The sequence below is a fragment of the Tasmannia lanceolata genome, unplaced genomic scaffold, assembly GCF_043159265.1.
Source record: "Tasmannia lanceolata isolate RefF3 unplaced genomic scaffold, GAP_Taslan_0.1 ptg000008l, whole genome shotgun sequence".
NCBI classification, from domain to species: Eukaryota; Viridiplantae; Streptophyta; class Magnoliopsida; order Canellales; family Winteraceae; genus Tasmannia; species Tasmannia lanceolata.
In genome coordinates this window covers 30,067,830-30,190,149 of record NW_027518685.1, presented here as the reverse complement: position 1 = coordinate 30,190,149, position 122,320 = coordinate 30,067,830, and the positions used below count along the sequence as shown (strand labels likewise).

General features: G+C 39.4%; 5 protein-coding genes across 8 annotated transcripts; 3 read left to right on the top strand and 2 right to left on the bottom strand.

Moving 5' to 3' along the window:
- Positions 1-16,961: 16,961 nt before the first annotated feature.
- LOC143885134 (uncharacterized) lies at positions 16,962-42,045 on the bottom strand. Of its 2 annotated transcripts, XM_077389144.1 has the most exons (4): positions 41,121-42,045; positions 26,983-27,290; positions 17,274-17,638; positions 16,962-17,190 (listed from the first exon to the last, which is right to left on the bottom strand). In XM_077389144.1, the coding sequence occupies exons 1-3, from the start codon at positions 41,978-41,980 to the stop codon at positions 17,283-17,285; spliced, it is 1,524 nt and encodes a 507-aa protein (XP_077245259.1). In that variant the 5' UTR covers positions 41,981-42,045; the 3' UTR covers positions 16,962-17,190; positions 17,274-17,282. The 2 variants fall into 2 exon arrangements, with proteins under 2 accessions (XP_077245259.1, XP_077245258.1); XM_077389143.1 differs by having other exon boundaries at positions 16,962-17,638.
- A 20,817-nt stretch (positions 42,046-62,862) lies between these two features.
- On the top strand, positions 62,863-67,498 carry LOC143885133 (Bifunctional inhibitor/lipid-transfer protein/seed storage 2S albumin superfamily protein). Its single transcript, XM_077389142.1, has 2 exons — positions 62,863-63,199; positions 67,215-67,498. The coding sequence occupies exons 1-2, from the start codon at positions 62,881-62,883 to the stop codon at positions 67,382-67,384; spliced, it is 489 nt and encodes a 162-aa protein (XP_077245257.1). The 5' UTR covers positions 62,863-62,880; the 3' UTR covers positions 67,385-67,498.
- A 2,834-nt stretch (positions 67,499-70,332) lies between these two features.
- Positions 70,333-76,753, bottom strand: PHP (PLANT HOMOLOGOUS TO PARAFIBROMIN). Its single transcript, XM_077389141.1, has 4 exons — positions 75,528-76,753; positions 74,588-74,670; positions 74,361-74,478; positions 70,333-70,536 (listed from the first exon to the last, which is right to left on the bottom strand). The coding sequence occupies exons 1-3, from the start codon at positions 76,609-76,611 to the stop codon at positions 74,386-74,388; spliced, it is 1,260 nt and encodes a 419-aa protein (XP_077245256.1). The 5' UTR covers positions 76,612-76,753; the 3' UTR covers positions 70,333-70,536; positions 74,361-74,385.
- A 2,017-nt stretch (positions 76,754-78,770) lies between these two features.
- Positions 78,771-96,449, top strand: TRM82 (Transducin/WD40 repeat-like superfamily protein). Of its 2 annotated transcripts, none has more exons than XM_077389140.1 (10): positions 78,771-79,018; positions 86,455-86,619; positions 86,755-86,935; positions 87,809-87,865; positions 87,960-88,030; positions 90,307-90,385; positions 90,483-90,542; positions 94,691-94,791; positions 94,895-94,955; positions 95,726-96,449. In XM_077389140.1, the coding sequence occupies exons 1-10, from the start codon at positions 78,885-78,887 to the stop codon at positions 96,119-96,121; spliced, it is 1,305 nt and encodes a 434-aa protein (XP_077245255.1). In that variant the 5' UTR covers positions 78,771-78,884; the 3' UTR covers positions 96,122-96,449. The 2 variants fall into 2 exon arrangements, with proteins under 2 accessions (XP_077245255.1, XP_077245253.1); XM_077389138.1 differs by having other exon boundaries at positions 78,773-79,018; positions 94,688-94,791.
- Positions 96,450-116,295: 19,846 nt separating this feature from the next.
- Positions 116,296-120,087, top strand: LOC143885130 (NAD(P)H-quinone oxidoreductase subunit, putative (DUF581)). Of its 2 annotated transcripts, none has more exons than XM_077389136.1 (3): positions 116,296-116,732; positions 117,539-118,343; positions 119,544-120,087. In XM_077389136.1, the coding sequence occupies exons 2-3, from the start codon at positions 117,541-117,543 to the stop codon at positions 119,788-119,790; spliced, it is 1,050 nt and encodes a 349-aa protein (XP_077245251.1). In that variant the 5' UTR covers positions 116,296-116,732; positions 117,539-117,540; the 3' UTR covers positions 119,791-120,087. The 2 variants fall into 2 exon arrangements, with proteins under 2 accessions (XP_077245251.1, XP_077245252.1); XM_077389137.1 differs by having other exon boundaries at positions 116,297-116,732; positions 119,561-120,087.
- Positions 120,088-122,320: the final 2,233 nt, after the last annotated feature.

The following is a 122,320-nucleotide window of genomic DNA, read 5'->3' as shown; positions in this document are numbered from 1 at the left end:
TCAGTTTATTTTCATTTATGACTTTGAATTTGCTATAATTGCAAATCTTTTTGAGAATTCAAGTTCAATTTATCACTTGTAGACTGTGTCGACGTAGGTATGATCCTTAACATCTTTCTTGTGGGCCATTTTGCCTATAGGATTCTCAAACAATGATATGATCATTTAGGTACCAGTCCTTTCAAAGTTAGGTAAACTTGAGTTAACCTTGCTCATATGAGGAGCTTGAACACATTCTTGCTATAGTTTAAGGATCTTAAATGGTGCATGTGAATGAATTTTAGTGTCTTATTAGCCCCTTTAAGCCGTTCTTTCCCAAAACAACGCCAAAACAAATCATCTACCTGAAACATTGTTCTTTATCTGACATTGGTCATGGTGATCCTTGTATCTTGACCATCTTCTCTAATCCTACTTCTACTGGCTGATAAATCAATCGAACATGTCATGAAGTCTTAGGATTTTTTATTTTTTTTTGGGTCTTCTGCACTTTGTTCACTTAGGCCCTGTTTGGATTGCAGGAATTTTCTGGAAAATTTGGGAAAAGATAAACTTTCCCCAAATGTCATGTTTTTCCATTGTTTACTTGTGAAAAAAAAAGTGACTTGAACCACCGGAGTTCAAGTTTTATTTACAGGGACCTTTAATTTACAATGATATCCCTAAAATTTATTATCTCCCTCTAAATTGTGGAAAGGAAAAAATATTCTTCGAGAAATGTTTTTCTTGCAATCCAAACAGGGCCTTAGAGAAAATGGTGTGAAAATGGTAATTGTGCAAGGAACCCATAGCATGATTGAAGGAAAAATTGCCAATGGGGGCCATCAAAATACGAGAATTGCCAACAGGGAACTCACTTTTGAAAAAATGTTAGAGAGGGACGAAATGGGGGTTATCAAGTCTCTAAAAGGGGGTTATCAACCCTCTTTAACAATTTTTCAAATGTGAGTCCCCCGTTGGCAATTCTTGTATTTTGATGTCCCCCATTGGCAATTTTTCCATGATCCAAATTTGTGTGTATGGAATGAACTGCACTAGCTATGAGTCTATGACAATACTGAACAAACTGTTTTCCTGTCTTTGCTTTTGCTGTTGATTTGACCCCAAATTGCCTGTCATTTTGTTGATATAATTAGCTTTGAATATTGGTGGTGATCTCAATGATTGTCCGTTCATCTGTTTGGGCACAACATAAATAGGTTGTGCCCCAAAAATCATTTCCATAGGATGATCTTAACCCTCCAATCTGTAGAAAATTCCATAAATGATTTTTGGAAATCTCTATATTCAGATCAGTTCAGATCGGAGGGTTAGGATCATCCTATGGAAATGATTTTTGGGGCACACCCTATTTACGTTGTGCCCGAACGATGAAAGATTTGGAACATCAAAAAAAGTGGGCCGTACCTACTTTTTTAGACTTCACGTGTTTTCACGACCACCCATCATATAATTTCTCGAAATTGGATATCTTTGAAATATGCTAACTTTCATTTCATTTTATAGGGGGTAGAACACCTAGCATAGAGACCCAATCTTGAGTTAAATAAATGCGACTCTATCTTGCATCAGCTCTAATTCTTTCTTTCGGAATGCATAACTTCCGTTTCCTCGCATAGAAATCCACGAGTGCCTAGATTTTGTGGCGTTAATAGTGTAATCAATTTCTACTACTTACACTTCGCCTAATTCTTTTGAGTCCCGGCCCGGTTTTTCCCCACTAACCAATTACGTTGTCTTTTTTCTACTTCCTATGGAGATGTATGGCATAGTTAGTGGCATGCACAGGATGACTTTGTCTGTCTTTTTTCTGTGTTTTTTTTTTGGGGCGTGTTTGGCAATGCTTCTCATTCTTGCCCAATTAAACCTGCAGAAACAGGCTGATGAGAATCTTCAGAAGCGACTATCAGTCGATCTGAAGAATCTCATTATTTAGTAGAAAAAGGGTGAAAGTTTGGAAACGGGCATTGCGGGTCATGTAGTCAAATGTTGTACGAGATTGCTTTGCTTTTCTAATTCTCCGCACCTGAAAAAGTGGAAGAATCCCTTTAAAATATGGGTGCGGAACACACCTGTTGAGCCTAAAATTGGTAACAGATACGGCAGTGACGTAAGAGCTGAGCTGGAGGACCCGAGGAGCCGAAGTGCACAAGAGCAAACGAGGTCAGAAGACCAACCCGGAGTCGTTGCTCCAGACGGGCCCTTCGACACTCAAGTCAGTATGAGCAGGAGTGCAGAGCCAAATTTTAAGGAGTGGTAGCTTAGAAGTTATTACCCTTCGCTCTGAGCCTTGAGAGGCTTTTTATAGAAGGAGACCTGTGGTGGTTGGATTACCTACCCCATGATGGTTGGATTACCTACCCCAGGACAGGTGTCGGACCTTTTGTGGGTTTAGGTTCACCCACTATTAGGCAATTACAAAATTACCCCTGCGCAGCAGTTAGGCTTGTGGTGGGCCCTTCCGGGGCCACGTGTCGACAGCTCATTAGTTGTTGTTTTTTGTACCCCATCAGTTGCCCCTCATTCTCCAAGTCATTGTAGTGATTTGGGGAAGTGTGAGGAGTTGTATTCTTAAATGGTAGAATGAGCCGGTGTTCGGGATGGCTTGATGGAAAACATGTCCGGCCAAGCCATCTGCCCGGCCTGGGACAGCCAGAAGTGGAGCGGAAAATCTGTCCGGCTAAGCCGTCTGTCTGGCCTGGGAAATCTGTTCGGAAAATCTATCCGGCTAAGCCGTCTGTCCGGCCTAGGAAATCTGTCCGGAAAATCTATCCGGTGAAGCCGTCTATCCGGCCTAGGAAATCTATCCAGAAAATCTGTCCGGCTAAGCCGTCTGTCCGGCCTGGGAAATCTGTCCGGAAAATCTGTCCGGAGAATCCGTCCGGCTAAGTCCTGTCCCGCTTGGGCCGGACTGATTTTTGTCGTCTAGCGGACGCGTCATATCTTGTCCGGCTTGGGGCGGACTGATTTTTGTCATGTAGCGGATGTGCCATATTCTGTCCGGCTTGGGCCGGACTGATTTTTGTCGTCTAGCGGACGCGTCATATTCTATCAGGCTTGGGCCGAACTTATTTTTGTTGTCTAGCGAATGCGTCATATTCTGTCCGGCTTGGGCCAAGCAGATTTTTGTCGTTTAGCGAATGCATCATATTCTGTCCGGCTTGGGGCGGGCAGATTTTTGTCGTTTAGTGAATGCGTCACATTCTGTCCAGCTTAAGCCGGGCAGATTTTTGTGTCCGGTTTGGACCGGACACAATTACTCCGAAGGTATCCCGCAATCAAGCGGTTTAAATAACTGACCGTTTTCCGCCTGTGTATTGCACGCGTGTTTTCCGCCTCGGGGCGTGAGCCCTTCATTAATGAGGAACACGTGGCACCATGTAAGGGCCCTCGAAGCGCGTGCCTTTTATTAATGCGAACCGCCTTAAGCCAAGGTCTATAAAAGGAGATTTTCACTTTTCACAATTCACTTTCTCACTTGCTCTCTTCCTTTCTTTTCTTTTCTTTTCTTTTTCTTGTTCTGCCTGTTTGGCTCTGATAGCCCGGGGTTGTGGCCGTTCGCGAGTTAGGAGCCTTTCTCTTCAGGCCGGTAATCCTTCTTTTAGTGTATCTATTTGATTTCTTTCCGCGTTCTTTATGCCCGGTAGTGCTTCGAGTTCTGAGTCTGGTTCTAGGTCTGATTCAGGAGAGTCCGGGTCCTCTAGTAGTTCAGCATTTAGCTGGTCGGAGAGGACTCAAACTATTCCGACCAGGATTCCCGGCCCCTATATGGCGAGTCCTGACGTTAGTGTAGAGGTCATAGATAGTGGGGACGAGGTGATTTGGATTTGAATAATACTCCGCCCCCAACGGATAGTTACTTCCGAGCAGAGGCGAGCGTTGGTAGCGACGCCGCTGAGGCATCCACAACATTCCTCCCGGGCCGGGCCGTTGAGGTCGTAGCTAGGGCCCGGATGGACGCCAATCCCCAATACAACGTTCAGGCTCTTTACAAGGAGAATATCCTTGATGACTCCAGGCTGGGGGACATTAGGGATAGGTACTGTATTCCCCAAAGGTTTGGGCTGAAGGCCGCGATAGAGGGAGATAGGGCTTGCAACGACAGCTCCAACGTCTGTATATACGACGAGTCGTTAAGGGCCGGGCTTAGGTTCCCTCTGCACCCATTCTTCGTCGCAGTCCTTCAATATTACGGGCTGGCTCCGGCTCAGGTCGCGCCGAACTCATGGAGGACGCTGATCGGGTTTATATACCTTGTCCAGGCCCGGCTTCAAAAAAGTTTGTCTGTGCCGTTGTTCCGCATGTGTGCGCACCTAAAGAGGCATAAGGACAGGGGTTGGATTTACATTAGCCAGCGCCCTGAGGTGAAAATGATCACTGGTATTCCATCCTCCATACATCTATGGAAGAACAGGTTCTTCTATGTCGAGCACAGGGAACTCACTGAGCCATGGCCGATTCCTCTAAAATGGGACACCCCAGACACACTTGCGCTGAGCCGCAACCCGCTCCTTGAGGGCGAGGATATGGGAACGTTCGCCGTAGTCTGTGAGGAGCTGCACCGGGAGGGCCTCATTCATTGTGCGGAATTCTCTGGGGAAGAGGTTTTGGTCGGGCTTGGCATTAGTACTGCGACCCCGGCACGTATATGGCTAGTCTTGCTTTTAAACTCTTTTTCCTCCTTTTTGCTCCTGACCGGTTTTGTTCGTCCATGTTGACTTTCAGAGATGCAGACGCAGTCCAAGTTGGAGAAGGTGAGGCAAGGAGCCTTTGTAAGGGCCCAGCAAGGCCAGAAAAAGAAAGCCCCAGAGATCTCGAGTCCTGCTCCGACCCAGGACGTGCCACCCCCCCAAGGGCAAGCCTTCAGTGAAGCTGGTCGGTGCTTACGGCCGAGGAGCGGGGTTTTCTAAGTCGGGGGGGAGCATCTACCGGAGTCCGCCCCCCTAGGCGAAGTTTGGGGATAATGTTTTTTGGCCCAACTAAGCCGTTCAGAAGAGCGACACCGGCCTGGGTGAGAGCCGGGTAGCCATGGAGATCGTCACCAAGGGTCTCCTGAATAGGGACAAGCTCCAGGTTCTAAACGAACCTCCAGGTGCGGCCGACGAGGCCATCTTCTCTTCACTCTATCAGGGTTTTTTTTTTAACGCTCGATAATCATTTATTTGCGCTCGCCTGCAGATCGGACTGTATTATAATGACTTTCGGGAGAAGAGCCAGAAGTTTTCTGAGGCAATCACTAAGTCCGAGGAAGAAAGCGGCCAACTAATGCAGGAGGCAGCCGAGCTCCAAATGTCCATCGGGGAGAGGGACGCGGAGGTACAGCGGCTCAAAGATGATATGGCCGCCCAGAAGCAGAAGGCCGTCGAAGCCCTTAATGCACAGAGGGAAAGAGCCCGGGAGAGGCATACAGCAGCCGTCGAGGAGGCCGTGCAGAAGAAAGATGACGAACTTATTAGTTTGTCCAGTGAATCCTACAAGCTGGGATTCTTTGATTGCCTTGAGCGGGTCAAGGGATCCAACCCGGCTGTCATCTTGACGGGCCTTGTCCTCCCTGATCCGCTGGTGGTTGGCGACGATGAGCAGGGCACTACCCCTGCCGCAGAGGTCCCGGGGGCACATCCATCACGGGGTGGCAGTCATGAGGTGTCTTGAGCTCCCCATTTTCCCCTCTTGGGCACGGCTTCCTGATTCTTTTTGTAATGGCCCTTGGAGGCCCTACTTTTTGTAATGGCCCTTCGAGGCCCTACTTTTTCATGAATAGAAGTTACATTTCGCTGTCCACTGTCCACTTATGTCTGCCTCTGGCTAATACTGCTTGATTCTAACACTGTGGGCCAAAAATACTCCGGCAGACATTTAAGCTTTAATTGACCCGGGTCTTTGTAGAGGCGAACCGAGGTGAACTAAGCAGCTATTACCCAAGTTTTAGGGAACTGGGTTTCCGAGTATGTTTGGTTTTTCTGTCCGGGCCCGTTCCTGACCAGGAGTGCGCTCCAGGTCTTCGTGGAGGCGGGCTGGGGCGAACCAAGCAGCGAATACCCAAGTTTTAGTGAACTGGGTTTCCAAGATAGTTTGGTTTTTCTGTCCGGGCCCGTTCCTGACCAGGAGTGCGCTCCCGGTCTTCGTGGAGGCAGGATGGGGCGAACCAAGCAGCGAGTACCCAAGTTTTAGTGAACTGGGCTTCCAAGATGGTTTGGTTTTTCTGTCCGGGCCCGTTCCTGACCAAGAGTGCGCTCCTGGTCTTCGTGGCGGTGGGCTGGGGCGAACCAAACAGCGAGTACCCAAGTTTTAGTGAACTGGGTTTCCAAGATTGTTTGGTTTTTCTGTCCGGGCCCGTTCTTGACCAGGAGTGAGCTCCCGGTCTTCGTGGAGGCGGGTTGGGGCGAACCAAGCAGCGAGTACCCAAGTTTTAGTGAACTGGGTTTCCAAGATGGTTTGCTCGGAGATTTACAAAGAAACAGTATCATCTTTATCATTCATATTCAAGCGCTTACAACGGCATTCGCTTTTGTGCCAAGTGGCCGTCTATTGATAGTATTTTTGGAGGTTCTTTGAATTCCAGGCATGGGGTAGCAGGTGATCCCCGTTTCCAGCTTATAACTTTCCGGGCGAATCACCTCTCTCACTCGGTACGGCCCCTCCCAGGTCGGGGAGAGTTTTCCGACCTTCTTCGGTTGGGAGATAGCAGCTTTCCTTAGGACTAGATCCCCTGCTCGGAATTCTCTGAGGCGTATCTTCAAATCATGATAGTTGGACACTTTCTGCTTGTAGGCGGCGACCCTGATTCGGGACTCTTCCCGGGCTTATTCCAGTAAGTTGAGATTTGCGCGGATCCCATCTCCATTGAGCTGTTCATTGAAGTTGGTGACTCTGGGAGACGGGGCGCCCACATCGACGGGTATTACGGCCTCCGTCTCAAAGGACAAGTTAAATGGTGATTCCCCCGTTGATGTGCGCGGGGTGGTACGATACGCCCATAGGACATGATAAAGTTTATCTGCCCATCGGCCAGCCTTTTCGTTCAGCCTTTTTTGATCCCCTGAAGCAGGATTCTGTTCGTTACTTTTGTCTGCCCATTCGTCTGAGGGTACACCACTGAAGTAAATCTCTGTTCGATCTTCAAGGCAGAGCACAATTTTTGAAAGTTTCGGCAATCGAACTGTCTGTACGTTTTGCTCTGTGATCTGAGCTAGAGGTTCGGCCTCCACCCACTTGGTAAAATAGTCAATGGCCACCACAACGAACTCGCGTCTTCCGGAGGCTGGTGGAAAGGGGCCCAAGATGTCCATCCCCCATACTGCGAAAGGGAGTGGGCTGATGATCCGGGCCATGGATACAGCAGGTTGGTGGATGGTGGGAGAGAACTTTTGGCATCTCTCGCACTACTTGACCAGGTCCATAGCGTCTTGCCTTAAGGTTGGCCAGTACAGGCCTCTCAGTAGCACTTTGATTGCCAGGGCCTTGCCCCCTAGGTGTTCCCCACAAATCCCTTCGTGCGTCTCTTGTAGGGCGTATGCGGCGTTGCTTGGCCGGAGGCACTTTAGGTATGGGAGGGTGTACGACCTTTTGTACATGCTCTCACCATCGATGGAAAATCAGGTTGCTCTCTGTACCACTTTGCGGGCTTCCTTCTTCGCTTCGGGAAGCTTCCCGCTACGTAGGTGCTCAATGATTTCGTCCATCCAGCACGGCTCGTGCTCGACCTGCATTACCTTGACGGCCTCATTCTCGAAACTAGATTTCTGCAGAAATTCCATACATATACTTCCTAGAGTGGTGTAACCGGATGCTGCCAGCTTAGATAGCACATCCGCCTTTGCATTTTCCGTTCTAGGGATCCTGACGACCTCGAAGTCTTTGAACTTACTAGCCAACTAGCGAACCTTGGAGAGATATTTAATCATGCGCTCGTCGCGGACTTCATAGACTCCTTGGATCTGGTTCGCAACCAGCTGGGAGTCGCAGTACGCCTTCAGTCTTTGGGCGCTGGTCTGGACTGTTAGGTTCATTCCGGCGAGGAGGGCCTCATATTCTGCCTCATTGTTGGACGCACGGAATCCGAACCTTAGGGCGTAATCCAGAGCGAAGTTGTCAGGCCCGGTGAGAATCAAACCGGCTCCATAGCCACCCTTGTTCGAAGATCCGTCCACGTACACTTCCCATAGTGGTTTGATGGTCGATGGATCCTGTTCTGCCAGTACGGGGACAATTTCTGTTCTTACTGGTTCAGTCTCGGCTTCTGTTCGTTCCCCAGTTGTGGTTACCTTCTCCACAACCGGGGTTTGGACAGTTTCGGATTCGGTGCTCTGCTGGGGGATGGTGCATTCAGCCACGAAGTCTGCCAGCACTTGAGCTTTTATGGCTGGCCTAGGCAGGTACTGGATATCAAATTCGCTCAGCTCCACGGCCCATTTTACAAGACGCCGCGAGGTGTCCGGTCTGTGGAGAACTTGCCTGAGCGGCTGATCGGTCAGGACCTTTATTGTGTGGGCTTGAAAATATGGCCTCAGTTTTCTGGCCGCCATGATCAGGGCGTACGCCAGTTTCTCATCCCACTGGTACCTGGTCTCAGCATCGTGCAGGACCTTGCTGACATAGTAGATCAGTTTCTGTTGGTTGTGCTCTTCTCGAACTAGCACGGCTGCCAATGCCATGGGGTTTACGGACAGGTACAGGAGCAGCTCCTCCCCCGGCTCTGGCTTTGTCAACAGCGGTGGGGAGGACAAGTACTGCTTCAACTCCTCGAACACGATCTGGCACTCCTCTGTCCAAGGTGCTGTCTTGATCCCTTTGACGGCGTTGAAGAAAGGCAGGCATCTCTCTGCGGACTTTGAGATGAAGCGCCCCAGCACGGCCACCTTCCCGGTTAGCCGTTGTACTTCTCTGATGGTTTTCGGTAGAGTGAGCTCCACCATGGCCTTGATCTTCTCTGGATTGGCCTCTATCCCTCTTTGGCTTACCATAAATTCCAAGAACTTTTCCGAGCTGATGCCGAAAGTGCACTTGGTGGGGTTGAGCTTCATGTTATGCTCTCTTAGGACTTGGAATGTTTCTCTTAGGTCGGAGACATGATCTTGCGCACTTCGGCTTTTGACCAGCATATCATCCACATAGACTTCCATGTTACGACCGATCTATTTCTAGAAGAGCTTATTGACGAGCCTTTGATAGGTGGCCCCGGCATTCTTTAGGCCGAAGGGCATAACGCGATAACAGTATGTTCCCTGATCTGTTATGAAGGAGGTTTTTGGTATATTCGATTCATACATTCTGATTTGATTGTATCCGGAGAAGGCGTCCATGAAGCTCAGCAGTTCGTGACCTGTGGTGGCATCTATCAGCTGGTCGATTTTTTGGAGCGGGTAGCTGTCCTTGGGACAAGCTTTGTTCAGGTCGGTGAACTCAACACAGGTCATCCACTTCCCATTTCCTTTCTTTACCAAGACCACGTTTGCCAGCCAATCCGGATATTGAATTTTCCGAATGAAGTCAGCTCTCAAGAGCTTCTCCACTTCTTCCTTGATCGCCTGCCGCCTTTCCAGGGCAAAATGTCTTCTTTTCTGTTTCACCGCCTGCATGTCGGATCAACACCGAGTCTGTACGTGCTGACCTCCGAGTCTATGCCGGGCATGTCTACGGGAGCCCATGCAAAGACGTCTGCATTGTCTTGAAGAAACTATGCCGGGTGCTACTGCCTAGAGAGGAGCCGATCTGGACGACCTTCTCACTATCGCCTTTGCACAGAGGGATGGAGATGAGTTCTTCGGCGGGCTGAGTCCCCTGGGCTTCGTCTCTCAGATCGAGTAGCCCGATCGGCAGTGATTCTGATGCATTTTTGCCCTTGAGTGCCATGGCATAGCACTCCCTGGACTGTGGTTGATCTCCCCTGACTTCTCCCACGCCGAAACTTCATTTTCTGGTGATACACTGAAGCGACAACGCGGATTAAATTCTGGCCGGGTCGTCCCAAGATAGCGTTATAGACCGAAGTGGCCCTCACTACCAAGAAGTTGACCATCGTGAAGGCTTGACGGGGCGGCTCTCCGACGAGGACTGGGAGTTCAATCTGTCATTCCACTTTCACGACCTCCCCTGAGAAACCGAACAGATCGGAGTTCATCGGCCTTAAGCGGTCGTCTCCTATCATCATTTTCTCAAAAGCATGATAGTACAGGATATCGGCCAAACTCCCGTTATCGACAAGGATTTTCTTCAATTCCCAGTTCGCGACGAGCATTGTTAGGACCAGGGCGTCGTCGTGAGGTAGTATCAAGTTGTCGAGATCCGCATCTGAAAAAGAGATTTCATTCTCCGTCTTCATCTTTTTGTTGCATGTGTGCAGGGCGTTGACTCGGCGTGCGTATGCTTTTTGAGCAGCAGATGATGTGCCCCTGGCTGCTGGCCCTCCCATAATTGTGTTGATGACCCCCTTGGGCTGGGATCGGCACGCCTCTGGCTGTGGACTGGACGGCAGGGGAGATTGATTCCGCGCATGGGGCGGCTGTGACCGTCGGGGGCTCTGGCCCTGGAGACTCTTTTCCCTGCGCTCTCTTCTTTGGTCGTCATCTTTGACATACTTTTTCAAGTATCCCCGACCAATCAGCAGCTCGATTTCTTCCTTGAGCTGTCAGCACTCGTCTGTGTCGTGCCCGTGGTCCCTATGGAACCGACAATACTTCGACTTGTCTCTCTTTTTCCCCTTGGAGATCATTCTGGTCGGCCACCTTACGAATTCTTCTCCTCTGATTGCAGCCAGTATGTGTCTTCGGGAGGTGTTGAGAGGGGTAAAGTTTTCTTCCCTCCTCTAGGGGGACCTCTCTCTTCTGGGGGCCTTATCATCCGTACGCTGCTTGGTAGGGTTCTTTTCTTCGGAGGTTCTCCTCCGGTTTGAGTCTAAGGCCGCTAGAGTCTCCTCCACGGCTATATATTCCTCGGCCCCTGCCATCAGATCAGCCAGTGAGTGCGGGTTCTGGCGAGCAACTGATCGGCGGAAATCGTTGAATTTGGCGCCTGTGAGGAGCGCATTCATGGCGGCTGATGGATCCAAATTTGGCACTTGAAGAGCCTCTCTGTTGAAACAGCTGACGAATGTTTTCAAATGTTCATTATCCTCCTGCCACAAGGCCATCAAGGATGCTGTTGTTTTCCTTGGCCTCCGGCTGCTCATAAAATGGCGGACCAGGTCGTCCCCAAAGTCCTCAAAGTTGCTAATGGAGTTCGGCTTGATCCTCAGTACCAATCCCGGGCTGCACCGGCCAGTGTAGTAGGGAATGCTCTGCAGAGGAATCCGTCAGAGGCGCCGTGGAGGAGCATCATAGTCCTGAACGTTTCCAGGTGGTCCACAGGGTCGGTGGTTCCGTCGTATTGCGGAACCGTCGGCATTTTGAACCCTCTGGGCGCTGGCGCGTTCATAACATTATCTGTGAACGGAGGTCTGCTTGAGTACGTCTTCGCAACGGGCCGGCCCTGATCTTTTGCCAGCTCTTCTATACGGCGATCTATTTCTTCTATTCTCCGTACCATTGGGTCAGCCCTCCGGTATGCTCGGTCGAATGACTTGTTTCTCTCCACCGATGGGCTCGCAGCAGAGCCGGACTGACTTTCCGGACTCCTTCGATGAGGCCAGGATTTTTCCTGCGGTGCGCGGTTTTCCTGGGCTCGGTGCTTTTGCGCGTAGCGGGATCGTGACCTCCGACGGTGGTGAGGCTCTGTGTGGGCATGCCTGGTTCTGGAGTGATGGACTCCACTGGGGCGCGCTGGCTCCCCCCTGTGAGCATTCTACCTTTCCTGTATAGGTCGTGGAGCTTCCGGAGGATGTTGGGGAGGCGCTTGGATCAGGTGTTGGTATTGACCGACAAGAGCAGTCATCTGTTGGAAGAGAGCTTGCACTTGATCCGGAGTGGGAGTGGGATTGAGGTGTTCTGAATAAGCTGGGCTCTGCTCTGCTGTAGCAGAGGGAGCCACCACCTGCAAGGCGATTCGCTCACTCCGGGTCCTGCGAGGTACTACGTCTCGGGTAGTTTGTGCAGTTGGTACCTGAGCACTCTTCTACCCTGCCATTTTGTATAGGGAATTCGAACAGCTTTTAGTTCGGGGTCCCACGGATGGCGCCAATCTGTTAGGCCTAAAATCGGTAACAGATACGGCAGTGACGTAAGAGCTGAGCTGGAGGACCCGAGGAGCCGAAGTGAAGGAGATTGAGTCTTGCACAAGAGCAAACGAGGTCAGAAGACCAACCCGGAGTCGTTGCTCCGGACGGGCCCTTCGACACTCAAGTCAGTATGAGCAGGAGTGCAGAGCCAAAATTTAAGGAGTGGTAGCTTAGTAGTTATTACCCTTCGCTCTGAGCCTTGAGAGGCTTTTTATAAAAGGAGACCTGGGGTGGTTGGATTACCTACCCCAGGACAGGTGTCGGACCTTTTATGGGTTTAGGTTCACCCACTCTTAGGCAATTACCAAATTACCCCTGCGCAGCAGTTGGGCTTGTGGTGGGCCCTTCCGGGGCCACGTGTCGATAGCTCATTAGTTGCTGTTTTTCGTACCCCATCAACACCCATAGGTTGAGTTTTGCAACCATTCTCTTGATTCTCATCTGGGGATGAATCAAGAATCAGAATGTATGTTTTTTCAGTACTAGCAACATTATCACATTTGGCAAACTTCCGTTCAAAAAACCAATTTTTATGTTTTTGAGGCAGAAAGACTTTTGGGTGTGAAAAAACAGGATTCTTGTAATTATTTTTGGAAGGGATATATGTGGATCAAATCAATCAAATCTCTATTCCTCTATGGCGCACTGCTTGCTCTATGTCAAGCCTCATAACAGTCCAACTCAGGCTTAGGCACAGTAAGGGCCCGTTTGGATACCGAGAAGATTTTGATTTGGATTTGTCACATGTGTAGCCCTTTTTGCATGTAAATTGGATCCATATCAAATTCTTAGATTTCCAATTCAGAGACTGACAGTGGAAAAAATCAGATTTCCAAATAAGCTGTGGAAATAAGTAGTTGGAGATCCACAAATCTGGCAATTTCCTTCACCCTCTTTCCTCCTCAACCTCTCCCCTCCACTAGGAAGTACGCCCTTCCCTCACTGCCTCCCTCAACATGAGCTGGCAGATCTATTCATTTTGTATTCAAAACTCAATTCCAAATCTAAATATGCATCCAAACGGGCCCTAAGTGCCTTGCAAAGATGCAATCATATGTATTGTTGGCTGTTGAATGTAGATTGTTACCTGTATGTAGTTTTTAACAATCCAAGTTAAACAACAACCACTACATATTAAACAACCAAATAACTCACCATTGGATGTTAGGTTGTATGATTTTGTAATTTTGGGCCACTACATATCAAAAGCTTGTTAGTGAAAATACAAGGAAATTTTGGAGTACACAGATAAAGCAGAAGATATAACGTAGAAATCTACACTAATCAAGAAGTGCACTCAAACAACCCCCCCCCCCCCCCCCCGGCCAGCCTAACAAACAGGCTTTTATTTGCCTTGACCAGAGAGATGAACAAATTTGAACGAAGGGAAAAACCAAAAGAGTAATATTGCAGACACATTTCTTAAATGGTAATTTTTTAAAAACAAATATGTACATGACCTTCCATGTAAAGTAAATAAATAAAATTTGAATTTCTAAATGACTTTGATTCTTAAATTAAAGAAAAGAGTCCTTGTCTGGGCATATGTCCATGGAGTTTTAAAAAATCCAAACATCTCAGAGATAGATATAGAGGTAGGAATTTGTTGAACGAACCGCACTCCTTCGTATACGTCAGGAGTCCATTGATGAAAAGATTGGGTTGAGCCTTGGTATGGAAACCTACTAAGTGATTAAAGTGAAGTTGCACCCTACCCAAGGACTCTCTGTCTCTCTGCATTATACATCTGTATTATTACCATAATTCCATTTAGAGGAATACAACAATATTCATAAGAGAATAATGACATGTATATGATATTCAGATTTTTATTTTTTTTTACAGTGGCTGAGTTTTTTCCCCACCTTATCCCAAATGGAAGATTCCAAGATTACAAAAATATCATTAGCATACATGATATTTGAGGTTGAGCAAACAATTTGGGTCAAAATTGCTGCGGCACATAGATTAGATTAGGGGGGGAAGACTTCTTGTGAAGGATTGAGGGGTCGATTTCTAAACAATTGAGTGACTTGGTTCCTTATAGGGGTAGAACTTGGGTCGGGTCAGGTTGGGCTTTTGCTAATAATGAATTGGAATCAACCCGAACCTGACCCGATTTAAAGGTAAAAGCTCGTCCCGAATTCCGAAAAATCGACCTAAGTTGCACCCCTAGTTCCTTAGCTAGGAGAGTGTCGCAAGTCCCTGAGTTCATTCTTCCCGATAGACGACCATTCATCATAATTGAATAGGCCGACGTCTGCATTGAAGTATAGATAATTAAATAACACCTATTCTAACAGCTTAAGCTTTTGGAGTAATTGGTTGTTTTACATGGTATCAAGCTATTGCCTCAAGGCAAGTCATGAGTTCAAAGCCCACAACTTCTTGAGACTAAAAATTCACGTGTATACTATATATCTAACCAAAAAGAGGGGTCACATGTGCCACGTGTATGGCCAACCCAAGAAGAAGGGCCACACATGAGGAGTTTCAGTCTAAGAAAAGAATCTTTAACAATGTAAAGAATGAAAAGAAAAATGAAAATTTGGAGTTTTGAAAACCTAGGGTCTCAGAAAATTATGGTTTTGGCACTAACAAAAAGAGATATATGGGGGGTTCCGGTAGAAAGAGACAAAAACCAGTGTCTTTCTATTAAGACCAATGCCTCTCATGCTTTCCCCTGGAGAATTGCACTTTTTCGAGGAGATAAATGATTTGTTGGGTAACTTCTTTATCTCCTTTATCATCACATAGGTGGTCAGCTAATGGGGTGGCAGATAGGTTGGCCAAGGAAGGGGTTCACTTAGAAGATATTGAGCAATTTGACTTTCTCCCTCCATGACATCAGTGTTTTGCTTACTTATTTCTTGTCTCATTGTATTATTCCTTTGTTTCTCTCTTTTTTATTTCTTTGCTACTGTATTCTGACCATTCAAAAAAAGAAAAAAAAACCTGGAGACCGTTCGTGTATAGTGCACCGTCAGCGTTGAAGGAGGAAGAGATGAGGAAGACTGAGGAATTAGCAAAGAACTTCACCTCAGGTAAATGAGAAGACTTTCTCCTCATGAGACACTTCCAATTTTATTTTCGTGCGAGTCTTGAAAAAGGAATTTCCATGATCCGAAATATGGAGGTGGTCTTTGAAGAGTGAGGTGAAATCTTAGGCTTTTATGGATTTATAAGGTAGTTTTTTATGAGGAAAAATCTTGGAAGAATTTCTTTACAAGGGCAGTGGGAGATGAGTAGTTTTTTGAGTTCTCATTGTAGCTGTACATACGAGTCGCATGAATCTTCAATCAACGCCCAAAAACATGCAGAAAATTTGAAATTTCAGTAGAGATTGCCTATCTGTAATGAAATCAAAGTCATGAGAAGAAAGGAAGCGAAATTTTGAAGAATCTAGAGAGATGATACTTCTAGTATAGCTTGAATCTTACTTTAAACTGAAAAAAAAAAAATTAAAATCTTACATAAGAGGACTAAGATGTTGTTACAGTTCAGAAACATACAGTTTTCTCTGCAAAGACATTCGAGAAAAAAAAAAAAGCATTTTTATATTCCCCCTGGCGATATCTAACAGAGAAAGGTGCTATTTGGACAGGACAAAAGTAAAGGGAATGTGAAAGGGAATAGATGGGGGTGGATTTATCATTTGCCTTTTTTTTTTTTTTTAACGGTAGCAGATTTCATTAAGGAGAGGGCAACTGAGTACATACCACCCCAAGATAAACAGTAAAGACCAAAACTAAAGGTCAAAAGAAGAAGTACACCACACTTGTGGATTAAGGAAATCAAAAAAGCTGTAGACTCTGTTTGTCTACTCCCTCCCCCTAGCTAATCTATTCGCAATCTCATTTGCCGATCTTCTTACATGTACATAGGATAAGGAAACACCATTCAACCTATCACAGATCCCACCACAGATCCAAGGGAGGACAGAAGAACCTCTAAGCCATCTAATGACAAGTCTCCTACTATTACATTATCAAGGTAATCCCTATGAAGATGAATAACCCCTGGTGAGCAGCTCCAACTCCCGCTTCACTGGTATTTGTTACCCCAATAGGTCTAGAAAAAGCCAAAATGACTTCGCCCCTGGAATCCCTAAGAAAACCCCCTATACCTGGTGGCCTCCGAACCATCAAAATTGAGCTTCAACTACCCTTGAGAGGGAGCTTGCCACTGTTGTACAATAGAGGGTCTATGCTCTATACCGAAACAAATCTCCTTCCACCCCTCATTAAGGTGTCCTGTCGAATATTCCGATTAACCATTTGTCTTTGTTAAAATGCCCTAGAAGTGTTGTGAAACGCATAGAACAGATTCAAAGGAGATTTATGTGGGGAGGAGGGTCGGAAGGAAGAAAAAAGGGAATTCACTTAGTAAGGTGGGATGATGTTTGTAAATCTATCAAAGGTGGTGGTTTGGGCATAAAATGGATAAAGGAAGATAACCTTTACTGGGATTCTTTACTGGGAAAATGGTTATGAAGGTTTGGGGAAGAGCAATCACAGCTATGGGCAAAGGTAATTATTTGCCAATAATCATATTTATGGAGGTTCAGGCCTGAGTAAACAGTCTTTGGATTTATCATTTGCTTCACATAATTTCCTAATAATAATATTTAACTTCCAAATCATCTGAATATAAGAGGCAGTCCAAGCTCCTCCGCTCGCGCCGGAGCTCCATTGCAGTGAAATCATCCATTAAAAAAACCAAAATGCTGAGATTTAACAATGAAAATCAACATGGCTGTAATCAGACACTCAAACAAAAAGACATGGTAGAAAAATCAGTACCACACAGATGACAAAAAACTGCTATTCTTAGATGCCAATCACCATCTCCAATTTCCAAAATTCAATCTAAAGTTTCTACTTACCAAAGCAGAGAAGGCAAGAAAAATTCAAATTTCCACCCAATCACAGTTACCCAATACCAATCAAGCAATGCATGTTTCAGTTCACAACCATCTGCAGCTTGGCATTAGATCAGCAAATTCAAATTACAAGGAACTTCAAAATATTTCCACCTTCCTGAACAAGAGGACAAGCATCATAGAAAGCAAGTTTAAAGCACAAGCTTAATGTTTAAACCAATATATCAATCCAGACAGTACCTTGTTAGATTAATCCGACGGATCAAATTCGCTTCTGCCCTTAATGACGGCCTTCTTTCTCGTGTCGAAATCCACCTTGTCCAGGTCTGAGGCAGTCCCCAAATACCCATAAAAGATCCTCTTCTTCTCACCCGTCTTCTCGTCCGCCTTGACTAGGTAAGGATTGCTCTCATCATCTTTGCCTGATTGCAAAGCTTGAGCGTGCGCCCAACCTTTGCGCCCATGGTTATCCTTCTCAAAGAATTCTGTCAGTCGCTCTGCCTCCTTCAGCCCAGATTGGTTGTCAGCAAATCTTACCACAGTAGTTCCCAAGTGACCTTCCTTCCCGTACATCGACTTCGACTTGCCACCACCAAAACCAAGTTCTGAAAACCATAAGCAGAAAGAAGAATCTTGTGACAATGGATTCCGCCATCTAAGGTAGAGCACCAAACACTTAAGGCACCACCATGGGCTTATAATTCGATAAAACCTAAAGCTTCGAAACACCGGGACCTGCTCTCCAATATCCAAAAGGATTAAATAGATTTCCCAGAACACACTCACTGTGCATGAGTTTATTTGAATTTTGCTTTAATGGAGTCTGTTGAACTACTCTTCACAGATCAGTTTAAGACCATACCCCAACATGCTGAAGACTGATGGCATTTGTACGGGTCCCAGTCTTTTTGGTTTTGAAATCTTGTGGTTAGAGGGTCCTAGTTGCAAAAACGAATTGAGTGGTCAATTAAGATCTCTGCTGAAGGCAAAGAAGGTTTTTAAGTTTTTTAAGAAACCAATGAAGCTTAGAGGAAAGATTTAGGAGCGGATAGAAAGTTGGATAACGGCGAAGAAAGATGCAATTTAGCTTGCCATTCAAAAGAAATACGCAATTTAGATAAGATTAAGGACATTGACCCTTTTCAAAAAGAACATGGTGCGGTTTTTTTTCTTTTTTCTTTTTTTAAAGATTGAGGGCTTGGTCCCTTGGAAGAGATTAGGTAAACAGAGATCCAAAACTTAATGGCTCAAAAGTGGCGATAGGAATACTGCTTTTGCCCAAAGGTTGCAAGCGGCCAAGCGCAAGGAGACCTAAACATATCAAATGCCTTGTGGTGAATGGTACTTTGATTGAGAGAAACAAACGAGTGAAGAAACCCATTCTTGTGTACTACAAGTTTCTTTAGAGAAATGAAGGTTCTGCAAGACCGAGGCTGGATGTAGTAGACTTTCCAAGACTGGCTGGAAAAAGAATTTGATGAAAAACTAAAAGATGTGGTGTTCCCTACAGACAAAGACAAAGCTTAAGCCATGCAGAAAAAAGATAAGAAACCTTATTTAATCAAACAAAAACAAAGAGAGGAAAAGGAAGACAAAGCTCTCTGCCCCCGGCAGCTTTTCTATGACCATTTATCAAGAAAACTGGGAGAGGGTGTAAGATGATCTTTGGAAGGTACTTGCTGAAATTCTAAGAATGGAATGGTGGAGTTGAATACTGATTTTTTTTACTTTAATTCCACAAAAAAGGCAATGGAGGTTCGGAATTTCAAACCAATTAGCTTGATTGGAAGCATTTACAAAAGTATTAGTAAGGATCTTGCTAGGGGTATAATGATCGTGCCTGGAGAAGTGATCTCACCCTTCCAATAGGGTTTTTTGTAGAAAGGGAAGCAAATTTTGATGGAGTACGGATTGTGAATGAATGAGGAAAGACCGGGAATCATATGCAAGGGAGACCAGAAAAAAGCATACGATTATGCGGTTTGGAGTTACATAAATTATATCATGGGAAGGATGGGGTTTGGTGATAAATGGAGAAAATGGGTGAATGGCTGCATTTATCCCTCTATTTCTCTATAATGATCAATGGAAAAGCGGTGATCTTCTTCAAAAGGTTGAAAGGGCTTAGGCATGGGACCCCCTCTCTCTTTCATATTCTCTTTGGTGGGCGAAGCTTTTGAGCAAGATGCCACTAAGAGCCAAGGAGTGGGATGGAGGGCTTAGCAACAAGGAGAATACTTCTGTCATTTCTCACCTCTGGGTATACTGTTATTTTTATTTGTGGGGATTCTGAGCTTCAATTGTGCCATTTTGTGGAGGTTTGAATTTGTTTCAAGGACGAAAGATAATATGGGAAAGAGCTTTATAGTGGGAATTTGAGTTGAAGCGGACTAACAACATAATCTAGCAGAGAAGTTAGTGTGTACTGTGGGTATAGCTTAATCTTAGACTTCTGCTTGGTTTTGGTATTCCTTCAAAATCACTTTGAGCTCCTGACATGGAATGAGTGGAGAAGAAACCTGCTCATTAGAAGAAATCATATTTATCATTTGATCGTATTTGATATACCTTCTTAATACCACATAGGCATTTGCCAAGAAGATTGTTAAGTTACAAAAGAATTTATTGTGGGAGGGAACAGAAGAGAGAAAGCAAATGAAGGAAATCGTTAAATGTGAAGTTTTGCAAGACAACAGTGTCGAGGGGCCTTGGAATGATCTTTGGTTGTTGAGTGTCCAATTACGCCATGTTTATTCTAGGAAAGTCTATGAGATGGCGTGTTTGTTGCCAAATGATTCGAATGCGAGGAAGGTAGCTTGAGGGTGGGTTATGAGTTGTAACCTTAACCATTGAGTATGAGTCTCTTCTAGAGTTATTGGGTCATTTTGCAGGTGTACATTTACCCTAACATTGTAAAATGTAGGATTAGGACATCAAGTGTAAAAGGAAGTTTCTTTGAGTGGTCTTTCTTTCGCAAGCTCGTTGAGGAGGAGACCAAGCTTTTCCTTATTTGGAATTATACAGCCCCACATAGAATTCTAGCTTTTGAGTGGGATAGTTGTGCTTTGGGAGATCAACTCTTAATGTATCTAAGAGCAAGGTTTTAAATTTCGGTTTCGGTCGGCACGGAAACAGAAACGGAAACATTTCGGTTTCGGTGGAAATCTTGTAAAATCACAGAGACTTAAGGAAACATATGCAAATGAATAAAATTTTAATCTTTTAAAAAACATATACAAATGATGAAATTTTAAGATGAAACTTTGGGAAATGCAAAAATAAGCACAAATACATACTTATAAACCATAACATAAGCAAGAAAACCATCCATAACGACTTAATCGGATTGAGCATCTAGAGACATGTGTTGTCGCACATGTCTGGAACAATAAAGTCAATAAGGTACAATGTAATGAATTATAAGAAAGGACAATGACTAGTCCCCCCTCTAAGGACCTCAACTCTATTTCAATACCACATAGAGTTACGAGGTATTATTGGTCTCATGCCGATCTGACATCCCATGCATAAGATACGGTTACTTTGTTAGTTTGTTATGCAGTTCAATGATGTTGCCTACCAAATATCATTTTCTACATTAATGAAATGAAATGCAAATAATATCTTTCCATTTTTTGTCATTCCAACAATTTCGGTCGAATTTCAGTCAAAATTTTGGGGAAATAATGACATAAAAGGAAATCATGTAGATTTCGTTTCAATGGGGATGGAAATGGAAATATTTCGGTCGTTTCAGGGAAATTTAAAACCATGTCTAAGAGAACGAGTAGCCATTTGGCCAACTATTGTGTGATGTGTGGGATAGATGAGGATTTTTCTATTTTTTTTTTTGTGAAAGGTAATAGATAGAAGAGGAATTTTGCTCCGACCACCTCATTCATTGCTCTTTCTTTAGCAAAGTTTTTTTTTTTTTGAATGGTTCTTCCATTCTTCATGATTTGGTATAACCTAGGTTTTTTCGTGCTCCCCCCCCCCCCCCCCCCCCCCCCCCCCCTCTTCTAGGGGAAGTGAGGTATTGATGCCGCCTGTGGGGAAAAAAGAACGTATTCTATGGAGCATGGCTCCATTTTGTAGTGGCATGGGCAGTTTCAAAAGAAAAGAATAGAAGGACATTTGCAGGTAAGGACGATGTAGTGGCTAGAATCATATTTGGGAAGTAAAGAGCTCAGTTCTGAATTCGGCCAAGGAAAAGGACCAGCACGTTCTTTCCAAGATATTATTCAAAAGTGGGACATCATCTTGAACGATTGAAGCTCCAACGGTAATAGGATGATGAGATTGAAGCTTTCACTGCCCCAAGCAATCAAGCTAAAGCTAAAATCTGATGGGTCTACCTAAGAAAACACAGAGTGCACGGGATTGGTGGCATTTTTCGCAATAATTGAGGCGAGGTGGTGTTGTTACTCATGACAGAATTGGCATTGCTTATTCCAATGAAGCAGAAATGAGGGTCCTTGCTATGGTCATCCAGATTTTCACCTAACAGTAGGGAGACACATTATGGGACGAGCGGGATTCTTTTAGCTAGATATAGTTGGCAAATCAAAAGAATTCAGGACTATAGAAGCTGGCTCACATTATTAACAGATTTCTGATCTAGGTGAAAGGAGATATACTAATTTTTCATTTTCCTTGAAGTGCCAATGCGATTGCGGACTGGCTAAAATTGGAGCCCTTAGAGATGTTCTGTACATGGAGCGACCTCTACCCCAATTGAAATTTTCTGCTTTTGTTTCTTTAGTAAAATCTAGTCGTCTTCTAAGAAAAGGTAGGGAAATCAGAGATTTTTGGACTGCCATGTCCAGTTTTATTGCTATAATAAATGTAAGGCAGTTCTTAAAATTTGTGCTTACTTTTTCGTTTCCAGTGCGTACTGGGGAGTAAAAATGCTTAGGCTTTCCACGCCAAGCAGCCAAAATCAAATAGAACTTCACCATAGTGAATTTACTAAGAAGATTGTGCTCAATAATTGAAGCCTTTAGTGACCCATCTAAATTAAAGGAAGAGAAAGTGAACAAAGAAAGAACCACAATCTGTAAAACCAGTAGAAAGAGACCATTATCACTTATACATCCAAGGAAGTATCACGTGCAAGGGAAGAATGAAAGGTAACAATAATAAAACTTCAAAAGTCAACAACACAAGGGAGAGTTGGTGAGATAACTATGGGTAGAGGATGATTCTTGTGCAACAGGATAAAGCCTCAGCCTTTTAAGGATTGCACAACACGAGACAGAGCCTTTAGATTAGGGAGTGCTGCCTGTTTAACCTTTGTTGTAAATATTTTCCTCATTTTGATTAAAAAATGTGAGAAGCACATGCACATGAAGTCAAGTCTCATCCCATATGCAAGCATACAAATCACTATGTGAGATCCTGGATCTCATTGCCATAAGAATTAAGAGATAAAAGCACAATAAAATAATTCCAAACAAAAAAGAAAATGTAGAAGCAACACAGATGGACACAAAAAAAGCTCAATCATTGTTGCTTATTAATATGAACCAGGTATCTACCTCTTAATAGACAGAACTGTAAACCCAAAGGCCAAAATTTTGCAATATAATAACCTATGCCTCTCACAAGACACGAGATGGCTCCCGAATTTTAAATTTGACATGGAAAGACAACTCTCAGAACAGCAACAAATTAACACTGAAAACAAACATATAAAACATGGCACACTTCACCTTTAGCCAGTAATGGCGGCAATCTGGCAGCCTATTCTAGCACTCAATTTGGGTAAGTTCTGCACAAATTCCTAAAATGACATGTAAGAAGAAGCTGTCAAGCTCTTGGTTTTAAATTTCCAACTAAACCGACACGAAATGAATCCGAAACCAACGTAAGTGTATTAATGGTGTACTAAGAACATTGTCAGAAGTGCCTCTTATTCCTTCTCAAGAATTCTAACCCTAGCAATTTCTTCTTCTTTTTTTGAAATGGCAATATATTGAAAGAATTGAACCCTAGCAATTTCTTGGGCTAGGTTCCTTTCCGTGCTCCAAGTTATGCTTGGCAGAGGACATCAGATGTCGCTAGGGTTAGAATTCTTGAGAAGGAATACAACCCCCCCCCCCCAAAAAAAAAAAAAAAAAAAAAGCCGGGCTGGCTGAAGCTAAATTTTGACGATTCCACCTTCGGCAACCCAAGGCCAGCTGGCATTGGAGACCTTATGAGAAATGGGTCGTGCAAGCAAATGGGCTCTCTCTGGCCCTATTGGTATCAACGACTAATGGGACGAAAGGGCATTCTTCAGTTCTTCAGGGTATTATACTGGCGGCTAGAGAAGAATTGGATAATATTGTTGTGGAGGGCGATTCTCTTAACGTAGTTAGATGGGAGGAACACTCCTCCTTGATGATTTTCCGAGATTATATACGAGATATTGGATACTGTGGAGGGTCACTTGGTTAGGTTTCACAATACGCGGAGGTCGGCTAATGAAGAGGAGAACAAAGTTGCTCGTGCTGGAGTCGATCGGCCTTCGCTATAGAGATATTTTCAAAGAATCATGATGTGTTCGGATGATTTATAATTAATCACAAATAAAGGACGTGGAAAATTAGGCCATTTACCTCAAAAGAATAAAAATCTTTGAATTAGACCCGCTTTCAATTTGTCAATTCGCACTTCGTTTTTTGTTTTGAATGCGCGATTAGAGTAAAGGTAGATAGAAAATGGTCAAATGACCTTTAATCTTATAGAAAATAAGTCAAAAGATCCCAGTGGAAAATTAGGCCATTTACCTCAAAATAAGAAAAATCTTTGAATTATACCCGCTTTCAAATTGTCAATTCGCACTTCGTTTTGTGTTTTGAATGCGCGATTAGAGTAAAGACAGATAGAAAATGGTCAAATGACCTTTAATCTTATAGAAAACAAGTCAAAAGAGCCCAAAATTGAAAAGAACATAAAATATGCAACCAGAGTTCAAATTTTTCAAAACCCGGATAGCATGGTGACACTCACCTGATATGGGTGCAATTGTCGGCAAATGATACATGGGGTCCCTATCATATCAGCCCCCCTAAAAACCGTTATGTATGGTGTCAAACCATGCTCTTAAACAGTCTTCACATCTTTACTAGTGAATTAGGAAAGAAATTGTTCATGAAAGATGAATCTTCAAATGGAATTGATTCTCCAAGTGTGAGTAGTCCACAATCTTCCATAGGTAAGATTGGATGCCCAGAAAAATAAAGTTTGTGTTAAGAATGAAATTAGTAACAGATCAAGGGTATGCCAATATGCGTGCAAAACTTATACAAATAGACGAAAAACTCTGCCAATACCTCGACAAAACAACCATTTCTTGCTACTAGCAACGATCAAAATACTCAAACAATTAAGTCTTAATAAACATCTGTAATCTTGCGGTATTGCCCAATTTGTAATTGCATGATCCAAAAAAGTGAATCAATGGAGAAAGGTAGAACCCATATGGAGTATGTTCAAGATGTGTACCATGTCATATTGCAAGAGTTGCCTACGAAAGTCGAGTCATGCAATACTTTTGTTTATTCTGGTATACATAGATAGGATGGAACCCCAAGACTGAATAAATTTAACGCACAGCATCGTCAAATTGAGATACAGACTCAATCCTTTTACGCCATGTACATTGCTAACAAGAAACATCAACACGAATTGGCACAAGTTCAAAACACCATTGTCAGACAACTAACTACTGACATCAAAATCCCACCCCCATTCTACCTATCAAGTTGGTAATATTTGGCATTCATAGCATGTCGATGTTGTAGAAATTGTGACTTTAGTATCGCATTTAATAAAAAAAAATTGAGCATTTTCACCAGTGGTGAAGACTCCAAGTGTGTAACAATGACAATAAGGGTTCAATATATGCTTAAAGAAAAAATAAAATGAAAAAAATACCAGAGCACTTTAGAGTTTAGACACTGCATAATGAATGTTGCAGTCATATCTGACACCTCAGTTTTTGCAGTAAAATCCATACCAAGAAAGCACCCATACCTTAAATTGGAAATAATTAATAATCCAATCCAAAAAAATGCATCTAACTACTATACCATGTGAAGCACCAACACAAATACTCACCACTGGTACTAATGATATGTAGAAAATGCCACTTAGGACCCCCACTCCATCTTCCTCTCATGTGTTATCCAACAAAGATTGTGTCCAAAGAAAATGCTACATGTTCAACTTCAAACACATCCGAGAGACACATAGCACCTGTGTGGTGCTACCATACTACAGTGTCAACAACAACCATGTTTGTTTTTAAAAAACAATAATAATTTAATTAAACAAATGCATGTTATTAACATACCAAATGATGTCCATACACATTTACGGGCCACTGCCACCATTGATACGTAGAAAAATGCCATTAGGGTTCAAAATCCACTTCCTTTTTTGCTTTGTGCAGCAAAGATTGTGTGCAAAGAATGTTACCACCGTATATGTTCAAACACATCTGATTGGCACACATCAACAGACATGTATGGTGTTATCCTAATATGTTGTCAACAACAACCATATCCACTATTGTCAACAAACAGGACTACTAACGTGGTAGGAAAAAAGAAAAGAAAAAGGCAAATATGAAGGAAAGCAACCCAATCCTTCCCCCTCTCTGCTAAAAGAAAGAAAAACCACAAGTTGGATATGGATGAGAGAAAGAACGAGAAGAGAAGAAAACTGCCAACGTTTAGGTTCACCCAACTTATCACAAGGTGCAGGGGTGCTAAAGAAAGATTTAGATGAAAACCACCCCTAGGTATCCCCCTTCAAAATCACCTGTCCAGTACACCCCCAGGTATGTAACTATTCCAACAGACCATCAAAATCGTCGTTGAGTAAAAAACAATTTCCTTTTGTTTCTTCTAACATTTTGTTTTTTAAATGGTTTTGTTTCTTCAAACAATTAGACTCCAAAAAACCATGCCTCATATTATTTCGAAGCAATTGGTAGCCAATACCCATTCCATTGTTCTAACTCAAAAGGTCATCTAAAACCTCACTTGACAGTCCCAGCCCCTATCCTACACTGACAATCCCTTTACAAAAATCCTCACCAACCCTACAAATGAGGACATACCCCAAGAAAGTCCCACCTAAGAATTACTTTGCACCACCCAGTCCTCTAAAACCTCTCATTTGCAAGCTAAAAATAGGAGGATAGCATCAGAATCTCTGAAGATATTAAGGAATCATCAGTCAAGGATCCTCTCATACATGTAAGGAGTTGTTTAGAATCTTTAGATAACTTGAACTTAGTTAAATATCAAAACATACAGTTCAAAAAAAAAAAGGGCTAAATATCAAAACATAAGTATGATCCAAATAAGTCTTAATTGTTAAGTGACAATCAGTATGGTATAATGATTGAAAAAGCCTGAAAGTTGAACCACTGAATCATTCTACATTAAAAAACGAGGGAGGGAAGGGGAGCATGGAGGTAATGTTTCATTCAATAACACTCCAAGACAACTCTGGTGTGTCCGAGATACCAAATTATGTTCCAACTCATCCCAAACTTGCTTGTCATATACAACCAAGGTACAAATAATGTGTTACAAGGCCGGGTCAAAATAGAATGTATTTTCAATAAAGCATTATCAACAGATGTAAAATGAAAGCTCAAGGAGTAACGAAGCCTCAGACATGTAATCCCTAAGCATAAACCCCATAATTATCATGAGAAGGAAGGCCCAAAAATTGGGACTAAATAGATTAAATCAAAACTTAAACCTCAATTTCTAACAATATAAAGTATTGTAAGCAGATATGAAAAGCTTCCAAATGAATGCTGAGCAAAAAGAAAGAAAAAATTCCAACGGGAAAGATCCAGTAAACTAACTTGAGAAGCATGCCTAATAGTTCAACTAATATCATCTAGCACCATAAAAAAAAATGCGAAGAATAGAAGATATGATACCTTTGAGTTTATTATCCATCTCTTTGTTACCCATACCCTCCATCCGGCCATCTTTTCTCCTCCCCGAATTCGTGTTATGAATTACCACGACGGGTGGCCATATAATCAGATCCTCCCTATTCGCCACTGCATCATCGGCAGATAATGACTGGTATACCTTTGAGTTTTCTGGTGCTTTCACATAATTCCACCCCATTAGAACACACAAAGCCTTGTGTAAGCCAAGATGATCAGCGCGTAAATCTGTGTTCTGAAAATTGTAGGCATGCATGATAAGACCATGTACATCTGTAAAGTCTTTGGAATCCCTGTAAGTTTTACACATGAAGAGCATCAAATAACAGAAAAAACAGACGACGCCCTCTGGCATTACTCAAATAATCAAAGCAACATAATAACTGGATACATATTAGCAAGTAATGAATACAATCTATCAAGGAAGCCTAGCAGAGTTTCTTGAAGGGATTAGGCCTAAGGAGTGAATATTTTAACAGCTGCCAGATAGATAATCATGAGATTTCAAGCCATATATAATGAACAATTCAAAGCTAAATAGAATTTCACTGCTCAACTAGAAACCTTTGATAATGAGATAAGCACCACCCGAAAGTAAGATCGGTATTATACACTAGACACACTATAAATAACCTGCTAAGAACACCCCACTACAAACCAAAGAATATTAAATGGCTCCAAAGGTTCATAGTATTCATTAAAATATTTTATTCCCAGTATACATCAGTACAAATGGCAGCACAAATAGTACAAAGAAGACACATAACAACAGTGTTTCTTTAACCAATAAAATTGGTTAAAGGAAAACATGAGCATATACAAACAACAAGAATACTACTATTTCAACTAAATCTAAAACTTAGTATGGCCAAAGCCCAATGACGTCACCCGTATAAACAACCATAATATATGCACTGACAATACTGACAAACTAAGAAGTCCCCCACACAATAACTACAATTAAAAACACAAATATGAGTATGACACCTCACCAACAAACAAAACAAGGCTCAAATGCTCACTAAAGGACGAGACTCTACAAGTGTCATGGGTTACAGCAGATTGTCATATGTATATATACTATACTTCAAAGTAACAACAATGACCCATAATCAACTTGAAATTAACTAAAGACAAATGCTAGGACTCCAACAACTGTGCTTCTACACTAATTGGATATTTCTTCTCCAGATCATCAAGCTTCTTTTCGAAGAAAAATCCATCCAAACCTCCAAAAAATAACCTGTTATAAACTTCAAAGACAAATGCTAGGACTCCAAGAATTGCGCTTCTACACTAATTGGATATTTCTTCTCCAGATCATCAAGCTTCTTTTCAAAGAAAGATCCATCTATACCTCCAAAAAACAACCTGTTATAAACTTCAAGAATCAATATGCAATAGTCAAATGCATTAAATTGCAACCTCAACAACCACCTCGGTATGGAAACAATTCATGCAGAACCTGTAATGCTCAAAGATAGGGTGTTTACCAGCCTCCAAGTCATACTATTTTACCAAAAGAGGCCCAACAGACCCACAATAAATAGATTGTCAAAGGCCAATTTAGATACTTGTTTGAGCATCCAATGTCCTATATAGACTGTCCAAAATAGGGACTGCTCATGTAACATAGGTTTAATTACAAATAACATATCCACCAAAGACAAGCTCAGTAAATCCATCCTTAAATAGATGGAGGCACACATTCGAGGAAGGAAGATGGACACACACTTACGCTAAGCAACACCCAGCCAGCCATGCATAGAGAAGTAAAGTCTTGAAAGAGTCGTCCTATTTCAGACCCATTTCTAGTACTAATAATTGCAATTCGGAATGACTCGAAATACTTATTAATGTATCCAGCATCATAACACACGAGATCTTACATGGCTACATGTGGACAAAGTCAACCATTTCCAAACAGCGATAACAGGCTACAGAACTTTAACAAGCAACAATCGCCCTCCATCAAGTGTATGAACATCACATTAAAGAGCATCGCACCTGATTTTAGTTTCTTGTGCTCCCTACAAATAATGAATCTTCAAGAATATATATATATATATATATATATATATATATACACACACACACACAGAGAGAGAGAGAGAGAGAGACCATCATTTCTCTAAGACATGCATATTCTGTATCAAACAAGACATTTACACAAATTAACAACTTCCAAGCAACATATAAAACCAACCCATCATAAGGAGACACAACAGCCAAATAGTGCTGAATACAAGGATTGCAGAATCCCAAAACCAAAACCCGTCACGGGAAAAGTCTAGCTGTTGTAGAGGAACTAGCACTCACCCATTAAGTGTTACTAGCAAAAGAACAATTATCGCAAACCTCAAGGACACTGCCGTAAACTTTGCATTATTGATGAGAGACAAACTATCACTAATAGACTAGTAAATGATGCATTTCTTTAGATGCTGAGCTGCAGGCGCAACAGAAGATCCGTGAAGGAAAAACTGGTCCGGGTAGGTTCAGTTTAAAACTAATAAACTAGAAGAAAATCCACCCAAAAACAAGGTTACAATGCTAAGAAAGCTTAAGAATTAAGAGTTCCTTCCGTAGTCATCACAATGGTAGGTCATCGGCCTAAAGTCTGAAACATAGACGCAACACCATATAAGCAGATGCTAGTGATACCATTTTCAACAAAAATCTAACAGTGATTCAATCATACAAATAATGATGTTGAACCAATGGACTGGTTTACAGAGTTATAAACATCCATGCAGAACCCCATATTTCTCACCAATCCATCCCAAACAAGGAATGTTACGGGGCTAAAAATAAGAATGAGCAGCACTAACGGAATAAGCAAACATTGTACAAATAACTTATAAACACCCACCGGTTACAAAGGAAAAGTATAGCCAACCAGCGGAAAACTTAAAAAACTCAATAGCTTCAAAGTTCAGTTTACTTTTTTGTATCTGAAGCATCACTTAAACAACTCAATAGCTTCAAAGTTCAGTTTACTTTTTTGTATCTGCAACATCCTGTTGTAACTAGCTCCTCCAGTAGCAGAACTGTTTAAAAAGACCAACTCATGGTAATTACTATAGTTTAATGACAACATCAACAATCTCAAATCACTCCAAGCCTCTTATTATGATGAAGTAGGTCAAATTTTTTATACTGATGAATCTCAAAACTTTGCCTAATAAGATCCCAACATTCACCCATACATCCTAGTGTTTTCTTTTTTTTTTAATTTTGAATGATTATGAAATTTTATTAAATAGAGGGACAAAGCCACACGACCAAGGTGGTCAAGTACAAGGCCGCATAAAACAAACAAAAAATAAAGGGTAGAAACAAAACATAAAAGATCCCAATGGGTTTAAAACTACCGAGAGAGGCGCTCACTTGAACGGCTTGATCCATCCCAGAACGTGTGAGGAAACAGCCTCCAAGTAAGATGACCGCCAAACGTGGTTGAACGCAACACAGTGACCCTCCATAATGTCCTAAATCTCCTCAATGGTGTCCGCAAATCTCCACAGCTCTCTCTCTCTCTCTCTCTCTCTCTCTCTCTCTCTCTCTCTCTCTCTCTCTCTCTCTCTCTCTCTCTCAGCCATCTAATCAAGTTGAGAGAGTCACCCTCAGTGATTATTGGATCAAGCTGTGACAGATGTAGAATCTTAATCATGTAATCGGTTGTACCTCAGTTTCTAAGTATGTATTCCTTTGAGTATCCCAGGTCCTATATGCTCTCCAAAATACGACATCTCACGCAAAATAGACTTTTTTTACAATATGCATCATAGATTTTAAGGACAAATAACATATTTACCAAAAACGTGATCAATAAAACCATCTTTGAAAGATGGAGGGCGCACATTTGAGGCATACACATGGACCCATGCTTTAAGCAAGCAACCATGCACAGAAAAAAGTTTATAGACCAAGCTCTCAAGCATGATCATAAATAGTAGAATCATAGCACACAAGTATGAGGAAAAAGGCAATCAAATTCAAATTCTGAAACATCGATAACAGGCTGCGCAACTTTTACAGGTAACATGTGCCCTCTAGCATGCATAACACCAAACTAAAACGCACAGAAAATTTATTTCATTTCCTTGTGGTTCCTACTTATAATGATACTTAAAAGAATGAACGAAAACACACACAGATATATATATACACATTTCGGTCCACACTGGATAACTCGTCTCTCAGGCTAGACTCTATTGGGCGGGAGGATCACCTTTCTTTACAAGAAGAGCAGGAAACAAGATACTAAGTCACTAACATACGTAATTAGAGAGGGGAACCAGGTAACCCACTCTGCCATTCAAAAATTAATAAAAGACAGGTAACCCACTCTTAGTTTTCAATCGATTAGATTGGGCAATAGCTAGGTGAACCAGATTGATCGAAAACAGAGTCCGACTTGCATGTGTTAAGCATATAGCCAATAGCTTCTTAGCTACTGCGTATAAGCTTAAACCTACTCTTACAGCTCTAAACATAAATGCACTCTTCAGGCAAGGAAAAACAACCAATATAACCTATCACAAGCGCATAAAACAACCAAATTGTTGAAGAAAAGGATTGGAAGGATAATGCTGAACATCATGCTATGATTTGTGGACACGGACACGGACACGGGTGTCGCGTGTCGACACGGACATGGAGTGTCCAACACAGTGACCTCCCAAAATGTAGAAACACGGCTAACAACAAGAACACGTCGAATATAAGGGGACATGGCTACATATACGAACATAATAAAAAATGGGCGATGATATTGTCACCCCCCCTGCGTACGCATTCGCCCCCCTTATTAAAGCTTTTTGACGTCAAATCAAGCCAAAAGGGGAGCGAATGCGTAATTTAGGGGGGGTGACAATATCATCGCCCTAAAAAATCTGTAACAAGATGAAGATTGTGAATTTAAACATTTAAATATGCAATGCAAATGCCTATCAAAAACTAATAAGATGCACATCCTGACTAGGGTGAAGCTCTGAGTAGGAAGCAATCCCCATTTTTTCTTTTACTGTGAATACTTGGATGCAGCCAAAGGGTGTCTTCCTTGGAGCAGCAGATCCTACAGATGTGATTTTTATTGTATTTTGGACATGACAATTTCCTTATCCACTTTGGCTATGGGGCCAATGTCCAGGTTTACTCATTAGCCTGAGATGTTATAGGTAGGGATAGCCTTATACTTCTTGATTCTGTCCCAATTGAGATAACCTTTGATTTTTTGGATTATTTTCTCCTCTTAGTTGTATCCATGACCAGCTAGCTCATTTGATTTCTTTCTCCTTTAATAAATTCCTTTTATCATTAAAGTAAAATTGTTTCCTATCCATCCACTAAACAGTGCTATAAGAAGTGAAAGTCCTGAAAACGAAGCCCACAGACACCTTCTAAAGGTGCTAGTTAATAACTTAATATTCATAAATGGCTATTACACAGTAATTCCTTGCTAGTTTTTTACACTATAATTCCTTACTAGTTGACAATCAGTTTTACTTTAAATAAGAAAAAGATTTTATGAGATGCTAGATGACAACTACGATGTGATGCTCATTCTCGACCAGATAGCAGAGAAGTGAAACATGGTTTTCTAATAGTTAATATTATACTAAGTAGATATAGATATATAGAAACAAAAAGTTTGCTTTCTAGAAAGTAACTGAGACCTTTATTACAGGCCCCCTGTGTCGGACGTCCTTGAGCCTGTATTTGTGACAGGTAACAATACAGTCAAAACTCAAAAGAAAAAGAAGTCCAGTACTGGAACCTTTTGGAGAAAAATACAGAATGCAGATAGTTTGGAAAAATAACCACCCAAGAAGGGCACCTTTCATCTTATCAACGTAAAACGGACGGTTCTGACAAAAGTGCATGAAAAAAGACCATAATACCCCAGCTGACACAATCAGATCCCAGATAGCCTCCTCAATTTTGTTGCACTCGAACCCATCTCAGCATTCCCTTTCCAGCCTCCCTTTTCTTTATTTTAGCATTTCTTCTTCGCTGAATAGGCTGTATTTAATGCATTTCTCCTCCACATTAATGCATGGGACGCTGGCGTGATGCTCAAGTCGTCGTTTGCTGTCACTCTGAACACCCTGGGCTCTCTTCTCGGAGTAATCGGTGTCATCTATTAACCCATCGGCAGTTGTACTCTTGACACATGTAGATGAACATAGAAAATGATGGCGTCTTATTCTAGACGTTGGCTTCTTTTGATAGACGTTGGCTTGATAACAGTTGACATTATGGATAGACGCTGGCGTCTTTTGACGGATAGACGCCAGCATATTGATAGAGACTGGCGTCTATTGGTTGACGTTGGCGTCTTTTGATTCACATTGGCGTCTATTTGTCCGTACGTCGGCGTTTATCGGACATTTTGCCTTTCTTTTTCACATATTATCAATGATCAACGGTTCGATCTTTGACACGTGGACTTGGATCGAGAATATCGGTGGCTTATTTTTATAAACGGTGGCGTATTTTTTAGGTTCGCGGTTTTGTTTTAAATTATTAAAAATGAGAGATTGTTCAGAACTCACCACCTTTGACGTTTGCCCTCCCTGATTACCATCTTCCACCTCTGTTCAAAACACTTCGTCCATTTTCCTTTCTTTTGCTGTACTCAACCCGAGTTTCTTCTCTGTCTTGTTTATAAGCTTCTCTGAATGGCTGGTTCGAAAAAATCGAAAAAGGCTGCTGCATCCCCAAGTGCTCGCACCATCGAAAAAGGCTTCTCAAGACCCTCCTCATGTGGAACCAACTCAGAAGAAGGGAAGGGTGAAGAGACCCTTCTCAAGACCTTTGTTGCATTATTTGTAGTTTTAACTATGTTTTAAACGTTAAAGGTGATGTTTGCTGACTAATTAGCATAATGATATTGTTATGACTATATTGCATGGTAATTTAAAAGTAACTACATGAAATCTTATAGTTTTAAACCTGGTGTGAATGCAGTTTGATGCCTGACTATTTTGCATGAATTACATTTCAATTGAAACCATTTATTTGTTGCTATACAGTTCTGTATTATCCACCTTGTTATTAAAATTGCATGCCCATCTTTGTAATCCTTTAATTCCATCGAGTTACTTTGCCTTATTTTATGGAATCGCCCAAGTTTTGTGGTATTTAATTTTCCCATGTTATACCTAATTTATGCTGACATGTATCTTACTAACATGAAAATATTGTACAATTTTTAAGGTTCCGTATGACGCCCGATGTAGTGCTCAGAAATTCAAAGACTACTACAAACAGGTGACTCTAAAGTAGATCATAAGCGACTTCTGCAAACGATGCCTTTTTGGCATTTAATTTATCACATCGATAAAATGCCCATCAACAGTGCTCTGCTCGAAGAGTTGATTCCTAAGTGGCAAAATCAGGAGACATTATTTAAACTCGGAAAGCCATTGGTACCTTTCACGGTCAGTAAAGTAGGTGTTATCTTCGGTTTACCTACAGCAGGGGATGTAATTGATATGACTAGCAACGTAATGACACCATTCAGACGATCGTTCGGGTCGCAAAGCAGCATTGAGTCGGAGGAAATTTTTGGAAGGATGAAGCGGTCATATGAGTTACTGGGTGATGAAGATGTTGTAGAAACTGTAAAGCTTCTTATATTGCTTCTTTTTTCTACATTTTTTTTCGTTACATCGAAGCACAGAGTTGAAGACGTATTTTGTGACTATATTGTTGATGTCGGGAGAATAGCACATTATTCTTGGGGACTAAAGGTCCATGGTATTCTAGTTGACAACTTCAAAAAATTGGCAGCTAAACACAGCACCACATATTTCCTCGGCGTTGTTGCTTACCAGGTTAAGATCAATTACTCATCCATGATTTATGTTTTGTTTAGATCAACTATATAATGTTGGTTGAGTTTAATTCACAGGTATAATTCTACGAGCACACACGGTTTATATCGCATCCGAATCTCCGAGCATACTCGGTAAATTATTCCACTATCTACCGTGAATCCTACCTGTCGACAGTACGTGCAGCCTGAGAGGTAAACCTCCTTTCCTAGTCCTTCCTTGCTGACCAACCTACCAATGCCACGTACAATATAATCATGCACGGCCTTTCGCCACATCCACCAACTTTCCGCTGACGTTAAACGTTACAGACAGTTTTAACCATTTCTGGCAGCGTGCTCGTAGAACCACATCAGTGAATTAAACTCAACCAACATTATACAGTTGATCTAAACAAAACATAAATCCTGGATAGGTAATTGATCCTAACCTGGTAAGCAACAACAACACCGAGGAAATGTGTGGTGCTGTGTTTAGCTGCCAACTTTCTGAAGTTGTCAACTAGAATATCATGGACCATTAGTCCCTACGAATAGTTTGATATTCTCCCGACATCAACAACATAATCACAAAATACGTCTTCAACTCTGTGCTTCGACGTAACGAACAAAAATGTAGAAAAAAGAAGAAATATAAGAAGTACAGTTTCTATAACATCTTCATCACCCAATAACTCATATGACCGCTTCAACCTAAAAATTTCCTCCGACCCAATACTGCTTTGCGACTTCAACGATCGCCCGAATGGTATCATTACGTTGCTAATCATATCAATTACGTTCCCTGTTGTAGGTAAACCAAAGATAGCACCTACTTCACGGACCATGAAAGATACCAACTGCTCTCCGAGTTTAAATGATATCTACTTATTTTGTCAATTAGGAATCAGCTCTTCGAGCAGAGCACGGTTGACGGACATTTTATCGATGTGACAAATTAAACGCCAAAAAGGCCCGTCGTCTGCAGAAGTCGCTTATGATCTGCTCTTAGAGTCACCTGTTTGTATAGTGTTTGTATTGTTGAGCACTACATCGGGCGTTATACGGAACTTCAAAAATTGCACGACATTTTCATCTTAGTAGGATACATGTCAGCATGAATTAGGCATAACATGTGGACATTAAATACCACAAAATTTGGGCGATTCTACAAAATAAGGCAAAGTAACTCGATTGAATTAAAGGATTACAAAGATGGGCATGTAATTTCAATAACAAGGTGCATAATACACAACTATATAGCAGCAAATAAATGGTTTCAAAGGAAATGTAAATCATGGTCAAGTATCAAACTACATTCACACCAGGTTTAAAACTACAAGATTTCAGGTAGTTACTTTAAAATTACTATACAATATAGCCATAAAAATATAGTCATCATGCTAAATAGTTAAATAGTTAGGTATCAAACTACATTCACACCAGGTTTAAAACTACAAGATTTCAGGTAGTTACTTTAAAATTACCATGCAATATAGTTATCATGCTAAATAGTCAGCAAACAACACCTTTAATGTTTAAACTATACTTAAAACTACAAATAATGCAACAAATGTCGTATCCTTACATCTCTCTTCAACATTCCCTTCTTCTAAGTTGGTTCCTCATGATGAGGGTCTTGAGAAGCCTCTTTCAATGGTGCGGGCACTTGGGATGCGACAGCCTTCTTCTATTTCTTCGAACCAGTCATTCAGAGAAGCTTACAAACAAAACACAGAAGAAATTCAGGTGAAGGAGAATAGAAGAAAGGGAAAGGTAGGAAGTGTTTTGAACAGAGGTGGAAGATGGTAACCAGGGAGGGCAAACATCAAAGGTAGTGAGTTCTGAACAGTCTCATTTTTAATAATTTAAACAAAACCTCGAACCTCGAAAAGACGTCACCGTTTATAAAAATACACCACTGGTATTCTCAATCCAAGCCCACGTGTCAAGGATCGAACCGTTGATCAATTGATATTATGTGACAAAAAAGGCAAAATGTCTGATAAACGCCGAACGTACGGACGAATAGACACCAACGTCTATCAAAAATGCCAGTTTCTATCATTACGCCAGCGTCTATCCGTCAAAAGACGACAGCATCTATCCATAACGCCAACTATTATCAAGCCAACGTCTATCAAATGAAGCCAACGTCTAAAATTAGATGCTAATGTCTAGAATAAGACGCCACCGTTTTCTATGTTCATCTACACATGTCAAGGGTACAACCGTCGATGAGTTAATAGACGACACCGATTACTACGAGAAGAGAGCTTAGGGTGTTCAGAGTGAAAGCAAACGACGACTTGTGCAGCACGCCAGCGTCCCATGCATTAATGTGGACGGGAATTGCATTAAATGCAGCTCCATTCAGCGAAGAAGAAATACTAAAATAAAGAAAATGGAGGTTGGAAAGGGATGATGAGATGGGTTCGAGTGCAACAAAACAAGGAGGCTATCTGGGATTTGATTGTGTCAGAAAGGGTAATAGGGTCTTTTTAATGCACTTTTGTCAGAACCGTCTGTTTTACGTTGATAAGGTGAAAGGTGCCCTTCTTGGGTGGTTATTTTTCATTATTTTTCCAAACTATCAGCATTCCGTATTTTTCTCACAAAGGACGTGTCGAACTGCGTGTCGACACGTGTCCAAGTCCGTGTCTGTGTCCCGTGTCGACACGTGTCAACACGTGTAAACTCATAAAAACTAAAGTGTCCACGAATCATAGTGAACATGTGACTTCATAATCCAAAAACCAAAACTTTTCATGAATAAAAAAGTCGAGCTGCTGTAGAAAAATCAGCATTCACACATCAAAAACAAAATACAAGTCTCAAGGACATTGTTGGCGAATTTGAATGCCTAGCAAGGGACAAGCTAGCATTAGTTACAATATTTTAGAAGGAAATAGAAATAGAAATCTCAAAACAAACACAAAGCAAATGATGCATCTCCTTAGATACTGAGTTGCACTAGCTAAAACAAATTTCTAGCCTTACTAATATGGTTCAGACAAGATTCAAGAAAAGAAAAAGAGGTCCAGGTGGGCAATTCCAAAAACTAATAAACTAGTCAGTCAACATAGGGGCTACAAGTACAAAGATCCATTGCACTAGCATAAAAAGGCCAAAATTGAACACTCCGTATTACCGGCCAATTAATCCCAAACGAGGAATATTATGGAGCTAAAAATTAAAAAAGTAAAAAATAAAAAAGAACATTAATAACAAAACAAGCAACTATGCTAAAAGTAATTTGTAAGCCCCACAAACCAACAAGCCCAACACTTCAAACAAATCAATATCTTTATAATTCAGTTAAATCTTTTTTAATTCCAACTTCCAGAGGTCACTGGCTTCCCCAATGGCAGACTTGATTAGAGAAGACATGGTGATTCTTGCAGTTAAATGACCACGCCTGTGAAAATCAGAGTAAAAGCTCCTATCACTGATGAAGTTGGCTAAAATTTCTCTGTAGTCAAAGCACACAAATTTTCCTAATAAGATCCCAACATTCACCAGTGGATCCTATTGGCATCTCACAAGCATCAAGGAGATGGATATGCAAAGCATAACCAACAAGCCCAACACTTCAAACAAATCAATAGGTTCAAAGTTCAATCATATCTTTTTTTTTATTTCCAACATCCAGGGGTGACTGGCTTCCCCTGTGGCAGACTTGACAAAAGATGACACACTTATGGTGATTATGTTTTGCAGTTAAATGACAACACCAACAATCTGAAAATCAGAGCAAAAACCTCTAATCACTGAAGAAGTAGGCTAAATTTTCACTGTATCCAAAGCTCAAAAAATTTCCTAATGAGATCCCAACATTCACTACTGTATCCTACTTGTTATGGTTTGCATCTCATAAGCATCAAGAAGATTGACAAACTAGAAGAGTATATGAATAAGAGTAAGACATTCAGTTGGCAACATTATAAGGGGAAGAAGCCTTAATGGTTATCAACACATTTCTCGCCAACCTGCAGTAACTATGTGCGTCTCCGATTGACAAACTAGAAGAGTATATGCATAAGACTATGACATTCAGTTGGCAACATTATAAGGGGAAGAAGCCTTAATGGTTATCAACACATTTCTTGCCAACCTGCAGTAACTATGTGCGTCTCCATTTCAATGTAATTTCAGCGCCCCAAAATTAACATTAAGTCATCTGCAGTCTCTATACAGACTCCAAATGTGCATTTCTACTCGAATTGATATACTTCGTGTTATACCTTTTTTTTAAGGGTACTTTGTGTTATACTCAGACTTTATTTAAAGAGAAACAATTTTCCATAACTCCGACGAGCCATTTTCTTACAAAACTACAAAATGGGCCCAATCAAACCACATATACAACTTAAACCACAAAAACTACCCTGTTCCAAAACCGTTCATGGAGGAACCAATCATATGCCTACAAGAAGGATGCCAATCAGCCTTCTAAGTCATACCTTCTTTATAAACACAGAGACCTTCAAAGTAGCTGCATGTTTCCAGATAACAGATATTCCCATTTTTTTATTTTTTTTAATGGTATAACAGATGTTCCCATGTAACTGGAATTTCTTTGAATGATTTCGGAACTTCAACCTCATATATCAACCACTCTATTTAGACTATTGAAAGAAACGTATAAAATCGGCATAGGTGATCATCATCAATTTAAGAAGCAGAACATCGAGATTTCCTATCCAAATCACAAGGCAAAAAAACAGAGAGAGAGAGAGAGAGAGAGAAAGAAAAGAACCATATAATAGGCATATAGTAATGCATACATGAAACAACAGTGCCTCAAATTGATAGAGATTTCTGGGGGCATAACATTCATCTGAATATCCACATTAAGTGATCCATGACTTGTTTGAAGATATGTTCCAGACATATAATGACGATATATAAGGAATTTGCAGCCCGTTTTAAGCCTCAAAACAAGTATCAAAGTTCATAAACAAGATCAGTAGCGGAAATATGGTAAATATAATGGTGACTAAAGAGAAGGGTCACAGTGGTCCTTGAAATTTTCAAGGCTGGTTATTTTAAATTGTCAGGATTATCATTAATGTTCTAAAAACTGTAGATGTTTTTAGATGGATTCCCTAATAGACCAAGAATAGGACAGAGAGTATCTACTTTCCGCAGATCGACTAGTTTGAAATGATTGGGAACTAGTTTATGTGTGAGTTTTGGAACCTGTATCGGGATGGGTTTGATCTAAAGCTAGTTATTAGGAGTCTCAGATTAGGCTTTTTAACATTTCCAGAGAAAAAAAATTGTGGTATTGGAGGCCACATTGAGCAAAAATAGAAAGCTTATAAAATTAGAAGTTTTCATATGGTTTTCCTTTAATAGGCTGTCCTAACAGCTCTATTGGTATTTCCATAAAATCTTTTCTATAATTTAATGTTTTTTTTCTTCAACTTTTTCCATATTCCATCTTACGCTACATCATATACTAAGACAAGGAGGAAAAAGTTACCCAATTGACAGATCTTTAGGGAACTTAACACGAATCCCACCAAAACACCTATAGAAACCCAAAAACCTAAAAATCAAAGCCTTCACTAAGTGCCCAGCAGAAGATATCTTCTACTATGACTACCAAGATCCTGCATTCTTATATCTAAGAAGCTAAAAACTGGATATTTGTTATCGAATCAAAATTTACCTCCACTAAAAGCACAACAGAAGATATCTTCTACTATGCCTACCAAGATCCTGCATTCGTATATCTATGAAGTTAAAAACATTTGGCCTACAAAATTGACGGAGGAACTTTACACGAATCCCACCAAAGCACCCATACTAGCCCAGGAACCTGTTACATGCCTAGATGGGTTCCACATAGGTAGAATAAATTAGTTTATATCTCTTGGTATTTTCTCTCTAGTTGTGGTATAAATAGGAGTATTGGAGATAAGGGTTGTCTAGATTGGCTTAATTACAAGTTTTTGAGGAAGTGTAATTTCTCAAATTAATGAATAAGCTAGTTTCAGAAAGTGTGTCTTTGCGCACAAAGGAGGACTGATCCTTCCCTCAATTGGGTCAAGAGGCTGATCTTCCCTCTAAAAAGATCAGTCACGTTGCAAACCGATTTGGGTCCGTAACAGAACCTAAAAGCCCAACCTTCACTAAATACCGAACAGAAGATATCTTCTACTATGCCCACCAAGATCCTACATCCTTATATCTAGGTAGCTAAAACCTGTATCTTTACCAACAAGATCAAAATGTAAGAACGCGAGAAAACCAATACAAGCAGAAATGCAAATCCAGCCTAATCCTATCAAACCTTCCACACGCGAGGCATTGCAAAGGCCCATCTTTCCCATCCTCCAAATAATTCTTCCGCTGCCAAGCGTTCTCATTCAACGATTTCGAATATTGAAGAAAAGCCCTTTTCAAGGCATGAGGATTCACATCCAAATTCTTCATACCCACATCACTCTCTCCAGGCAAACCACCTCGCCGCGAAGGCAAATCCTCATAACTCTCTCCCCCTCCCTTCATTTGCTTCAAAACCCGTAAATCATCCATCCCACCCCTCCCAGAATCCACAAAATTAGGGTTAGGGTTAGGGTTAGGGTTTCCATACTGCAAGACCTGCTGTCGCACAAAATCGTCTCTCCTGTCCCTCCGCTCCTCCTCGTCGGAGTACTTTCTCTTCAATGAACTTTCCGGCGGGCCCCGCCCCTCAAACCCTAAAGAACTCCGGTAATCATAAGACCCGCGGCGGAAACCATCAGGACTGGGGAATTGCTTTTCAAACCCTAAACCGGCGGATCCAGGACCAGGCCCACCGGACCCTGGAGGAGGATCCGAATAGTCAGGCGGGAGGGCAAAGTAAGATCGGACGCTGCCGTCGGCCAAAACGATGGTCCGGCGATCAAGCATGTGGAAGCCATAGGGTTGAGGAGGAGGAGGAGCGGTTGGGTCCGGTAAAAGGAAGTGGGCTGGGGGTCCGGATCGAGATCCGGATCTGGATTCGGACTTTGGTAATGGGAGGAGAGGGGTTGGATCTGATGGGAGAGAAGAGGAGGGTTTATTGTTGCAGGGTTTAGGGTCCGAAGGGGGATTTCCGGATTCCCAACGGGTTTTACGGTGAGAAGAAGAAGCAGGGGAGGGTTTCTGGGAAGAGATCTTTCCGCTCATTTTTCTGGTTTTTCATGCGGGTTGAAGGTATGAGGGGGCGGGATTGGGAATAAATAGGGCTTGGAAAAAGGAGGAAAGAGAGTGTGCAGTGTGCACTCTTTTACAGGAAAATATTTTTGCCTGGCCTGTTTTGATTGCAAGAAAAACATTTCTTACGGAAATTATTTTCTTAGAAAAAAAATTCTTCACGTTGTATAGAAGGAAATGGTATGGTTATGGACTTATGGTTAGTTGATTTACATAGATGATATATCATCGTAAATTGAAGGTCCATCTACATGAAAATTGAATAAGTTCGGTTCAAGTTATCTTTTTCCATGTGTTAAAAAAGCAGTTTTACAAATTTTTCTCCTTTCCAAACTTTTCTAATAAATTCCTCGAATCCAAATGATTGCAAGAAAAACTTTTCTGGCAGAATATTTTTTCCTAGGGAAACCTTTTCTTTCTGCAATTAAGAAGAAAATAATAAATATATGGCTTATTTAGAGGGATATCATCATAAATTGAAGTCTAACTTAATAAAAAGTGAAAGAATTGGTTCCAAGTTATGTTTTTTAGTTTGTAAAAATTGAGGAATGATAGATGCAAGGGCCCTCTTTATGCAAGGGCTAAAGAAGGGCCTTTAAATAGATCCACGTCATTAAGTGCAACCGAATTCAGTTTCTCAATGACTTTTAAAATGAAGTGGATCTATTCAAGGGCCCTTCTTTAGCCCTTGCATCTATCATTCCTCGTAAAAATATATAGTAATATTTTTTCCTTTGCAGTTTTTTTTTTCAGGAAATTCCTTCATTCCGAACAAGGCCCAAGTTTTTTTTTTTTTTTTCTTAAAAAGAAATTCTATCATTTGGTTCTGTTTTTTAAATTTTAAATTCTACTATCTAATTTACGTGTTCATCGTTTTGATTAAAATTTGTTGAGGAGAAAGATAAAAGTGACGAAAAAATAATAAAAATAGTCCTATATAGTAGAAATGTCCAAAATACCAGTCTCTCATTAAAAAAATCAAAGTACACATATCTCCATAGAAAATGACCAAAATAACCTGAATCCCTATGAAGAGTGAGCAAAAGACATGGTGGTTTTGATCATTTTTATGCACTAAGGGTACTTTTGTTATTTTCCAAGGGGTATGTATATTTTGGTTATTTTTTTACGAGATGGGAGTATTTAAGCTGTTCTAGGTGAGATAGGGGTATTTTAGTCATTTTATGAAACGGAGATACTTTGGTCATTTTAGATTTTTCCACAGTGTTTTAGGGCACGTTCGGCTGCCGGGATTTTTTATTTTTTATTTTTCATGATAAATCGGTGTCTCCAAGTGGGGATGAGGGTGAAGTCGCTAAAAATCCGTAAAAGGTCGATCCAGTTTTGAGTACAGTTTTTGGTTTCCGGATTTTTAGCAACTTCTCATCACCGGAGACACTAGTTTTAGGGTTTTTGTTTCTTGATTTTTAGCGACTTCACCCTCATCTCCACTTGGAAATGCCGATTTATCTTTTAAAAAAAAAATCCTGGCAGCCTAACATGCCCTTAGGTTTTTTCAGTTTTTAAATTTTTTCTCTATTTTTAGTTTTTCTCAAGCATGCTGGAGATTGAAAAGCTTACCCCGTTTATATGAAATCATTTCTAATTAGATAGGGGTGTCCTGGTTAGTTTTTTGTGATATAAAATTATTTGGTTGTTTTCTATGAGATATGGGCATTTTGGTCGTCTCATATGATATATGGGTATTCAGGTCATTTTCTATGAAGGAGTCAGTCATTTTGTGAGATAAAGGTATTTTGGTCATTACCTATAAAATAGGGGTATTTTATGATTTTTTCCATTTTAATTTTTAATTTTTCTCTTTTTTTCATTTTCCTAGTACTTAATGTGATACACAGACAGAGATGGCTTGAAAAGAAAATATGTGATACCACTTAATACATTCACCAAATGTTGGAAAACTCATTTTTGGAAAAAGTTATTTACTAACAAAGTATAATCCATACATCCAAACATGTAAGGGTTTATACATGAACATGTAACATGGTGCGGCTCAAATCTGGTCTAGTGCACGAGAGAGGGTCCCTTCTCCCTTTCCATAGGGCAGGTCGGTGCTGGGATGGAGTGAGGACAAATCATGGAGTCGCCTGTGCTCACAGACAAATAGTTAGGGATCAGCCGGAGTAGGAACTCCAAGAGAACCCTTCGACACTCAAGTCAAAGAGGAGGCAAATAGAATGAGAGTTGAGCACTGAGCTTAGGGATCCGAGCAAGATATGCACACCTGGGGGTGAATGGATGTTTGCTCCTCTTTTTTTAGTAGAGTGGGGGTCCTTTTATAAGTGGAGGTTCCGTACGCTAGTGGGTTATATGTGACAGTGGTGTAACACAGTGGTGATTGCTGATTCAGGCGTTGACACTGATGTACTACGTTAAGCCAGAAGTGATAAGTCAATGATGTGATGTGACAGGTGAGAGGCGTTGTCCCCAATGGCAGATAGAAAATGCTAAGATCATGTATAGCGGAGGCTAGAAGATGTCTGAATCCTGTATGATTTTTGTTGTCATCGATGGTGGCGACGGGACATTGCACGATCTCCAAGGTTAATGGAAGTGAATCAATAGGTGATGACCTCATGAAGGGTTCAACCTGTTGGAGGGTGAATGCCGCATCATTCATGAGAAGGCCTTCTGCCCCAAGGGTCTCCTGCCTAGTCGGCTGCCAGACTCATTGTTCTGCTAGGTGGAGTCGTTGGCAGAATTCGGTGATGTGACCGGCCGAGTGGTCTTGCCCATCCTCCACAGGTGCTGCCACATGCCGGAATGCTATTGGTATCTCAATTTTACTCCAACAATACAAAATGGCCAAGGAGGTGTCAAGAATAACACCAATCTCTTAAAAACTCAAAGTAATCAGTGACATTAATCTCTTCAAAGTCCAAACTTCAAACTAATTAACCCTTGTAGCTTAAGAGAAAAACTTTTTTCAACAATCATTAATGAAATTTTCATTAAGGCTCCGTTTCTTTCGATGTAAAATGGTTATAAAACAAATTTTACACCCATTTTTCACTTGATAATAGGAAAATAAACATCATATGGATGGACGAGTTACTGCTACAGGTAGTGATCGAGTCTGTGAATATTGTTGGACGTCAAAAGTCAGGCTATTGCCCTGAGCCCCACCCTTATTTGTTGATTCTAGACATTAGATCCAGTCAATTTTTAAGGGTGCAACTAGGTCGATTTGTGGGATTGAGCTTTTGTCGGCAAAAGCTCAACCCGACCTGACCCAGGCTGTACCCCTATTGATTTGTGCGCACCCCGGTCTTCTGATTGAGATATCTAAAATCTTACCTAGACCCACTGGATCACCTAGACCAACTGGACACCTGCGATGGCCCATCGGATCAACAGTTCCAATCACCAAGCACATATGCCACTTGTTCAGTGAGTCGTGGTCGTTTTCATTCATCAAGACTAGATCGGCTTGCTAGTCAATCTCATAGCCTTAAGTATAGAAAGAAGTGTTAACTGGCCACAAATCCCATGAAGAACTAAAAAACATAAGGGATTTTTGCTGATTAGTCCCTACATGGCAAAATATTTGCTTATTAGTCCCTAAGAAAAGCATATTATCTGAGCACTTCTACTTTTTAGAAAATATTTGCTAAAAGGTCACTAAAACTCACCTACCTCAATTTTCTCCATTAAAAAATCTAAAATGGCAAATTTACCCCCAGCCCATTTAATCAGCTTCAGCGTATTTTGATTTCCCCCAATATTTTCGGAAAAAAACTAGGAAATAAGTAAAAATATTATCTCTTCCAATATTCTCGTCAAAAAATCCTTCGACAAAAAATCATTTTAGGAATTAAATAAATTGAAATTTCCTCTAAAATAAATTAAATAAGGTCGGTTTATCTTTTCTTCACTGATAAATAAAGTAAGAAATTTTAGGAATATTTTTCGTTTTTAACTTTTACAATAAATTCCTATCTTGGTTGGATTGCAAGAAATTATCTCTGATGGAAAATTATTTCTATGGAAAGATTTTTCATTCAATGATTTAAGAGGGGAATCATGTCTGATTAGCTTAGAGGGACAACATCATAAACCGAAGGCCCCTAAGTAAAAAATTGAATAGGGTTGGTTTACCTTATCCTTTTTTTATGTATAAGAAATTTTAATTTTTTTTTCCTTTCCGAACTTTTCCAATAAAATTCCTACAATCCAATGGGGCCTAAGTGGAAGGTGTAAGAGAAGCACTAATCCCTCTTGTATTGGAAGAGATACTATTTTTTCTTATTTCCTAAAATTTTCCCTAAAATATTGGAAGGGAAATCAAATATGCTAAGACAGATTAAAGGGGTTGGGGGGTAAATTTGCCATTTTAGAATTTTTAGGGAGAAAATTGACATATGTGAGTTTTACTTTTAGGGACCTTTTAGCAAATATTTTCTAAAAGTAGGACTGATCAGATAATATGCTTTTCTTAAGGACTAATAAGCAAATATTTTGCCATGTAGGTACTAATAAATAAAGTCTCAAAACATAAACACGAAAGAGACTAAGGAGAATTAGTCATGAATATTACTCAACAAACTCACACAAAAACAATGGTTCTTTCTAACCCTTCTTTTTTTCCCCATGTTCTAAAATGCAACATTCTAGGTAGACCAAAAGATAGATGCTTGTTTCACTATTGCCAATCAAACCCCCATTATTTTTCCCCACCAATAAAAATTTCACTCTCAAAAGTCTTACACAAAGAAAAGTAATTAAGGCCAAGATATGGTTTTATAAAGAAAGTAAAGGACGGTGTCCAAATAACCACTGAAAACATAAAAAAACAGCCATCCACCCCTTTCTCGCTCTCCAAAAGAGAGAGATGTTGGGATTTATCCCAGCCTTTAGATGTCCTAGCAATAATCAAGGGCTAGGATCAAATGAGAAAAGATAAAGCCAAATCCACATTTTGTGAAAAAAGTTTTTCATTGGTTTTGAAAAACAAGAAAACGTAAACAAAGTTGAAGGGGAGATCGTGGGGTAGTTTGTGCGATGTGGGGCACTCCCCACTCTCCCAATTTGGTATAAGAGATATCCTCTTGGTCCCCTGCCCTGCACACGATAAGTTGCGTTAATCCCTCTTTTCTAATCCACGTGAAAGAGCGATAAAGCCGGTTCCCATCGCTGAAATTCGTGGAGCAAGGAGAAACGAAGAGGAAGGGAGTTTTTCTGCAATTTCTTAAGTTCCAAATCGCCATCAATGGCTACCTGTGAGTTATTCTTAGGGATCAAAACCTTAGGTGATACTTCAAACCCACCATTACTCATTCCGTTCAGTAAAAACTACCAACAACAAATCATGTAACCATTAGGTCACCAACTCGACCCAATAGCCTACCCCATGATTATATCATCGGTAATTCCTACCAGCATGAATGTAACGCATACATGCATGAAAACGTAAATATAGTCCATAAACAGTCAATCAGACATTCTACCTCTTACTAACAATCCATAAAAATGTGCATAATAACATAATGGAGCGGTAGAAAATATAATCATAAAACCAGAATCAGAAACGGTCCCACCCTTAAAAAATTCCATTCAAAAGTAAGCATGAACCGGTTCGGACCCGTTTAAACCAGTTCTGATTAATGCATGGCTCATAAATTATAAAATAGTCACATGCATTGCATGTCACTGTGTGAAGCGGGGGTGCATTCATCATTGTAATTTTAGCTTTATCATAATTTAATGTAAACAAAAGCTTTCCAGAAACTATGGCCAATTGATGCATGTGTTTGCATCACAGTGATATGTAGGCACAAATCCATATATACATAGATCGGTAGCATTGATAGCAAGAGAGAGTGTTTTACTTTTTCTCAAACGGTGACTTGTATTGCATATCACGTGACGTACACGCGTCACAGTGACGTGCATGCCTTAAAGTAACTATGTATATGCATATAGCTATTGTATATATACACGTATAACAGAATCATCGTCCCGCCCGGGACTTTTGGTCATCGTCCCGCCCAAGTCGAGGAAATAAAATATTAGCCGTCCGTCCGGTGATCGGACGTCATGGATGGAAAGAAGACAACTTCTGGAGTCCAATGGCACTGACCATTCGTCAATCGGATTTCTGGATCTCCAGCAATAGCAAGTCAAAGTTCTGCTAACAAAAAAACTTGTACAATTTGAAATTGTTTTAGAAAAACTAATATTTTATTTCCCCGAGTCGGGGGGACGATGAGTCCAATAGCACTGACCGTTCGTTAATTGGATGAGATTTGCCTAATAAGACGAGTCAAATTAGAATTGTAGTGCGAAATGAGAGTGAAATATCCTGTAAGGCATCAAGTTTTTACATTTGAGCAGAAAGGGGGGTGCATTATCCCTGTAATGTGGCCCATGAAGAGTTTTATTTGAAAATACCCCTCATTTAGTTAAAATATAACATATACATGAATAGGGGGTTGTCCAAGGTAACTTAATGGGTGAAAAAAAAAATTTAGTTAATTTTTCATTAAACTTTTTTCCAAATGGCCACCCTTTTGCAATCAAAGTAAAAATTTTGAAAAGGTGCTGTCCTATAAACTAATGGGGGACAAAAATTAAGGGAATACTCTATAAATAGAGCATTTGGGCTCTCATTTCAAAAAAATGTGGGCTTTTAATCTAATTTTAGAGAGAGCTTTCTAGAGAGAGAGAAAAGGTTCTAGAGAGAGAGAGATGATTCTAGAGAAAGAGAGAGCTTTCTAGAGAGAGAGAGAGAATTCTTGAGAAAGAAGAAAATCTAGAGAGAGAAAGAAGAAAATCTAGAGAGAAAAAAGAAATTTAGAGAGAGAAAGAGGAAGATCTAGAAAGAGAAAGAAGATTTCAAGGAGAGATCCAAGAGAAGAGCGCAATGTTAGTAGATTTTGAGTTTGATTTAGAAATCCAGCCTAAAATGAAAAATCTAAGTGGAAAATGCTTAAAAATGGTTAGATCTAGCAACCTGTAGACACCCCATTTTGACCGTACCCTAAACCTCCCATGTTTGAGCAAAACCTAGCCAAACCAATGTTTTAAAACTCCAAATTTAACCTCAAGGTAGGTTAGGGTCCCGGCAAGGTCCCTGCAAAATTTCATTAAAATCCGAGCACGTTTGCCTAGCGAACGAGCCGAGAGAAGACCGTAGTGTAAACCAGAAAGGGAGTGAATTTATCCGGTTAGGGGGGCGAATTTATCCTCGAACGGAAGTGCATTGACCAGAAAAGGACACGTAATTTCGCACGCCTATCAAAAAAATCGCGCGCTCATCAAAGTGGAGTGCCAATATCAACACTTACTTTCCTTTATAAATAATCACTTAATCTCATTTTTAAAAAAATCTCATTTAGAGAGAGAAACTGTGAGTTTTTAGAGAAAAAGAAAGGGGATCTGAGAGCTTCACCTCCGATCATCTCCGGTTGCCATCTTCCGGCAAAAATCATTTGCTGCGATTCCATTTCTTCCGGATCGGTATCACCTTCTTCTTCTTCTCCGGCAAGGCTCCGATTCTCTTCTCCGGCAAAACCGACGGAGCTCCGGCTGGTGGGATTCCGAGCCCCGAAATTCAGATCCGAGATTTGGAAGAGAGGAGAGAGAAGGATCAGAGCTTTTGCAGAGAGAAAGGGAAAGAGAGAATAGCATTTTCCGAAACCTTAGTTTTCTTCATCATCATCTTCCTCGGCCAAATTTGCCGGATTCCGGCCTAATTTTCCGGCTAATCTTTGATCGGACCTCTTATCTAGCTGGATTTCATCTTCTGTTCATCCTCTTGGCAAGCCTTAGTTTCCGATTTGAGTTCCAAATTTTGAGATCTTAAAGTTACAAACCCTAAGAACTTTAGATCTAGGTCATTTCCTTAACCTTCAACCTTAGATTCAATTCTGAAACCTTGTATCTGAGATAGATCAAGCCTATACCTTTCAGAATTTGACCTCTAAATCCTTTTTCTCTGACAATTTTTGTAATCTGAGCTCGGTTGAAGAGAAAAATTAGAGGACAAAAGGAGAAAGTTCGATCATCATGAATAAGGAATTGACGAGATCCGATTATTTTGTCGCTTTCTCGGCTGAAATGTGGTAAAAATCTAAAGTAGGAAGGGAAGATCAAAATTCGAATCTCATTCATAGCAAGAAAGGTACTTTTATCTGGTTTCTCTTTTATTCATGATAATATTAGCTATTTGGATGTGATTAGATGATGATCTTCTGTGAAAGCTCTGTTTTGATTTTTATTTATTTATTTTGTTTCACTGAATCATAGTATTAGAATTTTGAGGCGTATAGCTGGGCAGTACATCAAATAGTTTAGTCTCCTGTTTAAATTTACAATCTTTTGGGATCATCGCATTTATCTGTAAGCTTTCACTTTGTTGTCGATATCCACCTTGCTAGAATCATAATATTGTTTGTGTTTTGAATTATATTGTCACATTTTAACAAGGAAGAAAATGCTAATGTTTGATGCTACTAGTATTGTCCATGAGTTTTTGAATGGTATTATCATGTTTAGACATCAGTCATGTTGTTTATAAGGCATGCTCATCACTCTCAAGTGGAATTTTTAATGTCGTACAAGATGGTAGAAAGTTGTTATTGATATGGATTACCTATGTATGCCTGTTTGAGTAGCTATAAAAACCTTACCCTTATTTTTGCATCCATTCTCTAGAATTTTAGTTTCTAAGAGTTTGAGTTCAGAGATGATCACCCTGATGTAATCAATGTGTGCGGTTCTCATTTGTGTTTGTTTGAGCATGTTACCAGTCAAAATTTTCAATGTCATAGTTAGTTGTGTTTGAGTAATTTTTTATTTTACTCCCCATAGCTTTGGGTCCAATTTCCTAGTTGAAATCAGTAGTTTGTTTGATAATAAAATGAAAGAAAATAATGTTTAGAATAGAGATACATTTCTTTAGCCTGTAAAAGTTTACTGAGTTGTGCTCGTCGTTATGCTTATACAACCATGGGTTAGAAGTCACTTGATTTGGTTTAGCACTCATTAGTTAGGCATTTGTGTTAGCATGATATGTATTAGTTTGTCTCACCATTGTTTATTGAAAATGGAATTAGTCCATCCCTGTGTTGAGTAGCTGTGCTGAAACCATAGCATGGGGATATTTTAAAATGGTACTTCTAGGCTCTGATGTTGTCAGTAATTGATTCCAGCAATTACCTGGAAGCAGCTTGCTCTTTTATTCAAGGGGTTGCCTGAATGTTTAGGTTGACTTCATTTATGGTTCAAGTGGGTAGCCTTATACATGGAGTTATGTGTTCTAAAAGAAAAGAGGAGTTTGTTCAACTTCATTAGTGTACTCGAATTCTGTCTGCTTTTGTATATGTTGGATTTCAAATGGAGAATCTGAGAGTGGTAGAAATGTGTTAGTAGACACAGTTGCAGCTGGGATACTTTTGGCTCTCAAATTTTATTCATTTGTTTATGACTGGAGATTTCACACAAAATAGTGTTTTGAAGGTATGGTCAACTGATTTATCTCCAAGTGACCTAGATAAAATTTGGATGCTCAGCCATGTACTGTTGGAATTTCATGGATTAACCATCATTGATTGCTGCCCTGAGAATAACCCTGGAAGGTTAAAGGAATTACTCGAATCTCCATGCCAGTAGCATAATGATGTTAGGAATAGCATAGCGTTGTTTGTGGTTCCCATTCTGTTTGGTAGTGATACTTGTTTTATATTCATATAATATTACTCATGCATAAGATTAGTTGGGTTGGGTTTCTTTAAATAGCAAAAATGTGAAGTATTTGGGTCAGAGTTTGACAAAGCAAAAGGAAATAATTGATAGGTTAAGATGATTTGAATAACTTGCCAAGCCCGTATTTAGAGAGACATACTTTGTCACGATAGTTCACCCTGTTTTCTTTCTTCTTCTTTAGATGGAAGTTTCTTAACTTTTAGACACCCTTTGAACCCTTACCCTTTCTCATTATAAAAGGGCGATGAAGGCGCTAGCTGGAGCCACCCTTTTAGAGAGACAAGATGTGTCTCAACAGAAAAATCAAACATCTTTAGGAAGACAAGCTATGTCTCAGTAGAGAGGTCAAACCTTCTGGAGACAGGCTTTGTCTCTTTGGTCGTAATGTTCTCTCTTCTAGGAGACTTGTCCAGTCTCACTAGCACTCTTCTTTATCTCTATTTCTTTTAGGAGACTAACCTAGTCTCATTAGCACTCCCCTCTTAGGGTTGTGCACTAGGAGTCAGTCCTTTCGTATATGAGTCAGCCTTTAACTAGAGAGTCTGTCTTTAGTTAGAGAGTCAATCTTTCAGGAGTCTGTCATATCATCATAGGGGTTAGGATTCTTTTCAACCTCTCATCAAATCATGTGATTTTTTATCCACTCTTGCAAGGTATAAGATGCTGTCCAACCCTTGCAGAGCTGTGATTCTATTTTTTTCCCCCGCAAAGCATAGGATGCTGTCCAACCTTTGCGGGATATCAGGAGTCTATCCTACTCTTATGATGATAGGAATTTGTCCTCTTGAGTAAAAAACTCTTGAAAATTCAAAAACATCTAAAAACTAAAAATCTCAAAAATCTTGAGTCATTTAGGAGTAGTTAGGAAAATCATTTCCGAACTACGTTGGCTTGATCCCTTTTCACAGGGTACGTAGTGCAGCTTGGGATTCACATCCCAGGTCCAGCCAAACCTTTAAAAAATAAACATTTCAAATTCTCTAAAAATACAAAAATTATTCAAAACCTTTTTTCAAAAATATCTTCCTCTAGAGTTAGGAGTTTGTCTTAGCCGTTTGGGTGTTTTAGAGTTAGGAGGCTGTCCTGATTTGTATTGATATGGTGTGTCCCTAGAGTTAGGAGGCCTCAAGTTGATCGGTTAGACATTTAGTCGAACTGATGGCTAGACTAAGAAGCATATAGTCAGCTCATGGTTTTCTTTAGGATGCATAGCCTAGTTACACATAAGATGTAGGGCCCACCTGCATTAGCTTAAGGCTAATCAACTTGCATTAGTTAGGGCATATAGAGAGTCCTAAAAAAATTACAATTCACATGAACTTAAGCAATTGTGCAAAAAGCTTTAAATATCAGTCGAGTCTAGTGGATCGAGTCTAGGATAGAGGTTCTAGATGGTTAGGCATCGTAGTTTAGAATAGGTCATCGAACTACGTTGACTCTGATTCTTTCCGATGCCGGGATACGTAGAGCAGCTGGGATGGACGGCCATCTTGGTCCGAGTCAAGTCCTGCATTAGAGTTTTAGGATTCATCTTGTCCAGTCATGTATAGAGTTGATTTGTGTTGTATGTTTTGTTGTGTTTTCTTACTTTCATGTACAGATCATATACCTTTAGCTGTAGCATGTATGTGTTTGCACACCAGAATTTAGACACCAATTAGGTATGACACTCATAACCTAGTTATTTTCAGGTGACACTTCTTTTGTTTCTTTTATGTATGTTTATTAATCATCTCCGAGACATGCATGATTAGATAGACGTCTTCTTGGAGATATTCGTTCCCATTTCACATGACTTTCGCCAAAAACTCTTCAAAATCAATAAGTAAATGGCATAAGAGACTAGGTGCTTGCACTTGGGCGGACGAGATGCTTTTCGGACCTTCAAATTTCTTAACCAGGCACGAACCTATTTTTTATATCTCTGGTTATCCGTTGCAACAGAGCATAGTATGGGATCTTGGGCCCACTTCCTTGGATGTCGACTCTTCTTTGTTTAAGGTACGCCTCGAATCTGGGGCTAGTCCCCGAATCGAGAGATATCTCACCTTTTATCGCCACTCATGTTGTGAGAGGTACTTCTTTCGAGAGTTCCTTGATAGAGCTCTCCATTCACGTGGATGATCATGAGACTGTAATGTGGGGGCCCGTCCCCCACCTCTCTCGGATCGGGGTCCACACAACCTAGGGTTAAAATCTACCAAAATATGTTTAAAAACATGTCTCATTTGAAGATCTAAAGCAATTCACTTCAAATTTTGAGCTCTAGTTGAATTTTGATGTAAAAATGGCAAAACTAAGTGTTGTCCAGCCTCGTTTTTGTAATTTTTTATTAATTTTCGATTGGAATTTGTGAAAATTTCCCATGAAAAGGTGTAGTACTCGTTGAGATCTTCGATTTGCCGTATAAATGCCCAAAATTGGCCAAGAAACGAAGAAGTTATGGCCGTTTTAAGATTTCAGCTCAAAATTCAGTGCAAAATGGTGAATTTATTGTTTATTTTTGTGAAAATTCCTTAAAGATCTTCAAAACTGAAACTAACATAGTTAGATCTAAGCCTAATCAGCATGTATTATCATATATTTGTGTAAAATTCCCATAGATCTTGTGTTTGAATGAAATTTTGATGTGAAATGTCATGAAATTGTGTTAAATTACATGCTGTCCAGATTTTATTTTAAATTTTTCACTAAAATCTTAGATCTAGCGAAAGTGATAAACACGGAAGTTGTATATTTTTCCAAGATCTTCGATTTAACTTCTTCTGGGCCACATAACGACGAAAAGTGAAAAAGTAATGATGATTTTAAGATGTCAGCCAAAAATACTACATTTTCAAATTTGGACTTGATCGAAAATGGCCGTTTTCCGGCCACTTTCGGCAAGATCCAGCCAAAATTGTCAACATAGAACATTTTATTGGGTCAATTTAATAAAACTTTGTAGTTGAATACTTTTCTTGAAAATGTATTTTTGATCATCTGTTTTGCAAAACCAAATCAGAACTTTTGAAAAGCAAAACTGCATAAATGAAATTTGAAATCAGCCCAACGCTGACCGTTTTTCGGCCACTTCCAGCAAGATCGAGCTACAATTGTCAAGGGAGAAAAGTTTATTTGATCAATTGTCTAAAACTTTGTAGTTGAACACTTTTCTTGAAAATATATTTTTGATCCTCTGTTTTGCAAAATCAAATTAGAACGTTTCAAAAGTAAAACTGCAGAATTGAAATCTGAAATCTGCCCGGAGATGATCATTTTCCGACCCCTTCCGGCAAGAACCGGCCAAAGTGTATAACTAATCAAATTTTTCCTGATATGTCCCCTACAACTTTTATGTGTATTACGTTTTCTAGTTTTGCCATTTGGATAGTGTAATTTTAAATACAAATTCCAGCTTCCATATAGAATGCAAATGTGTGCTTTTGATACTTGATTCATGCTTAGCCTAGTGGGCGATGAAGGCGTTAGCCTAAGCCTATCCTTAGGGGACTTGTTTAGTCCGAGTAGCTCTCTCCTCTCTCATTTAGAAGACTTGCTAAGTCTTTTAGACGTGTTTAAACCATAGAATCCTTCCTTCATTGCAAAGGGCGATGAATGAGTCATCCCAAGCCCATCTTTTAGGGGACAGCTTAGTCCACATAGCATTTACCTTCTTTAGAAGACTTGTTGAGCCTTTTAGATATGTTTAGATAATATAATCCCTTCCTCATTGCAGAGGCGATGAAGGTGATAGCCCAAGCTCATCTTTAGGGGACTTGCTCGGTCCTAGTAGCGCTGTTCCTCTTTTCCTCTTCAATTTTAGTAGACTTATTTAGTCTTTTAGACACCCTTATTCATTAATCCCTCTTTATTGCAAGGGCAATGAAAGAGTTATCTATAGCCCCACTAGGAGACACACTATGTCTCAATAATGCGATTCTCCTTTGGAGAAAGCTTTGGTGTTTAGAGCCTACCCCTTTGTAGAGATCATCTTAGTCATGTTAGAAAGTTTACCCATAGGAGACATGCTTTGTCTCACGAGTGTTAGTGGTTTTTCCTTTTTAGGAGACAAGCTTTGTCTCATTAGAGAGGTCATACATTAGGAGACAAGTTTTGTCTCATTAAAAGAGTCAGTCATAGGAGGCTTGTTTAAACTTATTTGTAGAAAGCTTTCTAACTTGTCCTCCCTCTTTAATGATTCATGTTTAGGAGTTTATCTTTTAGAGTCTTATTAGAACCTGCCTATTTGGGATCTAACTTTTGCAGTGGAGACACTAGTTTACTTGTTGTGTGTCCTTACCATTTTCGGGACACAAGTTTGTTTTTTTAGGTTTTTCCCTTTAGCCCTAGGAGTTTTACCTTATGGTGTTTACACTCTTCCGCGATTTGGATTACAGAGTGTGTTTTCTTATTTATTTCCTTTGGCTAAAAGGGGTGTATCATTTTAAAATAAAATAAAAATCAGAAATTCAAAATTCAAAAAGCATTCAGAAACTTTAAGATTTAAAAATATTTGAAATATCTCAAAATTTCAAATCATCTGAAGCTTTAAGATTTTAGGAACGTATTAGGAAAGTTTATTTCCGGACTACGTTGGCTTAATCCTCTTCCATGAGGTACGTAGGTAGCTTGGGATTCTTATCCCAAGTTCAGTCAAATTTTGTAAATAGACTTTGTAAGTCTTTCAAAAATCATTCAAACAACTTTAAAACCTTGTTTTCAAAACGCTCTTCCTCTAGAGTTAGGAGTTTGTCCTAGATAGAGAGTTTTAGAGTTAGGAGTTTGTCTTTGTTGTGTTTTGTGCTTTGTTTGTGTTTGTGTTAGAGTTAGGAGTTTGTTACGCCTCCGTCCGGTTAGTTGGTGCTTCACATCGCCGACTAATGACTAGGTTTAGGATGCGTTACTAATCACATTGTTTTCCTTATAACACACAAGCTAGTTACACATAGGTTGTAGGAACCACCTGCATTAGCTTAGGGCTAACATGCTTTTAGTTAGGACATATAGGGTGTCCTAAAATTCACAATCTACTGGAATTTAAATAATTGCGCAAGAAGCTTTAATAACTAGTCCGGTCTTTTAGGTCGTGTCTAGGATAGAGGTCTAGATGTCTTAGGCATCATAGCTTAGAATAGGTGCGAAGAACTACGTGACTCTGATTCTCATGGAGGCAGGGATACGTATGTGGCTTGGATGGATATTTGAGGCCATTCAAGAGTCGAGGACAACGTTAGAGTCTTAGGGTTTGTTGTTAATATTTTTTAGAATTTGTGTTTGTAGTTATCATTTTTCTTGTGTGCTTTCTTTCGGATTGAGATTATTTTCTTATTTGATCACTCACATGTTTAGCTGTAGATCTTTACTGCTTACCAGTCTATTATTTTTGCTTATATGCTTAGCTGTAGTTCTTTTACTGTTTTCATGATTAGATGACTATCATATATATTATTTCCTGCATAGACCTTATACATTTAGCTGTAGCATGCATGCATTTGTCCATCAGAACTTAGACATCAATTATGCACGACACTTAAAACCTAGCTATGCTTCAGTGACACTTCTTTCATTTATTTTCTGTGTATTTATTATTTCTATTCTCAGAAAATGCATGCTTAAGTAGACGACTCCTGAGGATTGTTCCCATTTCACATGATTTTCGCCCAAAACTCTTCAAGGTTAATAATAAATGGTATAAGAGACCAAGTGCTTGCACTCGGACGAATTGGGGGTGCTCTTCAGACCTTCTCCATTTGTAATCAGGCACAAGCCTATATATATTTCTGGTTATCCATTGCACAGAGGATTTATTTTGGGGTTCCATGGCCTCTCCATGGATGGCGACTCTGAATGAGTTATTTTAGGTACGTCTTGGTTTCGAGCCCTGGCACTGGATCAAGAGGTATCTATTCATTTATCGCCACTCGTGCTATGCTATGAGGGTAGCATCCGTTTCGAGAGTTCCTTGGTAGAGCTCTCCTTCACACGTGGATGATCCAAGAGGTCGTTGGGGGCTTGTCCCCCACCTCTCTCCCGGATCGGGGTCCACAGTAAGCAGGAGCATCAGAGTATAAAGACCAGGGAAATCATCGTGCAATATTGGAAATGTGCGAGGGCTTAACATGCGCCTACGCCAATACCGTGACTCATGCAAGGGTATTTTGGTCTTTTTACATATTCTATTGTAGTTTTAATGTAGTTCTAATAAGGGAGAAATTATGTGGTGGCCGACCGTGTGGAAACAAGGGCGGAGAGAGAGAAAACTCCACACCCTTGATTTCTGATTCAACAAAAAGTCAAAAAAGGGAGCTTTTGTTGGATCAGAAATCAAGGTTGTGGGGTTCTCTCTCCGCCCTTGTTTCCACACGGTCGGCCACCATATAAAATCTCCTAATAAGGTGTGGGGGCTTAACCTTTGCCTACATTAAGGCATGTTTGGATTGCAAGAAGAACTACCAAAAAGTGGGGAGCCCCACCCATCAATAACACTTGGAATGCTAAACTCAAGGTTCCCCCATTGGTTGAAAGTCAACGAAGTGGATTTAAAACCTTTGACTTTTACATTTTTCGGTTCTATTATAGATGAATTTGGTGACTTCCAGCCAATGGGGTCCCCTTTAATCCAAGGGCACCCTTGAGTTCAGCATTCCTCCAGGGTAAAATGGTGTGCTCCACTCATCAAAATATGAGATGCAAAATGATATGCCGCACACCTGGAAAAACATGAGCTGAAATAGTGGGCCCTAAAATCAGTGCTAAACCAAATTTCAATAAGAAAAGGTTTTCCTATAAAGAAATTTCTTAGAAAGAAAATGCAAGACAATAGAAAGAAAGATATATGATTAGTATATATACTAGTATTCCAGGCCCATGCTATGTATAGGCATAAAATGTTGGGCCCCACTCCGTGGGTGTAAAATGGCCGCCCTTGCCTCGGTAGAGATGGCGGCCCTACCCATCAAATCCAGAGGTGTAAAATGGCAGGCTTCACCTTGTGCATGGGATTGGGTGGAGATAGTGGGCCATGACACCCAAAGTTGAGGAGCAAATGGCGGGCCCACCCTAGCCCATGAAAGGCTGAGGTGTAAAATGGCTTCCCTATCTTATAAAAAATGAAATGTAAAATGGTGGGCCCATACCATGCCTGGGTTTGAGTGGAGATGATGGGTCACGGCATTGAAAAATGAGGAGTAAAATGGTGGCCTCACCTAGCTATACATAAGGTGTAAAATGGTGACCCTTACTTACTATATGAATCGGTGTGGGAAGAAATGGTGGGCCTCACCCCCGTTAAACTCTGAATTGTAAAAGAGTGGACTCTACACCACAAAAATATGACGTGTAAAATGTGGGTCCCACTCATACTGTTGGGGTAATAAAATGATAGGGCCCACCACATCAGAACATGTTCAAAAATAAATAAGTTGGCTGCGTACCATAAAAAATACGACATGTAAACTGTTGGGTCTTACTCATACTTTGTATTGGCATAAAAAAGTAGGCTTAAAACCATTAAAAAATAGGGAAGTGATATATTCGCAACTTCTTTCTTTCTTGGGAAAGCTTCTTACACTAGAGTGGGCTGTCCCAAGTAAAAAAAGGGGACAAATGTCACAAATATATCATTTCCCAGAAAATGTTACATAATTAAAGTGATGGGACCTTTCTGATTTTCTATCTTCCTTCATCGAAAATAGAGTGGGCCCCTAATTTCTTGGAGCTTGACTAGAGTTGCCACCTAGAATAGCCCTAGGATTTACACTTTAACTATTTAGGCACCTGTCTACATCCCCAAATAGGACTGTGTTAGGTTACAGGACCTGAAAGGGTAAGCATCGACCTTCCCCAGTTCAATGGATCAGCTTCTACTGGATTAAACGAGATTCTTGGACATGTAAAGTGCTAGGATTCTCTAGTGTATTAATGACTACTCTTTCTGCACTACAAGTGAACATATCATTTCCCTATGAAAATATGTAATCATTTTTTTTTTTTTTGGCTACCCATGATGTATGCATTACCATGTTTTGATAATGGGGCAAACTCACCTTGTTTTTTATTGTTTAACTAGCTGTCAAAGGTTATTAAAAGGGAAGTGTTGAGAAAATCTGCTGAGCAAATCCAATCGTGCAAAAACAAACAGAAAAGTAGAATAAAAGTAAGCTACAAGATGAACACTGCAATGTTTCGTGGTTCAGCGAAGATGTCTGTATCCATAGGGAAGAACACAATCTTCCATTGTGATAAAGCAAAATTACAAGGATTAAAATGGATTAATCTGAAACCAACGAACCCACAACTATTTCCTTTGCCCTCTTAACCAAGATTGTACACGGGAATAACCCAAGAGAAAACCCTAGACCTAAGAATCTCTCTCTCTCTCTCTCTCTCTCTCTCTCTCTCTCTCTCTCTCTCATCTAGCCACCCCTCTTTGATGGTGAAATGAATTTTTAGTCTGTTGATGATTTTTCCTCCAAATTGAATTATGGCTACTTGATTTATGTGAAAACAGAAAATAGATGAAGTCAGGGAAACCTTTTAGATGCAGTGAGATGAGGCACAAGGTGAATTTGTGCCTCTGCGGAAACTAATTTCGGTGCAGTAAATCCGAACGCAATAACCCCAGGATACAACAGGCCAACGAACCGTCGATTTCTAAGAAATTGTACCTTCAAAGAGATTTGAATCACACAAACATTTCGATTGCCCAGCAAAATATGTAAAGTAGAAAAAAGAAGAAGAATATAAAAGGCGTTGTTTGCAAGGAGGAGAAAAAGCATAGAATGAAAAGAACCAGAGAGGTTTCTGTTCGATTTTCTGTATGTTGTAAAAAAAACATAGAGAGGTCTTTATTTTTATAAGCCAAAAACGTCCGTTCAAGATGCCCTTCAAGTCTATAAAGACACCTCTTCAAGATCCTATTATAAATAGAGTTGTCTTGTGTATGTTGCAAAATCTGTACACGAACTGTCACTTCTCGAACGGTCACGATGCAACATAACGGCAAGGTTATTTTGGTGTCGACAAAAGAAACACGCCTAAAACACCGTTGGAACGGCAAAGTTATTTGTCTAATACGATGACGTCTTTCTTCTATACCGGCGAAGTTAAGAGTGAATGTAACATGCCCACTTGATGGATTATACCGGCGAAGTTAAGAGTGAATGTAACATGCCCACTTGATGGATCATACACGGTCATGACATAACATAACGGCGAGGTTATTTTGGTGTCGACAAAAGAAACACACTTAAAACACCGCTGAAACGGCGAAGTTATTTGTCTAATAACGATGACATCTTTCTTCTATACCGGCGAAGTGAAGAGTGAATGTAACATGTCCACTTGATGGATCAAATACGTAGCTTATGACCAAAAAGGGGACGGAGCAAATTGATTCTCGCCACAACACAGCAACGGATGTGAGCCATCCCTCAGTTTAGGAAAATCCACAAAAACTAAGTTTTTTGCACACATGGCACATTCTCATTGCAGGGCCCTGCTTGGTTGTACTCTCGGTTTCCATATCATTTTCTTTTTCAAAAACCTAAAAAACTTGCCTTTCTCTTTTTTTGCCTCCCCCCCTACGACTACCATCCCAGTAATATTAGGAAACTCTGGTGGTGGGAATTGGAAACAAGGCAACTTTCCCAAGAAGAGGAAGTGATCCATTCATCACATTTTCTTTCCTAGGCCACCCACTTCAGTGTATTTATATATGACTACTCTTTTTTAATCTATTATAATATAGCAGGATGGGGTTTCACTGTTCAAGCCCACGTCAACAGTCCCCCATCCAACTTAATATCTATGTGGCCTGGCATCAAATTTTTTCGCACCCGTATATATACCAAAAAAATGAACGGATTTGATCATCCTATTAAGTGGACCCCACTGTACTTTTTGAAAATTCTGAATCTTATTCTAGGGTATTGCAAACCAATATAGGGAGACTCATCTCATACATCTGCTTTAGCATGATACCCTCGAAATTACTATTGTAATATCAGACAAATCAGTTCTTTAGCAGACTGTTTATTAGTACTTTCGTTGTGGCTTTCCTGTCTACAATTATTTACGTACAATGTTGATGAATTGATACTGGCTTCGTGATTAATTTGGATTGATTGCTAGGAATTTTGCAATTTGATTCTTCTAACACTTAACACATCCATTTGAATGCTGCCTGTTAATCATGATTAAGGGCAGAGATGTGTGGAAAGCCTATGAAATTAAACATTTAGTTTTTTCTTTACACTGATTAAATATCAATTGATTTAATTCCTCTTTATGAATACATTTCTTTACTTTCTCCATTTGATAGTTTTGTGGTTATTTTCATGAAATTTACAAGTGAAGTCATTTTTCTTCATTCTCTTATCTAATTCTATTTACTTTTTCGTTAGTTATACTATAAGGTGTTGGCCAGCCAAAGACAAAGAGGCAAATGTCTCACTTCCCAATTTTGAAAATTCTGCCCGTCTCTCCTAGCTTCAGAGACCCTCCACACTATAACCCACACGTTATCAAACCAAAGGTGGAAAAACATGCAAGAAAAAAAATGGCCTTTAGCTGTCTAGGAAGCAATGGATGCAAAGGTTCCCTTTACATCACGCATTCATCTTTGACATTTCACCCACTACAGAAATTAAGAAAGTAGGAAAAAGACAGCTTCTCACCTTCTCTCTTCTTTATTATTATCATCTTCCTACATAGTCACCACGCCTTGTTAGACAAGACCTGTGTAAAATCATCAGCAAGATTCAAAAAACTCATACATTTCAAAAGCTTATATTCCCATAACGACACGTTCAAACAGTCATGCTTTTAATAAACCCATGTATTTTTTGCTGACCAAATACCTGTTCTCACAGTTGAAAACTTGGCTACAGACAAAACCCACAAATTTTCTTATTACTTATATATTGGATTTTACAACCTAAACCTGAATTTTATAAGCTAAAACCTGGATTTTACTATCTTGAAAATGTACAATCCTGGATTGTACAACCATGGATTATAAAATCCTTGTATCCAAACTGCCCCTATATATATGTCTCTCTCCCTACCCAATAGCCCAAAGTAAGAAACCCTCAAATTGATCAGCCTTAAATCTTACACAAACCCTCTAATTCTCACTCTTGTGAAGTTTTAGACCCAAAGCCAAAATGGGTCTGAGAGGGATGGAGAAGGGTCTAGTCATGGTCCTTGTGGTGACACTATGGGCAGGAGCCATGGCTCAATCAAGTTGCACCAACACCCTCATTACCCTATCCCCATGCCTTAACTACATTACAGGTAATTCGTCGACCCCTTCGGCGGCGTGCTGTTCGCAACTCGCCGGAGTTGTCACTTCCCAGCCACAGTGCCTTTGCTTGGTCATTAATGGCAGTGGGGCCGGGTTGGGGCTCAATATCAATCAGACTCTGGCTATGAGACTTCCGGCCGCTTGTAATGTCCAGACCCCATCAGTTAGCCTTTGCAATGGTAAGATCCCAAAAGACTCGGATTTTATTTCTCTAATTATGTCTCTGAGGTGTGAAGTATGGTGGTTTCTCCTTAGCATGGATCTAATCCTGAGTATAGGCATTACATTTAGGGCGCTTTTGGATTGCCGGAATCAGGAATAAGAATTGGCATCCTATTCCGATTCTGCTCTATTCTTATTTTCGGGGAATCCAAGCAGGGTGTTTGGATAAATGGGGAAAATTATAGAAAATAATATTTTCTATGAAAAATAATCTATAGAAAAATAAAATTTTAGGGCTAGCAGGTTTGCAGTTCTTCATGAAAACTAGGAAAGTTCTCAATTTTGGGAAAAAATTCCATGAAAAATAAGTTAATCAAACACCGCAAAACTTCTTTTTTTTTTTTTTGCAAAAATAATCCAATCGGACTTCGGGGACACTTCTGACTTGTTAGCTGCCGGTAAAAACGTAGAGAGTTTGTTAGGTCCGTCAGGTCTACAAAAATAGAACTAGAACGCGAACCCAAAAAAACTTCCTACATCCAAACAGCCCCTTACTGCTTGAGAATTTCCAAATATTGTCCAACTATGCTAACTATTGAAGTATAAATGATTAGATCACACCAACTCTAACTGCTTAAGGTTTTGGAGTAACTGGTTGTTTCACATGGTATCATAGTAGGGTTGTGGTAATTCTAGTGTATCCTCGAGGACGAGCAAAATCACTCGGAGAAGATACACACAAAAAGCAAATATCCCATGTTGGAAAAGTGAATGGATATGGAAGGGCTTATAAGGACTTGGGAACCCTCATCTTAACAGCTAGCTTTAAAGGGTGAGTTCTACCCGGGTCCCAACAAGTGGTATCGGAGCGAGTTGATTGGACCTCGCATTGACCACAACACTTGCGGTCTTGTTATCTGACGGATAGCCGATCCACCCATGGTCGTCTGTCCGGAAAGTAATCCTACTTTTTTTTCCTATGGAGCCTAACATTTTTTTTTTCCGCAATTCTCATTGCCTCCCTCGCTGTTTCCTACCAGGTCCGCCGAACCACCATTGATCCACACAGCCTAGCTCTCTTCTCTTTGGTCTTGCGTTCACATTCCACATATCTGAAGATTAAAGAAGGATCGTTTTTTTTTTTTGTAAAATGGGGATTCGGAGGTTACCAGTTCTATGGCATTGTCTGAATCACTAAATTTGCCACCGCCAAATCTGTGGCCCTTGTGTGGTGACTACTGACCATCAAATGGGACAAAACAACAAGCCCCCACTCTCTTTTCAAGGAAGTATTGGTTTTCTTTAAACAATGGCAACTGTAGATGTGTCTAGGCAATGGCTCCGGAAGGTTTGCTAAGGTCATTATTAAGAAATGGTGGGAAACAACATCCTTCTATTCTACTCAAAGACACCCCAATTTGTTTGGTTGTTACCATTGATAAAGACACCCCATTTCCTTTTACCTAAATCTCTACTCCGAATTTGATGTTTGCACCCTCTTTTCATGCCCTGTCCAAATTTTACCAACGTATGTTGTCACCCTTCTTATCGCCAATTGCAGTTTATCCTCACCACTTACTTCCTATTTTTCAAATTTATTTTTTCTCTATTTCAGTTGAGGTATCTCGATTGAAGTGTGTGCCCGAAATAGTGAGGTGTCTCTGTTTCTTGAGGTTCGTGTTTGATTGAGTAGTTTATAATCCATCAGTAGCGGTACCGATAGTTGATTCATTATGTCTTCCCCGTCGAGGTTTTCTTTTGCCCATTGAGGCATTGGTCCATAATGGTCTACTTTTATGAAAAAAGGGGCGGCCCAGTGCACGAGACTCCTACCATTGTAGGGTCTAGGAATGCTTGAGTTCAATTTTTATGAGTTTTGATGTTTTAAAACCCTTTCATGATGACTCGTCCATCGAGGCTTGAGTTCGATTCAACCCATTGAGGAAATCAACATCGACAAGATACGACATTGATAACATACAGCATCTTCAACAAACATCGGTCATCAATATTCAGTAGTGTATATCAAATCATGGAATTTTAATTACATCTCTTGATTGGGGAATTTTATTGTAACAAAAATGTTGGTCAATTTTCATCCACATATGTTTGAGGGTACATGTTAGAGTACGAGAGATCTAATCGTTGGATCATCTCTTAATTTGAATAGGAAAGTAGGTTAAATAAGGCAAGTTAAATTTAGGTGGGTAACTAGATATGATTTTGATTTTGTCTGTCTGTTCGTATCTTAAATCCTTTTCATGTTTATCCTTGTGTTCTATTTTAACACGTGTTAGGTTCATTGTACATTATTCACGATTAAGAGAATCCTTGTATCTAAGCGACCTCTATATTTATCTCTCTCGCCACTAGCCCAAACCAAGAGACTGATCAGCCTGAAGTCATACACAAACCCTCTAATCCTCACTTTTGTGAAGTTTTAGACCCAAAGCGAAAATGGGACTGAGAGGGATGGAAATGGGTCTAGTCATGGCCCTTGTGATGACACTATGGGCAGGGACCATGGCTCAGTCAAGTTGCACTTCCACAATCATTAGCCTAGCGCCGTGCCTGGCCTATGTTGGGGGTAATTCGTCAATCCCTTCGCCGGCGTGCTGTTCTCAGTTCGCCATTGTTGTCAGATCCGAGCCACATTGCCTGTGCTCGGTCATTGATGGCAGTGCAGCGGCGGCTCTGGGGTTCAAAATAAACCAGACTCTAGCTATGACACTTCCGGGCGCTTGCAATGTCAAGACCCCACCAGTAAGCAATTGCAAGGGTAAGATCCCATTAGACTTTCATTTTAACACTCTAATTACGTCCCATGGGCAGGGGAAAAAGGTGCTGTACGGACCACACTTTAGGATGATTCAAAGCGTCCATGTGATGGGCCACAACGTAAATAGGTTGTGCCCGAAAAATCATTTCTATCGGATGATCCCAAACCTCCGATCTATAGAGGAACTGCATATTAAGGAAACCTCTATAGATCGGAGGGCTAGGATCGTCCTATGGAAATAATTTTTGGCGAACAACCTATTTATGTTGTGTTCCATCATATGGACGGGGTTTCGATCGTCCTATGATGTGGTCCGTACAATATTTTTTGAAAATTACAGGACTATAAGGGCTTACACCATATAAAATCTCCTATTACTGAGTATAGGCATTACATTTGGGCCATGTTTGGCAACAATGACCTATTTTTCATGACAAATTAGTTTCTCAGTGTTGAGAGGAGAGGGTAGGAGGAGGAGAGAATTTAGAGGTCACGAATGGGTAGAGGGTGAGAAGAGGCTAAAAAACAAGAAAAATATCAATCATATTTTGGTTAAGAGGTGGCTAAAGGTCTGAAAAAAATCAACATATTTTGAGTAGAGCTTTTGTTTCTTGATTTTTAGCCGCGTGTCACCCTCATCTCATTTGTGCCCTCTCAAATCTCTCTCCTCCTCCCACCCGCCTTGGGAGACATTAATTTATCATGAAAAAAGAAATTCCTGGCCGCCGGACATGTGCCCGGCTCCATTTCTTTCCACTTAAAATGGGCATAAAATCAATTTTACGGCCTTTTTTCACTTTAAAATGGGAGTAAATTTTTGCTTTACATGGAAAGAAACATAGCCTTAGGAAAAAAAAATTCCACAAAAAATAGAGTTTGCCCAGCAATGAAAAAATCATTTTACGTGGAAAAAATTTCCTCGCATCCAAGCCCTTACTCACAATTTCGTAGAAGAGTCCAACTATGTTAATGATCACAGATAGGATAATCCTAATGGTCCCACATGGGGACATGAGGATGTAATTGATACCATTGATGTTGGACTATCATGATGCGACCGACAAGGTCATGATCCCAGCCGTCAGATCAAGGTGGGCCAATCAAATTTGTGTTCTCCAATCAGATCAATGGATCCACTTGCGGGCATGTCATATATGTGGGGCTTGAAAAGTATCCTTTAGGAAATAATCTAGTCTGTGTTTTTTTAGCATTTTTCTTCCAAATATTTCACTAAAGCCTTTGCTTGTGGACAGCTTCCGGTGGGCCCGGAACTTCTCCTGCAGGAGGGCCAACTTCATCCAGACCACAAACACCACCATCAGCAGGTGGGGGTCCATCATCTGATAGCACCTCTATGAAGCCCACCTTTTCTCTCTTTGTCCCTCTCTTTGTTCTGAGTCTGATTACTGTAATATTTACTTAGTTCTTAGAGATCTCTTTTTGAGTTTGTTTCATTAGAAAACCTCTTGGGGTTGTTCTTTTGAAGTTATTTTGGATTGTTATATCTATATTGGGTTTGTTTAGTTGTTCTTTTGAAGTTGTTTTGGATTGTTATATCTATATCTATATATGTATGAATCGTTTGATACATTGATGCTGAGAAAGAACTGTGGTTCCCTTTTCCCATTTTCCAGACAAATCCACGGCTTCTGCTTGGTGTATCCTGTTTCAGGGTTAGCGGGGATTTGGGTTGAATTTCATTAGGGCCCGTTTGGATACCTCAGATTTTGTATTTGGATTTGGAATTGAGTTTTCAGTACAAAATAAATAGATCTGCCAGCTCATGTTGGGGGAGACAGAGAGGGAAGGGGTTATTTTTCACTGTCAGTCGCTTAATTGGATATTCAAGAATTTGATCGGGATCCAAATGTCAACTCAAAAAGGGCTGCAGATGTGAGAATTCCAAATCAAAATCCTCTCGGCATCCAAACGGGCCCTTATTGAATTCTTATCTGCATTCAAACAATTCAGTAGAAGGTATTTACCATGAGAAATGATATCCACACTCCCTTATTCTGATAATGGAGCCTTTCAGTTTAATGAGTAGTTCTTACTTCTGAGACCGACCTTCCATCTTCGGTGCAAGAGTGCTCCACTGTTATTAATTAGATGAAGTTAACAATAAAGAGAGGAGTGTGGAGTCTCAATTAACAAAATATGAATGATAACGTTCCCTTTTTGGATTGCAATAAAAACATTTTTGAAGGAAAAAATTTATTGCGATTTTTTTTTCTTTTCACAGTTTAGAGAGAAATGAAATGGTTATGGGTAATTTAGAGGGATATTATTATAAATTGAAGGTCCCACTAAGTTAAAATTGAATTGGGTTAGTTAAGGTTATCTTTTTAGTAGGGCTACAACTCGGGTCGGGACGGTCGGGTTTTGAAGAACCCAACCCTACGCGAGAAATATCTCGGGTCGGGTCGGGTTTTTTTTTCCGGAAAACCCACGATTCCCAAACCCGGCCCTACCCATGATAAATCTCAGGTCGGATTTTTTCACGTTGACGTGATTTTTTAAGGAAAACTCTTGTTTAATTTTGAGCAACCACCAATGAAGAGCTATAACCTTTCAATTCACAATCCATTTGATAATAACACAATGAAGAGTTAGAACTTTTACATCCAATCTAAAGAAGTTCTCACCCAGAAAAGCAAGTCTAAAAACCCAGATTACTCAGAAAGAACATCTACCATGTGCTATATTATTACACAAATGCATACATGTGTTACTTTGAACAAATGCTGATTACCTAAGTTGATAAGAGAAGCACAGTTTAAAATCTGCACAGTTTAAAATCTACACACACACAACAGTAAGCACACATGGATGATTACAATTGCAGTCTTTATAGAGAAAACAACAAACACCTAGCAGTCACTGTTCATAGGCCAAATCAACTCAAAACACAAGAACGAAAAAGGAGTAAGCCACTAATCCAGGAGAGAATATAGATTTGGGTACCTGCACGGCTGCACAACTGCACTACTTTGATGATCTCTTCGAGTAAAAGAAAAATCGTTTATCCAGGATTGCTTCTAAATGACCAAAAAGAAAATGAAAATTGACATTTCAGGCGAGGGGTAAAATCATCTCAAAACCAAAAAAAAAATGGAAGAAAAGAAAAGAAAAACCCTAGAAGGAAAAGAAAAATAAAACTAAAAAAGAGAAGTAGAGAACTATCCTAGAGAACTCCTTGTAGAAGGAAATGGTGATCTTCACAAACACACCAACAGTCGGATTTATAGAGGAAGAAGAAATGAGAGAAGGCTCTTGCAGGCCCAAAATCCATAGCCGCCATCATCTCCACCGCCGGTGATCAACAAAGCCTAATCGATTATTCGGTCGTGGTTTTCAACTCCTCTCTCCTTCTCTGTAATGGTCTTTTACTCTTTCCTCTCTTCTTGAAACCCTAGGGCTAAAGGGGGGAATGAAGAGAAGAGGGAAAGAGGCGTGTGCATGACTCTCGAGCAACTCGGGTCGTTTATTACTTTATTACTATTTTTTAACACTTAAAGTTTTAACTTTAAGGAAAAAAAAGTACTACGCTAACTTAAGCAACTAGGGTCGGGTCGGGTCGGGCCCCTTCAAACCTGGCTTGACCCAAGAGTCATCCGGGTTTTGGGAACCTAAACCCGACCCGACCCGAAACCCAAGAAACCTCAACCCGACCCAGGCTATTTTCGGATCCGGTTTTACCCGGCTCAAGTTGCAGCCCTACTTTTTAGGGTGTCAAAAAGTATGAAAATTTTGAAATAATTTTCCTTTCCGAACTCTTCAAAAAAATTCTTGCAATCCAAACAAGGCGCTACGTATGATTTCCTCTTACTATTTCCAGATATAAATTTTTTCTTTAACGTTCAAGCAACGAACAATCAAAACCCTCAACATATTTAGCAGAAAATAAAAGAAAAAGAAGTGGGCTCCACATTTTATCAAAAGTAACAAGAAAAAGCTATGTGAAAGTGATATATATTCGCCCCATTTTAGTGTATCTATCCATTCTCTCCTATTTCTTCTGGCTTAAGTTGCAGCCTGCACTCCCAACCGAAGACCCTTTTTCTTTTTCTTTTCTTGAAGGGCAACTGAAGACGGGTTGTTGGTGTTAGCTCACTAAATGGGAGTGGGTCGAGGAAGAAAAAAGGGGCGAATATATCACATCCCATGACAAAATTACAGGAAGTGGATTCCACTAGTTTCCAACCTACTAAAAAAAATGGTTAAAAATGGTGGTTTGTGGGCCCTACTATTGTGTCCAAATACTATTCACATCTTGGCAATGTGTAGGCCTAGTTGATGGGTCCATAGAAGGTTGATGGGTCCATACTTCTATGGACCCATCACCCACAGCAAAAGTAAAATGGCACATGCTATCTAAATTGTCTCTTTGTACCATCAAAAATTCAAAATTGTCTCCTTACAAGATAAAATAAAATACAGTATAAACAAAAAATTATTCTTAATTAAGATACATAAGATCATGCATAATCCTTTAGTTCCTCTTCCGTCTATGGAAACTTGTTCAATTCCTTTCAACCGATCATCTTCTACTGTAGATAATCCACCACTTGCATCCTGTAATTGATTATATGTTTGGAATCCAGTCTCATGCTTAGAAGTCATGAACAACACATACAAAATTATAAACCATAGTATAAAAACAAAATAAACATGGGATCATCACCCAAATCCAATTTCATGATTCCTAGAATTCATGAACATCACTTTGAATTCATCACCCAAATCCGATCTCATGAATACTCGAATTCATGAACATCACATACCAAAGTGGGATCATCACCCAAATTCAATCTCATGATTACTAGAATTCATGAACATCACATATCAAAGAACAACAGTTAAAATCTTCAAATAAATGGAGAGTAGGCCATTTCAAGAAATACTGAAATCCCTGCATAAAAATATAGCAATAATGTAATATATAGTAATAATCATATCATCCACGGCGAAAAGAACAATAGCCCAATCATGTGAGAAAGTTGAAACAAAAATAGTCAAGGCACAGGAGCCTCTGCCGATTTATTGCATTCAACATCTCAAACCACACAAGTGGCACTTAGTAGACCATATAAAATCCTTAAGCATGCAATGAAAAAAAAAATTGAACATCTCAAACCATGCAAGCAATGCTTACTTGAGACCATTTAAAATCCTTAAGCATGCAACGGAACAAAAACAAAGTAGAACATCTCAAACCACACAAGTGGAACTTAGTTGACATGCCAAACACTCTCTGGATCATCGAGGGGTACCAAAAAAGCAAAAAAAGATTACATGTTGACCGATAAGACACGATGATATAAAACATTATACTGAGTGGCTAGTTAAAACCGATTACTAACATTCTCTAGAGTTCAATTTCCTATAGCGAAGCCCTCGATACAGAAAAGGCAAAAAAAATAAAAAAAGGTGAATTTCCCACATACGTTAGCAATTAAAAATACCACTAAGAGGCATCATGATGTAGTGCAACCTCATATTGTGGTCGAGGATGGAATGGATCAACATGTGCAAAACTTAGAGCATCTAAATGTTGTTAGAACCTATGCAAGGAGAGCCAAAACTGGTGTTAGTCGTGACCCAGAATTGGACCAGCAGCATGAGCTAAAGACGAGAGGAGGTGGCACTGTTCGTGAGACAAATTCTAACCCAGATGGGGAGTTAGAGTTAAAGTTATTAGAACTCTTAGTATTCAAAGAGTCCTAAGTTTTAGAAAGTCTTTTATGTGGGATTAATATATACGTAATGGGGTTTAAATGTTGAGGGACTTTATGACATATTGTAATAAGAGAAAGGAAGCTGGAGTTTTTGCGTAGGGTTTGTTGTCTATTTCTGTTTGTGGGATTTTCTTGGAGTGGAAACTTCAATTTTCGAAGATTTCTGCAGTAATTATATGCAGGGTATGATCTACGTTTGTAATCAACCTAGATTAGATATATTTCTGCTGCACACTTACATCATTTTGATTAGTTATCTATTGAAATGTTAGTTGTTGTGATTTTTATGTTGTAGTTTATCTTTTATTTGATTCCACATTTGAAGTATATTGTTGACAATTGTAATCAAGAGATAACCATCAACTCTTTTTTCTTTTTTGTTTGAAATAGCTAGATAACCATCAACTCTTGCTTCACATTCCTATTAAAAGTTGTATCATAATTTGATATTATAGTCAGGATGGTTCTTTAGAAAGCCACTCAGTCCCGACATTAGTGATGTGCAAGAAAACAAGAATCTTGACGAGGTTACGGAGAAGATTCGGCAACAAGCGAAGAAGTATGATCAAGAGATGAAGATGAAGGAGCAATTCACTCAATTCATCGTTACTCATACTCTAATCCTATGCAACCAAGAGGTACCTCAATCTAGGAGTATGTCGGGTCATGTAGAAACTAATATATGAGGAGTTGAAGATGATGTAAATCCTAGGTGTCAAGCTCCACAGAAGCGCAAATGATTGCGAGATAAGCATGTTGAAACCATCCATTCATGATGCTTTGTGCATCCATTACTTTTGGATTGTTTCTGAAGGTCAAGTAAAAGCTCAAACAATTGAAGAAATTCGAAACAGAGTGGTGTTTATATCTTCTTCATTTCCAAACAACATCAATTCATCTCTCTTTGGCCTCATGCGACAACGAGATCTAAATCAAGGCAGTTTTCAGGTCTCTAAACCCTACACTAATACTTCAATGGCTTCACAAGCAGCAGCATCCAAATCAGTCCCTATATTGAGCCAATTTGAAGTGCTTTCGGTGCGGAAAGATGGGAAACATGCATCCGAATTTTCTCAAGCTCGACAAAAGCTTTTAATGCAAGAAGAAATATGAGAAGATATGGGCGAACAATGCCATAATGAAGAATCTGGTGATGGCAATGGAGGCGATCCAGAAGAATCGCCAATCGACATGATCGTAAGCCTTTGCCATGTCCATTTTCACCACAAGATAGCTCTTCCCAGACCTTTTGGTTGAATCCACAATTTCATTTGCTATAAGGATTTCGTCAAGGATCTGGCATTTACTGACGAAAGCCCTGGATTTGGAAATAACGTCTCCCAATACACCCAACAATCGGGTCGCCAGCACTTTGGATAATAGCTTGTATAAGCTGTTAACAGGGCTAATAGGTCTATAATCTTTGAGTTCTACCACCCCCACTTTCTTGGGAATAAGAGTTACGAATGTGGCATTACCTCTGCTATTAATTACGCCCCTTTGGTGGAACTCCTTCATACATTTCAACACATCTTCCTTGATCACGTCCCAGGCGCTTTGTCCTTCTTTATGGATTGTAGGGCGGCTTTGATTTCCTACATTATAAATTCTCTTTCCATCCACTCCTTTTTCCCCTCCGATATTCTTTTGAATTCAAGACCGTCCTCTGCCTTCGGTCCCCATATGTGGTTCCGGGAGTACAAGTGTTTATAATAATCCACCACTATTTGTGAAAGTGATTGCTCTGAAAGTACCTGTGGTTCTAGGAGTACATGTTTGTGAAAGTGATTGCTCTGACTATATCCCGTGTGAAAATTCTTCCTTGCTTAAAGTTTGTATATGCTTTCGACCCTTGGAATGGATGAAGGGACATTTGCTTTAGTGTAGAGCAACGCTCTGTGGTTGTACAATAATGGAAACCTCCGGCTCAAGGTTTTATAAAGCTCAACTTTGACGGATCTAGTTTCGTATCGGTAGGTATTGGAGGAGTTCTTAGGGATGCAAGGGATGAGGTTATATGGGCTGCGAATTCATTACAAGAGGGTGATTTATGGAGCACAACCTCATTTTGAGATTGAGGATGAAGCACAGCAACATATGCAAAAGTTAGAGCACCCAAAGGTTGTTAAAACCTATGCAAGAGAGCCAAAGTCAGGGCTGTTCATGACCAAGAAATGGATCAAAAGCATGAACCAGAGAAGAGAGGAACCATGACTGTTCATGAAACGAATTTTAACAAAGATTAGGTCCACTTCAATGTAGGACAATTTGACGCACATAAATGTGGCAATGATGCAGGGTTTGTTGCCTATTTCTGCTTGGTGTATTTTCTTGGAGAGGAGACTCTAATTTTTGAAGATTTCTCTAGCAATTTTCTGCAGGATTTTTTGTGGGGTTTGATCTGTGATTGCAATCAACCTATATGAGATAAATTTCTACAGAATTTCATTTTTTTTATTTGTTATCTATTTAAAGGTTATTTGTTGTGATTTTTCCGCAGTAATTTATCATTAACTTGATTTCAAATTTGAAGTATATTGTTGACAATTGTAATCAAGAGCCTCCCATCGACTATAGGTTCACATTTTTGTTATGAGTTACATAACATCAATAGCCGAATGGAATCATTCAAAACAATCAACAGCAAAAGGAAAAACTTACATATTCACATGAAATTGGAGAAACTTCAAGTATGCGACCTTGAACGCACAAATTCTTCCAACCTGTCCCATACTTCGAGCGCTGCAGCCCTGTCCTGGTGCCGTTTGTTCTTGCTAATCTGCCCATCAAAGTCATATTACACATAATCCATAAAAGAATACTTAAAACTGTAGGAAAAACAATAAGTTAATCATCAACCAAGAAGCCTTGAATTGTTGTTTGCTCACCGAGATGATCTTAACATTCCACTGTTTCACCGTCTTTGCAGACTCCACACTGTCGTCCTCAAAACGCATGTAAAACCCAATAACTGCATAAGAATAAAATTTATTTACTATCATCAGATTCACATGCCTTTGGATCAATCTAATTGAGTCAGATAACAGAAAAAGTAAATCTTGCCACAGTCCTGAAGTAACAACTAAAACCAACGGTGTCACCAAAAAGAATTTAGAATTTTCCGTGGCCCAAGGAAATGACCAGCAGGAACATCATTTTTTGAAACATAAGATAAAGTAAAAGCCCAGGTGTGTACTGCCTCCAATCAAAGATAATCAACAAACATTAAAAAAAAAAACTTTTTAATAGGAAAGATGTAACATGAATTCAGTTCTACTCCCCATAACTAGCAATAGAATCAACACAGGCAAGTGAATTAATTGTACACAAGCAACAGATGAAACTAACTTAACAAACTAAACCAAGCACTTCCGTCGTACATTACCAACCTGTCCACATATTGCATTCAAACCAACTAAAATTCCCTAGCCAACACGAGTACACAGCTACTGCTCCTTTCAGACGGATTTCTTATATTTCCAATGACGGGTAGAAATAGAAATGATAAAATACAAATTTTCTCAATTAACAGTGCTTAAAACCCCAACCCCCAAAAATCGAACAGAAGAAATAAACAATTGTAAACCAACCATCATTTCCATTGACACACAATCAAATTACCCTCATACAGAATTCAAAAAAGAAAATAAATATTTATAAACATTATTAATTAAACAAAAAAGGAAAAACCATCAAACAGAGTTAGCAACCAAAATAGCAAGAAAAGAAACACAAATGGCCAAAACCAAATAATCTTAAGACATTTATAAACAGAACTTCTCTTATTGAAATTAAAAATCCCAAATTGGAAATTCACTCCACACTTACTCTTATTGAAGATATCCACATGATCTTTGAAAGGCCAATCCTTAAACTGCCACTCCTTCCCTAAAACAAACACAGCAACAACCCTATCCCAATCCTCCGCCTTCAATGCAGACGGCTTATCCCTAACCTCATACGCAGCCACCGCTCGATCCCTACTAAACTTCTTCTGCACCGTCACACAATCCGGCTTCGAACTCCCCATCTTCATCTGCTTCGCCTTCACATCAGTTGGTATAAAAACCCCATCTTCCAAAAACTCCTTCACATTATATATAGTGATCAACGTCTGAAACGCGCTAGGCACCAAAATTATCGGCACGCCCTCCCCAATCTTACTCCCTTTCAAATGCATCTTCGGCTTCGGAGTCGAATCATACCCTAACTCCTCCCCATCCTTCCAAAACCCTAACCCTCGCTCCTCCGATCCTAACAATCTACTCTTCGCAACGAGCCCGTCCTTACGCTGATTCGATTCAATCCGTTGCCGCTCCTCCTCACGCCTCGTGGACGCCACCAAAACCCCGTAAAAATCCCGATTCCGGCATTCGAGTAAGGCCTCCCTATCCTTCAAAGGCCTTTCTAAAGCCCTAATCATGGAAATATAATCCACAGGTCTCTCCGAAACCGTAATTTTATCGTCTGGTTCAACAGAGAATCCGAGATTGGGATCCTCCGGGCGGTATTCTTCGATTCCAGCGTGATCAGAAAGAGTGGGGATATCAGAATCTAAGGGGGTGAATTTAGGGTTTTGAGGGGGGGCGAAAGGGAGGAATTCGATGGCGTCGTTTTTAGAGACTTTGCCTTCGAGATATTCGAGTAAGGGTTTTCGATCAGGGAGGGTGACAGGGGGGATTTTGTGGGTGCGAGAATTTTGGAGGTAATCTGTGTGTTTTATGTGGAGGTTTTTGATGTAATGAATTAGGGTTTCTAGGGTGTAGAGATTACCTTGTTTGGATCGGTATGCGGTTTTGGCTGAGCAAGGGAAGGTGTAGTCTGTGCCGAATCGGAATTCGTCGTTGGATCGGATGATTTTGTCTAGTTCGTTGCGGACTGTGAATTCACGGAGGGCGGATAGAGGATCCATTGATTGAAGAGAGAACTAATACAGAGCAGTGTGAGGGAGAGAAGAAGAAGATAAAGAAGAAAAGGAAAAAGAAGAGGCGAAGTAGGAGTTGCCGAGAGCGAGGGAGAGAGTACTGATAAATACACGCTCAGTCTTTTCTTACTGGGAAGTGTTCGTGATAAATACACATATTTTATTATCTCTTGGATAACATAGCAAATTATTTTTCAATATATTGATATAATTGTTTTCATTGAGGTGATCATGTTTGTGATGTGAAAATATAGTTTTCTTTTTAAATTAATACACCTGATTACATAAATTTAGAGATTTTTGGTGTGAATATTAGTTTTTTTTTTCTACAATGCGTCAATGTAAAAAAACCCGACCCGACTCGATCTAACCCGAGAATTATCATGGGTAGGGCCGGGTTTGGGAATCGTGGGTTTTTCGGAGAAAAAAAACCCAACCCCACCCGACTCGAGATATTTCTTGAGTAGGGTAGGGTTATTCAAAACCCAACCCACCCGACCCGAGCTGCACCTCTAGGTGGTTTACTTTGGGGAGTTTTTATATGGTGTAATACCTTATAGTCCCGTAATTTTCAAAAAGTACTGTATGGACCACATCATATGATGATTCAAACCATCCATGTGATGGAACACAACTTAAATAAGTTGTTCCCCAAAAATCATTTCTACAGGATCCTATAGAAATGATTGTTGGGGCACAACCTATAAGGCGGACAATTTTGATCATCCTATGATGAAGTTCGTACGGTACTTTTTGAAAAATAGAGGACTACAGGGGCTTACACCATATTTTATGGAAACATCCATAGATCGGAGGGCTAAGATCATCCTATGTAAATAATTTTTGGGGCACAACGGTTTGGATCATCAAATGATTTAGTTGTCCGTACAGTACTTTTTAAAAGATACAGGACTATAAGGGCTTACACCATATAAAATCTCATCATTTCCCTTCATATGATGTAAGCCCTTATAGTCCTGTATTTTTCATAGGATGATCCTATCCCTCAGATCTATAGTTGTTTCCAAAATGAGAAAACGGTTCCTACACATATGTGTAGAGAGTTCTCTACACACTAGCTTAAAATATAGTGGGGGCCCACATTGTTTGGGTGATCCAAGCCATCCATTTTAAAGGCCCTCACATAGATAGGGTGTCTACAAAAAATCAGATCCATAGGATCATCCCAACCCTACGATTTGTGGAGGTAAAATGGATGTCTTTAAATAAACCTTCACAAATTAGTCAATTTTTTGCCTCTACAGTTCGAATGGTTAGGATGATCCTATGGATCTGATTTTTTGTGGACACCCTACCTATGTGAGGGCCTTAAAAATGAATGGTTTGGATCACCCAAATAATGTGGCCCCCACTGTATTTTAAGCTAGTGTGTAGATAACTTATTTACACATGTGTAGGAACCGTTCTCTCATCCAAAATATGCAGTTCTCTCATCCAAAATATGCAGTTCCTCAATAGATCGGAGGGTTGGGATCATCCTATAGAAATGATTTTTTGGGCATGATCTACTTACGTTGTGGCCCATCACATCGACGGTGTGGATCATCTTATAGTGTGGTCCGTACAGTACGTTTTGTAAAATACTGGACCATAAGGGCTTACACCATATAAAAGATCTATAAATAAAAGAGAAAACGGTTCCTACACATATGTGTAGAGAGTTCTCTACACACTAGCTTAAAATACAGTGGGGGCCCACATTGTTTGGGTGATCCAAGCCATCCTTTTTAAAGGCCCTCACATAGATAGGGTGTCTACAAAAAATCAGATCCATAGGATCATCCCAACCCTACGATTTGTGGAGGTAAAATGGATGTCTTTAAACCTTCACAAATTAGTCCATTTTTTGCCTCCACAGTTCGAAGAGTTAGGATGATCCTACGGATCTGATTTTTTATGGACACCCTATCTATGTGAGGGCCTTAAAAATGAATGGTTTGGATCACCCAAATAATGTGGCCTCCACTGTATTTTAAGCTAGTGTGTAGATAACTTATCTACACATATGTGTAGGAACCGTTTTCTCTAAATAAATAAAAACTCTATACGAACTTCACTAATTTTATTCAGGTAATATTTTATCCCAGAACTACAGGTTGTTGCAAACGGAGGATAGCAAACCTATCCAAGGACAAAACAAGCCCCAATAATAGCGTTTTTAGGCATAGAATTTTTCATTTGGTTAGACGCTTTCCCCGCTAAAACCCTAAACCCTAGAAGAAGAATATCTCTGTGTCGAAATGGAAGAAGCTTTGATCGAAGAAGGAGAAAATAGCAGAGAAATGGAGGTTGCTCCAGCCCTAATCGCAGTTCATCCGCTCGGAAAATCCATCGCCGTTGCTGCTGGATCAGAACTCCGTGTCTTCGATTTACAGTGAGTTTTTCTTTTCTGCTTTCTCTTCTTCCCGTTATAGCATCTGGTTCGTGCCTTTTTCAATTCATTTTCGTGATAAATCTGCAAAAAATCCCGACTGAAACGATTAGTACATGGAAATTTGCTTTTTTATGAGATTCGAGCTATTGAAAAAGATCGACGGAAACTACTTATATTTGATAGAACTTGGCGATTATTCGATAGACTTGATGATTGTTTCTTTAGAAAATTTAAGTAATATATAAAAATTCCAAATTTTACAGTAGTTTCCTTTTATTTTTTTAAACTTATATTTGATATAACAGCAATTATTCTATAGTTTTGATGAATGTTTCTTTAGAAAATGGAAGTGATATATTTTCGTAAATTTACAATAGTTTCCTTCTTAAAAAATAAACCTTATATTTGATAGACTTTGGTGAATATTCTATAGATTTGATGAATTTTTCTCTAGGAAATTGATGTAATATATGAAAATTCAAAATTTTTCAGTAGTTTCCTTTTTTTAAACTTATATTTGATAAAACTTGGTTATTATTCTATAGATTTGAAGAGTGTTTCTTTAGAAAATCGAAGTAATATATGGAAATTCCAAAATTTACAATAGTTTCCTTTTTTCTTCTCTCTACTGTGGAATTCTTCTTCTCATTTGTTGATAAATCTTCAACTTCAGAATCGAGGAAAGAAAAACACTAGTTTGGAGAAACCAAGGATGCTGTTAGATTTGGAGATCTCCTAATCCTTCGCCGGAAGCATTTTAAATTTGACAATGATGGTTGATTTCACTAAGTTGCCCTCAACTGACTGATGACTAAAGCCAAATCTAGAGGTTTGATTGAGGGCTTTATTATTGTTAACATTGGTGTGTCCTTTCAGTCAACTTTACTTGGACGTGGTGAATGCTAGCTATTTTAGGCATGAAAATAATTGTGATTATTTTTGCTTAATCTATGAAAGCTTGTTTTTGCTTATTATTGCATTATTGTGGAGATGCATGTAAGTAGCTAGTTGGATTTGATTAATCGTTGAGATTGATTAATGATCGTAAACAGGTACGGTCTGCTACTCACACGGTATAGATATGCCGACCCCCACATCTGGGGTGTGCGGGATGAGGCCGATTGCAAGAAGGTGATTCATCGCCCCGACATCTGGGATGTGTGGGATGAGGCTGATCGCGAGGAGGTGATTGGCCGCCTCAACATCTAGGATATGTGATGAGTTAATTGGCCGCCTTGATGGGCCTTATAGTTGCTGATGACTGATCCTGCATGGTGTAGCTGCATGACGATATATCTAGTTCCGGATAGCTGTGAGCTTTCGAGATTTACACCATGGCGTGTGCACTGGGTCTGACACGTGTCAGAGACCACTACCTACAGGTGCATGATTAATCCCTTTTACCCAGCACCGTGTGTGAGGAGCCGGTTCCGTAGGTAATCCTTGTGCCCTTAGGACCCTTCGCTTTGTTATGAGGTTGAGGTCTGATGCTTGCTACTTTGGCATGCTAACCTGCGGTTGTGATCGATTCGAGCTACTGGTGTATTGCTGGGAAAGCAGTTGGATTGATACCGAATAACATTGTGGTTGGGGAAGATCCTGTGATATTTACACTATGGCTAGGCTATGGCATGCACTTGTTTCTCTTTATCGGCCGCGACATTTTTATCGGGTTTTATCTATCATTTTATCAATTGTTTTTTAACTATATTTATATAATTAAATCTATTTATTTTGAAAAATGATTTTACAAAGCATCGGTTTACTCGACAAATGAACAAGTGCATGCTGAGGTGGATGGGGGCTCTTTGGGATTAGCTGTATATCATGTGGGTCTAGACCTGGCAAACATGCGGGTTGGGTTGGGTTACCCGGGGGTCATGCGGATGCAGGTCAAACGGGTTGGGTAAAAAATGACCCGCATCCCTACGGGTCAGCACTTAGGTGACCCGCACCCATTGTGGGTGGGTTGGCTCAACCCGCGGATAACCCGCAATTTTCTACCAAAGAGTATTTTTTTTGGGCGAATAAGGAAATTATAGCAACAAAAAGAGAAGAAGAGACTTAGAAAAAAATGCCTGGAGCACCCCCCATTGCAAGCGAACTCTTGTCCCTTTTATACTAGGTTGCATTTCCTCTTAATCTAGACAGTCCATTTCTCCTTTTCTTTGATCTCACGGTTCGTATGTATTTCTTCTCAATGAAGTAACACAAAATGCCTGGAGTACCTTCCAAAAGTGAGAAATCCCCTCTTTTATCTGAATGCTACCCTTTGTTGCTAGTTAGGAAATGCGGCCGGAGTAGTCTTGTGTGTTTGTTTGGACTGGAGGAGCTTGAAATTGAGGATTACGCCAACATTTTGGGCTGTAAGGTCATTCGATCCCCAATATTCATTTGGGCATCTCTTTGTGTGTCGGTAGATCGGATAAGCACCATTGTGACTTGGTGATCTAAATAATATAAAAAGGCTATCACCTTTATCAAAGCCATTCTTACTAACGTCCCTATCCGCTTAATTTGTCTTTCAATTTCTAGCTTTGATTATCAAGAGAATCAAAGTATCAAACAACCTCAAAGGAATTTCCAATGGAATGATGATGAGATAACTAGGAAGTACCACTTGGTTTGATGGGAAGAGGTGTGCAAGCCCATAAGGAAGGGGGTTTGGACTTTAGAAGATTAAGTTTGATGAATATTGCTCTTCTCGAAAAATGGATGTGGAAATCGGTGGAGGAGAGATATAGCTTATGAGAGTATTTGATGTGATCCGATCGTTGGATCGCCACTTTCAATGCATAGCACATTATTTTTGTTGTTATTTTGAGGATTATGGACTATTTCTCTATTTTATTTGAGACCTAGATGTGGGAGATGTCCACATCATCTAGGGCCCACTTTTGCAGACACCATTTTTGCCTTTTCCTTTTTGTTTAGTTAGTTTTTCTTTATTATACCCTTATGCTACTAACTTTTTCTTTGTGAATAAGGGTATGACGGTCTTTTTGCTTTCATTTAAGTGAGGTAGCAATGGGGCCCACCAATAATAGAATATGAATGAGAGCACAATGGGAGAATGCCCTAGTTTTTTTTTGAAGATTTGTGAAAGATAAAAAAAATGGAGCCTGCGGCCTCTCCCTCCCAAGACGCCATGGGCGTCCCTCTCTCTCTCTCTCTAACGAGGTAGGTTTCTCTCTCTTCCTACCTCTCTTCTCTCATCTCTCTCTTCTCTCACCCTTATCTCTCAACCCTCGCTCTCTCTTTCTCTGATCTCTCTCTCGCCCCCTTTTATCTCTCACCTCTCTCTTCTGTCGCCCCTCATCTCCTTCCTCTCTGTTCGTGTCTCTCCCCTTGTCTCTTTCTCTCTCTATCTCACTCGCCCTCTCTATTTCTCTCTCACGAGAGGCCTCTTTCTCTCTTTCTTTTCTCTTTCTTGCACCCCCATACCCTCTCCTTGTTCTCTTTCCCGCACCCTCATACCCTCTCACTATTCTCTTTCTCGCACCCTCATACACTCTTTCTATTCTCGACTCTCTCTTTCTCTCTCTCTCTTCTCTTCAATATCTCTATTTCTTTCCCTCTTATTCTTCTTTCTTTCTCCTACCCCTCATTGGAACCTTCCCATAAACATTATTTTTATAGGATTGTTGCAGGCCTGCAGCCCGGACTTCGGATCTTGCCCATGAGCTTCTCCTCCACTCTTTTGGACCCCTTACTAGCACGGATTTGAGGTGGAAAGACTGTTGCGTTTACCAGTAAGGTTTTTCCATTATTTTCAGCCTTTTTGAACCTTTTGCCCTTTTGTAAACCCATAGTAACCTTTTACTTGTTTTGCCCTAGACCTTCTTAGGAATATTACCCTTTTAGCGTAGATTTGGGCTCTAGATCATTATTTTATTTTATGGACAACAATTAAATAGTGATTAATTAAAGATATTTGAGCCACACATTTCCATCTTTTTGTGTTATTTAGATTATCATCTGCAATAATGCTTAGTATAGAATCTTTCTTCATTAATGGCTTCCCTTTAAAGCTAATCTACATGTTTCTTTATGCCACAGTTAATCTATTAATGCTTGTTTATCTGTTATGGTTTGGACTTGGATATGGCTATGCGAATGTGAAAGTTTTTTTTCCATTGAGCTCCTAAAGTTTCTGATAGTTTTCGCGAGCCTCCGGGTTTGCACTAGTATTGACCTTAGAAGCAGGAATCTTCCCTCATAGTGCCGCTCCTACCCCGGAACCACGATTTAGCGCTCCATAGGAAGGAGCTTCTTGGGAGCGTGATCCTGAAGAGACAGAAACTGCTCTCATGACACTCCCAACCTTCTCCTATTACCCCATCAGTCCCACCATCACCAACTTCCTTGCATCAAACACCTTCAACTCTTCAAAGTACTTCATTAGAGCAAGCTAAAGGTAGATGGTTAGAAATTACTGCTTTTTAACGTACTTAAATTTTGAAAGATATATATGAAGATGGTTAAAATTATACCATTTAAAATAAGATTGTTAGAAATTACTATTTTTCGATGTACCTGAATTTTAAAAGCTATAAAGAAATATTACATACATGCTTCCATAGCACTCCCAAACTTTGACTCTTCTCGATCCCCACACTTCCCCTGCCCCGCCTTGCTTCGTGCTTCTAAGGTATTGACTGAGTCTAAAATATTTAAAAATCCTTTTATACTCGGTTCTTCGGCTAGGCCAACCTGTCTTCCATTAGAAAAGTGTGGATTTCTAAGGCCCTGATGAGAGTTGAATTTTTCAGTCGGACGGCTACTCTTTGACAAGATCATCATTGTCTATCATCTTCTTCGTAGACAAAAATGTTATTGTTAACTATTGTGCTTTGTATATTGCTCATCTTGAGTCCGTCAACCACCTTATGATTCCTTGTAGCTTCACGCTCGAGATTTGGAATTCTGATTTTAGCTGGCTCAATCCAGGTCATTTGGTGGATCTTCTAAGTAAAAGCAAAAACGGAAGTGAAAATCCAATTTGCTTTATCTTTTCTCTTGACTCAAAAGGCTATTGTTTGGGAAATTCCTTCCAGACAAGGTATCTAGAACGGATGCTAGCTGGAAACCAAACGTCCATGGAGAAGGAAAAATGATGTCATTTGATTTTCTTTTCCTAGGAAAACACTATTTTGGTGGTAACCAAATGAACCCTAAAGGTGTCTCCGGCAGTAGGCACAAGATTCAAAGGAAAATATTTTCAGCGGTGATCTAGTGGTCTCTGTGCTCCTATATGTTCAAAGACTTTCTGGGTTTGACAACCACGTTCTATAGATCATAGGATGAGATCATGCTGAGCTGTTGTAGGAAGGAGTGACTCCGCCCTAGGTGGGATCCTCTTGAGTTTTTGAAGTGGAATTTTGATGGTTCGAGCTTCACAAATCTGGGATTGACGGGTATAAGGGGTCTTCTGAGGAGCTCTGCGGGCGCGCGCTCGTGTATGTGTGTGTGTGCAGAGAGAGAGAGAGAGAGAGAGAGAGAGAGAGAGAGAGAGAGAGAGAGAGAGAGAGAGAGAGAGAGAGAGAGAGAGAGAGTTCTCTGGTCCCATTGGTGAGGACTCCAAGGAGGAAAAACTTTAGGACCTTCTGTTCGCTTTGTTGACCAACCTCTACTTGACCATCTTGTCATTGAGGGAAAACTCCCTCAATGTTGTCAATTGGGTAAGGGATGGTACTAGCTTTCCGTTGAGATTCACAAACATAATTGAGGGGGTTTGTGATGCCCTGGAGGGTCATGATATTACGATTAGGCATGTTTGGCGATCCGCTAACGGTGAAGCGGATATGCTTGCTCATTTCGTAGTAGTCAGAGATGGTGTAAGAATATTCTACTTTCTTTCTCCATGAGGATTTTCGATCATTGTTTTTGTTTCTCTAGTAGCTGCCTTTTGTTTTGCCATCGTTTCGTTTTTGTTGTTTGCTTCTGAGACCTCCTCCTTCTCCTTGTATTTTTCACTTCACTTTTTAATGAATATCATTAAAAAAAGATTTCCTTATGTTACTATTTGATCTTGCTAACATTTGAAGTAAGATATATTAATATGTTTAAGTTTGGAAGCGAACACTTGAAATCATGGTAAAGTATTGCCATTTTGTTTGAACTTTCTACTTTATTTGGAAAATACATGGATTTTTAGGTTAATTTACTTGTTCAATTCATTTTGAGTTTTCCTTGTGAGAGTTTGGACATCCGTGGTAAAGAAAAGAATAATCTACTAGTTGGTATCTAGTTCTTCAGCATTTTTTGATGAATCTGTATTTTTAGTGGGATAAATATTTGCCATTTCTTTTTCGTAAATTTGGACCTCAGTTGATTCTGAATTCCCCCAAGTATTTATCTAAAGCAGTTTAAATGCAACAAATAAGTTAAAATGTTTAATCACTTTATAATGATATGAAATTGCCTTCATATCTTCATTAATTGTGGAAATAGTTAGGAGTTTGAAGTAAACTGCATTCTATCATGGAAAATTTGAAGGGGATTGGTTGAAAACATCGCAACTTTGTCTTGAGGTTCACTCAACTATTGAGTCTTCTGACCCCCTTAATGTTATATGACTTGGACATTACTTTCTTAGTTGCTCGATTCGACTCAATTTGCCTAAGGGGGCTGATGTTGTTATGAGAAAAATGGAACTATAATAGATTTGGATTTGGATTTATTCATGTTTACCGATGAATCGTCAACATTTGGAAAACCATTTGAATTTTTGAGAAATCAGGGCGTCAACTTCAATTGGATTTTGATTTCTCCTAACTAAACCCAGGGCATTTTGAATTCAAGAAAGAAGTATAATCACTTACGGGCCGTTTGGAGGCGCGGATTTTAGAATCTTGGATTTACTCAAAATCCTGGATGGGAGATGAGAGAAGAAGGAGACTGTCCGTCGTTTTCTGATTTCTCTCCCTTATTTCCATGGTGCTTTCCGTCGAGCGAGAGAGTAGGAGATCATCCCATGTTTCCACATTTTAGAAATCTCAGGATGGGGGAGAGATTTCTAAAACCTGGATTTCTTACTTAAAATCCATGATAATGGATTGTAAAATCGAGAATTTTACATCGCTTTCAAACTAAACCTGGATTCAAAGATCCATGCATCCAAACAGCCCCATAGGTTTCACTGATTTTCACTCAAACTTTGATTTCATGTGGAAATAATTATAAATTTTATGTTGAAGTTTCATATTTAGAATTCAAAGGGAACGAGTTCAGTAACTTTGGCTTGAGAGGTTTGCCTGATTTTTAAAGTTTTAACATCGTTTAGAAATACTTCATGGCCCAGTCAATCTACTTGCTAGCTTGCTTGATTAGACTCAACTCTCCTTATGGTTGAGTGAAGGAGTCATCAACTTGGATTGATCAACAAATTGAATTGAAATGCCTACTGTGTTTTTTGTTCTTTGTTTATACTATAGGGGAGATTGCTCGATTTCTTTGCTGGATGATTCTGGTGGACCTTCCCATACGGATGCTATAAGAGCTATTGGCTTTGGTGCTAAGGGGACGCTTTTTGCATCTGCTGGTGATGACAAGCTTGTCAAGATTTGGATCACAAATACCTGGCGTTGTGTACGGACTGTGTAAGTTGCATGGTACTATTTTATAAATTACAGTATTTATTTGAATTACAGGAATGATTCCATTTCAATTCTGTCTTAAATCTAGTGGACGCCTGTTTTTTATATTGTTTAGTTGCTTTAATGGTCTCTGTACAGGTGTTCTGAGAAGCGAGTGAGTGCAGTTGCTATTAGCCATGATGGCTTATTTCTCACTTTTGCTGATAAATTTGGAGTTGTTTGGGTAGTATGCTTGGATGTGGGCAATGAAAGCCATGATTTGGTCCATAAAAAGCCTGTGCCAATTCTTGCTCACTACTGTAGCATTATTACTAGCCTGGTATGGTTTCTTCTTCCATCCTAGTTTACTTTTAGCTCCATTTCTACATCTGCTTTTGTGTTCAGATTCATCTTTCCCACTGCATGAATTGCATCACCTAGAATAAAATCTCATCTTTGTGTAATATTGTGTTGGCTGTGGGAAATTGGGATCACTCTACTTCATATGCTGTTTTCCAGTATAGGGAAACCAGTGCAATAACTTAAATGCTGACAGTATACAAACTCACAAAAGGATAAAAACTATGCTATCTGAACCATAGTTAGAAAAACGGCGATATTTTGAAAACGTCGTTTAAAACTCGTTTTAATGGTTTGCCATTTAAAACTCTATTTTAAACTTTTCCTTTTCCAGTAAAAAATTAAAACACGTGTTTTTTGGCCAACTTTCCAACTTTACCTCAACTATATTTTGTAAATTGCAAAATTTTAAATGCATTTTTTTTGTGTTTCCGTTTTTCTAGTACTTTTTTAAACCAAAACCGTATTAAACTCGAATTTTTACCGTCCCGTTTTATTGCCGAATCATGTTTTGCTAACTATGATCTGAAGTTCTGAACAACCTAGAAACCCAAATGCTAAATCATACGTGCTTGCAATACAATCCAGATCCTTTGGTTTCTTAGATAGGTTCCAAAAAGTGAGCAAATTTGAGCCCCATATGTTGGGCATGATTTTTCTGCAATCTTATCCATATCTGTTCGGGCTGGCCACTTTTATTACAATAGTGGACCTTACATTGATGTTCTACTTTAGTTGATGTTGGACCCCATCTCTCTCATAATGTTTTAATCGGTGTGCATGTGTGCTTATTATATAATGAATCAGTTCATTTGTAGTATATTGTAGTATTCATTTTCTGTTCTATGTGCAGGAATTCTCTCCAGATGGGCGGTTCCTTGCTACTGCTGATAGGGATTTTAAAATTCGGGTAATCCAACATTCCAGGCCATTAATCTTATTGTACCGGTAGAGTTTCTTAATTTAATCACCTAACCACTGTGACATGCATTTTTCGTTGGCAGGTTACTTTGTTTCCTAAGAAACCCTTGAATGGAGCTCACGAGATACAAAGTTTTTGTCTTGGTCACACCGAGTGAGTTTTTACTGGTATACATTGTTCAACTTCTGACAGTCGTGCACGTTCTTTCATAAGTTGTTTTTATATTTTACTAGTGAAATGCACACACTTTGCACACGGAGAACAGCCAAAATTATTTAAAATTAGATTCATATACAATTAACTAGAAGTAACTCAAACACAAACACGAAATGAAAAATTATAGAAGTTTTAATGTTTATCAATCGATATTTAGTTTACCATAAAAACAATCAATTGATACTTAGTTTATCTAGAAGAAATCCAATTTGGTTGTTGGAAAATTTTTGGGGATAAAATATAACAAAAAAAATTAGACATCACATATATAAGTGATAACAAATTAAAAGCTCTCACAAAAAATATTAGCTAGGAAATGCAGCTTTAAAATGTAATTTATTATACCTAAATAATATTCAAGAAAATATAATCAGTACACCTAAAGTCAACTTCTATAGTTGTAAAAGGGATCTCAATTTTTCAAATTATCTCTTAATATTGTAGGTTGACACAATTTCACTTAGATATATACTTTCTTTCACATACAAGCAGATGCCTAGGTTGACCGTTGACACATGCCTAATGTAACCTAGCGGCTGTCACAACCTAGATGTTCACCTGTCTCAAGAAGTTTTTCCATTTCAATCTCTTTCGGTAAGTGGAGATAGATATCTATTGACAAGAATACTAGGGGTGGCAGCTTGGGTTTGATCCAACATGATTTTGACCATATTTGTGAGAGTGGGAAGCGAGTGCGAGAAGCGAAAGCGGGAAGCGAGGGGTTTAGAAAAGAGAAAATACGGGAAGCGAAACACACTAAAGAGAACATGTAATAAGCCCCATTGGAAGCAAACAAGAAGTACATAGAAAGAGTAGGATTGTAGTAGGTTAGGGATGAAAGGTTAATATAGGTAAGGATAACAAGTAGAAAAGAAGACTTTGCAACTAATTATAATTACAAATTTTAGGAATTTACAATTTCACATATTTCTGGAAAACGATCCACATAATTTTTATTTGAAACTTAAGATGAGTTTTCAAGTTTTAAACACACTCTTTTTTAAATATGCTCCTTCAGCATTATCTAAAGGAGAAAATATTCTTTTAGGAAGTCGTAATCACCTAAATAAGAAGCGTACTCTTAATTAAGAGGAAACATATATGAAGCGCGCTTCCCCTAAATTTGGGAACCGAGAAGAACTTAGCATCCAAATCGAGTTTCTGGAGAACCGAGCTTTCCATCACCCAATCCTATTTTGGTTCAAGCATGGCTTGAGTTGAGCTTCTAATAAGTGCTTTAACTCTTTTTTACACAGTTTGTTTCATTTTGTGTGAAATTTTGGTAATCAAATGGCCCATTACAATAATAAATTATACGTACTGCATTATGATACGACTTTGTTCTATGATATGTGGACGCGGACATGAGTGTCGTGCCTCGACATGGACACAGAGTGTCAGACACGGCGAACTCCCAAAATTTAGAAATGGGGACACACCTAAAATAGAAAGTACATATAATCATGATTTGTGGACACGGATTTGTGTGCCGAGTTTCGACAAGGATATGAGGTATCTAACATGGCAACCCCTAAAAATCTAAAAATAGTGTCACACTCAAACACATACACACATATAAAGTTATTGTCACTTCTACAGTACACTTAAAAGTGTCTAAAGGAGTGTCGACACGTGTGGACACGGGTGTTGTGTCGGAAACGACACGTGTGCTGGCAATAAATTCAAAGTGTCGGCCAAATCATAGGTTTGCAATATATGCTAGTATTTTGTTTAGTGATATTTTGATATCTTCAAATTTTATATATTTTGTTTGGAACTGAATAGGTATGGCATATCCCATCGTATCGCATACTGGGCTAACCATTATACCATGTCCCCGTTCTCGTACCACGTACTAGAACAAACCATGTTTAACATTGGACACACACGTGCTGGGATTCACATAGCCGATTCCAAGTAGGCATTGCTCTTGTAGATCTGTTAAATTTGACCTAACCATTAATGAATAATGACATGGTGGCAAGACTGTTGGACACACACTTATGTTTGGATGCACATACTCGATTCCAAGTAGGCATTGCTCTTGTAGATCTATTAAATTTGACCTAACCATTATTGAATAATGACATGGTGGCAAGACTATTGTTATCCTGCAATTGTCGGTCTTGTGGATTTGTCTCTTAAGGGGATATCTCTGCCATTTATTAGCTTATGAGACCGATTAATGACTGCGATGATGATTCTATTGGCAGCTTTGTCTCATGTCTTGCCTTTTTGTGCACTCCGGACTATCCTTTGGGGTTGCTTCTTTCTGGAAGTGGTGATTCAACCGTGGGTACATCTCAAAGAAAAGAATATTTAGCATTCACTTACTCATACGTTGTCAGAGTGAAGTGCTTAGAATGATTGCTCGAGTTTGCTTTTGCAGGTACGCTTGTGGGATTTCATTTCTGGACACCTTCTTGATACCTGTGAAGTTGGTGCAAAGGTAACTCGACTTTTTTTGGAAACCTTTTTACTTGTGAAAAGTACACATAGTTAGCAAAATGTGAGATAACAAACAAATTTTGATTGGAAAATGCTGGTTTAATATAGGTTCGTCCCAATAAAAGGGTTTCCGAAAACGCCTTAAAAATCACGACTAGCAAAAATTCAAGGAACAAACTTGTCCGGGGAAAAAAATCTAGGGGCGCATTGTATATATACCTATATATGTATAGGAATGATTACACACTAATACAATGCTCCCTAGTGTGACGGGCCTTCTGTCTGATGATAAGATTCGTGTGGCACTTGTGGTGTCTCGCAACAAAGCAAGGTTGCAAGGCTTAAACCTACAAAGTAAGTGCAAGTCACTGGTACACCACAAGAAGCAATTTTTATTTTACCAATATTTTTTTTACTTAAGTTCTTTATTTTCAAAAAAAAAGGAAGCAATCTTTATTACTGAATCTCAAACAAAGTTACAATAGGACATTGCCACATGCTATGACTCCTAAGGGGATCCGATCACCCGTTGACTAGAATGGAATCCATGCTAGGATATGCACTAGCAAGCACCACTCGATGGTCGATCATGCACCCAGTTTAAGGAGTGGGAGCAACCCATTAGCTTGGAGAAGGTGACCCCAAAGGCCTTGTGGATGCATACTTTTGAAGGCTCAATGAGATAGGGTCACTTGTTTTAATACTGACTGTGTCCCCACTATTGACATTTACACATTTTTTACATATGATACAAGAAGTTACGGGCCATAGGCCATGCAGACAACGCTGAATGACATACCTTGGTTGTGATGAGCCATTGACATCGTAGGTTCCACCTTAGATTTCCTACTAGCCCCAAAATCAACCATTTAACCATGTCTTAAGTATCTTTATTGGCCACAAAATATTGACCATTGTATATTCCTATTTTGTATTGCCTTTTTATGGATCTTGATTGAACACACATGATTACTCTATCATAACAATTTTTGGTTATTGAACCATCTATAAGGTGAGATCTATTGCATGAACGGCTTAGATCAATTGTGGCTAGTCTCATTGGAACGATACATACTAGGGTGCATGGTAATACCACACACCAAGTGTACCCATGCATCTCTTACAAAGAATAAAACCCCCGTAGACACATTCAGCCATGCCAACAATATTTTTATTTTGTGCCCAGCGTTAGTCTTTTTAGCTCAAAACATCTCAGATTTCATCAATAACCTCAGGTTAGTATTATCTTTCCATACCCATAAAATACATCAATCAATTTTCAGTGGTGTAATCTTGGATATTTAAGTTAAGGGTTGAAAGTCTTTTTCACCGTTCTAAAAACCCTTATTTCCCTCGAGGTTAATCATTTCATCAATGGGATTGGGGAGAGCTCAATCGGGATGCTAGAGTGAAAGGACGAAAGAAACACGTGGGAGGGCAGCACTTCAACCTGTAATTTGTTTTGAAAGTACTTCTAAGAATACATACTACGCTTTATTTTTCTCTTATCTTTGTACTTTTGAATTTTTATGTAGTTTTATTGGAAAGAAGCTACATTTAATACATTTTCCGATAAAACCGTTGATTAAAACCATTTTTTTTAGAGAAATTCCAATTTCTGCTAACTATGCATACAGAAGCCTTGGTCATTTCTTGGGAAATGGGAAAAAAAACTTTTTGAACAGATAGAAGAAATATATCAACAAAAGTGAATAGATAGCCCTTTTTTTTTTGAAATGGCAGAATAATATTATATAGATAGCCTAACAGTCAAGTCCCAACCCGAGGCCCCAAACAAGTCCAACTGAGGCAAATACTGCTGAGAGAAAAAGAGAAAAACTCGCTATGTGCCTCTTTATACATAGCACATGAACAAGATTTTATGCATTTTTAGAACCATCATTTGGGCGTCTATCATCACTGCCTCCAAAAATCCGATAATATGAGCTGATACAAAAGTATGTGAACCAATATTTCTCGACAAACGTAAAAATCCAATAACATCTCAGCCTTGGACGACTTTCCATTTTCCAATCTTTCCTTGTTGAGACTATCCAATTGGGACCCAAAAATATCCATAAAGTTCTATAAGTAGAAGTTAAAGTTTGAATTAAAAGATGGGATGCATTCAACATAGTCATGTTTTTATTACATTTGGTTAGAACATGCTTATTATGTACATTTTTTTTTTTAATAATGCTTTATACAAATGTTTCGGGATAGTCAACCCAACTCAACTCAACTCAACTAAGCCTTTGTCCAAAACTAGTAGGGGTCGACTAAATGAATCCTTTAGAAAAATTTCATGAAGAAGGTGAAAGCATCTACCCGGCTCAAATTGACTAAGTCTAATCCTGACACTAGTTGGGTTTGTTTACATGGATCATTTTCTTCCATTCTCTCCTATTCAAGGCCGTGTTCTCTGTTATGTTCCTAACCATCAAGTCCTTCCTCACTGTTTCTACCCAAGTTGTTTTCGGTCTGCCCCTTTACTCCATCAACTTGGCACGAGCCACTTCTTCTCACTGGAGCATCCAAAGGCCTACGTTGGATATGCCCAAACCATCTTAAGCGGTGCTCTCTGATTTTCTCCTCAATTACTGCCACCCCCACCTTTTTACGGATGTTTTCATTTTTAATTCTATCTAACCTTGTGTGGCCGCACATCCATCTAAGCATTTGCATCTCCGCTACGCTCATCTTATGCACATGTTGCTTCTTGGTGGCCCAACATTCTGAGCCGTACAGCATGGTTGGCCTCACAGCTGTCTTATAAAACTTTGGTAGGTACTAAGGGTGTCAATTTTGGCTCGGGCTCGGAAGCTCGCTCGAGCTCGGCTCGAATCCTTAACAAGGCGAGCCGAGCCGAGCCGGCTGTCCAGGCTCGTTAAGCTTAACGAGCCGAGCCTGAGCTAGGCCAGGCTCGGCTCGGCTCGTTAAGGCTCGTTAAGGATTTAATATATTTAAATATATATTATATATTATATATTAATTTATATACTAAAAGGGTTGTCCAGGGAGTGAAAGGGGGAGGCAAAATATGTCACTTCTTTTTTGGTACCCCATTTGTTACTTGGACCACCCCCGTGGTGTAAAAAGAGTAGTCAAATTACACTAGATAAGGCTGTTCAGGGAAGATGAGGGGTGTGAATATATCATTGACCTTAATATAACCCAAGCTTGGTAGGGCTCGCGAGCTCGAGCCCGAGCCCGAGCCGAGCTTTTGAGCTTAACGAGCCAAGCCTAGCTGGGCCAAGTTCCGCTCGGCTCCGCTCGTTTACACCCCTATATTTTACGGTCACACAGAACTCCTGAAGCATGCTTCCACTTCAACCAACCAGCTCTTATTCTGTGGTTAAGATTCTCTTCAATCTTTCCTTCCTTTATGTAGGATTGAACTAAGATAGCGAAAGATACCCCTCTTAGAAAATGTTTTGGGATAGTACCATTAAAAAAAGGAAAAATAAATTGGGAAACTTATCAACGTATTGTATCAGCTCTTGAAAATTCCGATAACATTGTCCCATATATACTTGATAGAAACTATAGTTTTATTAATATGTTTTAAACTTGGGAACTTTAATAAAGTTAGTTAATCTCTATGAAGTGTTGTTAGTTACTATACTATTAGTATTGTTCTTTGATGTCATATCAGAAATTATGAACAATGTTACAATGCTTTTTATCCTAGGAATGGCAGAAATATTATTGTTCCCAAATTGTTAAGATGTATGGATGCAGACAAAACAAAACTAGAAGTGTAGGGTTATGTATCTCTAAAAGTTTATGTATCTATGAGATGATTTGCAATTTGTTGCCTCACCCAGCAGTTTAATGCTGAAGTGGTTCTTTAATTATTGCAAATTGCGATCCTGTTATCAGATTTTTTGTATTACATCTTCTTCCCGTATTTATTCATGTTGTTCTTATGCATCCACGCACAAAGACCTTTGTGTGTGGATGCATCTTGAAATTGAGGTTTCTTGACTATGAAAAATAATCATGGGATTTGGTTCACCTTTTTTTTCTTTGAATGGTGGGATTCAGTTCACTTTTATTCCAGAGATTGGATTTTTTGGGGTTAACCGTCTTTTTAATATTGATTTGCATCCTTGTTTATTGATTGTATTCTTGGTTTACTTCTAGAAGGCAGAACTTGTGGAGTCTAATGGAGAAGAGGAGTGCTATCCTGCCGTTACTGATTTATGTGCCTCTCCTGATGGTTCATTAGTTTTTGTAGCAATTCAAAGGCAAGTCTCAGTATTTTTGTGCATCAATTGTTCTTCCTTGAAGTTGGTTGTGTAGTTACTTCTAAAATTGCAGATTTGAGAAGTTGCTTTTCTGCCAATACAGCTTGCACGGAGTAATGCTTCTAACCTGTGATTTCTCTGCTAAAACTCTTTCAATTGCCAAGGTAAGAATGACAAACTCAGTAAGCAAAAAGTAGCACAGGTAGAAATGTCTAGAAAGGGAAGATGAGTTTTTAAGATTTTTGGAAAAGATCCACTTACATTTTAGATGAATACTCAACTCAACAAAGCCTTTGTCCCAAACTAGTTGTAAATGTGATAAATATTTTTTTTATGCTGAACAGCTATTCTAACATGTGCATTGTGTTTCACAGTGCTCTGTTAACATGTGCATTGAGAATATTGTCTTTAATTTTATTTTGTTTTTCTGTTAGGCCTTGTTTGGCCCCTATGAAAACAATATTCCGTGGAATATTTGTGGGGCCCGTTGTGAGAGATGGTCTGGAGACGCAGAGACTTAGAGGGTGAGAGTGAAGGGAGCATGAAAAGCTCCTACAAACCAGGAAAACAAAAACCCATTCCAAATTGGTATTTTTTCCATTATTTTAGGGATTTTTCATGCTATCTCCACTCCCACCCACTCAATTCTCTCCTCTCCCTTCTCCGCCCCTCTAGCGCAGTTGGGCTTATGAATATTCCGCGGAATAATTTTTCATGGTTGCCAAACATGGCCTTAGTTTAATGATTTAACTTGTGCTTTGTAACAGAGTCTACTTTACAATCACACTTGCATTAAATGAAATCTATTCAATTCTAGGTTTATTAATGACAATCCTGGATAATCATCATAAATGAGTCATGTTATGAATGACCTTGTTTTCAAATTTGACCAAACTACCTTACATTTTGCTCCCTCAATGTCTGATTCTTGCAGATTGTTTCCATGAGAGAGAGTTTCATCCCTACTTGCTTAGGGATGAGTTGTTTTGCACAACAGTTGTGGATGGTTACAGGTGCATCCAATATTCCAGCTTTAGGTTCTTTGCCTTTAGCCCGCGTGAAGGTCATCTCTGGATTCCGAAAGGGCACTCCCAATTCCAGCGGGTTGGAAGAACCAGTTGTTTTGGAAGACGATGCCATTCCAGGAGGTGAGCATTTGCTTGAGAGATTGCAGGGGAGTAAAACTGTAGAAAACGACGAGAAAGCATTGGCAGTGGCGGCAGAAGCGGTAAAAATAGCAATGCGTAATTTGTTAATCAAGAGGCAATATTCAGTCGAAAAACGAGAGCTGAGAAAGAAATGTAGAAATGACAGGAAGCTCAAGCATTAGTGAGATCAGTGATGAAGATAACAGTTCTTTTTTAACTGATTTTTAGAGGTAAGCTGCATCCTCTAATTTTCAATATCTAAAATTATTAGTGTTTTCTATATGAAGTTTAATTGAAGAGAACTTTGTTGCATTGTTCTTAAAACCCTTTACACTGCTTAGTTGCTTGTCCTTCAGATTATTTTTATTGGGCTAATTAATGTAGGGGAATTAACTATAGGGTTTTTAATTAATTATAATTCATTTTAGCGTGTTTAAAGAGAACAACATATGTATTGTAATTTGATATACTTACCGTCGATTATAAATGATGGGATTTAATTTTGTTAGATTATAAGCAGAAAATTAGCGATTCAATTTTTGTAAACTTAATGCATCATTGTACATTTAATTCTATCAGATAAGGGCGATGATATTTTCACCCCCGCATTACGCATGCGCCCCCCTTATAACGTGATTTGACGTCAAAAAGCATTAAAGTTGCCCACTTTTCACGTCAAATCACGTTAGAAGGGGAGTGCATGCGTAATGCAGGGGGAGTGAAAATATCATCTCCCTCTAATAATTATTTCATTGGAATTTTAAAAATTATAATTGATCAACATTTTAAATTGAGGAAATTCAAAAATAAACAGACAGATGAAAAGAATGGGTTAAATTCAATTAAAAGAGGCGGTTAATTAAATATAATTTATTAGAAAAATTTGGGGAAATTATCCACATAATGGTACTAGTTGTCATTACTAAATTGATTAATAGTTATTTTGATAATTTCAGTTAAACAGACCTGAGAAGATTATAAGTGACTTGTTAAACTTCATCCTAGCTTTATGATTTAAACAAACGTATAAAATCCTTTTAGATTTCACTCCTGATAACTTAAGAAAACTAAACACACTAGATTTGAAAATTTGGAAGAAAACACCATTGATCTCAAGGTTGAACATGAGTGAATCGAAGTTGTCAGGGATTAGATCTCAATCAGATCAATTTTCTGATGAGTAGAGATCATTAGATCTCATTTTTTTTCTACAAATCCAACAATTTTGGCTTTGAATCTGAACAAGAAGACGGAGGAGATTTCCAATTTGGTGAGTTTGTCGAGCTAATTAGCAAATAATAGGTGCAGGTCTCTAGGGAGGTTTATTATAATATGATCATTGAGCCTTATGTGTAAGGAATGGTGAATCAGTAGATGATCTTTTTCTTCATTATTGTTCTTTCGCTTGGGAGGTTAGGTGGTGCCGCCTCTTAAATAAGTTTTGGGATGCCTTGGGTCTTCCCCTGTTGGTTAGAAGTTTTTTTGGATGCTTGGTACTCTGCCTTGGCCTTCGAAAGGAAGGATCTTATAGAGAGCGAAAGTGCTTGCTTCGATATGGATTCTATGGAAGGAGAGAAATGCTAGGCTATTCAAGACCTGATAAAAAAGGCCCAGTGTTCACATTTACGAAGATCATATCCATTGTAATCTTTTGGGTAAATGTTCGCCCTCCTTTCAAATTTTATTCTGGCTCTGATCTAAATAACGGTTGGAAGGAAATTTGTTCTGCTGTAAGAGGGAGTGTGGTTACTTCTAGTTGGTTGCCGCCTGAACCTGGGTGGCTAAAGCTAAATTTGATTGGTCTAGCTTGGGAAATCCGGAGCCTGTTGCGGTGGGGGGTTTGCTTAAAAATGAGGATGAAGAGACCATATGGGCCCATTCTCGAGACCCACTGGGGTCAAGGACTCCAATGAGACATAGGTCGGAGCAGTTCACTAGGGCATGAAAATCGTCGATGAGAGCCTTTTGGATAGATTGATGGTTGATGGTGATTCTCTTAACACCATTAGGCAGATGGATGGTAGCTGGCCATATCCGTGGAGATTTTTGGATCTGATTGATGGGATCTGTGACTGTACGAGGAATGATAGATGCAAGGGCTCTCTTCATGCAAGGGCCGGAGAATGGCCCTTTTAAATAGATCCACGTCATTTTTAAAGTCAGTTGAGAAACTGAATTCGGTTGCACTTAATGACGCGATCTATTCAAGGGCCCTTCTTTAGCCCTTGCATAAGGAGGGCCCTTACATCTATCATTCCTCTTAAAATATATGCCATGGGAGTGTGAAGTCCATTATTTTTCAAAATTCACAGTCGGTCCCACTTGATGGGATGATCTAAACCGTTCATTTGTTCGGTTACAACATGAATAGCTGCACCCCTTAGATCATTTCTATAGGATGATACTAACCCTCTGATTTGTAGAGGCCACAATGTAAATAGCTGTACCCCTTACATCATTTCTGTGGGAAGATCCTAACCCTCTGATTTATAGAAACCTCTATAGATTGGAAGGTTAGGATCATCCGATTATAGAAACATCTAAAGATCGGAGGGTTAGGATCATCCTATGGAGATGATACAACTTATTTACATTGCGGCCCAACAAATGAACCGTTTGGGTCATCCTATGAAGTGGGGACCACTGTACTTTTCGAAAAATACTAGATTTCGTGCATACACACTACATAAAATCTCGCTTAAAGGTAGAGTTAATAATAACCCTATAAATGTCAAGCATCTCCACTATAGAATAAGATAGCTTCAATGCCCAAGAGTCCCGTTTCTAAAATGTTGCGTCTTCTCCTAATTGTCTCATTAAAACTTTTCGTTTTGTCCTCTCTCTTAAGAGTCTCATTGAAGTGTCTCATTAAAGACTCAAAACAAAACGAAATCTCTCTCTCTCTCTCCCCCGTTAACTGAAGATGTTTCGCCTCCTCTGTTTGATGTAATAGTTCCAGTAGTTTCAGTTCATGATCTACAGAACTTTCATAATAAATATTATTTTCTCTATTTCCTATTCATGCTCTGTTTTTCTTTATTCTCTTATTCTCCTTTTATATCTTTGAACGCAGAGCAATTTCATTTGCAAATAGTTGAGAACGTGGTGAAACAGATCATTGTTCTCAGAATCATTGCATCCACATCACTCTATGCATTTTTTAGACGCCACAGTAGAGAGTATAGCATCAACCGTGTAAGATGTTTGGATAGGAGTGATTTCTAGCGGTATTACTTACCCAATTTTTTGAAAGATTATTACACAATAGAAGTATTGCACTTAGTTGAAGACTCTTTCAATTACTATTTTGAGTATTTACTTGCTTTCTTAATTTTGAGTTTGAAAATCTTAATTTTGGGATGAAGGGGTACGTTTTCATTTTAGCCCTGAAGCAAGATGTGTGTTTTCATTGAATCCAAACCATTGACTATTTATAGTTTTTGACCATCCATGTCAATAAACAAAATACATATTATTGACTGCTAGGATTGCTTTAGTAGGCATATCAAGTGGACCTTTCAGATCAATCACATGTCTTTTGCATTGTATTAGAGGAATGCTTCAGATGAGTTCACTTTCCTTAATTTATTAGTAGGGCTGCCCTCCCAAGCCTTTCCATTTGTACCCTATTCCGGAATTTATTCTCCTATCTTCTCCCTTTTCGTCTCAGACTCTTGGAATTTTTCATGTTGTTAAATTGAAGCAGAAGATGGAAACATTTGATCAGTTACTGTATACAATTTCTGTGAAATTATGGATTCCAAATACAATTGGTACAAGTTGTTTTTTCTCTTCATCTTTTTCTTGCATCACCCTACTCACTTGTATCCCTCATAGCATAGCTCTATCAATCGAACTAAAATAATTTTCACTTCCACCTGTGCGAATGTGCGATGCACGGGTTGTCTCATAATCTATTATAATATAGATTATGAGACGTATCCTTTTAAAAAAAAGTCTTAACGATTCTCACTAAAACAATTTTAAATCATAGTTTCTCTGTCGTCCCGTGCATCGCACGTGTTTCCCACTAGTATAAGTAAAGCTAAATGTCGCACAACGTGGTGCTCCCACGTGGCACCCTCTATACATGCAACTTCTGCGTATAGCCCCTTTCTAGAGAAAGGGTAATAATGTAATATACAATGAACTTCTGTGTATGGAAAAGGAATTCCGCAACTTCCTTATTTCTCTCTTCTCTATCGCACGCTATTTATATGTTATTTATTTGCTCCTATCTAATTAGAAAAAGTAACTATTTTTTTGCTAAGAAACCTTCTTCCTATCGGATTGAGATTTTTTTTGCTAACAGCCATAAGCCCGGCCAAAAGGCATTGAGATTTGATCCTAGAAATAAGGAAGAAATATCCTCTTTCCATAATAAACTATTAAACTTCTTTTTAAAACTTCAATTCCACACCCAACTCAAACGAATATGGAAACAATATAAATCAGTAAAAATTATCCAATTTCCTAAATATTCTCCTTTCATTAATTAAGAAGGAATCCCTTTATTCTCTCTATAATCCCATAAATCCTCCAACTTTTGCTCCGTTTGGTTGCCAGTAAAGTTTTTGTCCTAGGAAGTTTAGTAAAATTTTGGTCCCATCCCATGTTTGGTTGCCTTTTAGCACTAGAATTTTTTTAATCCCACTCTTGTAATGATTGCCTTTTCATCCCATCCCAAAATAATCCCAGTAACCAAAATAATTCCAGGAACCAAAATTAAGTTTGAGAAGATTTTTTTTTCTTCCCAACAGTTCAAGCAACCAAACAAAGTTTTTTTTTCCCACCATAGTCCAGTCAAACAAACATGGGATTTTTATTTTACCGGGATACTTCTAGGACTTTTTTTCCCCCACCAATCTCCTTGGATTTTTTTTCTCCCACATAAATCCCAGGAACCAAAAAAAACCCGGCAAAGGTAAATTCCTGAAATTTCTCTTCAGATAACTATCTTTATTTCCACTTTTCATGCTTTGAGCCCAAGGCCAATCGAATTCAAAAGATCTTTTGATGACCTATCCTCTTCCTACTGCTCTATCAAAACATAGCATGGCTGTAAAATGGTGGGCCCCACTCTATCAAAACATAAGTATAAAATGGTGGGCCCATCCTGTGCATTAGTTTGGACCTCAAATCATTAGGTTTAAAATGGCAGGCCCCACCTATAAAAAAATGTGTAAATGGTGGCTCCATTCTTTAATTTTCAAATAGTTTTAAAACATATTTTTTCCTCGCCCGTGCATCGCATGGGTCTGCAACTAGTTCCCATAATAATCAAAGTTTTTATATGGTGGCCGACCGTCAAACAACAAAGGCAGAGAGAGGAAAAACCTTCCCCCTTGATTTTTGATCCAGGTCAAACTCCCTTGTTGTACTTTTACCTTTATCCAAAATCAACGTGCTTGATTTTTTCTCTCTCCGCCTTTTATATGTAAAGGGCGGCCACCATATAATTTCTCAATCATAATCAAATGCTTAATGGACATCTCTTCGAAATCACTACGGTTAGAGAGAAGCTTATTTTTCTCTACTTCATTTGAATTAGCTTCACCAATAATTTCACCCAATGGGTTTCCAATACAGCTCCCTTCCCATCGGCCGGGTTTACCTTTCGAACTACCATCAAAATTAAATTTGATAGAGTCCAATGATAGTGGTTGCCATCTAGGCCTAGAGAAGGCTACTCAATGCTAATCATAAACTTTATTAGGTCTAGGTCATGGTTAGCACTTAGCAGGTATCTAAATCAAAAGCATAGTTTTAAACTCCCCGCATCATTATAAACTCCGAGTTACTTCCTTTTATCTTGGACGTGTTCTTGTCCAAATCCATGTTTTGCCATACAAAATCAATCAAAACTCTTTTGACTGTTATGTGTCTTTCATTCTATTTAGGTTATTGAGAGTAGTGGATTAGAGTTATCTAATTAGTCTTTATCTTGGTCTTATTTCATTGGTTATTAGAGTTTTAGTTGCTTAGGGTTCTATATTGGATAAGAGTCTGTTCCTAGTTTCATGGTGTTGAACCGTTACGTATGTAATCTCTATTTAACGGCATTAAAGAAATAAAGAGAGGGACTGAATTTTATTCCAAAGAACTGTGTCTTGCGCACAAAGGAGGACGGCCCTTCCCTCAAAGCGGGTCAAGAGGCCAATCTTCCCTATTAGAAGATCAATCCGTTGCGAACCAGATCGAGTTCGTAACATTGACTCTCTCAAGTTACGATTGTTTCAACTGAGTTCTAAGCCATGCCAATCGAGTATTTGACCGAGTCCTGCTGAGTCAACTAGGATTTGTTTTGGCAGCATTTTGAAACACTGTTCAAAAGTTTATTTTAACAATAGGAGGGAGTATAATTAACAAGTGAGGGCCACCTGTTCAATGATTCAAACCATTTATCTTCTAGACCTTGCTATGGATGTGTGATGTACCAAAAATCCACCTGCATTAGAAGACTCTAAGCCTCTAATTGTGCCCTTTAAATGATTAACTAGCTTTTAAAAAAAATGGCTTACATCCATTAGGAAATCCTACATAAATAAGAGGGTTAAGACAGTTTAAGGATGGAAATTTTGTTGCATGGCCCATCTATAGCATCGAACAAGTAGTTTCCACTTGCACTTCTGGTGTCTACATGTTTCCTATGGCCATGTTCGGTTGCTGCACTTCACAATGGATTCCACTGGATAGTAGCACTTTTAGGCTAAAAGACAGAAATTGGACATTCGGTTGCTGCACTTCAGTGGCGTGAGAAAATGATGTGGAGGGGAAGTTGGTTGATATGGAGGGAAAGTTGGGTTCGTTTTCTCACTTTCAAATCCTACTGTGAGGAGAGGATTTTGGGCTTTGTGAAAAGTAAAACAACTTTTTAGGTTTGGATTCCTTACTTTTCTTGACAACCGAACGACCGGATTTTGTTCATTTTCCATTTGGAACAACTTCTTTGCGCTTTGATTCTTCTCTTTCTTTACAACCGAACGACCGGATTTTGTTAATTTTCCATTTCCATTTTTCTTTTCTTTTCTTTTTTGCCGCGTCATTTTCCTTTCCTTTACCACGCCCAACTACCAACCGAGCACATCTTATGTAAAAAACATGTGCATGAATCATATAAAAACCTCCCCAAGTAAAGAACATATTCATGGAGTGGGATGGCATGGCATTGAGTTCCAATTCGGTAATAAACGACATAATACGCACTTTGTTATCATAAGCCAAATCTTACCCACAAAAAAATATCATAGGAGCTTTGATTTGCTTAGCAAAACACAAAAAGAGTTTAATTAAAATTTATCTTAAGCTTAATTTGATGGGTCTATTCTAACCACCCCATAAAACCCATGTAGATTGTGACTTGTAGATATAATTTTAAGGGGGGTGAACTATAAGCGTGGGACCCACTTCTTGGCAATTTATTTATGCTACTCTAGGGAAAAAAAAAAAGAAAAAACAGAGGCTAAAGAAGCCCACAGACTGAGAAAATGCAAGTCCTTTTTACTCTTTTGATGCATCCCCCCAATTCCCCATCACCCTCATTTTCTATCATGTACTGACTGTTGAAGTGCTATTGATTCTATCAAAAGGGTGGTGAAGGTAGTCTGTGGGCCTTTATTTTTTTTTCTTTTTTTCTATGTGGTTTGTGATATCATCTTAGGAAACTCTTTGGATGAGAGGGTTTCTAATTCCATGTTTTCACCATAAACAACCTCTCAAAGCTGCTTAAATTCTTCTGTATTTGAATTTAAACATAAATTTGCAGCATATTTTAGCGGCCAAAACTATTATTAGGAAGGATTGGAATCTTTGAAAGTCTTTGAGACAAAACAATTATCAATAAAGAAGAACCAGAACAGCACGACAGATCGTGTCCGTTGATCTCGCCACACGGCGTGTCCATAGCAAGTGATGTTGAGATGGTTTCTTCATTGTTGATGGTTAATTATCTTTAGGTGGGCCCACAATTAGGGTTTTGGAATGAAGCCCAAATGGGTGTGGGGTAGCCAATTATAATTAGTAGCCTGAAAATGATGCCTTTGGCCCAATAGAAGTGGACATCTATGGCATCAATGTGGGCCCACCAACACTTTGCCCTATGGAAAGAGACATCTAGGAAGCTGTCCCCATCTGTCGATAAATCCGATTTTTACACGTGGCAATCCTACATCTACTGTCTGTTTTACATACTTTAGGTGAAATGTATGTGTCTTAGGCATGTAGAGAGACTGATTTGAGTAGGATAAGAGATATTTATGAGATGGGTTCTAGAGGCACACACTTTGTTAACTTTTTCCAAGTAAATTGATTTGATGTGCTGAAAAAAAAAAAAAAAAGGAGAAGAGAAATAGTGAGGCTACTGATATTGGCACTGCCATGTTTTAATAATCACAAAAACTAAGCTTGTCTTTTCTGTTTTAATTAGCTTCTGAGAGCTTCTTGGGAACTATAATAACCTTTGAGAGCTGTTTAAATAAAAAAAAAAATGAGTTAGTGCAATTATTAAAACAAGGTAGTGCCAATATCTGTAGCCTAAAAAAGATTGCAATTATTCCACCCCATTTTGTTTGTTTTTTTCCCCTCAAAATTGGAGGCATTTTCAGTGTACAACAAACAAAATGGGGTGGAAATATCATTCATCATATTATATTCCTTTAAATTTGCATATTTAACAGCAAAATGCTCCCATATCTTGTCTTTCACAATGTACATCAATTTCCTCGATGTGTCACAAACTTCTCAAGAAAAATGAAGATATCAACATCCATGTCTCCTTTTGCCTAATCTATCAAGAGATAGAAAGTTTCTACAGAGAATTTATATGATGGGTGGCCGTGAAAACACGTTAAGTCTAAAAAATTAGGTACGGCCCAATCCATATGATGATCCAAACCGTTCATCTGATTGGGCATAACGTAAATAGGTTGTACCTCAAAAATCATTTCCAGAGGATGATCCTAACCCTCAGATCTGAACTGATCTGAATATGGAGTGCCCCAGAAATCATTTATGGAATCTCCTACAGATCGGAGGGTTAGGATCATCCTATGAAAATGATTTTTGAGGCACAACCTATTTACGTTGTGCCCAAACAGATGAACGGTTTGGATCATCATATGGATTGGGCCGTGCCTAATTTTTTAGACTTAAGGTGTTTTCACGGCCACCCATCATATAAATTCTCTGTAGAAACTTTCTATCTCTTGATAGATTAGGCAAAAGGAGACATGGATGTTGATATCTTCATTTTTCTTGAGAAGTTTGTGACACATCGAGGAAATTGATGTACATTGTGAAAGACAAGATATGGGAGCATTTTGCTGTTAAATATGCAAATTTAAAGGAATAGAATATGATTAATGATATTTCCACCTCATTTTGTTTGTTGTACACTGAAAATGCCTCCAATTTTGAGGGAAAAAAACAAACAAAATGGGGTGGAATAATTGCAGTTTTTTTTAGGAAAAGACAAATGTCGATGGAAGTCAAGAAGTGAAGTGACAAGGGGGTGGAAGTATCATTTTTTCTTAAATTATAGCCAATGTTAAATGGTGCTTCTTGGTGGTGTCTAGTCTATGGTCTTTTCAACCTTTTAAGGGGGCCAGCAGAGGTGGGTCCTATTATCTAGTTATCATATTTGGTCTTGATAGGGTGACAAGTGGCAATCAATCAATCTAGTGGGGCCCAGTTGGGCCCACCTTGATGATTTCATGTATTTGATTAAAGAGCTTCTCCCCCCTGACATTGATTCTTCACTTCTTACTGGCTGTCGATAGCTTCCCAGGAATTGTAGTATAAAACAAATAGGAGTGGCATTACCAAAATAGGGGTTAAGGTGATACATTTGTAAGAGTGCAACTGAGGTCGGGTTGGGTAGGGCTAAGGCACACCCGAACCCGAGCCGAGGAACCATTTATTCAATCGAAACCCGACCCGTCCTGATTTCCAACCCAACGAGGTTCAACCCGACCACACCTGAGTTTTTAAGCTTGCAAAAAATAAAATTGATGAAAATTTCACTCAGGTCAAGTTGCCCAAGGCCCTCAACCCGAACCTGAACTCGAACTCGACGGGCTAGGAAAACTCAACCCACCTAAACCCGACCCGATCCGACTTTTTTTTCGGGTTGAACCCAACGGGCTCTGGTTGGTTCAACATAAGTTGCACCCCTACTCATTTCCCAAATGATGTGCGGCCATATAAACCCATTTTTTCAAAAAGTAAGGTATGGCCATACCATTGGATGATCCAAACCGTCCATTTGTTCAGCCAGAACTTAAATAGATTGTGTCCCAAAAATAATTTCCACAGGATGATCCTAACCTCTACTGGCCCATACATTTCTCCGATTGTTCCACTTGTTAAGTTGTGATACATTTCTACTGGCCCGTACAATTCTCCGATGGGGTGGGGTCATACATTTCTCAAATGGACGGTTTAGATCATCCTATGGTATTGGCCGTACCAACTGGGCCCCACTAGATTGATTGCCACTTGTTACCCTATCAAGACCAATTATGATGACTAGATAATAGGACCCACCTCTTCTGGCCCACTTAAAAGGTTGAAAAGACGTCAGACTCGACACCACCAAGAAGCACAACTTAATATGACTATAATAAAAAAAATGATACTTCCACACCCTTTTCACAGCACTTCCGAGTGCAGGCGTGCAGCCACCTCATGAACGAAGACAAAACCTGCTGAAAAGTGAGCCGGTGTGGCTGCTCTCACATGCATGATGCATCAGCCAATCCGCGAAACGCCTTCGGCGATGGAAGCTAGCAAATCCCTTTCTTGACCGCTTTTTAAATAATAAAAAACATGACGAGTTTGTGCAATTATCAAAACAAGGTAGTGTGAATATCAATACTTAGTTTATATATTATATTCTAGGGAAGGCTTACTGATATTCCAAGTTTTAATAAGGGACGTGATATATCCCCCCCTTTTGATTACTTGGGACACCTAGGGCGGTGTACGTGGCAATCAACCGCATTGAATCCTTCTGACATGAAGTACATTAGCCCCTCTGCAGTCATTGGCAAGGTTTTAAATTTCAACCGAAATCCAAAATTTGGGGTTTTAGTCAACCCCGAAGCCGAAATTGGAGATAACAAAAACATTACAATATTTCGCCAGAAGTTTTGAAATTTCGATTTTCGGCCGAAATTGAAGGAAAATCTAGATTTTTTATTTATTTAATATTTTCCCAAAATTTCAGCCTAAATTACCGAAGTTTCAGCCAGTGAGGACCGAAACGTTTTACGAAACGGAAATTTGAAACCTTGGTCATTGATACACTGCTGGGTGTCCCAGACTCCCAAGTAATCAAAAGGGTGGATATATCACTTCCCTTTAATAATTGCACAAACTGACTTTCTTTCTAAATTGGCATCAAGAGATTTTTGTAAGAACTTTTGACACTGTTTAAATAATAATAGACAATTTTGATAATTGCACTAACTCATGTTATATTTTAGGGATAATTACATTTACACCCCCTCTAGTTTCTGACACATCCACTTCAACCTCTATAGTTTAAAAATTGACAAAGACATCCCCTCTAGTTTCGTTTTGTTTAAGGTTTGCCGCCTCAGCTGAAGGTTCGTCCATAGATTGAAGGGTTAGGATGATCCGATGGAGCTGATTTTTGGGCACACCCTATCTATGTCAGGGCCCATCAAATGAACGCTTTGGATCATCCAAATAATGTGGGCCCATACCCGAATCACCCCCCAAAAAATCAGGATTCGGGTATGGGCCCACATTATTTGGATGATCCAAAGCGTTCATTTGATGGGCCCTGACATAGATAGGGTGTGCCCAAAAAATCAGCTCCATCGGATCATCCTAACCCTTCAATCTATGGACGAACCTTCAGCTGAGGGGGCAAACCTTAAACAAAAGGAAACTAGAGGGGATGTCTTTGTCACTTTTTAAATTATAGCGGTTGAAGTGGATGTGTCAGAAACTAGAGTGGGGTGTAAATGTAATTATCCCTATATTTTATTCTTTAAAAAGTTGTCAAAAACTAATACAGTTTCCATGATGCTCTCGGCAGCCAATTAAAATAGAAGTGACTAGGTGATTTCCGCCGATTACCAAAACATTGCATCAACTATAATCTATTATTTGACAATTGGTTGTGAGTGCCCAACTGATTATTTGGCTCAAAATTACGTTTAAATTTGAGTTAAATTTGGGTCCAATAATAGGTTTAGCAATCACAATTGTTTGCCATAATCTCAAATGATTGGGTGTAAATCTTAGCCCTGTTTGTTTTGATTGTTTTTTGAACATGAAGATTTGCAATCAAAGAACAAAAGGAAAATCCTACAAGCAATCAGGGATGAAGAAAATAAAAAAACTCAAGGGACTCAAGATGAATTCCGCTTTTTGCCAACTTATCCGCTACACCATTGGCCGATTTGCAAATATGGCAGAAGGATAAATGATTGCAGCCCACGATATCAAATATCTCGTTGAAGAAATCCGCGAATCGCCAAAGAAAAGGGTGAGAACTGATTGAGATCTAACCCCGCCAATAGTTTAATCCCTTGATGTGCAGCCCGCACTTCCGCCTCGCTGGACTTGGCTATTCCAATAGGGCCCGCAAACGCCCGCCATCATATTTATTTCCTAATCAAGTCCTATATTTATTATGTCTTATCACTATCAAATCACGATCCAATATTGATGTTTGGTCGTGGATATTTACCTCGGAGAGTAGTGGCCTAATTAATAGTGGCATGCAGTGTTTGGTTGTGAGAATAGTCGTAGGGGGTGTCATTACCTATATATATATATATATATATATATATATAGAGGAAACTCTTGGTGCGCTTAAGCTCACCAAACTTATGGTGAGCTTAAGCGCCCAATCACATGGGGGCCCACTTTGTTAGGATGATCCAAAGCATTCATTTGAAAGTCCCTTACATAGATTGGGGGTGTACCAAAAATCAGCTCCATAGGATCATCCTAACCCCTTCATTTGTGAAGGACAAAAATGGACAGACACAAATCTGCCCATTTTTTGTCCTCCACAAATGGAGGGGTTAGGATGGTCCTATGGAGCTGATTTTTGGTACACCCCCTATCTATCATAAGGCCTTGCAAATGAATGGTTTGGATCACCACAGAAAATGTGGGACCCCTATGATTGGGGAGCTTAAGCGCACCAACAGTTTCCTCATATATATATATATATATATATATATATATATATATATATATATATATATAGCAAAGGGTTGTTGCTAACGTTAGCTTAAACAAGGTCAGACACACGTTGTTGGAGGCGATCCAAACCATTCATTTGGAAGGCCCTTTCATGGATAGGGTGTCTACAAAAAATCAGCACTATTTGATCATCTTAAGGTGTCCATTTGTGGGGTGAAAAAATGGGCAGATTAGTGGATAAACAATATCTATCCATTTTCACCCCCACAAATGGACATCCTATGATGATCCAATGAAGTTGATTTTTGGTACACACCCCAACCATGATGGGGCCTTTCAAATGAATGCTTAGGATCACCCCAACAATGTGGCCCCACCTTAATTTTATGTTAACGTTAGCAGCAACCATTTTCTCTATATAAACGGTTTCTACACACAAGTGTAGATAAGTTATCTACACCCTAGCTTAAAATACAGTGGGGGCCCACATTGTTTGAGTGATCCAAAGCATTCATTTGATGGGCCCTCACATAGATAGGGTGTGCCAAAAAAATTGGCTTCATAGGATCATCCTAACTCTTCGAACCGTGGGGACAAAAAATGGACAGATTTGTGAAGGTTTATACACGTCCATTTTACCTCCACAAATCATAGGGTTGGGATGATCCTATGGAGTTGATTTCTTGTGGACACCCTATCTATGTGAGGGCCAATCAAATGAATGGTTTGGATCACCCAAACAATATGCTCTCCACTGTATTTTAAGCTAGTGTGTACACACACAGATATATATATATATATATATATATATATATATATATATATATATATATACTAGTAAAAAAAATCTGTGCGATACACGGGCGGCGAAGAAAATATAATGGTTAATTAAAAGAAGCATTAAAACTATTGACAATAGAGAAATTAAATAACTGATAACATTGCATATTGATTAAGACATTATAAAATGGAAAAATAAAGCAATATTTGACATTGGTTTGCGGTGATCTTTGACATTTATTGGTTCTTACATGATTGAAGAATACTCAGTTTAGACATAAAGCATCTATTTAAACATGAACTTAAAGAGGTTCTACAGAAGTTAATTGCAAGTTGTTCTGATCATGGTTTTAAATTTCGACCGAAATCCGAAATTTCACCAAAATTTCGGATTTCGGTGGAGACCGACACCGAAACCACAGAAAACTGAAATGGTCATTTATTTTGGCCGAAATTTCGATTTTTCCGAAATTTGACATAAAAATCTGTTTTTTTTAATATTAATTTAATATTTCACCGAAATTCCGAAATTTCAGTAATTTCGGCCGAAATTTAATAATGAATAAAATATTATTATTTTTGTACCAGATTTCGACTGAAATTTCAAATTTTCAGTTGAGAATTTGAAATTTCAAGGTCTGAAACCGAAATTTTAAACCTTGGTTCTAATCAAGTTGGAGAACAAATATCACTGGGAAACAATGGAAGCTCATGTAGGTCAATGTATGTTGGGGTGACAGCTTGAAGTCCTTCATATAGATTAATCATTAGAAGCAAATATAACCTAGTAAAATATACTTGATAAGCAAATACAAAATGGTTTAAGAGACAATTGATGTGAAAATTGGGCTTAAATGAAAAATGCAATGAATCTTTGTATGGTGGACTTCGTTGGAAATAAGATGTTGGCATTCATTCTAATGGCAAAGCAACATCAATTATGGGAATCATATTGGAGTATCACATAACATCATTGTCCATAAGCATAGTAAGCAAATAAATCTGTTTCCATAGACACAAATGGTACACAAATTATAATTACCTTTTAGTTAAATATAAACTTGCACAGAAACACTGTGGCCATCAAATGGACTGTTTGGATCATCCTATGGTGTGGGTTGTATAATCCATTTTGACAAATAGGGGTGAATTTATCACCGTCCAATGGTGGCCATCAAATGGACGGTTTGGATCATCCTATGGTGTGGGATGTATAGTCCATTTTGACAAATAGGGGTGAATAGAAGGGGTGGATTTATCACTGCCCAACAAATGGACGGTTTGGACCATCCTATGGTGTGGGTTGTATAGTCCATTTTGACAAATAGGGGTGAATAGAAGGGGGTGAATTTATCACCGCGCAATGGCAAAAATTTCCATTACATCGAATGGACGGTTTGAATTTTTCTATTTTTTTAAGATTTTTATTGTTTTAATAGTTATTTGCTAGCCACATTCGCAAAATGCTACTTCTCGCCCATCCTTTGATGTTAGCCATTTATGTGACTTTTTTAGAGATTTGTCTTATTCTTGACGTGATGAAAACTGCACCGAAGTACAACTTCTGCAAAGGTAGCTCGCATAAGAATAATCATGCCCTAAGTCTTTTGGAGAAAAATTATGAAAAAAGGCTAGAAAGTAGAAAAACCACGGAAAAAAATACTGAGAAAGGTATCTTTATATGACAACTATAGAAAAAACTAAAAAAAAAATGCATAAAAACATGACAATTACATATAGAAGAAATGACTTTAAATGAGAACAGTCACAAATGTTGACTTTCTTGTAAGATTTTCTCTTAAAATGACTTTAATACCCTGACATAGATATTATGTATAGATATCTGGCAAGGGTATTAAACGGTAAAAAACAACTATGTTGATGTGTTAAATCCACAGATTTTTATAAATAAAAAAATTCTTTCTTTTCTCTTTTGCTATATATATGAGGAAATGATTTGTGAGCAGCTACTTAGATAAGCTTATCTGAGCAAAGCTCATAAACCATAGGGGATCCAAATTTTGGGGGTGATCATAAGCAGTCATTTGGAAGGCCCCATCATGGATGAGATGTGTACCAAAAATCAGCTCCATTGGATCATCTTAGGGTGTCCATTTGTGGAGGAAAAAACTGACAGATACTGTTTGTCCACAAATCTGTGCATCTTTTCCCTCAACAAATGGAAGAGTTATGATGATCCAATGGAGCTGATTTTTGGTACACACCCCATCCTGATTTTTGCTCAGCTTATCTGAGCAACTGCTCACAAACCATTTCCTCTCTCTCTCTCTCTCTCTCTCTCTCTCTCTCTCTCTCTTATATATATATATGAGAAAACGGTTTCTACACATATGTGTAGATAAGTTATCTACACACTAGCTTAAAATACAGTAGAGGGCATATTGTTTGGGTGATCCAAACCATTCATTTGATTGGCCCTCACATAGATAGTTTGTCCATAAAAAATCAGCTCCATAGGATCATCCCAACCCTACGATTTGTGGAGGTAAAATGGATGTGTATAAACCTTCACAAATCTGTCCATTTTTTGCCTCCACAGTTGGAAGGGTTAGGATGATCCTATGGAGCCTATTTTTTGTGGACACCCTATCTATGTGATGACCAATCAAATGAATGGTTTGGATCACCCAAACAATGTGGGCCTCCACTGTATTTTAAGCTAGTGTGTAGATAACTTATCTACACATGTGTGTAGAAAACCCACTTGGAGGTAGAGAGAGAGAGAGAGAGAGAGAGAGGGGTAATTGGAGAAAAAGCACAATTCCCAAGAAATTCAAACAAAAAATTCCATGATTTTTTGTGGATTTTGGCTTGAATTTCATATGAAGGGGGACAAGAGTGACATTAACTGGGAGTCTTGAGGGATTTCAATGCTATATTGGCAACCATATAAGGAATACACCCGTAGAAGTGGGCCCAATACATCATGTATTTTTTTCAGCACAAGTAAACCCCACTTGGAGTCATTGTTATGCTACCTAGCAGGCTAGCAGGACTATTCCAATTTCTCAATAACTGTTTACTATAGTGGGGGAGTATGATTATCAAAAGAATGGGTCCCAATATCATTTCCCTAGTTAAGAGTCTCCACATTTCAAAGGATTAAGATAATCGGACGGAGGAGAAAACTTGGGGGCCTATTTATTGAATAGTGATGATCATCCGATAATTGGAGCCCAGTAATATGTTTTCCTCCTAATGTATTTTGCTGAAAATACACTAGCATCTTCACACAGCATTTTTCAAATAAGTACCGTGTGGCCTACTTGATAAGGTGATCTCAACCGTTCATTTGTTGGGCTACAACATAAATAGGTTGGACCCCATAAATCATGTCCATAGGATGATCCTAGCCCTCCGATTTATAGAGTTTTTTTTATAATATGCAGTCTCCGTACAGATCGTAGGGCTAGGATCGTCGTAAGGAGATGATTTTCGGGGTACATCCTATTCTTGTTGTGGCTCAATAAATGAACGGTTTGGATCATCCTATGAAGTGGGGTCCACAGTACATTTTGAAAAATACTTGGCTTCACACGAACACACCCTATAGATCGTAGGGCTAGGATCATAGTAAGGAAATGATTTTCGGGGTACATCCTATTCTTGTTGTGGCCCAATAAATGAATGGTTTGGGTTTGGATCATCCTATGAAATGAAATGGGGCCCACAGTGTTCAATTTCGTCACAATAAGACTCCGTGGTAGTATTTTGTAAATATGGAGTGTTCTGAACAAAAATTCAGAAAGGATAGAAAGAAAGAAAAGAAAAGAAAAAGACGCCGTGGCGTGTGAAGTTTTGTAACTGGAGTCTGGTGGGCCCAGGGTATGATGACTTGTACGTCTCTACAGAACCGTGAACTGCCCTCCCTCTCTCTCTCTCTCTGTGAGTGTGTAGGGTTATCAGGGCAAAAACCAACTTTGGGATCAGTGCTAATAAATTTTAGGTCTACGTGAAGGAGACAAGTCTTGAATTTCCATGGAGCTACTAGTGTTTGGTTGTCAACATGGTAGAGTAGTGGTAGGGAGTATGATTACCGATGTACGGGGAGGACAGAAAAGAGAGTGAAGAGAGAAAAGGTGAAAAAAAGTTATCTTTCCCGGTAAATCCAAGCAAAATCATCATTCCCAATATACATTGATTAAGCAGAGATATCCTTCATTGTCTCATTTCAATGTTATGTTGACAGCTAAATCTTCATTGTCTCGGGTTTTTTTTGGTTACCGGGGACTTATGTGGGAGAAGAAAAATACCCTTGGAGATAGGTGGGAAAAAAAAAGTTCTAGAAGTATCCTGGTAAAATAAAAATCCCATGTTTGGTTGGTTTGTTTGGTTGCTTGAACGGTTGGGTAGAAAAAAATTATTCTCAAGCTTATTTTTGATTCCGGAGTTTATTTTTGTTCCCGGGGTTATTTTGGGATGGGATGAAAAAAGGCAATCATTACAAATGTGGGATTAAAAAATTCACGACACAAACAATCATTACAAGAGTGAGATTAAAAAAAACCTAGTGCTAAAAGGCAACCAAACATGGGATGGGACCAAAATTTAACTAACTCTTCCTGGGACAAAAATTTAACTGGCAACCAAACGGTAGTTAAATTTTGGTCCCATCCCATGTTTGGTTGCCTTTTGGCACTATGTTTATTTTAATCCCACTCTTGTAATGATTACTTGTGGGGTGAATTTTTTAATCCCACTTTTGTAATGATTGCCTTTTCATCCCATCCCAAGATAACCCCAGGAACAAAAATAAACTCCGGAACCAAAAATAAGCTTGAGAAGAATTTTTTTCTACCCAACAGTTCAAGCAACCAAACAAATTTTTTTTTTCCCACCATAATCCGGTCGACCAAACATGGGATTTTTATTTTACCAGGATACTTCTAGGACTTTTTTTCCCCACCTATCTCCCAAGGTATTTTTTTCTCCTACATAACTCCCAGGAACAAAAAAAACCCGGCAACCAAATAGCGGTAGAGTTGAGTTGACAACCAAACAAAGGCTTTTGGTTGATGTGGCACCCAAATGCAAGCAAAAACCCCTGGTAGGTTTGTTGGGTGTGCAGCATATACTAAGAGAGTAGTGGAATAAGAAGTCAACAGAGAATAGACAAGCATTTGATTGCTAGAGTATAAAAGATTAAAGAACAACTTCTCCAATAGCTTAAGCTTTTGGAGTATATGGTAGTTTCACATGATATCGGAGCAAATACCTGGGTTCAAACCTGCTTGATAGCAAAAATTCATACGCAATGGCCAAACCCAAAAAGGGGGCCACATGTGCCATGTGTGGGCCAATCCTAAAAGAGAGGCCACACATGAGGGAGGAGTGTTAAAGTATAAAAGAATAAATAACAACTTAAGATTTTGGAGTAATTGATCATTTTCACATTGATTTGCCTGGAATTGCCTTGGGGCCTGTATGGTTGCCACATGCCTGGCATCCTCAAGGATTACCCAAGTAAAATAAATAAATTTTTTGATAACTTTAGAGGGCACGTCTGGCTGCGAGGAATTTGTTTTCATGATAAATCGGGCATCTTCAAGTGTTAAGTACCTGAAAATTAGGAAACCAAATCTCGGAAATGAGAAATTGCTAAAAATCCAGAAAATATTGATCCGGTTTTGAACAAAGCCGTTTCTGGGATCTTGTTTCCTGATTTTCAGGGTCTTCACACTTGAAGATATCCAGATCTTGTTCTTGATTTTCAGGGTTTTCACACTTGAAGATGTCTGACTTATCACGAAAACAAATTCCTAGCAGCCTAACGTGCCCATAGTGTTGGGGTAATTGGTTGCCAATTTGGCATCTTTCCTAGAGACTACCAGACAATTTTTAGGAATAATAATTGCATGTCCGGTGACATGGCACCCATGTCTCCTCCTTATACTGTCCATGCCAAATTTCTCATTTGACAAGTAGAATTTTGCCTCCTCTCTCTTCAATGACAACCCCTCCCGCTATTGTATGAGGTTGGCAACCATATTCTATCATGTAAGTCGTAGGTAGATCAAATGTTTGTCTCCTACTGTTGACTACTTATACCCCTAATGTACGCAAAAAATATGGGTTACACAGAAAATATCTGCATCAAGAATAGGCGCAGTTACTAACTAGCTGAGCTAAGCCACTTTGAGTTGAGCAAGGCCGATTCGAGCCGAGATGAAAATATCCATCCCCTTTTCTTCACCTAGACACCCTTTCAGATTAAAAAGAGGAATAAATCCTTCCCCATTTTTAACTAGAGTTAGAAAAATCAATAAGGAGGAGGGTGTGCAGTTGAAAATTAACAAAGTGTACGGGTGGCGAAAATGGACGTAAAAGTGTCGTCACCCTCTCAGAGTCTGTGTTTGTTTATATTCGCATTCAGTGTTTCATAACAGCAATGCCAAATACAGAGAACTTTGAAAAGGGCTAAAAATCTCATCTTTACGCAAAAGAAGCAAAGTTTATCCATCCTTCTTTTGTCCAAATCCCTCCTCATAAAAACCGCTATTTCCTCTTATAATGGAGGTTTTATAGAAAACCACCCAAGCTCACTGATTTTTATGCAAACCTCCTTTTATATCTCCCCCACCTTTCACCCACCAATACCCATTTTGTGGAACTGGGAGAGTAGAGCAAAACCCAAATGGGGTTTTTTCTTTTATTTTGATGATTTGGGGATTTGATTGTCTTTTTGGTTCTGCATGTGGGTTTTGAGGAAGGAACAAAACCCATTAATGGTGAAGCATAAGGAGATCCTTTTTTAATTTCATGGGCCTTTTCAGATGATCACTCAAGAAAAATCTTAATTCAGGGGAGGTGAGTTCGAATCATTTTGCATGTGTTCTACATTTGATTTCAAAAAACTTCCTTTTCCTGATTCTGGGTTTTGTTTATTTGTTATACCTGATTTTGATTCTATTTGCTTTTAATGCTCAGAAGATTTTGTTTTCTGGTTTTGGATTTGGAGTTTTGACAGTTTTATCTTTTGATTCTGACATGATTTTCTTTTTAATTATCTTTTATTCTTTATGAGCTTGATTGATTTTCTGAGAAAAAATAAAGATGGGGATTTGATTTGGGTATTATTGATTAGAAAATCATCTTAAATTTCTGGTTTTGGTTTGGGTTTGGGGTTTTCAATAGTTTTATCTTTTGTTTCTCAGTAGTTTTTTCTTCTGGGTTTTCAGTAGTTTTCTTTTCAAATATCTGTTAGCATTATGAGCTTGATTGAGTTTCTGAGAAAAATAAAGAAGGGGTTTATTTGGGTAGTATTATTGATTGGCAGAGGCATCTTAAATATCTGGTTTTGGTTTCTGGTTTTCAATAGTTTTGTCTTTTGTTTCTCACATGATTTTCTTTTCAAATATCTTTAAATATTTTGAGCTTGATTGAGCTTCTGAGAAAAATAAAGAAGGGGGATTTGATTTGGGTATTATTGATTAGCAGATGCATCTTAAATTCTGAGAAAAAGTAGAAGACGCTATGCTGAGGGATATTTTATTTTCTGGTTTTGGTTTTGGGGGTTCAATAATTTTATCTTTTGTTCCCCATATGATTTTCTTTTCAAATATCTTTAAATATTATGAGCTTGATTGAGTTTCTGAGAAAATTTTCTGATTTAGGTATGCTGAGGAAGAGATCTAGAACAGGAAGGAGAAAGCAAGACTGCATGGCTGATCAAATCCCTCTCTCATCTCCCACTGGTGTATATATCAAACCCATATCCTCTTTTTTCAGTTCTCCAAAGTTGTTTACTGGTTTTTCTTCAAAGGGTTTTTCAGATTCTGAATCTATGATGAGCCCAACTTCAATACTAGATAGCAAGTCCTTTTCTAGTGTTGGAAATCCCTTTTGGTCTGATAGGAACCCTAAATCCCCATACACTTACATTGAAAACAAACACCCTTGGGAAAAATTAGACTCAAGAGGTGTTGGACTTGGTATTGTTGATTCTCTTATCGACGAAAATCGTGAGAATAACTTCTCCAAACCAGAGAGTAGAATGGTTTTGTTTGGTTCACAGCTAAAAATCCAAATCCCTCCTCTCTCGCCCTCTACAATTTCCCAAACCCCTTCTCCTCAACCCTCATTGGATTTTGGTATCAACACTCACAACTCTATATTGGGATCTACAAATTCCGGTCTTGAATTGCCAACTTCTCCTCGAGTCTTCACTGGTTGTCTTTCGGCTAGCGAGATGGAGCTCTCAGAGGATTATACTTGCGTGATCTCCTACGGTCCGAACCCAAAAACAACTCATATATTTGATAATTGTATTGTCGAAAATTGTGGTGCTAGTTTTTCGGCCTCTCGGAAGGAGAATTGTTTCTTCAATGATTCGCCGAGTTATCCCTCAGACAATTTCCTCAGTTTCTGCTACGCGTGCAAGAAAAATCTTGGGCAGGGGAAGGACATTTATATGTATAGGTATCATTTCTCCCTAATTTTTAGTTTTGTCTTTGATTATGTTATAATTGTTTCTCAGATATTAAACTCTGTTGAGGACATTAATGGGTTTTCATTGTTCTTATTAGCCTCTATTCATATCAAATTTGGAACCTTGTTTCTTCACAGAATTTATGTGGCTTTATGATGCATATAAAATTAATCCATGGATCATATCAATCAAATTACTTGTGAATTTCTTTTCTAATTGAGAATATTATGCTCCCTTAAATCACAAAAGCCATAGCCTTGGCATGAGACGAAGGGTTCGTTTCATTAGGTGGTTCATTCCTGCACTGATTTGTATAAATTTCTTGAATGATTTTCACCATCTGTTTCTGTATCTTCTAAAGAAATTAGCATTTTTCGGAGCTTGATCAATCATACCATAACAGAAATACATAGTACAGTTGTTACCTCTAATGGCTAAGAGGGTCTTGTTGTGACCCAGGTAGAACTCACCCTTAAAAGCTAGCTGTTATGGGGAGGGTGCTCAAGTCCTTATAAGCCCATCCATATCCATCCACTTTTCCGATGTTGGATCTTTTGCTTTTGTGTGCAACCCCCGGCAATCCCCCCCTCCACGTGGAAGCAACGTGGACGATCTCGCCGCTCACTTGGGAGCAACGCAGAAACTACGAGATCGTCCCCGAGGAATTTTTTTTGTATTGCATCCTTGAGGGCATGCTGTAGTTTCCACGTCCTGGCTCTAATACCACTTGTTGGGAACCGGATAGAACTTCCTCTTAAAAGCTAGCCGTTAAGGGGAGGGTGCCCAAGTACTTATAAACCCATCCACATCCATTCACTTTTCCGATGTGGGATCTTTGCTTTCACGTGGAACTCCCTATAGGTTTCTTGTGTAATGCCCCTGAAATCTACATAAATTTCAATTTTGATTGTTCTTTTTCATTGTTCAGAAAATATTCTTTCTCGACTTTACAGGGTTGGTGTAAACCAAAACTGGTTTTACTTTGTGTGTATCCATTTTTAACTATGTGGATAACAGGTTACATGGGTAAGTGCTTCCTTTTTTATGCCCTCCCTGTGATATTTGTGATATTTCTCCATCATTACCTATTTCGATTCTTGATTTATATACATCTGTAGAGCTGTCTTCTTGTTAACATAGGAGTATGTTCTCCTTTAGTTTCTAAATATAAAGGGCTGAAAGTTTAATAGTTCTTCAAATCTTTCAGAGGCGAGAAAGCGTTCTGCAGCCACGAATGCCGCTACCAAGAGATGCTGTTCGACGAGGGTGTGGAGAGGTGCACATCGGATTCATCTGTTGCAAACTACGAAGGGATTTTCGATTCCATTAGAGAGTGTTCCTGATATTCGGTTCTTCGAAGAGATCGAGAACTTTTTAGTAATGGCAGATGGGCAGTCTGTATATTCAATTTTGTTTTTATGTATGGGCATCAATTGAAGGTTGTGACAGCTTTGATATTAGCGAATTCTCTCCAATTCTCAGATGAGTTTGCCAACTTCTGGTAGCTTCATATCCACTTATCTGTAGGTATTTCATTCCCCCTTTTTTTTGAGTGATTAGGTATTTCATTCCTTGTTCCAATTTTCAGTAGAAAGAGAAGCTAAGTTCTTGTAGAGTTGATTTTGGATCCTTTCTAACTAGGATTGCTGTTGGGTTGTGTCCACAGTTTTTGGTTGAAGATGTGTATGATAAACTTTGGATTTTCTTCTATATTCTGATCACATCTCATTTGTATATGGGGCCAATCACTCATCTTTGTAGGTTGTTTTCAGAATCTCTCCTTTCCTGCTCCAACCCACTGGTTCAAAAACATGTGAGAAGATGATGCCAGGACATATTTCTAATTACTTTAGAGCACAGTTTAGAATAATGTAATACTAATTAGAGCAGATAGGTTAGGGGTTTTGCTTGGCATTTGGGTGCCAAGTCAGCAAAACTCCTTGTTTGCTTGTCAATATAGCATTGATATCCCATGAGACTACCAGGGATGTCTCCTGGTTAATCATTGCATGTGTCACCCTTTTCCCCACTATGAAATTCATGCCAAAATCCACAAAAAAGTTGGAATTTTGCTTGGATTTCTTGGTAATGACACCCCATACAATTATAAAACGATCAATTACTCCAAAAGCTTAAGCTGTTGGAGATGGAATTATTATCTTTTTATACTTCTAACAAGGACGACTCTACTAGGTTCACAACCAAACACTACTTAACACTATTCTAGGAGACAAGTTCCTTGTCAATCCAATGGTTGTCTGCTCTCAGTTGACTGCTTACACCAAACACAGCATCCAAATCAACTCTCTTATTAATGGAGAATTTATATGATTTATATGATGGGTGGCCGTGAAAACACTATCTCATTTCCATAGGATGAGCCTAACCCTCCGATCTGTAGAAGATTCCATAAATGGCTTTTTGGAAATCTCCATATTCAGATCAGTTCAGATTGGAGGGTTAGGATCATCCGATGGAAATGATTTTTGGGGCACAACCTATCTACGTTGTGCCCAAACAGATGAACGGTTTGGATCATCAAAAAAAGTGGGCCATACCTGTTTTCCAAGACTTCACGTGTTTTCACGGCCACCCATCATATAAATTCTCCTTATTAATGAACCTTTATGTGTACAGTGGTTTTTTTGCTTCAAAAATGCCATTTTTGCTTGAAAAGTACTAAAAGAACACCACATTCTGGACCCACATGTGTGACATTGTGATCGGATCCGTTCAATTCTGATCCATTGCTGCCGAACCCACCTTGATTTTAGATCTCATCTAATGCATACATGTTCACATCTCATGCCTTGTGAGATGTTTTCTCTTTTTCATTTTTTTTTTCTCCTTTTCATTGCAAACATTCTCATAGCTGCTGATTTTTTTCCCTCCTTTTTTCGTATTGGATTTCATATTTTCAAGTAGCACAATACTAAGAAACCGGCGGTGGCTTTTGATGGATAGGATGAGGGCCGTTGATTCAACAAACTGTCATTTGCCCTGCTGGGTCGGACGATCCTAGCCCCTTGATCTAAACCTCTATCTTTGATACGCCTTATAGATAGATGTCTGGTTGATAACCTCTGGATGATCCACAAGATCAACAGTCGAAATTTTTTTTTTTTTAAAAGTCCCATGTAGGAAATACTGTTCACGCTCATGCTGTAGATAAGCTGGTACGATGATCCTAATCCTCCGATAGATTTGGTGTACGATGGACGCAGTAGAGAAACCTCGACAGATCAGGCCCATTAATCATGATCCCACCTTCGTCAGAAGAACTAGACCTTGATCAAGGATGAGAAAAAAGACATCCCTCAAGGCCATGTTTGTAAACCATGAATTTTTTTTCCATGTAATATTAGTAGTTTACGCAATGGAGGAGAGGGAGAGAGTCCTTAAGAGGCCTTCTCTCCCCCTTGCCTCATTCATGCCCTCCAAGTCTCTCCTCCTACGCTCCAAACCCCTCTCGCCACATTATGAACTAATATTCCATGGAAAAAGATTTCATGGAAAAATTACAATCTCAACAATTGAGTACCAAGCGAGGGCTCGCGTGTGTGCGTGCGCGCGTGTGACTCACAAGGTAAAGTTGACTGGAAGTCCTACATTTAGTCTTGTGCCTACTAACTAAATACAACTAGTAGGAAATTCAAAGTGCACACCAAAGAGAGAGACAGAGATAAAATGACTAGCTCCAGATTACGCTTCTCTATGAACATAATTGGATGAATGAATTTACTCACAAATCTGCACAATGAATTTCTTGCATATTACCACAGACATCGAGTAAATCCCTTCAAACAAAATGGTTTCCATCAAATGCCTAGGAAAAGATTTCGAAGAACCCCAGGTAGACAGTTTCCATTTCATGAAACTCACCAACTTTCCTCACTTCAATTCAAACCAATCCAATTTATTCTGATCTACTCGCTTCTAAACCCACAACCCACAAATTTCTCTTACA

Excerpts from the sequence above, each read along its gene's own strand:
- LOC143885133 (XM_077389142.1), top strand. The coding sequence starts at position 62,881 with ATGGGTCTGAGAGGGATGGAGAAGGGTCTAGTCATGGTCCTTGTGGTG. Across the intron at positions 63,200-67,214 it reads ATCAGTTAGCCTTTGCAATG|CTTCCGGTGGGCCCGGAACT; the intron begins GTAAGATCCCAA and ends GCTTGTGGACAG.
- LOC143885134 (XM_077389143.1), bottom strand. The coding sequence starts at position 41,980 with ATGAGCGGAAAGATCTCTTCCCAGAAACCCTCCCCTGCTTCTTCTTCT. Across the intron at positions 27,291-41,120 it reads CAATGCCTCGCGTGTGGAAG|GGATTCCAAAGACTTTACAG; the intron begins GTTTGATAGGAT and ends TAAAACTTACAG. Across the intron at positions 17,639-26,982 it reads GATGGATAATAAACTCAAAG|AACTTGGTTTTGGTGGTGGC; the intron begins GTATCATATCTT and ends TATGGTTTTCAG.
- TRM82 (XM_077389138.1), top strand. The coding sequence starts at position 78,885 with ATGGAAGAAGCTTTGATCGAAGAAGGAGAAAATAGCAGAGAAATGGAG. Across the intron at positions 86,620-86,754 it reads TGGCGTTGTGTACGGACTGT|GTGTTCTGAGAAGCGAGTGA; the intron begins GTAAGTTGCATG and ends GTCTCTGTACAG. Across the intron at positions 94,956-95,725 it reads AAACTCTTTCAATTGCCAAG|ATTGTTTCCATGAGAGAGAG; the intron begins GTAAGAATGACA and ends TGATTCTTGCAG.
- PHP (XM_077389141.1), bottom strand. The coding sequence starts at position 76,611 with ATGGATCCTCTATCCGCCCTCCGTGAATTCACAGTCCGCAACGAACTA. Across the intron at positions 74,671-75,527 it reads TGTGGATATCTTCAATAAGA|TTATTGGGTTTTACATGCGT; the intron begins GTAAGTGTGGAG and ends ATTCTTATGCAG. Across the intron at positions 74,479-74,587 it reads GGAATGTTAAGATCATCTCG|ATTAGCAAGAACAAACGGCA; the intron begins GTGAGCAAACAA and ends TTTGATGGGCAG.
- LOC143885130 (XM_077389136.1), top strand. The coding sequence starts at position 117,541 with ATGCTGAGGAAGAGATCTAGAACAGGAAGGAGAAAGCAAGACTGCATG. Across the intron at positions 118,344-119,543 it reads AAGGACATTTATATGTATAG|TTCTTCAAATCTTTCAGAGG; the intron begins GTATCATTTCTC and ends AAAGTTTAATAG.